Genomic DNA, 144,179 nt, shown 5'->3' with positions numbered 1-144,179 from the left:
GATCGAAACCCACCTTCGCAATCAGAATCAACATATACTTAATTTAAGCTTCCTATCTTTTCTTTGATTCTTAAAAACATCAACATGTGACCCATTCACATTATGTAATAAGAATCTCCAAATAGAAACTTAATAGAGTTAGACAGTGGACTTTACCCGAAGTAGAGTCAAACCTCTTGACTTGATCAACCTTATGACTTTTCAGGTGAATAGGGCAACTTCACAACCAATGCCCTTTCCTTTGGCAACAAAACACATGGACCCTTTGGTAATGGCACATGAGACTATCTCAAACTCAGCCTTTCTCTTTACCACTTGGTCAACCGAGTTGACTATAGCCGATCCCTTTCCATTGGGAAGAGAAATCCTTTTCTAGATATCCAATGCTACCATTGTCAATGTCCATGTAGACTTGGGAAGTTGTTCTTTTAGTGAAATTTGCTTTACTGGTGTTCCAAATCATTGCTGATTCCACAACATCAAGCAAATAGATAACATCATTAAGGGTCATGTCATAGTCTGTCTCATAGTAGTCCCAAAGAGACTCACTATGTTACTAAGAAAGTGATTGAACATCCAACTTTCACGAGACTTTGACACCCAACTCTCCCGGCTTGTCAATATGTGACTTTATCTCCAAGATGTGAGCACACATAGACTATGCTTGCCAATAGGGATTGAGTGACTTTAAACTTTTCAATAACTTGTGGGTGAGGGAGAATAATTGGAGGAGGTGGAGGAAGTGAAGCATGATGTTGAGGGACACCATCTTCAAGAGATGTGGGAAGATCATAGTTGTCTGAACCAGACATCAATAATGGGAGAAAATCAAGTTAGTTGATTCAAAGTCCTTAATATAACACCCAATATGAAATATTAAGGCTAGGACCCAACACAATATTTTATAATTTGGAAGAGGGATGTCGTAATCCAAGCTATAAAATATTTGAAGGTAGGCGAATGACGATTCACCAATTTCCACCATGAAAAACGAAATAATTTATTATGTTTTAATTGGATTTGAAATTCCTAGATCTTTTGAGATTCATTGAACTTTTCAACGGCATGTTTCAATCTCGAGTGTGCCCTCTCAAATTTTGTGACTGGGATGCCGAGGATCACAAAACAAGGTGTGAATAACCATACCAATTCACTTCATACCCTTAATATTATCACCCAATCTATGTGTCGGTTAACCACACACGCTCCATTGATATATGACAAACATTAAGTCACCCTTCGTGATCCTTACTAGTCCAAGTTAGTGTGTCAGTTAACCACACACGCTCCACCAACGACTTGGTAAGGTACAAAGTGTGAATTCCATGGGCTAGCACCAAATTCACATTTTTCCTAAAGTAACTAAGATTGGGAATTAAATAAAAAAAATATTTAGTTACTTTATAATAATCATTATACTTTTAATGAGAATTTAAAGTCATTGTCCTACCCGTTCGGCTAACGACCCTCCACCAGTCAAGCAAGTGGTGGGTGAGAGTGGACACCCATTAAGTCGCCATTTTATAGGCAACAACCTTATACCCACCTTATAGACTGGCTTTGTGAATGAGGCCCACTAATGGTAAAACGACTTGTTCTTATACATATATATAATAATTAACCATTAATGTTATAAATATTATAAGGGTTGAATTTTAACTATTAAAACTCTCAGGGTTGGAACTAAAGTTTATTAAAGTGTGTGAAACTTTACAAATTCCAAAACTTTGAGGACAAGTTTTGTAACTATCCAAAACTTTTCATTTCATAACTTATGAATTAAAGGTTCATAAAAAATGAAGACTCTTCATTTTTATGTAACTTATGTGTTTAAATGTGTGTTAAAGAAAAGTGACCTTTGGATATCCGTAACTTGAGGACAAATTATGAACTCCATTAAAAACACATAAATGATCAAAAATTAATTCTAAACAATTCAGCAAATAATTCCTATCATCTTCTAAATTCATAAGAACATGAACATGATTATCAAAATTTCAAGAATTATATGAACACATAAAAAATCATGGAATTTTGATATATGCTATTGTAAATGGATTAGAACACCCATTACACCAACTAAAACTAGTTTTAAAACACCAAAACAGTTTAGGGTAATGTTTCTAGTCCATTTCCAGCAGCAAAAGTCGAAATTCTGCATTCTGATCATTCTACTCGCCGAGTGCACGAACCTACTCGCCGAGTAGGATGAATTTTGCCTTGAACTCGGCAGGTCCCCCCATGGACTCGGCGAGTCCATCAGCCAGACAGCAACAATTTCAACTTTTCTTTTACTATTTTGCATCAAGTATCAAACAAGCTAGCCTAGGCTCTGATACCACTATTGGGTTTTGAGCAATCTAACACTTCCTAAGTGTGCATGCAACCCTAATAAACCTTGGATCTATGTTTGTCTAAATACATGCAAATTAATAATTTTCCAAGGTTTATAACCTATCTAACATGTCATGGGGAACATTTAAACATAAAAGAGTTAGAAAAGATTACATACCTTTTAGATGAGTTTGGTCCTTGAGGAGTTTGAGGGCCAAGCACCAATAGTGTGAATGCCTCAAATGGAATCACAAAACACCACAAACTCTTGGAAAACTTTGAGAGAGAATACACACTTGTATTTTCGGCCACACACAAGCACACACACACTAGTTCCACTAGTTTCCCTTTGTTGGGGGGCCATTTCATGCAACATAAGCATGATTATATAGTGTACATGATTAGGGTGAAACCCTAATAACCCATGTCTTTTCCTTTCCAAGGATCCATGGGTAAAAAGCTCCATGGATCATCCATGGACTTCCATATAAGCCTAGCCCATTAACAAATGAGTGTTAGCCCACACTATATAAAACAAATAGCCCATAATCTAATTAGTCTTCCTTTTAATCTCTAAATTAATTCATAATTAATTTAAGACTAAAACTAATTAAATAACATAACCTCATATTAATATATTATAACTTATAATATATTAATAAACATATGTGTATAACTCTCATAAAATTATCCATAAATAGTTCGGGTGAGATGCAACCTAAATGGACCATGCCGGGTCGGGTCAAGTATATACCAAATAAGTTATGGACTTAGACACCTTATCCAACAAATCGTAGCGCTCAAAAGCTTCTGTCGAACTCTGATCTTATAGATGAACTCTGACCTTTGTCAATGACTTGTCCATTAGATAAGGGATCATATATTCCTCCATTCTAGATATCATATGGACTGAGACATGGATTATAATCATTCTCTCTGTCCATTTATTGTTTCCCGATTTCCGATTTATGACGACTGACTAACTGAGCAAATCAAATCAGTCCTGGCCCGGCCGAGCACTTCCATTTCTCATCATCAAATCATCGAGGGGCCCACAGATATCGCTTTTATCCCGAAGGTAAAAGGAATGGATAAAATTTCACTCATATGGCTTGTTCTAATACTTGTTGAATCATACACAAAGGCACGTTTTATAACATCGAGTTACCGAATGAGTTTTTGTGCAATCAACGTATAACAAAATCATAGTAACAACTCATATTTCTAGGTTTGAAGAATATAAGATATTATCATCTCATGATCACTCGTGATAAAATTCATGAAGTGATTCCAATGAGCACGGGTTGAATCCAATACTCATAACTTATGAGCACTCATGAGTGTTGTAGCCCTTTGTCCAACATCTTAGACCTCTAGAAGCCAACCCATGACAGTCTTGATTCATATCTACTTCCAACATATGACCGACTGTGGATGCTTTGAATAACTTAGTAATTCAAGAAGAACAACCTAGTTATTCTGGAAGTCAAAACATGCAAAATGAAACACAAGAATAATTGAATTCAATATGGTATCAAAACCTATGAACATAAATAAAACAACTTTTATTTATCACCATATGATTACACATTATTCATTGTATACTGTTTCAGCTATCAACTTTATTCTTGAATCTAAAACAATAACTGTCCCATGCTCCAAGCATGTACACTATGTTTCTAAACACTAGCCATGCCATACAAAAAGTATGCATACTATGTTTGTCTATGATCTTTACTTTGCGACTTAGATCAATTGAACATAACTCCAATGATCCTCTTTCACAGTCCCAAATCCTTACTGCAAATGCAACAATTCCAAATTCATGCCATTTACTGAAATCTGTTAGATTCTAAACTTATATGCATTGATTCTCTTGTAATGATTATGCACAAAGTCGCAAAGACTTGACAATAAACATTACAGAGCATTCCAAAGGAGATCAGCTCCTTGGAAACATCCTTCTTGCATTAAGTTTCCTAATCTTACACAGATTGAATAATTTCTAACTTAGAAACATTTCCATATTCCGTTTTGACTATCACTTCTGAACAAGAGTTGCCTCCTTACATATTATGTCGATATGGTCCTTCCAGAATTATCACTATACTTCCAACTTTCCTTGAGCAACCAATCTTTGGTAAACCTTAGATTGTCCTCAACAATTGCTTAATCAATTTAGTCATATCCAGTTCTAGACCTTTTCCCTTCTTAATGCCCCAGGCATTTGGAAAATTTTAGAAAGGATGTATATAGCACATGTAATCGATCCTATATCCGAAGCATATGGGACACGATTCATGATGTCTCACATAAAGAATAAACCAGTCTTTTGCTATAACATTTCCATTTCAATTTGCCAAGTTCTCATAATTCAGATTATGAAAAGGGATGTCGTAATAATAATAAAATTTTAGAAGACAAATAATGGACCCATATACAAAATTTCCATATGTTGAGCCATTCCAACATGAATTTTATATATATATATATATATATATATATATATATATATATATATATATATATATATATATATATATATATATCCTTGACTAAATACGATTAAAACCTCAATCTAAACTTTTATATTTGAGATGAAGTATAATTTCCTCTCCCTTAATTATAGCAAAAGAACTCTTTCCCAATTGAAACATTTTGTTTTCTATAATTAACATTGCTAACTTGCAATACTTATCATAATTATCATGCTCCCACTAACATGATGATTATTAGCATACCCCTTATGCTCCCACTAGCTTTGACATGTACTCAGAAATCAGCTGGACTTCTAGAAATCAATACTTTATTGACTTTCTTACCAAACTTCAGATTTCTGATACTAGATTGCTTTGATAAAACTTTATCATAATCATACACCTTATCTTAGATAGCTCACAGGTCTGTCTAAACAATTTTAAGAACTATGAAAAGGGATGTCGTAATCATAGTCTTGATTGTTTAGACCTTTGCCACTTCTCACAAGTCCATGTTAGTGTGTCGGTAAACCACACACGATCCACTAACGACTTTGAGAATGCAAATATCACAATTGCTATCTAGCTAAAATCTACTTAGTGAAAGTGTTTCCTCACCATCATTTTCATGGATCGGAGACAAACCTTATGACATTTAAATTTAATGGTGTATGTGTTCTTATCCATGTGAATTGTAAAAACCATAGTCACAAGACAAGGATAATGACAAATCCAAACTCATATAGACTGAAATCAATCTTAATTTCTTGCCACCTGGCAGCTCAAGGGCCTGCCATTGCTTCCAAGTTGTTGTGCAACCAATTGAGAACTCTAAGAACTCGTATGCAAAACCAACTTTAATTGGAAAGGGCACAGAATATGTCAACACGATAGGTTATGAACCTCAAGTCGTGTGCTAGTGAGGAACTTCAGGTTTTATTCTTGATTAGTTCTTGAGACTTTCAAGACCTTTAAGACTCCCACTGTCCTCTTGACATATGAGGCTTTCTTGTCAGATATTCAAGAGATAATGTGGATTCTAATCAAGACACACACTTCACACAATTGGCCTTAATTGGTCTTTTTTTATCAAAAACATCACAACTTACCAATTTCAAATGTACAAGAGTAGAAAACTTTTACTCTTACATTTGACAAGTGTTTTAAACCTTCTTTAAGACATGTCACTCAAATTACAATCTTGGAGTATGACTCTAAAACTTGTATTGGAACGAAGTATGACTCATCTTCTTTTTTTAACCATTTCAACAATTCAAGTTCCTCTTCTTAGTCATAAGAATGCACTAAGATTTCCTTAGAGAACTAATTTTGATATGGTTTCTTAATCATTAAGAAGATCACAAAACTGATATAAAGTACTCTCCCATCTTTTCAGATTTAAGAAACTTTTATCTTTCTGCCTAATTTGACTCTTCATATTCGTTCTGCCTTACATTGAAACTTTTCCAATGTTTCAGAATTATACTTAAACTTGTAAGTATAACCATATTTACTAAACTTAAGTAAATCATGAAGAATAGTCTTATCTATCTTTTGTGGTGCACTTAATCAGTGCACAAGAATGTGTATTATATCCCTTTGTCCATTACTTGACTCACACATCCATGTGAACAAGTAGTTAGTCTTAACTTTTCCAATGCTCAAAAGTTCTCATTAATCATGTTATACAACTTGCATGATTCCAAGTTTCTATCCAACTGAAACTTGGGTGACGAGAATCTTTTCTTATTTGGTAAATTTACACACTATCACAAATGAAAGAATCAAATTCATATTTCCACTCTTGCTGTTAATGGAATCTTATAAGCAACAATTTTTCACAAATTTCATTGTAAGGATACTTAAAATAAATAAAATCAAAACCATATTTCTTATATTTTAAAATTTTGCGGAAAAACTTATCCTTACAATCCATATGAAAACTTGTTGTTATCTATTCCTAAGCAATATATATCACAACTCTTAAGTAACAGCCCAAAAATTCTGATCACCGAACCATGCGAGTGAAATCCATCTTCGCAATCAGAATTTGCATATACTTCTTTTAAGTTTCTTCACTTTTCCTTTGAATCTTAACCACCAACATGTGACCCAGTCACATCATGTAATAAGAATCTCCAAATAGGAACTTAATAGAGTTAGACAATGGACTTTACCTGAAGTAGAGTCAAACTTATTGACTTTAACATCCTTAGGTAAATTTGGCAGCTTCGCAACCAATGCCCCTTCCTTTGGCAATATAAACATATGGACCCATTGGTAATGGTACGCGGTACTATCACGGACTTAGCCTTTCTCTTTACCATTTGGTCAACTGAGTTGACTATGGCCGATCCGTTTTCATTGGGAAGAGAGAGCTTTACTGGATGTCCAGTGTCATTATTGTCAATGTCCATAAAGTTTTTAGGAAGTTGATCTTAGCAAATAGATAAGATCATTAAGGGTCTTGTCATAGTCTATTTCACAGCTGTTCCAAAAGAACTCACTATATGACTTAGAAAGTAGTTGTACCACCAACTTTCCCAAGAATTTGACACCCAACTCTCCCGGCTTGTCAATATGTGACTACATGTCCAAGATGTGACCACACATAGACCTTTACTTGCCAATAGGGCTTGAGTGACCTTAAACTTTTCAAGAACTTGTGGGTTAGGAAGAATAATTGGAGGAGGTGAAAGAAGTATGATTTCCATGGGACATCATCTTCATTTAGGAAAGCTTGTTTCAAGAGATTTGGGAAGATCATAAATGTCTAAACCAGACATCTTTTGGGAGATATTCAAGATAGTTGATTTAAAGTCCTTAATATAACACCCAATATGAAATATTAAGGCTAGGACCCAACACAATATTTAAATAACTTGGAAGAGGGATACCGTAATCCAAGCTATAAAATATTTGAAGGTAGGTGAATGACGATTCACCAATTTCCACCAAGATAAACAAAATGTATTATTGGGTTTTAATTGGATTTGAAAATCCTAGATCTTTTGAGATTCATTGAACTTTTCAATGGCATGTTTCAATCTCGAGTGTGCCCTTCAGGTTTTGTGACTGGGATGCCGAGGATCACAAAACAAGGTGTGAAGTAACCATGAAAATTACTTGGTACCCTTAAGTGTTTACCCCTCAATCGATGTGCCAGTTAACCACACACGCTCCATCGATACTATGATAAACATTAAGTTACCCTTTGCCTACCTTGTTAAATACGAGTTAGTGTGCCGGTTAACCATACACGCTCCACTAACCGACTTAAACAAAGTGCAAAGTGTAATTTCATGGATTAGCACCTTATTCACATTTTCCTAAGTAACTAAGATTGGGTATTTATAAAAGGTTTAGTTACTTAGTATTTATCATTAATACTTTTAATGAAGGGAGAATTATAGTCATTTTCCTACCCGTTCGGCTAACAACCCTCCACCAGTCAAGGAAGCCGTGGGTGAGAGTGGACACCCATTAAACTGCCATTTTATAGACAGTAACCTTATACCCCCCCCCCCCCCCCTTATAGACTGACTTCGTGAATGACACCTACTAACGGTAAGACTGACTATACTCTTATACATATATATATAAATATTATTACCTTATAATATTATAAAGTATAAGGGTTGAATTTTAACTTTTAAAATTCTAAGGGCTAACCTGGAATTAAAGTATTCACAAGAGAAAACTTTTCAAATTCCAAAACTTGAGGGAAAGTTTTTTTTTTGAAACTATTCAAAACTAACTAATTCCATAACTTATGATTTTAAAGTAGTTTTAATTAAAAAAACTCTTCAAGTTCCATAACTTGAGGACAAGTTATGGAAGACTTTAAACCAATTAATAAAAAAAATAATTAATTTTTTTATTGAAACTTATGGAACTAATTAAGGTTACACTTTTTTTTATTTATTATTTAATGAAGAGACTCTTGAACCTCCATAACTTGAGGACAAGTTATGGGGTCATAAAACCATTTAATTAGAACTAGACTCTTCATTTTGTAACCTTTGCCAACTTTTATGACTTTTATGATTCTTAAATGTGACTTTTCATATAACTTGAGGAAAAGTTACAAAAAACACATTTTAGAATCAACTCTTAGATTAAAATAGATTGAAAACAACAATTTCACATAACTTCCTATTAATCTAAGCAACTCATAAGAACAAGATAAATCAAATCAAACTTTTTCATGTAATTAGTCTAAACCTTAAACTAATACAAAACATGAATCTATTGACAATTATCTTTGAAATTGGATTCGCATGAACATTACCACATCAAAAACAAGTTTATAAGTTCAAAAACATCTTAGGGTAATGTTCCTAGTCCAATTCCAGCCAAAAAAGTCGAATATATGATGTCTGGGGGTCCAACTCGTCGAGTGCACGAACCAACTCGGCGAGTTGGATGCATTTTGCCTTGGACTCGGCGAGTCTGCTGGGCAGACAACATCAAAACTTGATTTTTCAGCTACTTTTGCAAGTATAACAAGAAAAAAAAGAGGCTCTGATACCACTGTTGGGTTTTGATCATTCTAACACTCCTAGGTGTACATGCAACCCTAAATACCTTGGATCTATGTTTTTTCTATTATATATGCAAATATGAACATCCAAGGTATTATCCTAATCTAGCATACAAAACAATGAATATAACAAGATAGAACACATACTTCTTTGATGTAAAATATCTTCATGAAGCTTGAGTGCCAAGTGCCTCAAGTGTGACACCTCAAATGGTTCACACAACACGAAATACACTTGGAATAACTTGAGGGAAATCCACAACTCATGAAATCGGCTAGCCCTTCTTTTAGACACACTAGTGGCCGATTTTGGTGAATAATATGATGCTTATATAGTGTGTTACAATTAGGGTTACACCATGTAAGCCCTAATTGTCATGACCTTTCATTTCCATGACCCAAGGGTTATGTAACCTCCATGGAGCATCTTATGGGTTTAACCCAACTTGATTATCCATGGAGCTTTGGCCCACTATATAAGTTATGGATGATTTGCACAATCAACCCATATATTTAATTAGTATTCTTTTGATCACATCCTAAATTAATTCTTGATCAATACTAATTAAATACTATTATTCTTATTATTAATATACTAGAACTTATAATATATTAATAACCATAAGTGCCTTATTTCTCTCATTTAGTCTATCCAAGTGCATGATGCCATGCAACCCAAATGGACCATGTCGGGTCGGGTCAAGTCTTACCAATTATAGTTATGGACTTAGACATTAATCCAACAGTGAGTACCTAAGTCTTGAATTCCACGACTACCTCAAGGAATGCGGAATAGTTTCGCAATTGACGCCACCTAGGACACCGCAATTGAATGGTGTGGCAGAAAGGCGTAATCGAACCCTGTTGGACATGGTCCGTTCTATGATGAGTCGTGGTTCACTACCTATCTCATTCTGGGGGTATGCCTTAGAGACTGCCGCCCATATCCTTAACCGAGTCCCTACAAAGAAGGTTGCCAAAACACCTCATGAGATGTGGACAGGGAAGGCTCTTTCGTTCGCACATAACAAGGTTTGGGTCTGTGAGGTTTTCGTAAGATGAGAGACTCACGAAAAGCTCGAACCTCGTAGTGAGCGATGTATTTTCATCGGCTACCCGCAGAGATCCTTTGGATATCTCTTCTATAGACCGAGTGACAATGTTGTCTTCGTTGCGAGGAGAGGGGTTTTCCGAGAGCGAGAACTCATAAGCCAAGGAGACAGTGGGAGGAAAATCGATCTTGAAGAGATTCAAGAATCGAGCGATGAAGGAACCTCTACCGCTGGCGCTCAACCCGAGGAGGAAACTCCGGTTGAACCAATTAACGAGTCGTTACCTCTTAGACGTTCCGAAAGAGTTAGAGTTCAACCCCAGTTTTACCTGCCATAAAGGATTACAGCGAGCGAAGCGTCAAAGGAGGCAATATGGTTGAAGAACTTCATTGGAGACCATGGAGTTGTACCTGCCATAAAGGATCCTATGGAAATTTTCTGTGATAATGAAGGAGTGGTTGCCTTGACCAAGGAACCAAGGGATCATGGTAGATCTCGGCATATCAAAAGAAAGTATCATTTTATTAGACATCGAGTAGAAGAAGGACACCTCGTGGTTAAGAGGATATCATCAGAAGATAATCCAGCAGATCCACTTACAAAGGGACTGAGTAGGGCTTAGCACTTGCAGCATGCTAGGAGCATTGGGCTGAAGGATGATATTAGTTTAGATTAGATAGTTTTAGAAACATATAATAGATAAATGTAATTGACATTTGATGATTAAATAAAGGAGTATTATTTATAAGTTACTGTCTTATGTTAGTTGTTTAACTATTGTTTTAATTTGCATGTTTTGACTTCCTGAATAATTGAGTTATTAAGAATAGTCGAATTATTCGAATGGTACACAATCGTTCATATGTTGGAAGTAGGTATGAATGAAGATTGTCATGAATTAGTATTTAGAGTGTCTAAAAGGTATTAGACATAGAAAAGGTTGCTGCAACTTTCATGAGTGCTTATGAACAAGTTTTGAGCATTGGAATAAACCCGCGCTTGCTGGAATCATTTTATGGAATGTGACAAAAGTGATCGCAAGACGATAATATCATATGGTCTTAAAACCAAGATATATGGTTTATTGTTTACTAATTGGTTGTACATTGATAATGCAAAACAACATCAGTAAATTGATGTCATAAAACGCATTGTTGTGTATAGTTGATTAATAAATAGTAAATGCATATAAGTCGAAGTTTATCTGTTACTTCTATCCTAAGAGGGTAAAAGAGATATCACGGCCGCTCGATGATTTGATTTGACTTATGTGTCGGGCCCGGTCAGGACTGAATTGATGTGTTCAATTAAGTTTTATGTCAAATGAATATGAGATCGAGAAACCAACTGCTGGACAATTAGTTCCATGTGATTGTCCGCACAAAATCTAAACAGAGGATTGTACGATCCCTTATCTAAAGGACAAGTTACTGATGAGATCAGAGTTCGACAGCATCTTTGAGAGCTACGATTGCTAATCGAGTTGTACGTTACATTTGTGGTTACTATACTTATCCAAGTGGGAGACTGTTAGATTAGTGTCTAAGCCCGTAACCATATTTGGTAAGTACTTGGCCCGGTTGTGCATGGTCCTTTTGGGTTGCCTTCACCAAAGCAACTTGACTGGAGAAATAAATAGAGAAAGAGGTTATTATGATTTATTAATATGTTATAAGAATAATATATTAAAGGAGAAATCATATTTGTTTAATTAATATTGGTCAATAATTAATTAGGAATTAATTTTGTGATCAAGTGTAATTAATTAAACTAGAGGGGCTGAATTGTAATTATGTGATAGTTGCAAAATAGGGCAATAGTTATCCTAGTAGTAGGATGGACGAATTCAAGGGATTGGATATCCTTGAAATCGTCCAAAGGTCCAAGAGATAAGGGTTATCAAGGCTTATCTTATGATTACTTGGTGGGCAAACAACTAGATAAGGATAAGGACTGAAACCCTAATCTTAACCCTATAAAAAGATCCCTAAGGGATAAGAAATCGTCCACTTGATCCCTAGGGTATCTAGAGCCGATTTCTACCTCCTCCCTTGTCTCTCAATAGCCTCTCCAATTGCTTGTGGTGTTTGTGAGCCATTAGAGGCACTACACTTGTGGTGCTTGCTTTCAAGACTAAGGGTTTGAAGATTTAATTTGTTATTGCAATATAACAACAAGAGGTATGTGATCTAAGCTTATGTATGAATTTAGAAAATAGCAACCTACATTAGGTTTTTATTCATGTGTTCATAATGTTGTGTATCTAATAGTGAAAACGTAGATCCAAATTAGGGTTGCATGCACACATAGGATTGTTTGTAGAAAACCCTTCACAAATATCAATGTATTGTAGCAAGTACAAGGTGTTTACGCTCCATATGTTTCCTAGGCTGGCGTTTATGGTCAAAGTTTGGATTATTTAATGTGTTTATGCCCCATATGTTGCCTAGGGTGGTGTTTATGGTCAAAGTTTGGATGATATAATGTGTTTTCGCCCTAACATCCCATCTTGAAGGAGTTTACGCCCAAGGCACTACCTAGGGTTGTGTTCACGGACTAGCTTTGTTTTATTAGGGTGTTTATGCCCTAAGTAAGGTCCACTAAGGGAGTTTATGGTCAAGTAAGGTCCACTAAGGGAGTTTTATGGTCAAGTAAGGTCCAATGAAGAGGGTTTATGGCCAAGGGTGGCCCAAGGGAAGGTGTTCACAGTTTTGGATGATTTTCCAAGGGTGTGTTCATGTTTTTAGCTAGCATGCACTCAAAGGTGATGGCCTTAGTGGGATATTATGCTAAAACATCCATCGAAGGTGTCTAATGGGTGTTTTCTTGTTAACTAGCCAAGGGTTCATTAAATCATGGTTCCACAAAACTTTTTTCCCATATTAATATCCATATAGGTTGACTTAAGTCATTATTCTTATTGCCTTCCATGTTCTAGGGTGGTGTGGAGACTAAGCTTAATACTACTAGACAATCTTTTGATTCAAGATTCTTATTCTAATTCATTTGTCTAGTTTTTCTTGATAAACTTGTTTACTTTCAAAAGGTTACCTTATATGTGACTTCCAAGGTGTATGCTTCCATATACACGCATTTATGTTTTAAACGTTTCCAAGGTTTTCCTTGTAACAAAATTACAATTTAAACCTCGCTTGAACCAAATATTTCGGGTTGTCACATGCCAGGATTATGATGTTCTCTATTAGGCGCAACTGCCGATATTATCCTTTAGGTGCAGTTGCTAGGATATTTATAATACATCGTTGTTAAAAAAAAATATACAGGTTGTGGCGCAGATGCCAATGTTTATCTATAGGGCACTAATTCCATAGTTGCTAATGTTCATCTATATCATCTTTCATCCCTCAACATTCATCTACTCATCTTTACCCAATATTTTTATAGTATTAAATACATATACAGTTTACATCAAATAAAACATGTATATTCGGTTCATGCAACATAGATATCAAGAACATAGATAATATGCACATATAGCACATACTTTATATTAAATACTTCATATCTACGTGTAAGATGAAAGTAACTATGCACTCACTTGTTAAAGTGATGATTCCAAACTCGGGCAGCGCTTCCCTTCTAATAATTCTATGTTCTTTCGACAAAACCTAGTATCATTACTGCTAGATTTTAGTCTAATATTCATTGTGACTATTTACGAGCGAGATTGTTTTATAAGTGTTAAACAATACTTTTGTTGACGAAAACGCGTACTCGCAAGTATACGAGGTCGTGCAAGTAATATAGTCGTAAGACCAGATATCGAACCCACAGGGACTATCCTATTCTAAGGAAGAATGAACTAGGAAATTGATTGCAAAAGTGATTGATTATATTTAACTAAAGAAACAATAAAAATAAAATTAAACTAAATTCACCAATTTAAAAATGAAAACAAAAATAATTGAACAAACAAAGAAAACAATTGAACAATTTAACAATTATGAGAAAAACGGGATTCAGTTGACTTATACAGGTTCAATGGTTCTTCTAATGCAACTAATTTGCCAAATCAATTATATAGAAAAATATAACTTAACACCAACAAAAGTTATCAATTACCTCTCGGTCACATGATTCGATTTAGAAAACATTCACTCATATCTCTGTGTAGTTCATGATTTAAAAAAAAAAAAATTAAGTCCAATGGTTCTGTTAAAAATGCCCTAACACACATCTATGTTAAGTTTAAGCGAGATAACGAAACCGCACATTCATATTCAAACGATATCACAAATAAAGCTTCTCTCGAAGTCAATATAAGCATGTAAATATTAAATTTAAACCAAGAAAATTAACCCTAACTAACGTTGATCAAGTGTTAGCCAAAATCAAAGTTACCCATCAAAATTTATATTTTTAAAATAACCACACATTTGAATATGCTATTCGATTTCAACAAAATTGTTTCAAATAAAATCAAATACATTAAAATTATCATCTCACCCTAGTCGACCAAATCCACAAAACGTTTACTCCATTAAACTAAAATCAAAACCCATAACAGTTGAACAAATAAAAGTTAAACATCACCATTACTCGAATCCTAATTATTTAAATAACTTAAAATAATATCTCATTTCAAAGGTAAAGACTTAAAAAGGAAAAGAAAACACCAGATTGTTTTGCACCCAATTGTCGTGGTCACACAGGGAAGTCGAAAGCACAACTTTTGTTTCTTTGCCTCACTCACGTACATGCCCTCTTTCTTTTATTTTAGTTGTGCATGGATGATAATTGAGAAAGATTGTTACGGTGGATCAGGTGTAAGGAACGGCGACAGTGTAGGTTTCTTTGCTTAGGTTTTTCTCATGGTCTCGCTCTCTGTATCTCCCGTCCGAATCCCCCATTTGATCACGTGTGTGTGTATATATATATATATATATATATATATATATATATATATATATATATATATATATATATATATATATATAAAGCATAAGTACAATCTTGCCCCTCCAACTTTCATGAATGGTGCAGCCTTAGCCCCTAGCTTTTAACTTTCCGCATGGAACAACTTTAGCCCTTGATCTTTCACTTTTACCATTGTACAGCTTTAGTCCTCCACATTGCACCTTATTTTCGAATTGGAACTCTTCCAACAAACTAACCCCAACTTCCACGTCGATTTTGAACTAGAAAACGACTGAATTAGTGAAAACTCAAAACACAAAACTTTTAGATAATTGTGTCTAGTTTCCGAAACATCTTGAATCGCCTAAATCGGAGTCCCGAGGAGCCGGATATGATGAAAACACTGAGACGTGGTCAATCTGCCAAACATCTTTTATTCGCCTTAATTGCTCGTGATGAATTTTTCTTCTTTCGAATCCGTCAATTCCTTGCTGAAACCATTTGGACATTATAATATGAGTCCAACTCCCACCAAGACTCGTTGAATAAGTGGTGGGGACCTAAGAAGCTTAGGCAATCTTGTATACACAAGATAAAAATCATCAATTCCTTATAGATTTTTGAACTTCATAAGAGGAAGTCAAACTCCCACCATGACCTGTAGACTAGGCGATGGGGAACCCATGAAACACAAGTTGTAGTTGCATTAACAAGTAAAATGAATATCTTCAATTCTGATGCAAAGCACGATGTGCTATATTTTGGATTTCGTGCAAGAAAACCAACTCCCACCAACCTGTAGAATAGGAGGATGGGACCTAAAAAGCTTTGGTGAACTTGTAAAAACAAGTTAATGAGCCGTCAATTTCTTTAAGAACTTTGGACTTCATAGGAAGAAGCCTAACTCTCATCGTCCTGTAGAATAAGAGATGAAGAACCCATGCAAGACAGGTCAAAAACTCAACTGAATAGGAACAAGAATACCAACTAGAAAATATTAGGTCTATTATATTCATCAACATAAATTTATCTTTTTAAGCTAAAAAAATGATGTAAATTGTAAAATCCATGGACAAAAATAAGCTTTTTAGTTGATTTATTGATCGAAAAACGAGCACTAAACTGTTGGATAAGGTGTCTAAGTCCATAACTATTTCTGGTTAGTACTTGACCCGACCCGGCATGGTCCATTTGGGTTGCATGGCACCATGCAATTGGATAGACTAAATGAGAGGAATAACACTTGGAGATTATTAATATATTATAAGTTCTAATATATTAATAATATTATTTGATTAGTTTGATCAAAGAATTAATTTGGAATTAATTAAGTGATCAAAAGATAACTAATAAAATATATGGGTTGATTATGTAAATCATTCATATCTTGTATAGTGGGCTAAGAGGCTCCATGGATTATCAAGTTGGGTTCTACCCATAGGATGCTCCATGGATGCTCCATGGGAGTTACAAACCCATGGGTCATGGAAATGAAGAGTCATGACACATTAGGGTTTACATGGTGTAACCCTAGATGTGTCAACACTATATAAGAATCCCATTCTCCACAAAATCGGCTACACATAAGAAACTAGAGGGCTAGGCCGATTTCAAGAAGTGTGTATTCTCTCAAAGTCTTTCCAAGAGCATTTGGTGTTGTGTGAAGCATTTGAGGCATCACACTTGGGGTGCTAGGCTCACAAGGTTTCAAGGAACATAAGCAACAACAGGGTAAGTTATTCTATCTTTCATTCAAGTTAGAAATTGTTCCCCATGTATGCTAGATAGGAATATAACCTTGGAATTCAACTTTGCATGATAATTAGACAAACATAGATCCAAGGTTATTAGGCTTGCATGTACACTTAGGAAGTGTTAGAATGCTCAAAACCCATCATAAACAACTTTTCAACCACTATGTATAGATAGGGCCCAAACATGAAACACCGGAGGGCATGACCATTTTGGCATTATAGCACTTTTGAAATCCAACAACCCTATGTGGTCTTTCAAACCATATTCCCCGTACCGCGAGTAGTTAAATGATATTATAATAACACTTTGTATATGATATTTTATAATATATTTGTTGTTTATAAGTTCATAATAATGATTATAAACTTAAACATAAGCTATACTTAAACTAAGGCAAGCATAACTCACTTACTAGGAGGTTTGGCTAGGAACCGGGCTTTGTGAGGGCAAAACTTCTGAGCCAAAAGATCTTCTTCATGGAGCCTTTTGCCACTCTGGGACTAGCCTCTAGCACTTAGAGTTACTAGGGAAAAGAAGAGAGGGTTTGGGGGTGTTAGGAGAGAAGGGTTGAGAGAGGTGTGAGAAATGAGGTCATTTTCTCCTCTATTTATAGGCTGGGAAATGGACCAACTCAGCGAGTTCTGAGACTCCAACTCGTCAAGTTGAGTGCCATGTGTTAAAAGTATTTTATTGCAAACTCACTTTTTATGTATGTTCTAGGTTTAAATTATACTACGACTTTCGTTTAGATCCCCAAGGGTTAAAAGTATTTTATTGCAAACTTACTTTTTATGATTTCCGGTGTCGTGCCGGTTTTTCCGTAAAACTTCGACGGGTCATAACTTCTTTGTTATAACTCGGATTTCAATATTCTTTATATGTACGGAACCCTTGTGACATATACTATAACTTGGTTAAGATTATTCATTCTAAATAATAGTCCATAATAAATCCATTTTGACTCTTATTCTCTCTAAATTGATTTGCTTGAATATGCGGGCATTACACTGCATGACTGACACACACGCCCTGCGTATAGATGTACGCCCAGTGTACTATGGCACGCCTTAGTATGTTGAGTGTACACACATATACATGGCGTACTTCCCCAAACCCAAAATTATGGAAATGCCTCTAGGGCCCTTATTGCACTCTTTCTTATACTTAAGGTCTAAATTGAAATATAAATAAATCATAGGGCCAAAAATTAAAAGTATCTCATCATCGGGATGTTACAATTCTCCCCCACTTGACTTAGACTTCGTCCTCAAGTCTCCTGCAACGAATACTCAGGAAAAAGCTCCCTCATCTGTCTATTCGCATCCCAAATAGAAAGAATCGGTGGCTATGACGAGCTCCCTGAACGTCTACTTCCTGGTATGAGACAACTCGTGTATTTCTAGAACACAAACACCCAATAGCCACTGAGTACCAGGACTCCTGACCCATCACTACTGGTGAACCCTTCATTCGAGAACAAGGCATCTCCCTAATACGAGCCTTAGAAAGAAAATCTCCAAAACAATCACGTATCATGCCGCATAATCCACAACTTCCTAATTAGTGAATCGAACTTCTCGTGAGAACCGCAGAGCTGGGGATTTTCGAAACCACAACCACCAAGTCAATTTCCAACATTATGTGTCCCGAGGATAGAAACCTATAATATGTAGACTACAGAATCCAATTTCAAGGATTGATACCCCCCATAAACCCTTAACCGCTCACTTTATCCACACCAACTAGTTCACGAGTCCCCCAACTTCCAAACATGCACCAACCCTGTATGAACCCTTAGCAGAAGGAATAATAAATCATGGCCATCTCCGAACCACTAATCAACTACCATGTAGTTGATTTAAACTCAAATATTTTTCAGAATTACAACAACTAAAAATGACCTTGACGCGAAACCAAAAATTCAACAGTTGCGTGGAAGCCATGAACTCGGAGAAATCTGACTTTGAACGAAACCTTTCCATAGGGAATTATTACCGCTAGGTCTCATTTTCCCCCACTTGAAATATGATAGAACCTAACAACTTGATCGCAACAACTGGTATTCAGATACACGAAGAATCTGAATATGCACGCCATTCATAAACCCCAATACACACAATCTGATGACAAAGATAATTAATTCATTCATACAAACAATTTAATAAACCAAGACCAACTAAGATACTTCCATTTAATTAATCATTCAAGATTACAACTAAAATTTAAAACATAAACAGGCATTACAGATGAATATAAATACTACCCCAAATGCTAAAAAAAATGCCAATCTCAGTTCTCGGTCCCTGGTGCTCCGACCGTCCCATGAAAACCGTCGGGCAGCTGACAAGTTAAGGGTGTAGGATTTAGCACCTTACCGAACGTAAGAAAAGGACAACTAGATCTGAAGTGGCACTCCTAGCTGTAATGCAAACAAACTCGTGCACCCTGCCTGCAATCGCTGCCTAAATGGCCCTCCCCGCAATACTTGCGACACATTAGAGGTATACGCCTCCTTCCAAACGATCTTGAACTATGGCTGGTGGGCCTGAACCGCTTCGCTGCCGGCTGGGACTGCAACGGGGCCTGCCTCTGATCCCTCGCCTGGAGTTCCATCTCAATCTCCCGCCACCTAACGGCCTTTTGCAAATCTAAATACCAGGTCATCTAAGATTGCACAGAAGCAGCAAACTCAGGGAAAAACATAGCTCTATCTGTGAACTTCTTGTTGATCTCCGTCAATGACTCATACCCTTGTCTCAAATCCAAAAACTCATGAGCCAACGTCTCCCGCTCCACCAATGGAACATATCTCGAGCGGAACATCCCAAAGAACTGCTCCCATGATACTGCAGCTTGTTGCTCCGGGGTGTATGAACTAGTAATCAGCCTCTGCAAATCCTTCGCTCCAGACCGAAAAAGTTTCAGGGCGCACTTGATCTTCAGGTCACCTGGGAAAGAGCAGGTAAAGAAACATCCCTCCACATCTGACATCCACCTCATGGCCATGATCGAATCCAGAACTTCATCAAACACCAAGGGCTTCGTATTTTCGAAGTCTCGGTACTGGAAATCCATTTCTCCTTGAACCCCAACAACAAAAACAACAATTATGGTAGTTGTGGTAGCAACAACCTCATAAAGGGTAGCATATCAGTGATCAAAGTACTCCATCATAGCGGCCTTGACAGGCCTAACTAGCTTCGGTATCTGCTCCTGAACAAAAGAAAAAACCTCTTCAAGAATGATCACCCTGCCCGATCCTCAGTCAATCCTGGCCGCTTACTCTTGCTCCTGATCCTTAACCTCCAATAGCTACCATATTGAAATATACCAAGAAAAGATCAGACATCACAATACAGAGCTTATCACACCAAGCCCTATTCCTATTAGTTACTTAGCAGCCTCGAAATTCCTCCTGAATCTCATACGGATGTTGTTGTTTCAGTAGTACTAGCCGATACTACCTTCTACACCTATCCGTAGTCGATTCAGAATTCCTCCCAAGGTTCCAAGTCACTATACTAGAGCGCTCCTAGATATGCTAATACCACTTCCGCTACGAGCTACAACTGACTTCCTAGGTACTCTTCCTAGAATCATCCGCTCTCGCACTACCGGTTACTTTTGTGCATGCTTGTTGTACAAAACATGAGATTAGATAGACTGTCAAATGATCAACTAATATACATCAAACAAGTACCTACCTACATCATAAGGCATCATATAAATCTAGTGTTTATATCCAGCAGTTTCTAAAGAACCTTATCCACTAGCATGATTGTCTACCAAATCACATATAAGCAAAATCAAAACTCAGAAAACATAACCAATATGGTTATTTTAGGAGCCACTCTCCTGTTCGGGCTCTGGCTGACTGTACACACCGCATCCTCCTGAAAACTTCAAAGTTAAGCCAAGACCCACATTCGTGATCCCAAGCCAACAATCAAACAAGAACATGACAAGAGACCGAGCCCATGTCCTTAGTCAACCCCTTTTATTACGAATTATTTCTTTCAAAAATATTTTTCAAAAATTCTTGGATCCTAGTTTGAAACTGGATTCACACGAGTGTTCCTCCAATTCACTCAAACCAGAGCTCTGATACCAACTTGTAACATCCCATTTTAACAACTAAAATTTTTCATTTTTATTAAGGTAAAATTTTCCATTTTATTAACCCATTATTTAAGAGAACCATTTATTCCAAATTATATTTATTAAAAATCAAACTCTCATAGAAAACGTGGAATCTTCAATATTGCTGATGAGTGTGTACAGTCTCGCCTTCGCCTTCCCGCAATCGCCGATGGTACTTGAAACCATAAACAACTGGGTAAGCATAAGGCTTAGTTAATTTCCCCGAAAATACCCTATGCGATAAACATATAAGCATGAATAACTACCGCTCTTCGACCTTCGGCTTGACTGGACCGCCTCGCAGGGCTTCTGTCTATCCCAGCCGGAATACCAGGGTTTGTTGGTCCAACGAATCAACCCAACTGCTTCTCCCGAGCCTCTATTCCTTCGGCTTACTGCTGGCCCGCACAGGGTATCTTGGCCTACAGAACAAAGCATGACCCTCTCAACCCACCACCACCATATGTCCGCATATAAACAAATAAGGATTAAGCATGCATATAAAATAGGCAAACATAAATCTTACAACTCACTCCCACCTACTAGTCCTCTCACAACACACAATCCTACTACCAACTAATCTCCATGAAATGCATAACCATAAGTAGCCAGAGGTGAGATAGCCACCCGAACAAATGATCCTACTCTAGCGCATCAACCAAACAAGGAACAGACAACAGAGCCTATACCAAGAGTTCTCATGCTATCCTACATAACCACAGACAATCCCTAGGGAACTCTACCAGATGATAATCAGTAAGTAAAAATAACATATAGATCTAACCGTGCATTATAGCATAACAACATCCTACATACCAAGATACCGGTCTAACAGATCACTACAACATAAAAATGTACTCAATACCATAATACAAATTTAATAGATCACTATGACATATCATCATACTCGACACCCGAATACAGATCTAACAGATCACTACAACATATCAACATACTCGGTACCAGAATACAGATCTAATAGATCACCACAAATTATCAGCATATTCAATATCAGAATACAGATCTAACCGATCACTACAGCCTATCAGTATACTCGATACCGGAATACAGGTATAACCGATCATTACAACATCGTGTCATACAAAGTAGCAACAATCTAAGAAATGTAGAACCGTATATAATCAGAGGTGAGATAGCCAGTCGAACAGATGACCTTACCCTTGAACCACAACCAAACAAGGAATAGGTAAGAGAGCCAAGATCAAGAATCCTGAGTGTATCCTACGTGACTATATACAATCCCTATGGCATCCCTCTACGAATAGATAACCAAAAACAATGGGCCAGAATTGGTGCCTTCGACCCACGGCAACATGAGGCGAAACTCACCTGAAATGAAGAAACCCGAGAATACCATGATCTGTTCCCTGCTACATTGCTTACTCCCACAGATCCACTAACAGTAGAACCATACAAAGTCTTATTCACCAATCCAAACCCTCAAGTTTGATCTAAAGTCAAACTTGGTCAAAAGTCAACAGAGTAAATAAAAGTCAAAGTCCATGGTCAAACTGGTCAAAAATCTCTAAGTCAGCTAAGTCAACCAAGCCGAGTCAACTCAGCCGAGTTGACACCAAATGTCACAACTGTGAATTTTAAGCTATGTAATCTATACATTCAAGTTAATGTGAATCAAAAACTTTAACCAAATACAAGATACAAGTACTATAGATAGCCATCAAACAATTGGAGACCCTAGAAGTTTTGGTTAAGTCCATTTTGGACTAAGACTTCTTTATTGGATCCAAATGGACCAATAAGCTTCCAATTGGACTATCATGGGTTAGGACCCTAATTGGGCTCTAATTGGACCCACATTCGTCTATTTCAATATTTTGGGCTAGGTAGAACCTAGAAGGAAATAAAACACAAGTTTTGATCCATAATTAAACCTAACCTAGCTTAATAAAGCACAAAAATCACAATTTTATTTTATAAGTCCAATAAATACCCTAATTAACACTAATGTTGGGCTTAGGAGCAAAAAGCCCAAAAACTTTTTTTTTCCTTCCCATTTTCGGCCCAAAAGAAAAGCCCAAGAAGAAGGGTTGACTATTTGCTTGCCACCTCATTATTACCCAACATGTCTCCATGCATCTTAGTCCATATCTCCATGCAAATCACTTCAAAAGTCATTTCTTCTTCTCTCCTCTCTCACTCTCGGCCAAGCATCATCACACACACCAAAATATCTCAACTTTCTCTCTAGAACACTCAAAGAACTCTCCTTCCCTCCCCTCTCCAAAAATCTCGAAATTTAGGGACTTTCCAAGAGGATTTTGCAAGTAAATCATCATCTAAGGTAAGATTATGCATAGATCTATGGTTTAACTTCTTTTATTATCAAAATCACTTCCTAATCCATGCAAAAATCATGATCTTGCACCCTAGAACCATCTCAAACTCGAGATCTTCATCAAAGGGAGCTTAGGCCAAAAATCACTTCATTTTCCTTCCATTTTTCCTTGCAAAACCGAGCCAACTCCCCAAGGTGAGATTCATACCCCTATTTTCTGTTTTTAAGAGTTTTTGTGGGGGGGAATACAAGTGAAAGTGTAGATCTATATGTATTTGTATGCCTTGTATGATTTCCATGCTTATATGTATGCTTATATGTGTTTTAATGTTGGATCTAGCCATTAAACCCCTCAAAACCGAGATATAACTCATGTTTTATGATATTAGCTTCAAATATGTTACTACATAATAAGTGATACTAGATAAATAGCCAAGTGGTTAGCAACAATTTTCTTTAAGCTAAAAACACACATCTTGGGCCAAAAATGTGAAAAATACAAAATTAAGGGCCCAAAATGACATTTTACAGATTCTGATAGTTGAAATGTGTCAAAACAGTTTCAATAAAGCTATTTCTGGAATTTTATTCATTTTGAGGATTAAAAACATAAATTTCAAGCCCATTGGGCTAAAATTGTAAATTTCGGCCCAATAAGGCCCATTATGCGAATTTTTCTGTTTTGAAGGGCCAAAACTGTGAAATTCTGTAAAACAGTGGACTATAAGTGTCCCAAACCCTTTTCAAAGGTTTAAAATGCTTTTTAAATTTAAAAAGGACCAAAGTTGCAAAAATTTTCCATTTTGGACCAAAATTGTCAAAATTGCGAAAAGATGGGCTAAAACCGAGAAAAACTGCATTTTCAGGGACTTAAACTGTTTTCTTTGAAAAATATGCTGGAAAATATTAATTTCAATAATTTTTGGTGTTAAAATGTCAAGAAAAATAGTTTAAGGACCAAACCGGGAAATATTCAAATAAAAGGGTTGAAAATGTAAATTTTACAAATAATGAGGGGCTGAAAACAGAAATATTTCAAGGCTGACTCATTATGTACAATGTGATCAAATAATGACACCTCAACTACCAACGAAATACAACTCATTACAATACCAAAAGTCGTTGTTAAACGAATTGGCTCGGTCTCGAGCCAATGAAAATCCACAACTACTAACTCTTGATACATACAAATAACGATTGGTAATACACATACATACGAGTGTGCACAGACGTCTACGCACCATCTTTGGGCCCCAAAAGTGTAAAATCTTGTTTGTTGGGCCTAGCTAGCCCAATGACCTGATCTTAAGGCCCGAAGACATTTTTTTTCTACGAAGTGTTGAGTTTTACCGACTTGGCACAACGTAGGGTGACTTTCAATGGCTTGTATCATTGGACCCCAAGGGCCATGGTATTGCTAGAAAAGTCTACACATTTTACGAGGCGGGTCGGGGACCCCTCGCACACATTTGTCCCCAGCCGGATAATAGAGTTACCGGGGTCTTCGTGACCTCTTTCTCTTCGGATGTGGGACCACTCATAGTCCGGGCGATTGGATAACGTGATTAGTACTGACGACGCCTTCGGGAATCGTTGGTATATCTATAAACCGGGCATTTGTGTAATGCGGGTTTGTAGTAAATAATCAATGCTCGAGAACCTTCCAACGTCGCTTGGGACCGATACTACTATTTTTGTAATGGTTTCTACGCAACTCAACGGATTTCAAAAGAACTAGGGGAACATCGGGTTTCCCTAGGGTTTTTTTTTTTTTTTTTTTTTTATCACATACAGATTTTAAACGCATACAACTTAAATGAACAATTTTTGCAAGTATAGAAACAAACAAGCATACCTATGGATCTTCACAAACGTTTTTGAAAGCTTTTCTTTTCAGAAAATATCGGATTTTCTGGTGGTTTTTCAAACAATATAAACATTCGATTTCAAACACTACTTATGAACTCACCAACATTTCATATGTTGACGTTTTTCAAAATACTTGTATTCTCAGGAAACCAGTGAGTCAAGGGAAATCATGCTCAGTGACGGTTGCAGTTCATTTTTGAATGAACCAAACAATATTAATTTTTGGAATTGTAATATCTCAACAATGTATGACATGTAAACACTGCTGGTTGTATTATGTTGATGAATGGTGACGAATGTTGTTTGTTTCATATATATTCAATGTTATGGTATTCAATTGAGTCACGACAGCCCCCGGACGTTTCCGCCGTCTGGTTCGGGGGTGTGACACCAAAGATGTACACGAGGCATAGTCTAGATGTACGCTGGACGTACTCCATCGTTGACCGCCATTAGGGTCCTTGACAACGTACGCGCTGCGTACTCAATATACGTAGGGCATACGCCCAGATCTTCCAATCTTCAGTAAGTGCTTAATGTCACAAGTCCATACATCCAACTTTTAGATCCAAGGCTAAAAAACCCTCTAGAGTCGTAAAGTTTACAACTTTATGACTTTGCATATCCATTAAGAGATTAACTCAACAACTTAATCCATTATGACCCTCAAAATGATGTATGGAGCAAATCAACAACTTAGATCCCATCATTATGACTTAAGACCCCTCCTAAGGTCTGAAAGGGCAACTTAATGGGTCAAGAACATGCTATGTTCATGAATCACCACATTTGCGACAAAATGGAACAAAAAACCAACCCAATACAAGATCTAAATGAAACTTCACCAAGTTTAGAACTTTATACCCCCAAATGATGCCAAAAGGTGGTGAGATTCTTGATCTAAAGAGCTTCACTCCTCCAAGGTGGTCTCCACTCCCTTCCTTTTTCTTCAAAGGTAGAAAACACCCACACTCAAGCTTAGAAATTCTTGATAAGATGGATTAGGGTTTCAAGAACGTTCCAAGAGGATGGAGGCTGATGAGGTGAGGGAAAATGAGGCTATAATGGGGTTTAAATATGAACCAAACCCTAAAAATTCGGGTTTGCATGACTGACATGTACACCTACAGATGTACGCCCATCGTACTAAGGCTCGCCCTAGTACGCTCAGCGTGCGCACGTACGCCTGACGTATTCCCCGAGACCCAAAACTATGGAAATGCCACTAGGGCACTTATTGCAATATTTCTTATACTTAGGGTCTAAATTGAAATATAAATAAATCATTGGGCCAATTTAAAAGTATCTCATCATCGGGATGTTACATAAGTGCTTCGGGTAGCATTCCATAAATCTAATATTTAACCACATTGTCAATGCTTGACCAATAATCTGTGAGAGTCGCTAGTATTAACAGCAAAGGTTATGTAATCATTAACACTATAACCTGGACAATAGGTGAAGAATAATTAAAGCTAGGAATCATAGTTATTTCGTTCCAAGTCCATGATCAATGGAACTGTGGTGCGGATATTAGTGATACAATACATTTTATTAGTGGCAATTAGAAAGAGAGGGAAAAGGATGAAAAGTAGGGTTGCAGCACCGTGCAAAATAAGAAAAAGGAAGGGTTAACAGTCCTAGAGAGCATTGGTGTTATCCATACCCTTAATAAGGACCATTGGTGTTATTTCATAAAAGAAAGACCAAAACTATTATTTTATTTAAACCAAAGGGACAAAGACTATAATTTACTCTATATATAATTATGCTATTTTTTATAACAACATTATAAATAAAAAACAAAAAAAAAAAAAAAATCAACAAGAATAAAATGAGGTGATATACATTATATTTAAATTTACTATAAATATATTATTTTATGTTCTTTGGATAGGACATTTAAGATTTTGTATTATAACTAAAATTTATTTATTAAATTATTATTATGTATGTTATTTAATTTTTATAAATACTAAATCAATAAATTTGATAAAAGTTAATTTAATCGAATTTTTGTTTTAGTGTTTAATTTAAATTGGTAGTTAGAAATAGTCATTATTATTACTTGATGATTATTTTTTATTTTATAATTTCAAAATTAATTTGTAGATGTTTGTACTTTTATTAATTAAGTATTTATGCATGTTAAAATTAACATTATTTTTGAAAAACAACTAATTTTTCAATTATCTCAAGTCACTATGTTACATAATAAAATTAAAATGAACTAAAGATGATTAACATATTTAGAGTAAATGCGTATTAAACAAATCTAAATTTTAACCAGAACATTTTTGAAAAATCAATAATTACACGTAAATAAATAAAATTGTTATGTTTAAAAATAACAAGTAAAACAGGGTTTTTTCTTTTGAATGAGACATCGTTTATTACCGAAATAACGTAACGAATTATGATTGTTCGCTATGGATAATATATAATCCTGTTGGAACATAAGAAGGCCATACGGATGTTACTTGACAGTGATGACACATAATGATTACCAAAGTGATGGTTCATGAGATGTCTTTCTTAATAGAATTTTCTCACTGATACATCAAAATCAAGCCTCAAATCTATCAAAAACTGTTCCCACCAGTGTGCACGTAAAAACTGTCACCACCCTACTTGACTCCATCTTCATTCTTCTCCTTGACTTAAAAGAGATTTTTTCGATTGTTTTTTTCTTTTTTTTTTTTTCAATTTGAAATAAATCAAACCATTAATTATCTACACTTCTTCGTTACTTTTGGATAGTTTTAGTAGGAATTGATGCTTTAACAATATACTTTTGGAAATTCAAGAGACTAATTTGAACAGTGCAATTCCATTGACACGTGCGAATATCCTTATATATATATATATATATATATATATATATATATATATATATATATATATATATATATATATATATATATATATATATATAAAACTTTGTTCCTTTATAAACAATAAACTTGCTTGTTTTTTTTGTCAATTTTGTCTCTCATGTTTTTACCACTAGGTGTAAGATTAATATATTATATCGGTTAATTAAAAAAAATTAAATATAAATGTGTAAATATTTAAAAAACTTTGGATTTATAAGAAAAATAATGGATTATTAAAATTGATTTTTTTAATCTTTTAAATTTAAATAAATAAACAAAATAAATTAATGAACTTTAATTTGAGAATTTTGAAATAAGAAGGTAAGTCTATTAATTAAATTGATATTTATTTATTACTATATTTACTATAATTATTAAATTAAATTATTATGTGAAATTTATTAAAATAGAAAAAACTAATAAAATGACATGTGGAAAAAAATTAATTTAAAATAACATTTGGCAAATTAAATGAAAATGTGACATATGACAAAAAAAACTTTCATTTATTAGGGTAGATTTTGACACTTTTGGTCATTTCAATCAAATTTTTATATTTTTTTAGGAACCTTATAATATTCAAAGTTTGACACAAAACCTTAAGGACTTGACAACTTTGGTTCTTTTTCTAAAAACTTGTTAATTCCAACCCCTTTAATTCTTTAACCATTTTGACATTTTTGGTCCTTACAGTCAAAACTTTTACATTTTTTTATAAAAAGCACAAAAAACCGACTCGGGGCTAAGGCCGGGTTTTTCAGCTAGTTATGATTAAATAATTATAGGATTTTTACGTTATAATTTGATTTGATAAGATGGTAAAGTCGATTTTTTAAGCCACGTTGGCAATTTTAATCTCGCAAGGTTCATTTTATTATAATGGAATTTATATATTATCAATATAGTTGAAGTATTGATTTTAGACAAGTTAGATGGTGTAGAGTATGTTTAAATAAAACGAATTTGATCTCGGTTCGACCAAATAGTGGGGGTAAAGGTAGTCGCCCCCCCCCCCCCCCCTGCGGATTATTAGGGGAACGCCCCTAGTGGGGATCAAGAGGCACTGCCCTTGGAGTGGGTCCATATCAATGCCTTGATTTGAGATTGTTCCTTAAAGAATTATCCCATAATTTGGATTTCGTGTAACCCAGACATAGGGTTGAATTATCAGATTCGCAAAGTGCTCACATGAACTTTCAAAAAGATCCAAGCTTACATCTTATGTATAAACTCCCCCCCCCCCCCCCCCCGACAACCTCGACAATAGAATCTGAATTCTTGTTTCGGTTTTCTAGAATCATGAGTGAAAAAGCTGTAAAATCTAATTTTGGGATGTTTCTTATTTAGGGATTGTGTACCGTAATTTGATTGAGTAAAGGTCTTGTACTTCAATGGAGTAACGTTTAGACCTTATTGGATGTTCATAACGTTGGTTAAGTGATTAGGCCATTGATTGTGCTTCGGAGGCAAAGGGGTAAAATAGGAAAAGTGATATTATGTACTTTTATATGTATTAATAAATTATGTTATGTATGCCTTAAGACAAAAGTAATTAGATAGAGTTGTAGGGCTTGTCAATACCTTTGCATGCATATAAAGATCACTGAAAACAGAGTTAGAATGAAGAAGTTATGACTATTTGAATTTGAAACAGAAAAACCAAAAAAATCAAGAATTTTTTAAGGAGCGCGGAGCGCCCTTTAAAAGAAATAGGTTTCACGTTTTTTATGTTATTGGGCTATTTAAAGGTCACTAACCGTATGGACTTCACCATTTTCAGCCTCCACCTACTATAAAAGATCTCTAATGAAATCCTAGCATTAATTGAAGTGTTTGGAACTCATCTACTCTCCTAAATCTATTTTAGTAATCTCTTAATTTCCATTTGGTGCTTTCTTTTAGTGGTAATGTTCTCTAGTAGTAAGAAGAAAAAGAAAGATTGGTCTTTAAAGTTATATATTTGAAGTATCAAACCTCCATTTATCTTTTGGACCATTATAAGTCATAAAATTCCAAGGTTTATTTTGTTTTATCTTCAGATCTATGAATACATGGAGTTTTGGTCTATTTTAATGAGTTTTTGTACCTTGGTAGCTTATTTCATAGAGTTTGAATGGCTCTTGAGTTTTTGATTAATGTATGGCTAATATATGGTCATTTGTGGAGTAGAGAGTGAATACACGAGTTCTCTTTGCTCCATACAGAAAGAAAGATATGTTTTTGGTCATTTCTCAAATTAGGGTTTTAGATCTTGGAAGTTTGTAGCCTGATAATGGATAGTTTTGGAAATTTATCCATTTATACATAATGTTGATTCAGATCTATAGCTTAGAGATTTGGACTTAATGGATTAAGTTGAGAAATATGCATTCTCGGTCCCTTTGAACTGAAGGTTTAGATCTTGGTTTTAAGGACCATCTTAATGGATAAAATTGAAAAATTTATCCATTCAGAAGGTATTACTGAAGAGTCCAGTTAATGGTTTCGTCTAGGCTTTCAGTGTATATTGTTTTGGCAAGAGTCTCTAATACAGTTTATGAGTTGTTTATGTATTTTGGTCATTTTGTGTGTTCACGACCGTAAACTGAGTTTACGGCGGTAAACACGTTTACGGCCGTAAAGCCTGTGTACGATAGCAAACACAGTTTCCGGTCTAAGTCAAGTATAAATAGTGGAGGAGTTGGTCTTTTGTAGTTGTTGATGCCATAGAGTTTACAGAGCAGTCCATCGTGTTGTACCTGGCAATTTATTGAATATAATCATGTGCAAGCTTGGTTTCTTTTCATCTCGTTCCTATTTCTGTGATTGTTTATTGCTTGATTACTGGTAAAGATCCATATTTGGACCTTACAATTGGTATTAGAGCAGTAACCAGTGTCAAGCTTCATTCAATCGAGTTTTGGGGTGCTTAAATTGATATGTTCATTGTTCGAACATTGGTTTTGGTGTTCTAAGTGGTTAAATGTGACAACCCGAAATTTCCATTCTGTACTACATATCAAGTCAATAGAAGTCAGAAGAGTTACTGTTAACTTTCAAATGATTTGTGTTAAGTTTGAACATTTTATGATTTACACTTTAGGAGATGCCAGGTGAGGGGATGCTATTAGGGTTATTGTGCAACAATGACATTTCATACTCCAAGAAATTGGAATTATAAGACCCAAACATAGAGTTTGCGGTCCAAAACCCTAGGGGTATATATATGATCCTTAGCCATATTTATTCATTTGTTCCATTTCCAACTAGAAAAAAGCCAAATTCTCTGTCACGGATCTTCGGCCTTTCGTCCCAAATCGTGATTACTTCTATCTAAGTGTATTATAGGGCTTGATATGTGTCTAATAAACTAGAAATCATATCAAAACCACAGGATCAAAGAGTTTACAGCCCAAGAACATCTTGGATCGTAAACCCTTCTTTAAGGGAAAAATAAGTGCCCTAGTCCCTGCCTTTTTGCAATGAAACTGGCCTAGACTCGTATCCTAATGTATGTAGGACTAGAAAACACCCCAAGAGTAAGGTGTTCACGGCCCAAGAAGTTCTTGGACCATGAACCCCAATCAAGGGTACCAAAGTGTGCTTTAAACTCTTCGTAAGCCTTGGACACTAGCCTAGATTCATTCCTAGTTAAGTTAGGGACTTGAAAACACCAAAAACACCATACCCATGAGAGATTACGACCATAATCTCTAAGGGAATTGGTTCTAGGGTCGTGAACTCCTCAAAGCAGTTGAAAGGTTTCCTAATCTCTTCCAAGGACTAAGCCATCAAGTAGCAATACTTCTAAGGGACACGTAAACTCAACGGTTTACTACCGTAAACTCATTGTTGTTATGGTATTGGAGAGTAAACTCAAGAATGGGGTCCTTTGGAACCCTAAACCCACTAGCCTTGTCCTACAACAACTTAGATGCAATCCTTAGGGCTTATAACACATATATAAAGTGTTTATCATGTTCTAGGATGTCTTAACATTTTCAATTAGTAGTTTAAGACTAATTGGGTGCATATATGTGTGATTATATCTTAACTTGGATCTTTGGGTGTGTACAAGTTTTCACTTGACACTTAGCAATCCTACACCGTTTAGTTCATTCAAACCACCATCTATAGGTGAGTTCATACCCCTTAATCAATGTTTTAAATGATTTAAATGCTTTAATGGGGGGAATACAAGTAGAAAACAGCATGCTATAGAATCAATCACATGTGATTTATAACTGTGTTTCGTCCAACCGATTTCACATGCTTCAAAATGTGATGTATGAAATGGTTTTCTATCTTAAAAATACTTTGTTATCAAATGTATTACTTTTGAAATGTTTATTAAAATGACATCAAGTCATTGTTAATTATTGGTCAAAACTCTTAAATGTCTTACAAAATCATTTTCATTTTCTTGATCAAAACTATATCGATACAGTTATGTTCTTATATATGTATTGATATGATATCTTTCAAACCTTCATTCAGTTTCCCACACTCTTGTGTAGAAAGGGTGTATAAACCTGCTTGGACAATCAATTACCTTCCAGTTAACTATTATCGGGATAGTTAGGAGATACAAAACATTATTCCTATTACAAGGAATTACACCAGAGTCAGTTCATTCATGAGTCTATACCATACATTACATGTTACATGAATATGTCTACATCGATACGCTTACATGGATACATTTACATATATACATTTATTTGTATACACTTACATGGATACTTGTACCTAGATTCAATATGATGAGTTACTAGTACATATTATACGTGTAAATTGTTCTGCCTATCCTAGTTCAAAAGGATAACTAGACGGGACTAACCATTCCGGAACCCACCTGTTAGCAACAGAGCTAATGAACAACTACGGATGCCTACGGTTGATACTTATATTAGGGGTATCTTTACGGGACTAACCATTCCTTAAACTTGCTCCCAGCTACATAGGAAAATGAACAATCTACGGATGTTCAAGGTTATACATTTCGGCAGTCGCGATGTCGAGTTGATCCTAATACAAAAGGATAACACTTACATGGCTATATTTTTCCTATTACTTTATTTTGTGATACATTCACATAAACGATGAGGTAGACTAGGTACTGTTAGTAATAGTCAAAAGAGGGAAAACTATCATTGTTATAGCAAAACATACAGGTCTTGGTAGAAGACCACTCTAAAACATACAGGTCTTGGTAGAAGACTACTTTCTAGCATACAGGTCTTGGTAGAAGACTACTTTCAAAACATTCGGGTCTTGGTAGAAGACTACTCTTATACTGATAGGAAATATGAGATTTTCTAGGGTTTTTCATACTTATATCAATTGTTTCATTCAAAGATTTACATGACATTCATAACAACTTTCCAAAACAAGACAATGACACTTAAATACTCATGAATTCACCAGCTTTATGCTGATACTCACTTTCAAAATAACTTGTATTCTTAGGTCACCAGTAGACAGGTACGATGGCCAGGTTTTGAGAACGGAGCACAGACAAGACTCGTCTTTTATTTTGATTTCATATTTTGGTGTCTTATTACTATTAAAGAACACACATGTATTAAATATTCACTTTTAATGCAATGGATGATGTTGTTGCTTGTTTACTACTTTGCATTGTTGTGATACTGTACATGACGTCCTCTACCCCTGAACGTTTCCGCCGTTCTTGGTTTTCGGGTGTGACGGATTGGTATCAGAGCATTGTTTATAGTGTATATAGTATATCAACCCATAAAAGATATACTAAATATAAATACATTGGGATTAAAACACACTGACTAAGAGTTTATACTTTTAAATAATAAAATATTTAATTAAGTATAGCTGCTTGCATTCATACAAAAGTTGGTGTCACAACGACAAGAACAAAAGTATTACAATTGTTGAATATCACAAGTGAGCCTGGGGATATATGGTCAGTTTTGGGAGTGGCATAGCCTGATCAGCTATGTTGGTCCAAGGAGTGATTAACATATGCCCAAGAATGGTTGTGATGTGGCAACAAGTCTAAAAAATTACCAACACAACCACAAAGAAATACCATAGGGGTATTTGGTCTTACTGTAATTATCTTAATTAGTTCATCTAGTTAGTTATTTCTTATATCCCTTTTCTCGCATAGATTGTTGGGTTTTGAGCAATCTAACACTTCCTAAGTGTGCATGCAACCCTAATAAACCTTGGATCTATGTTTTCTTCTAAAATACATGCAAATGATAACTTCCAAGGTTTCTTCCTAACTAGCATAGCATAAGGATTATGAATCATAAAAGTACTAGTAGAAATACATACCTTTTGATGATGGTTGATTCTTTGGAGTTTGAGAGCCAAGCACCAATAGTGTAAATGCCTCAAATGGAATCACAAATCACCACAAACACTTGGAAAACTTTGAGAGAGTAGTATACTTTCTTGTGGAATCGGCCACCACTAAGTCTCACACTACTAGTGTCACATTTCTTGCATCATATGCTTCTTTATATAGTGTGCATGGTTAGGGTGAAACCCTAATAACCCATGTCTTTTCCTTTCCAAGGATCCATGGGTTAAAAGCTCCATGGATCATCCATGGACTTTCATATTAGCTTAGCCCATTAACAAATGGGTATTAGTCCACACTATATAAAATATAATAGCCCATAATTTAATCAGTCTTCTTTTTAATCTCTAAATTAATTCATAATTAATTTAAGACTAAAACTAATTAAATAACATGACCTCATATTAATATATTATAACTTATAATATATTAATAAATCGTAAGTATACAATTCTCATAAAATTATCCATAAATCGTTTGGGTGAAGTGCAACCCAAATGGACCATGCCGGGTCGGGTCAAGTATGTACCAAATAAGTTATGGACTTAGACACCTTATCCAACAGACTCCCACTTGGATAAGTCTAATAACTATATTTGCGTATGTTACTTCAGGAACCAACCAGCAATCGTAGCTCTTGAAAACTCTGTTGAACTATGAAGCGCCATTTTAGATAAGTGATCATATAATCCTCTGTTCTCATGATATCAGCCGGACAAATACATGGAACAAAGTCGTACTTATTGTCCAGCAGTTTGTTTCCCGATTTCCGATTTGTTTGACAAAGAACTTAATCGAACACATCAATTTAGTTCTGACCGGCCAGTACATAGGTCACAACAAAATCATCGAGGGGCCCAGATATCGCTTCTATTTCTAGAAGGAACAGATAAACTTCGACTCATATGCTTGTTCTACTACTTGTTGAATTGTACACAAAGGTACGTTTTATAACATCAAGTTACTGATGCGTTTACGTGCAATCAATGCACAACCAACTCATAGGTAACAACTCATATCTCTAGGTTTGAAGATTTATATGATATTACCGTCTCACGATCACTCGAGATAAATTCCATGAAGTGATACAAGTGAGCGTGGGTTTATTCCAATACTCATAACTTATGAGCACTCATGAATGTTGTTGCAACCATTGCTATGACTAAACCCGTTTAGCCATCTACAAACTGATTCATGACAGTCTTGATTCATACCTACTTCCAACATATGAACGACTGTGGAGTGTTTAAATAACTTAGTCATTCGGAAAGAATAACCTAGCTATTTTGGAAGTCAAAACATGCAAAGTGAAACACAATAATAATAGAATCCAATATGGTCTCAGAACCCTTTTGAATATAAATAGAACCACCTTTTATTTATCACCATATTGATTACACATTATTCATTGTATAATGTTTCAAACAATCAACTTAAGAGTTGAATAAAAAACAACAGTCATTCCATGCTCCTAGCATGTACACTTTGTTTTCTAAACAATAGTTATGCCATACTCCAAGTATGCACACTATGTTTGTCTATGATCCTTACATTGTGATGTAGATCAATTGAACATGATTCCAATGATACTCATTTCACAATCCCAAATCCTTATTGTAAATGTGAGAATCCCCGATTCCTATCATTTACCAAAAAAAAAAACTGTTAGATTTTAAACTTTTATGCAATGTTCCTCTTGTAATGATTACGCACAAAGTCACCAAAACCTTGTCACCAGTCATTACAGAGTATTCCAAAGAAGGTCAACTTCTATGGAACGGAAGTCTCATATTCAAAGTACATTGCTTTGAACATCCTTCATGCATTAGGGTTTTCTAATCTTACATATATTGAATAACTTCCACCTATGGAGACAGTTCCATAGTCCCATTTTGACTATCACTTCCGAACAAGAGTTACTTCTTTTCAGAATATGTCAATACGGTCCTTTCCGACAACTTACATCATACTTCCAACTGTCCCTGAGCAACCAATCTTTGGCGAACCTCAGATTTGTCCTCGACAATTGCTTAATAACTTTAGTCATATCCAGTTCTAGACTTTTCCCTTCTCAATGCCTTAAGCATTTGGAAAATTTAGAAAAGATGAATATTATAGCACATGCAATCGATCCTATATCTGAAGCATATGGGACACGATTCATGATGTTTGACATAAAGACATGATACTAGACCAGTCTTTTGCTACAATATTTTTTATTTGCCATGTTTTCAAAATTTAACTATGAAGAGGGATGCCGTAATCATAATCGAATTTTGAAAACGCAATATATATAGAATTTCTTCAAGTTGAACCATTCCAACATAAAATTCATATATATACATATATATATATATATATACATATATATACATATATATATATATATATATATATATATATATATATATATATATATATATATATATATATATATTCTTGACTAAAGATAATTAAAATCTCAATCTAAGCTTTAGAATTGAAACGAAGTATAATTTCCTCTCCCTTAATTATAGCAAAACAACTTTTCAACCCCTGCAACTTCACGAATTGAAACTTTGTTTTCTATAATTAACATTGCTAACTTGCAACATTAAACATAATAATCATGCTCCCACTAACATGATGATTATCAGTATAACACTTATGCTCCCACTAGCTCTGACATATTTCCAGAAATCTGCTGGACTTCTGAAATTTAGATTCATACACCCTTTCTTAGATAGCTCACATGTGTGTCTAAGCAATTTCAAGAACTATGAAAAGGGATGCTGTAATCATAGTCTCAATTTCTTAGACCTTTGCCATTTCTCGCAAGTCCATGTTGGTATGTCGGTTAACCACACACGCTCCACTAACGACTTTTTAAAATGAAAATAACACAATTGATATCTACGTAAAATCTACTTAGTGAAAGCGTTTCTTCACCATCATTTTCATGAATCAGAGAGAAACATTATGATACTTAGATTTTATACTGTATGAGTTCCTATCCATGTGAATTTGTCAAAACCATAATCACAAGATAAGGTTAGTGACAAAATTCAGCCTTACATGAATTAAACTTGTTCAATCTTAGTTTCTTGTCACCTTGGTAGCACAAGGCCCACCATTGCTTCCAAGTTGAACTCTGATAACTCACATGCAAATTCAACTTATTTGAAGTAGGTACAGAAACAAGAATTATGTCAACACGATAGGTTGCAAACCTTAAGTTGTGTGCTAGTGATAAATTAAAGGTTTTACTCTTGATTAAATCTTGAAACTCTTTCAGGATCTTTAAGGCTCCCACTGTCCCCTTGACATATAAGTTTCCCCAGTCAAGAACCATTCCTTGACAACACAAATATTCAAGGGATAGTGCAGATTCTTATCAAGATTAACACTTCACACAATTTGTCCTAGTTGGTCTTTGTCTCATCCAAGACATCACAACTTACCAATCTCAAATGTACAAGGGTAGAAACATTCTACACTACATTTGATAAGTGTTTTAAACCTTACTTTATGTCACTCAATGTTACAATCTTGGAGTATGACTCTAAGAATTGTTTTGGAACGAAGTATGACTCATCTTCTCGATCTTAACCAATCCAACAATTCATGACCTCTCTGCTTAGCCATAACAATGCACTAAGACGTCCTTAGAGTATGAATTTGTGATATGGTTTCATAATCATTAAGATGATCATGAAATACGATACTAAAGTACTCTCCCATCCTTTCAGATTTGAGAAACTTTTATCTTTCTGCCTAATTTGATTCTTCTCATTTGTTTTGTCATACATTGTAACCTTTCCAATGTTACAGAATTATACTTAACCTCATAAGTATAATCATATTTACTAATCTTTAGTAATCATGAAAAATCAATCTTTGTGGTGGACCTTGACCAGCGCACACCCAGTGTACCTAATTCCTTAGTCCTTCAATTGACTCACATATACATGTGATCAAAGAATTAGTCTTAATTTTATAAGATGAAAATTCTCATTCATCATACAATACAACTTGTATGATTCCAAGTTTCTGTCCAATTGAAACTTGGGTGATGAAAAACATTCTTCATTTGGTAATTCAGACACTACCACAAATGAAAGAATCAAATCCACTTTCCAATATTGCTATTACTGGAAACATATAAGCAATAATTTTCCACACATGCCATTGTAAGGATATTTTTTAAAATAAATAAAATTAAAACCCTTTTTTCCTTTTATTTTAAAACTTTGCGGAAAAACTTATCCTTACAATCCACATGAAAACCTTGTTGTTATCTATTCATAAGCAATATATATTATAACTCTTAAGCAACAGCTCAAAATTCTGATTGCCGAACCATGCGATCGAAACCCACCTTTGCAATCAGAATCAACATATACTTACTTTAAGCTTCCTATCTTTTCTTTGATTCTTAAAAACATCAGCATGTGACCCATTCACATTATGTAATAAGAATCTCCAAATAGGAACTTAATAGAGTTAGACAGTGGACTTTACCCGAAGTAGAGTCAAACCTCTTGACTTGATCAACCTTATGACCTTTCAGGTGAATAGGACAGCTTCGCAACCAATACCCCTTCCTTTGGCAACAAAACACATGGACCCTTTGGTAATGGCACATGAGACTATCTCAGATTTAGCCTTTCTCTTTACCATTTGGTCAACCGAGTTGACTATGGCCGATCCCTTTCCATTGGGAAGAGAAATCTTTTTCTAGATATCCAATGCTACCATTGTCAATGTCCATGTAGACTTGGGAACTTGTTCTTTTAATCAAATTTGCTTTACTGGTGTTCCAAATCATTTCTGATTCCACAACACCAAGCAAATAGATAACATCATTAAGGGTCATGTCATAGTCCGTCTCATAGTAGTCCCAAAGACACTCACTATGTTACTAAGAAAGTGATTGAACATCCAACTTTCACGGGACTTTGACACCCAACTCTCCCGGCTTGTTAATATGTGACTTTATCTCCAAGATGTGAGCACACATAGACTATGCTTTCCAATAGGGATTGAGTGACTTTAAACTTTTCAAGAACTTGTGGGTGAGGGAGAATAATTGGAGGAGGTGGAGGAAGTGAAGCATGATGTTGAAGGACACCATCTTCAAGAGATTTGGGAAGATCATAGTTGTCTGAACCAGACATCTATAATGGGAGAAAATCAAGTTAGTTGATTCAAAGTCCTTAATATAACACCCAATATGAAATATTAAGGGTAGGACCCAACACAATACTTTATAATTTGGAAGAGGGATGCCGTAATCCAAGCTATAAAATATTTGAAGGTAGGCGAATGACGATTCACCAATTTCCACCATGAAAAACGAAATAATTTATTAGGTTTTAATTGGATTTGAAATTCCTAGATCTTTTGAGATTCATTGAACTTTTCAATGACATGTTTCAATCTCGAGTGTGCCCTCTCAAATTTTGTGACTGGGATGCCGAGGATCACGAAACAAGGTGTGAATAACCATACCAATTCACTTGGTACCCTTAATATTATCACCCAATCAATGTGCCGGTTAACCACACACGCTCCATTGATCTATGACAAACATTAAGTCACCCTTCGTGATCCTTACTAGTCCAAGTTAGTGTGCCGGTTAACCACACACGCTCCACCAACGACTTGGTAAGGTACAAAGTGTGAGTTCCATGGGCTAGCACCAAATTCACATTTTTTCTAAAGTAACTAAGATTGGAAATTAAATAAAACATTTAGTTACTTTATAATAATCATTATACTTTTAATGAGAATTTAAAGTCATTGTCCTACCCGTTCGGCTAACGACCCTCCACCAGTCAAGCAAGCGGTGGGTGAGAGTGGACACCCATTAAGTTTCCATTTTATAGGCAACAACCTTATACCCACCTTATAGACCGGCTTCGTGAATGAGGCCTACTAACGGTAAAACGACTTGTTCTTATACATATATATAATAATTAACCATTAATCTTATAATAGTATAAGGGTAGAATTTTAACTTTTAAAACTTCTAGGGCATGGAATTAAAGTTTGTGTGAGACTTTACAAATTCCAAAACTTGAGGGCAAGTTTTGAACAATTCATAAACTTCTGGATATTCATAACTTATGAGTTTTAATTAAGTGTTTAATACTTTTAATGAAGAGTCTCTTGGAAATCCATAACTTGAGGACAAGTTATGAAGTCCATAAAAGCAGTTATTAGAAAAACTCTTCTAAAGTGTAACTTATGACTTCTTAAAAAAATATTTAAAAGAAAAACTTTTGGAATTCCATAACTTGAGGGCAAATTATGAATTCCATTAAAACACATTAAGATCAAGAATTAACTAACAAACAGTTTGCAAATAATTCCTATGATCTAACAAATCTCATATGAACATGAAGATCCACATCAACAATTTCAAGAATCATATGAGCACATATAAACTTGAAATTTTGATTATAACTTTGAAATTGGTCCACCATCATCATTACCACATCAAAAACAGGTTTTATGAGTCCAAAACAATTTAAGGTAATGATTCTAGACCAATTCCAGCACCAAAACTCGAAGATATGCTGTCTGGGGTTCCAACTCGTCTAGTACATGAACCAACTCGCCGAGTTGGATGAATTTTGTCTTGGACTCGTCGAGTCCCTTCATGGACTCGGCGAGTCTGCTGTGCAGACAGCACATACACTTCGATTTTCAGCAATCTGCATCAAGTATTCAAGAAAACAAGCCTAGGCTCTGATACCACTGTTGGGTTTCGAGCAATCTAACACTTCCTAAGTGTGCATGCAACCCTAATAAACCTTGGATCTATGTTTTCGTCTAAAATGCATGAAAATAATAACTTCCAAGGTTTCTTCCTAACTAGCATAGCATAAGGATTATGAATCATAAAAGTACTAGTAGAAATACATACCTTTTGATGATGGTTGATTGTTTGGAGTTTGAGAGCCAAGCACCAATAGTGTGAATGCCTCAAATGGAATCACAAATCACCACAAAAACTTGGAAAACTTTGAGAGAGTAGTATACTTTCTTGTGGATTCGGCCACCACTAAGTCTCACACTACTAGTGTCACATTTCTTGCATCATATGCTTCTTTATATAGTGTGCATGGTTAGGGTGAAACCCTAATAACCCATGTCTTTTCCTTTCCAAGGATCCATGGGTTAAAAGCTCCATGGACTTTCATATTAGCTTAGCCCATTAACAAATGAGTATTAGCCCACACTATATAAAATATAATAGCTCATAATTTAATTAGTCTTCTTTTTAATCTCTAAATTAATTCATAATTAATTTAAGACTAAAACTAATTAAATAATATGACCTCATATTAATATATTATAACTTATAATATATTAATAAATCGTAAGTATACAGTTCTCATAAAATTATCCATAAATCGTTTGGGTGAAGTGCAACCCAAATGGACCATGCCGGGTCAGGTCAAGTATGTACCAAATAAGTTATGGACTTAGACACCTTATCCAACATAGATATCATGGCGGGATTTCACCACGGCGACCCGTCCTTCCCAAACCAAGGCAATGCCTTTGGATAGAGGAAGAACCGGAAGATGATCACTAAATCCCTTTGGATTATCATCAGGCCGAAGGCTTCTTTGATAGTTCTGACTCGGAGCCTGAAGTCAACAACCTACCTCCAGCTGATCAAAAGCCAATCCTGAACCCCCGTCCCGCATTTCAAGGACCCACACCTCCGTGGGCCACAAACTTGAATACATGGAGCCAGGAACATGGTCAACCTATCCCCTACAACGGAGACAAAATCTTCTACAACCTCACTGAGGGGGGTTCTCCTGACATGTTCCTACCCATCATGGTTTGTAGGATTTCTCGGAACACGATAATGGGTCAATCAACTATCAATCGAGTCTTGGAGATTAACGCCAACTATGGCATTAACATTATCCGCATTCGCCAACTAGAGTCTGCTCAGGAAAGGACTCTGGTCCGCAATGCATCTCTAAAGAGAGAACTTGCTGAAACCCAAGCTGAAGTTAGGGAACTTCGAGCTCAGAAAGTGAGAGCTGACAGGCGTATAAGGGATCAAGAACTCATGCTAGCAGTTATCGTCGCGATAGAATCTTAGCGACTCATCTTTTGGATATAACCTAGTTTATGTAAGAACTTTGGTCTAATTTCTTATCTTTGTAAATCTTAGACCTGTTAGGTCTTGGTCTAGTCATAGTTCTGTCAACATATGTAATTCCAGTATTACTGACAGATATCTAATCATATGGAAGTTATTATCCAAATGCTATCAGCTTCATTCAAACATACTATTCATTATGCTGTTGGACCATGGAGGGTTAGTCCATGAGTCACTCTCATTATTTGATTATTCTTATCAATGTTGTCATCTTTTTAAACGTATAGCTAAAAGATGCCGCCACGTAGAAATCCAAGGCGTAACCAAAATAACAAAACACCGATACCACCACATCCTCCACCACCTCAAACTCCTCAACCACCTCCTCCTTTCGATGCCACTATGTCCCAGGCAGCATTCATAGCAGCCGTAGCAGCTGCTATGTCAGTCATCAATACTCCTGCCCCTAGTGGATCAGGAACAAGTGCACATCCCTCCAACCACGGCGAGAGCCATGGGCATCCTCGAGAATGCACCTACAAGGACTTCATGAATGCCAAACCCTGAAAGTTCAATGGAACTGGTGGGGTTATGATTTTAAGGCAATGGATTGAAATGACGGAAGCGGTCTTTGAAATATGCGCCTGCCCTGAGGGCAACAAGGTCAAGTTTGCTACTTGTACCTTCTCTGACAGAGCACTAACATGGTGGAATGGCCATGTTAAGTCTCTGACTATAGTGGTGGTAAATTCCATCAACTGGGAACACTTGAAGGCCATGCTGATGAGAGAGTACTGTCCTCGAGGGGAAATACAAAAACTCGAACAGGAACTTTGGGGTCTACAAATGGTTGGATCCGACATATCAATCCTAGATTAATTCTTGATCAATACTAATTAAATAATCTTATTAATATATTAGAACTTATAATATATTAACCAACCATAAGTGTTATTTCTCTCATTATAGTTTATCCAAATGCATGATGCCATGCAACCTAAATAGACCATGCCGAGTCGGGTCAAGTCTCACCAATTATAGTTATGGACTTAGACATTAATCCAACAGTCTCCCACTTGGATAAGTCTAAAACTATTATTGCGTATGACTTCAAGAACCGACTGGCAATCATAGCTCTCAAAAGCTTCTGTCAAACTCTGACCTTGTAGATGAACTCTGACCTTTGTCAATGACTTGTCCATCAGATAAGGAATCATATATTCCTCCATTCTATATATCATATGGACTGAGACATGGATTATAATCATTCTCTCTGTCCATTTGTTATTTCCCGATTTCCGATTTATGACGACTGACTAATTGAACAAATCAAATCAGTCTTGGCCCGGCCGAGCACTTCCATTTGTCATCATCAAATCATCGAGGGGCCCACAGATATCGCTTTTATCCCAAAGGTAAAAGGAATGGATAAACATCGACTCATATGGCTTGTTCTACTACTTGTTGAATCATACACAAAGGCACGTTTTATAGCACCGAGTTACCGTATGCATTTTCGTGCAATCAATGTATAACCAACTCATATCTCTAGGTTTGAAGAATATAAGATATTATCGTCTCATGATCACTCGTGATAAAATCCATGAAGTGATTCCAATGAGCGCGGGTTGAATCCAATACTCAGAACTTATGAGCAATCATGAGTGTTGTAGCCCTTTGTCCAACATCTTAGACCTCTACAAGCCAACCCATGAAAGTCTTGATTCATATCTGCTTCCAACATATGACCGACTGTTGATGGTTTGAATAACTTAGTCATTCCGGAAGAATAACCTAGTTTATTCTGGAAGTCAAAACATGCAAAATGAAACACAATAATAATTGAATCTAATATGGTATCAAAACCTATTAATATAAATAAAACACCTTTTATTTATCACCATATGATTACACATTATTCATTGTATACTGTTTCAGCTATCAACTTCATTCTTGAATTTAAAACAATAGTAGTCCCATGCTCCAAGCATGTACACTATGTTTTCTAAACACTAGTCATGCCACACACCAAGTATGCATACTATGTTTGTCTATGATCTTCACTTTGTGAATTAGATCAATTGAACATAACTCCAATGATCCTCTTTCACAATCCCAAATCCTTACTGCAAATGGAAGAATTCCAAATTCATTCCATTTACTGAAATCTGTTAGATTCTAAACTTGTATGCATTGATCTTCTTGTAATGATTATGCACAAAGTCAGAAAGAATTGTCAACAACCATTACAGAGCATTCCAAAGGAGATCATCTCCTTGGAAACATCCTTCTTGGATTAAGTGTCCTAATCTTACACAGATTTGAAACATTCCCAGATTCCATTTTGACTATCACTTCTGAACAAGAGTTGCCTCCTTACAGATTTTGTCAATATGGTCCTTCCAGAATTATCACTATACTTCCAACTGTCCTTGAGCAACCAATATTTGGTAAACCTTAGATTGTCCTCTACAATTGTTTAATCCTTTTAGTCATATCCAATTCTAGACCTTTTCCCTTCTTAATGCCCAGGCATTTGGAAAATTTTAGAAAGGATGAATATAGCACATGTAATCGATCCTATATCCAAAGCATATGGGACACGATTCATGATGTCTCACATAAAGACCAAACCAGTCTTTTGCTATAACATTTCCATTTCTATTTGCCAAGTTCTCATAATTCAGATTATGAAAAGGGATGCCGTAATCATAATTGAATTTTAGAACGCAAATAATGGACCCATATACAGAATTTCCTTATGTTGAGCCATTCCAACATGAAATTCCTATATATATCCTTGACTAAATATGATTAAAACCTCAATCTAAGCTTTTAGATTTGAGATGAAGTATAATTTTGTCTCCCTTAATTATAGCAAAACAACTCTTTCCCAATTGAAACTTTTGTTTTCTATAATTAACATTGCTAACTTGCAATACTTATCACAATTATCATGCTCCCACTAACATGATGATTATTAGCATGACACTTATGCTCCCACTAGCTTTGACATGTACTTAGAAATCAGCTCGACTTCTAGAAATCAATACTTTATTGACTCTCTTACAAAAGTTCAGATTTCTGATACTAGATTACTTTGATAAAACTTTATCATAATCATACACCTTATCTTAGATAGCTCACAGGTGTCTCTAAACAATTTTTAAGAACTATGAAAAGGGATGTTGTAATCATAGTCTCAATTTGTTTAGACCTTTGCCACTTCTCACAAGTCCATGTTACTGTGCCGGTAAACCACACATGCTCCACTAACGACTTTGAGAATGAAAATATCACAATTGCTATCTAGCTAAAACCTACTTAGTGAAAGTGTTTCCTCACCATCATTTTCATGAATCGGAGAGAATCCTTATGACACTTAGATTTAATGGTGTATGTGTTCTTATCCATGTGAATTGTCAAAACCATAGTCACATGACAAGGATAATGACAAATCCAAACTCATATGGACTGAACTCAATCTAATTTCTTGCCATCTGGCAGCTCAAGGGCCTGCCATTGCTTCCAAGTTGTTATGCACCCAATTGAGAACTCTAAGAACTCATATGTAAAGCCAACTTTAACTGGAATGGGCACAAAATATGTCAACACGATAGGTTATAAACCTCAAGTCGTGTGCTAGTGAAGAACTTCAGGTTTTATTCTTGATTAGTTCTTGAGACTTCCAAGACCTTCAAGACTCCCACTGTCCTCTTGACATATAAGACTTCCTTGTCAGATATTCAAGAGATAGTGTGGATTCTAATCAAGACAAACACTTCACACAATTGGCCTTAGTTGGTCTTTGTTTTATCCAAAACATCACAACTTACCAATTTTAAATGTACAAGAGTACAAAACTTTACTCTTACATTTTCCATGTGTTTTAAACCTTCTTTAAGACATGTCACTCAAATTACAATCTTGGAGTATGACTCTAAGACTTGTATTGGAACAAAGTATGACTCATCTTCTTGATTTAACCAATTCAACAATTCATAGCTCCCCTTCTTAGCTATAAGAAGGCACTTAGAGGATGAATTGTGATAAGGTCTCTAAATCAGTAAGATGATCATAAAAACTGATACTAAAGTACTCTCCCATCAGTTTAGATTTGAGAAAATTTTATCCTTCTGCCTAATTTGATTCTTCTTATTCACTCTGCCTTACATTGGAACCTTTTTCCAATGTCTCAGAATTACACTTAAGCTTGTAAGTATAACCATATTTACTGAGCTTTAGTAAATTATGACGAATAATCTTATCGATCTTTTGTGGTGGACTTGACCAGTGCACAAGAATGTGTACTCGATCCCTTAGTCCTTCACTTGACTCACACATCCATGTGAACAAGTAATTAGTCTTAATTTTCCAATACTTGAAAGTTCTCATTCATCATGCTATACAACTTGCATGATTCCAAGTTCCGGTCCAATTGAAACTTGGGTGATGAGAATCTTTCCTTATTTGGTAAATTTAGACATTACCACAAATGAAAGAATCAATTTCATATTTCCACTCTTGCTATTAATGGAATCTTATAAGTAACAATTTTTCCTCAAATGGCATTGTAAGGATATTTTAAACTAAATAAAATCTTCATTTTTCCTTTTACTTTAAAAACTTTGCAGAAAACTATCCTTACAATCCATATGAAAACTTGTTGTTATCTATTCCTAAGCAATAGTTCATATCTCCTAAGAAGTAGCTCAAGAATCCGATCTTCAAACTATGCGATATAAATCCATTTACACGATCAGATTCAACATATTCTTTCTTTAAGTGTCTTTACTTTTCTTTGATTCTTAAAACATCAACATGTGACCCAGTCACATCATATATCAAGAATCTCATAATAGAAACTTAGCAGAGTTTAATAGTGGACTTTACCTGAAGTAGAGTCAAACTTATTGACTTTAACGCCCTTAGGTTAATTGGCAGCTTCGCAACCAATGCCCCTTCCTTTGTCAATATAAACATATGGACCCTTTGGTAATGGTACACCGGACTATCACAGACTTAGCTTTTCTCTTTACCATTTGGTCAACCGAGTTGACTATGGCCGATCCCTTTCCATTAGGAAGAGAGAGCTTTACTGGATATCCAATGTCACCATTGTCAATGTCCATAAAGTTTTAGGAAGATGATCTTAGCAAATAGATAAGATCATTAAGGGTCTCGCATAATCTGTTTCATAGGAGTTCCAAAGAAACTCACTATGTGACTTAGAAAGTGATTGAGCCACCAACTTTCTCAAGACTTTGACACCTAACTCTCCCGACTTGTCAATGTGTGACTACATCTCTAAGATGTGATCACACCTAGACCATGCCTTGCCAATAGGGTTTGAGTGACCTTGAACTTGTGGGTTAGGGATAATAATTGGAGGAGGTGAAAGAAGTGTGATTTCCATGGGACATCATCTTCATTTAGGAAAGCTTCTTTCAAGAGATTTGGGAAGATCATAAATGTCTAAACCAGTCATCTTTTGGGAGATATTCAAGATAGTTGATTTTAAGTCCTTAATATGACACCCAATATGAAATATTAAGGCTAGGACCCTACAAACTATTTTATAACTTAGAAGAGGGATGTCGTAATCCAAGCTATAAAATATTTGAAGGTAGGTGAATGACGATTCACCAATTTCCACCAAGATAAACTAAATGTGTTATTAGGTTTTAATTGGATTTGAAACTCCTAGATCTTTTGAGATTCATTGAACTGTTCAATGCCATGTTTCAATCTCGAGTGTGCCCTTCCGGTTTTGTGACTGGGATGCTGAGGATCACAAAACAAGGTGTGAAGTAACCATGCAAATTACTTGGTACCCTTAAGTGTTTACCCCTCAATCGATGTGCCGGTTAACCACACACACTCCATCGATACTATGATAAACATTAAGTTACCCTTTGCCTACCTTGTTAAATACGAGTTAGTGTGCCGGTTAACCATACACGCGCCACTAACCGACTTAAACAAAGTACAAAGTGTAATTTCATGGATTAGCACGTTATTCACATTGTCCTAAGTAACTAAGATTGGGTATTATTGTAACACCCCATTTATAAAATAAATAAATAAATGTATAGAAGCCCTAAAATGAATAATAATTGAGCGAGGCGATAGTTTTGAGGAGTTAAAAGTCATAATTACAGAAGTCAGGGTGCGTTTGGTAATTAATGGACTTAAATTGAAAAGATTTGAAGGCTTAAGATTTTATTGGTAATTTAGGGATCTATTATGAAAGGAATTTATGGGATCGGGGTTTAAAAAGAAAGTTTTGGATTCAGTTTGTAAATATTTATGGGGGCAGGGTTTGTTTGGTATGTTTTGGATGTAAGTTGAAAAGATTCCATGGGGAGGGACCAAAACTGTAATTATAGGAAAGTTATTATATTGGAGGCGGATATAAAACCCTTGTGAAACCCTAACCCTAAGGAATAAGAGGCAGCCGTCACCCCCCATCTTCCTTGCTCCAGCCGTCATCGTCGGCCTTCCCTTGTTTCTCCGATGACGAGACACCTGGTGTGCTGAGCACCACCATAACCCGCTGCCGGTGAGGTCACGAACAACCAAGGTAGGACCGTCGAAGGCCGAGTACGGAGAGCTGTTGTCGTTGGTTCCGTTCCGACCACCGCCGCTGCTGGGATCGTTCCAACAGTCGCTGAGCCGCCTCTCCGTGTTTCTTACTTCTTCTTCTATTACTCAGTCAGCCATGTCGCCGATCGACCACCTTCTTCTCCTTCTTTTACTACGGCCGCTATGTTAGAGCCTTCCGCCGGCCTATCGAGACTTATCGCCACGATCCTTTCTCCGCCAAGCCAGCCGCCATGCATGAAGACTGTTGTTGTTCGCTGTTCCGACCGAGCAGGGCACCTGTTGCCTCGCCAATGAGCACCACCGAACGCCAGACTATCGAAGAAGGTCGCCATTGCGATGTTGCTGCTGGAGAATCGCCGTTTCTGGGTTCCGACCATCGTTTGCCACCCATGGTGGCTGAGTTGGGAAAGTTTCAGTCTCCGGATCGTGGTTGCGTGTGGTTGCAGTTCGTTTGCTCGGATGAGGGATAAGAAAGACCACCGCCACCACCATTGGGTGGTGGCTAGCATCACAACCGCCGCTGCTGTTGCTTTTTAGTGTTGCTACCGCCACCGTGAGCCACCAAGGGAGGCTGGCTAGACCTTTGTGAAAATAGAATCTTGTAGGTGTGTGTGTTTTGTTGTAGAACGTGTTAACGGCCGGAAAACGGAATAGATGCCGACCATGGCCGCCAACCATGGTGGCTGCCACCCTCTACCACCACCGGCCACCACTAAAGTGGTTGTATGTGTGTGTGTTCGTTAGTGTTTGTGGGTGTGTGTTTATTTTGGATTAAATCATTGTAATTCTAATTAGAAAAGAATAATGAAAAAAATCATAACCACCACCGTAAGGTGGTGGCTGCCGCCTCGAACCGCCATTGACTAGCACTACCCGAGGTGGTAGCGGGCGGTGCCCCGCTAGCAAACCCTAATGGGCTTAGAGATTGGTTTTGGGCCAATTGGGCCATGTTTGGGTGGAAAACCGTAATTATGAGTATTGGGCTTTAGACTTATTGGGCCCACTTGTGGGCCATTGCGTTTGGATTGTGAATTAAGCCCAAATTATTCCATGCCATTTATCTAGTAGATTAAAGGACTTAATGGATTAAGTCTTTAATGGGCTAATTGAGAAAATACTAATATTTGAGAGATTATCAGCACACACACGAGAATTATTTAATAAGTGAAATATTAAATAACAATTATTGGCATAAATTAATCTAAGCAATAATGGACTTAATGGACTAAGTCCTTAGTGGGTTAAGCCCTTAATGGGTTAAGTGAGAAACACTTAACCCTAATTATCATTTTATGTGAAACCCTAATTTCACATGGGGTTGGTGTGGGCCATCCAAGAATAATCAAATGGACGAGAGTAATTAGTTGGGCTCTAGGGTAAGGCCTATATGAAGGATTGGGCCCAATTTGGAAAATTAGGCCATAGTTGGGCCTAGTTGGTTGTATGATATTGGGCCCTTAGAATGAGACATGTTGGACTGGACTGAGCAATTGGGCCTTAAGGGAAGTCCATGTAGAGGTTTGGGCCTAATTTGGAAAATTGGGCCATATGTTGGGCTTCGATCCCTAGTTGACTTTGGGTCTATGGATTGGGCCTTGGGCTTGGGTAAGCCAAGCTAGGGGTAATGTAGTAATTATCCAAAGCATGTATTTTTAATTACGTGTTAGAACCCAATTATTAATTGGGTCTTATTTGGTGTTGACAGTTCGGGAATCTACCAGCTAGCAGCTGGGGTGGAGTCTGCGGGACTTCAGCAGTTTGAGATTGTGTCTAAGGCCATAATGCCGACCCATTTAGCTAGCAGTAGTTTCCGGACTTCGGTTCGATGCAGTAGTTAGTATGTTTGATGCCTTCGTGGCTCTGACAGGATTTTTGTGTTATGTGTTCTGGGTCATGACCTAATGTAGTATGCAGTATATGTGTTTATACTAGTTGATATGTGTTTTGCTATGCTATGATCCGTCAGTTCCGGACCTCAGTCCTATGCAGGGGACAAGGTCCCAGTTAGTCCGGGCTTCGGCCCGATGCAGTTTCCGTACTTCGGTCTGATGCAGGGGACATGGTCCCAGTTAGTCAAGGTTTCGGCCCGATGCAGTTTCCGGAATTCGTTCTGACACAGGGGACAAGGTCCCAATTAGTCCGGGCTACGACCCGATGCGGTTTCCGGACTTCGGTCCGATGCAGGGGACATGGTCCCAATTAGTCCGGGCTTCGGTCCGATGCAGTTTACGGACTTTGGTCTGATGCAGTGGGCAAGGCCCAGTATGTGTTTACATGTTATTGTATGGTATGTGGTAGTTTGGGGGAGCTTACTGAGCTTCGTGCTTACGGTTTTCAGTTTTGGTTTCAGGTACTCAGTTTTCAAAAGAGGAGCTCGGGAAGATTGTAGTGCACACACCATTTGTTCAGCATGGGATGTTTATACTCTGATATATATCTGGCAGTTGTTAAGATAATTGAGATACATAACTTATGATTTTTACATGAGGTTTATCGACTATGGTTTTTATTATTAAATTAAACGAAATTTTCAGACTGTGTATTTGTGATGTTTCAAGTTGGTATCAGAGCCTTGGTTTGAGGGATTCGGGCGCACTCTCGAGTGTGTCTGAACTCAAACTAAGGAAGTGGTATAAAGTTTGATAAGATTAAAACTTACTTTTAATCTATGAAGATCGATTAGATCTTGAACAAGTATATGAATATTAAATAGCAAGAACACGATATTGATAACAAGGCAGAACGCAATAATAAGAACAAACAGCTTGAATCAAATGTGTCGAATGATTAAATAAAATCCTTAGAAGAGCTCGATTAAGAACATCAACTGTAAAGGATTGGAAAATTACAAGAACGATTACTGGAGAATTTTGTTCTCTTGATCAATCGCTGTATAGATAATCTCTTGAATCTTAACCTAATATGCATGCAAGCATTAACTTAAATACTATACATAAAAGGCTCTCGGTTGGACAGGCCCAAACCGGAGAATACAAGGCTAATCTATGAGCCCAAAAGACGCAACATAAATAAAACAATTTAAAGCCCAACAATCTCCCCCTTTGCGTCAATTTGGAGCGAGACCTTCACTTCTTGCTTGGGCCGGCGGCTGAAGCTGGTACCTTCTTCTTCACGGTACTAAACAGACACTTGGTTATGGAAAGGATGGTCTGTCTAAACCGGATGTACCAATTAATCATATCATCGAAGTACTTGATATCATCAGCCGAATTATCTTTACACCGCTTGACGATCGATAGGACGTGCTCCAAGCAAGTTGTGGTGTAAAGATGTTTGTCAGCTAAAGCGAAGAGACATTTCTGTCCTTCGGCTCTAGTAAACATCACGGAGTTTCGCCTCGAATCTATCTTGCCCATTTGCATTTGATTCAGATCACTGGCCGATCCCACAGGTTTGACTTTCGGTTTCTTCTTAAAAACTGTGGCAACCTCCTGATCCATTAGGGCAACCTCCATGATGTAGCATGCCAGCATCCTTTTAACATGGTCTAAGAGGGGACCATATTCGGCTTCGTTTGTCAGCAGGATATTGTACAAGACTATCCAATCATGAGGGTTCAGATTGGGCAAATCCGCCAGAGAGATCATATGAGCAGTTCTTGCAGATCCACGGATAAGCTTGAACTTGACGTTTGTGAATCTCCCCACGGCAAAAGGATTCAACACCCGAACATTGACAATCTTCTGGGCGCTCCATGTAAGGTATTGAGGGCGAGCGGCCTCCAGATAGAAGTCAATGAGCTCCCTGTCAAGCTCATCGTTCGGATGCGGGACTTCAAAGATGTTGGAGAAGGCGTGGAAGATGAACGCCTTTCGAGTCAGTGGCATATCGAACTGCGAATCGATGGTGTTGTTGCAGTCGAACGATATCACCGGCTCGAGCCATAGTATGCTTGGAGTCTCTATGGCCTCTTTTATCAAACGATCCCTGGTCCAGGCAGGGAAGAGCAGCTTTCGGCTCTCAAGGAGATCGTTGGCTTCTTTTTGTTTACGTTCGGCTTCTTCAGCTTCACGTGCCACACGACTGACATCGTCATCAGTATTGCGACTGTTCTTTCTCTTTAACATGTCCGCAATAGTCTCCTTGTCTTCATCTTCATCTTCATCTTCATCCTTTGCTATGTGTTTACCCTTGTTCTTCACACCCGAACCCGAGGCATGACCAGTTGGGGTTGGTTCGGTGGTGTGAGTAGCTTTGGAGGACGGAGGTGGTTTCGATCCTTTCTTCTCTTCTCCCCCTTGTTTCGGAATGGACACGAAACTCGGAAGGCCTTCAATCTTGCTTAGAAGGTCCATGGCCGGGGAGAGCTTTTCAGCGAGGGTGCGCCTCACCGAATGATTAAGGATTGGGTCGTGTGCTTCCAGGATGTTGGAGAGAGCGGCGTGGACATCCGAAACACACGTCTTTATGACTTCCCTCTCGGATCGAAGAGCTTCCAATTGTTCTTGAGAATTGGAAAGTTGTGTGCTCTTGACCCTTAGGGCAGTTGTCTTACTCGCCAGAACGTCCATCAGAGAGTTCTCTGCCGCAAGATCCTCTTGTAGTTTTGCCAGACGGGCATCGATGGAGGCACGAAGTGCCGAGTTGTCGTCGCTGAGATTTTGTCGGAGGGTAGCGAACGAAGTCAACTCCGCCGAGACGAACTTGGCCAATTGTTGAACAATTGGTTCCAGAGTTGTCTTTGTGGCATTGGCGCTTGCCTGCAGAGACTTTAGCAGGTCAGAAGCGTCGGATACTAGTTTATCGACTTTTTCGGTCGCAGCCTCACAGGCTCGGGTGGAGGCGGCTATCGCAGCAGTGGCTGAGGCCGCTGAGTCATGTTGAGCCCTGGAGAAGGCATCAACTATCCTCTGAAGGGCAGCTTCAGATAAGGATGACTGCTGGTTGGAAGAGGAGGCGAGAAGTTGATCAACCTTCTCGTTCAGCTCGCGGAGATGCCTCTTTGTGACTGGAGCATCATCCTCCTCATCACTCTGAACTTGAAACAGACTATAGTAGACCGAATCAAAGTTCAGGTGATCACCACCAAGATACTGATCATCGCCATCGGAGGCGTCTTCTGGAGATTGAGGTGGTGGTGAAGTTGGGGGTGTTATGGGTTTGGTTGGTTTAGGTTGAGTGGGTGGGGGGTTAGTTTCGGGTGGTGGTTGTGTATGGGTTTCGGTTTGTGGAGGTTCGGTTACGGGATGGGTTTCGGTTACAGGTGGTGTTTCGGTTGATGTGGTGAATATGGGTGGAGGTATAGGGATAGAGGTTGTGGGGTTTATGGTGGGAATGGAAATAGGGATTGTGGGTGGAGGGGAAGGAACTGGGGATTGGTGAAGTTCCATCTCCGGGGTTGGTGAGCGAGGGGGTGTGTTATCTCGCTGAGGAGATTCGTCTCCTTGGGATCCCTCAGAGTCCGAACTCCCACCTTCAGATTCACTGGAGGAGGAGGGAAGGACGAGCTTTCGCTTTGGTTGGGTCTTCCTCCTTTTCGGTTGCGGGGAAGAAGCAGCCTTCAGTTGTTTGCGCTTCTTGGGAGTAGGTTTTGGGGCTTTGGATGGTTTCTTCCCCTTGTCTGCTTTCTTGCCCCTGGCCACCGGTTTGTCGGCATCATGAATCGATCTCAACATGTCCGGTGTCAGTTCCCTCGGACCAGATGGCCCTAACTCCTTGATCGCCTTGATCAAACTGCTTTCTGAAGGCACACTTCCATACATCGTCTCCGGGATGGAGCCAATGAAGGAGAATTTTGAAGCATCCGAGACGATGATCTTCTTGGTATGGAACGTACCAATAGAAGACATCGGTGCACCGTCAGTAGTTGGGACATCAAACCTGTCCATAGCCCATCTTGTGATCAAGATCTAGAACCGGGCTAGTGACACCTCAGAGTGTCGGGAAGCGGAAGATAGGCTCTGAATCAGTTGTTGCCAAAGGACAAATCCATAGTCCAGATTGATCCCGTTGTATACCGCATACATAATCGACAGGAAAAGACGACTGGCCCCGTCCGATCCTGAGCTCCGTTCTGACAGTCCCTTGAAGAGAACTGTAAATAACCCATTCCACTGGGGCGGTAGGCATGACTTCTTGAATCTGGCGACGGAGGTAAGAACTTCCGTGTAGGCCATGTTGTAGAACATGTTGTAGAGCATACCAACCGGAATTGTCTCCGGGTGAACACGCGATGGGTCAGCAGCAAACCCAAGCATTGTGCAGAAGCAGGGACGAGAAATCGACGTCTTGTGTTCCGCCACTTCGAAAAAGACCCTGTCGACGGCCTTGTCGTAATAAGCCGTTGCGTAGACCTGAGATAGGGCCACCATTGGTACCGTTTCAATCCGTGACAGTGCCGGAGCAAGCCGGGAGTATTTGAGACACTCGATGACCGGCGACATGTAGGGATCATAGGCCGGTGGGTTCAGATCAATCACGAGGCATTGCTGAGGACGGATTGGAAGAATCTGAGAAGTAGCATGGACGGAAGAGGATTCAGCCATTGTTGCAGGTTGGAGAAGAAGATAACCGGGAGAGAGTTTGGATGTATTTTTGCTTTGGAAATTATGGGGCAGTAAAGAGGTAAAAGGTGGTGTTGATGGGTTTTTATAGTAGGTGATAGGAGAGAGAAAGATCGATTCAAATCTCTTTTTGAAATACGGAAGGGTTTTTGAGTGACTGATTGGTGACAGTTGGGACGTGCGATGATCACGTAGGAGAGAGAGTGTCAGATTCCTAGGATCACGCAGCCCAATAAGCGCCGGTTCAGAGAGAGGAACCGTTTCCATTTCCACACGCGCCATTAATGCCAGATGGATGACGCTTCAATATTGCACACGCGTCCAAAAGTGTCAGAAAAAGAGCGGCCGCTTCAAATTCACGCGCCCGCCTTTTGTACCGTCGTTTGAATTTCTATCCTTTGAACTTCCGCCGCGTCAGCAACTTTTTGTCTTTTCCCCTTTTTAATGAGGTGTATTCAATTGAGGACCCACGTGGCTGATTTTTGGCCACAACTTCATTAGTAATTCCTCAGTAACAAACCAGCCTGTAAAATAATTAGTAACGGAATTTTTGAAAATCTAGGATTTTCGTGCAAAGAGTGTAAATGATAAAGAAAGAAAGCAACTCTATTTGGGATTATCTGTGATGTCAATTATGACACGAAACGGATGATCCCGGGCACGAATCTCTTCCTTCAAGATCAAGAGAGACCTCAAAGTGTTAGTGTGGAATCCCGTTGAATTACGATCAAACATTTATTAAAAAATGTTGAAAGGCTTCTTTTAATCAGGCTAATTAAGGGTGCCAACAGCCGGTTTATCTAGTGAAGGGGTCAGCTTGGTGCCGAATGCCATTGGGACTTTGACTTTTGAGTCTCCCATCATTCCAAACTTCGCTAGGAGAGTCTTTGTGTAAGCTTCCTGATTGATAAAGATGCCTTCGGGTCCTTGTCTTATGTTTAAACCAAGGAAAAAGTTAATAGGACCCATTGAGCTCATTTCAAACTTAGTCTCCATCAACTTTCTGAATTCAGCTGTTAAGCTGGGATTCGTGGAGCCAAAGATGATGTCATCGACATAAATTTGAACTATCATAAGGTGGTTACCTTCCTTTTTGCGAAAGAAGGTTGGGTCAACCGAACCTTGTTTGAATTTGGACATCTTTAAAAATTTTGTAAGCGTTTCATACCAGGCTCTCAGAGCTTGTTTGAGGCCGTACACAGCTTTATCCAGAATGTAGCAATGATTTGGATGCTTTTCATTCACGAACCCAGGAGGTTGCTCCACATACACAGTTTCTTCAAGTTCTCCATTGAGAAACGCACACTTGACGTCCATTTGGAAAACCTCAAAGTTTTTGTGAGCAGCATAAGCCAGAAATATTCTAACAGATTCTAGCCTAGCTACTGGAGCGAACGTCTCTTCGTAATCTATTCCTTCCTCCTGACAGTATCCCTTGACCACCAGACGAGCCTTGTTCCTTATGACATTACCTTCCTTGTCCATTTTATTTCTGAAAACCCATTTAAGACCAACAACTGAAGCATCTGGAGGCGTTGGAATGAGGCGCCAGACTTTGTTCCTTTCAAACTCGTTCAGTTCGTCTTGCATTGCTTGAACCCAATCAGAGTGATCGAGGGCAGTATTCACTGTCTTCGGTTCAACTTTTGATACGAATGAGTTAAACATACAAAAATCAACCTTTGAAAATAAGGATGTCTGTTTTGCCTTCAGTTGAGATCGGGTCAGAACCTTTTCAGATACATCACCAACTACTTGAGAGATGGGATGATCTCTTGTCCATTTGGTAAGAGGAGGGTAATTTGGATCGAAGGTTGGATCTAGTTCAGCGTTGATCATCTCTTCTGGCTCAGATTGGCTATCGTAATCAAGCGTCATATCATCATGCTCCCCCTCAATTGATGAGTCTTGAGAAACATGAGGTTCAGGGGTTTCTTGTGGTGCTGGATTTTCAGGCGTTGAAGCACCTTCGCTTGGAGAGGGATCTTCGGTTGGAGAGGTACCTTCGGTTGTTGAAGGACCTTCGGTTGAAGTAGTAGAGCTTGGCTCCCCCTGGACTTGTGAGCTTGGCTCCCCCTCGACTTGAGTACTTGGCTCCCCCTCGACTGAAGCATTGTTGGTTGGAGATTCATCAGTGGGCGATTCTCCTTCATGCATTCTTCTTGCAGCATCTTCGACCATCTGCTTCATATGATCTATTTGGTTGTCGGCTGCACCTGCTTCTGAGAGAGAAGCTTTTTCCGGTTCGTCAAAGAGATCCAGAAAATTCTCGTACATATTGGCGATTGAGACTGTGACTTGACCAGTTTGAGGAAAGATTTCCCTGGCAGTGTCATCTATGGCCTGTAGCTTCTTGACATAGCTATCGTCGAAGGTCACATAGTATGTCTCTTCAATCCTTCTTGATCGTTTGTTTAGGACCCTGTACGCCTTTGAAGTGAGTGAGTAACCCAGAAAGATTCCCTCGTCAGCTTTGACATCAAACTTGTTGCGGTGTTCTTTAGAGTTAAAGATGAAACACCTTGAGCCAAACACGTGGAAAAATTTCACGTTGGGTTTTCTGTTATTTATTATCTCATATGGTGTGAGCGTGAATCGCTTGTTGAGATAGGACCTGTTTTGTGTATAACAAGCAGCAGAAATAGCGTCAGCCCAAAAATAAAGAGGTAAGGAAGCGAAACTTAACATAGTTCGGGCAGCTTCACACAACGATCGGTTTCGTCTTTCGACTATTCCGTTCTGTTGTGGTGTGTAGGGAGCTGAGAAATTATGACTGATTCCCTTTTCTGCAAGAAACTCTTCAAACTCTTTGTTCTTGAATTCGAGACCATTGTCGCTCCTTATGTTGCGAACGACCTTCTTGAGCTGGACTTCAATTTGCTTGATAAACACTTTCAGCTTTTGAGTCGCTTCAGATTTGAGCTTTAGAAAGAACACCCATGTAAATCGAGAGAAGTCATCAACGATAACAAGAATGTACTTGCTACCACCGATGCTTTCAATAGATGAAGGACCACACAAATCGATATGAAGCAATTCGAGTGGTTCAACAACTTTTGTGTTAATTATGGATGGGTGACTTTGACGACTCTGCTTTCCCATTTCGCATGCAGCACACAAATGCTCTCTGTCAAACTTGAGCAATGGAAGACCCCTAACATGACCTCCAGTGACAAGTCGGTTGATATCTTTGAAATTGAGATGAGAGAGTCTTCGGTGCCACAACCAGCTTTCGTCGGATGGAGCTTTTGATAGCAGACATATGGCTGGGTTTCCTTTGATGGGTTTCATGTTCAGAGGAAACATTTCACCCTTTCGTTCTGACTTCAGAATCACTTTCTTTGTCTTTTTCTCTATGATTTCAGAACCTTCATCATCGAATGAAACTTTGAGACCTGTACCTCCAACAAGCTGAGATACACTGATGAGGTTGTGTTGAAGTCCTTCCACATAGGCCACCTTTCTTATGGTAAATTCACCATTCGTTATCATCCCATATCCCTTTATGGTGCCGAAGGAGTTATTTCCAAACTTAACATTGCCACCATTTGCAAGAGATCTGTATTCCCTAAGCTCCTCTTTCCTCCCAGTCATGTGACGCGAGCAGCCACTGTCGATGTACCATTCTTCGTCAAACTGCTCGTCACTCATAACCTGCAAAAATTAAGCAGATTTAGGAACCCAAAGTTTCTTGGGTCCATGTGAGTTTTTCATGGGAACAGGAATAGTAAGAGAGATGTCAACTAGATATGTTCGTTTTATTAGAGTTTTTTCATCTTTCTTTTTAATGGTGAAGACTTTTATTTTGTTAGGATTGAGTTTGTTCGCTTTGGACTCAGGTTTGGATTCATCGACCTTCTTCTTTCCCTTCTGTTCAGCAGATGGACGAGGTTTTTGAGAACCAACAGAATTAGCGTTAGAGCAAGATGGAGATGAACGAGAGGAATTAGGAAGAGAGGATTTGGATTTGGATGGAGATGTCTTCCTTGCTGATGACTCTAGGTGACCCTTTTGCTTTTGATCGTTGGTGGGATGAACCTTTGAGTGTTGTTCTCGTCTGACTTCAGAGCCGAACCCCTGAGTTCGGTTGGAGTTGTTCTTGGAACCGAACCTTTGGTTTCGGTTGAAATCCTTTTCAGAACCGAACCTTTGCTTTCGGTTGGTATTTTCATGCGAACCGAACCTTGGCTTTCGGTTGTTGAAATTATCAGGCTTTCTTATGGAATTATTTTCATACATCAGATTCTTGTCCTTGTGTGAATAGTATGCATTCTGGGAGTGCCAAAATTGTTTCCTTTCAGAAAGGTTTTTCCTGTATCTTAGGTTCCTCTCTATCTTTTTATCCCTCATCTGTTTAGGTTGATGATGAACGTTCGCTTTCGCTTTTGATGTCACCTTGGCTGGTTCCTTTTGAACTTGAGGAGTTTTTCTTTGAGCCGAGGGAGCCGAGGGAATATCTGAAGAAGATTCAGTTTCCCCTGAGGAAGTGGAAGGAGTATCTGATGAAGTTTCACTTCGAGCTGTTGGCGTTGAAGGAATGTCTTCTTTTGCTGAACGATCAACCTCTTGAGGAGTACCTTTTGTACCACTTGTGCTTGGTTCACTGAAATTATCAGGCTTGTTCAAGGGTTCAGGTATGTATCTCCCTTTCTTCATCCAGGAGGTTCTTTCTGACAGGCCGACGGTTTCGTTTCCATTATCAATAGGAGCTTCCCAGAAATACTCATCACAGCCATCAGCATTGTCTTCATTAACAATAGCTGTGAGTTCAGCTGTTTGATGTTCGGTTACTCCAGTGACCTTGTATACCTGATTTGGTGTGGTCCTGACCTTTTGATATACGATAGCTTTTTCTATTAATTTCGGGGACTTTTGTTGGGACAATCTAGTGAATTCCACAGAATTTTCAGAAATAAGATTTTTGTGGTTTTCAGTTTCGCTTTTAACAAATTCTGAGCAGTCAACCGTATCCTCTACAGAAATTTCACTCAAGTTTTCGTCCTCGTTAAGCTCAGATGCATTTTCAACATCGATTTTATTTTCTGAGCTTACTTTGGCGTTAAGAGAGTCAAACTTTTGTATGGTTTCGGTTCTCAGTTTAAGTCTGTCGTTTTCATCCAAAAGATTTTTGAGCATGTCCTTGTGGTCTTTGGACTTAATGAAGGACTCAATTTTGTCCAGTCCAATTTTATAAGTTGGGTTGACATCATCAGACGATATCACACTCTCACAATTGTAAGCTTCGGCATCGATTTCATTCTCCTTAAATTCTAGGAAGGGCAAAATCATGCGATGGATCTTTTGGCCTATCTCACAATCCAAGTGAAGTTGAGTAATATTGGAATATAAACGTTTAGCTATTAAACAAAAAACATTTCGTTGTTTTAACAATTTCAAATTGTCTCTCTGCAAATAAATGTTTTCGTCTTTAACTTTAATTAATTCCGACTCTTTTAACTCAATCCACATTCGCCGCTCCTCACTCTTCGACGCCACCCTGCTTAATTGATCAGTCAGGTTAGAATTGGTGACTCGAGTTTGAGTTAAGCTACTATCTAAATGAGAAATTCTTGTATTCACATTTTTTAGTTCTTTCTCATATGAGGATGATGGTACTTTAGATGAAATAAAAACAGATTGTACCTTCTTTATCAGTTCATCGAGGTCATTGAACTGTTGGCTGAGTGGTTTGGCCGTAAAGCACATATCCTCCTGCACCTTCGGTCCATTGCCTCCTCCATCGGTGTTGTATCCCCTCATTTGAGACACTTCAGTCACCATGAAGCATTTTCCACCACTGCTTTCCTCCTTAGCCACATATGCCTTTCCATGAGTGGGCTTCCTTACTTCTTCGTCTTCTGAGTCAGTAGACCAAACTTCGGTGCTACCGAACTCATCGTCATTGACCGAACCCTGCACAATAAGAGCATTTATAGAAGGGTTAGCGGTATATTTCTTCTTTCTCAACTCATCCAATCTCCTCTGCAGCACAGCTTCCTCATCATTTCCATTGTCCTTTTCAGCCATCTTCTTAAGAACACAGTCCTTAGCGTAGTGGTTCTTGCCACCACAATAGAAACAGCTTACTCCAGAATCGCCGTCTGCTTTCGGTTCCTTTTTTGGGCTCCTCAGCTTTCGGTTCATTGTTTGCCTTTTCAGAGCTGTAACTCCCCTGCCAGTTTCTGTTTTTGTTGCTGGGGAATCTCTTCTTTATGAATCTCTTAGGATTGGATACCATCATGGCATAATCCTCAGTTGTGAGATCATATTCTTCCAAGTTGAGCTCTTCATCCTCCACCGCAGCTTTACTTTTAGATAGGAGGGCCAACGAACCAAGACTGGAGACAACATTCTTCTCTTGAACCACAATCTTCTCTTGGGACTTTAGAATACCCACCAGTTTCGCCAAAGAATACGATTTAAACTGTTCATGGGCTTTGACTGTGGAAACAACTGCTCTCCATTCAGATCGCAGTCCATTCAAGAAAGTAACCTTTTGTTCGATGAGCTTCCTTTCAATGTCGTGTTTGATCATCTTGCTGAGAAGATGATTGAAGCGATCAAACATCTGGGTCACAGTTTCTTCGGCCCCTTGCCTGAATTCACCAAATTCAGATAGAAGCAAGGTTTGGATGGAATGTTCAAGATCTTCGTCTGTGGAATACAGTTCGCGAAGCCTATCCCACACTTCCTTCGCCGTAGTGCATGAGCTGACCAGTCTGAACGTGTCGGACTGAAGGGCGAATCTGATCAACCTTAGTGCCTTAATATTGCACTGGAATTTGTCTTTTTCATCTTGCGCAATATTCGTCACGTCCTTGAGCAGATCGTTGTACTCTTTTTGCGTCTTAATAACTCTGGATGTCGCGGAATGAGAAAACGGTCCGTTGATGATAGCTTCCCATATGAGAAAACCATTATCTTCCGATCCAATCACATAGTCTTCAAAATGATGTGCCCATACTTCATAGTCATGGGTATACAAGATTGGAATCTTTGTCGTCGAACCGATGCTGTTGGAAATATTAATAGGGTTTGATTGCGTTGCATCCATAATGATCGTAATAACCTGTTCAAAGATCAGACTTGTAATAAAGCAAATTAGGGCAAAACAATAAATACTAAGATACGTCAATTAAGATGACGGCTCAATAAATATCGATGATTGCGGAAAACCCTAATGGAAATCTTTTTCACAGAAAAGATGTGTATCGATTACACAGCCTCCTGCTCTGATACCAATTGATAAGATTAAAACTTACTTTTAATCTATGAAGATCGATTAGATCTTGAACAAGTATATGAATATTAAATAGCAAGAACACGATATTGATAACAAGGCAGAACGCAATAATAAGAACAAACAGCTTGAATCAAATGTGTCGAATGATTAAATAAAATCCTTAGAAGAGCTCGATTAAGAACATCAACTGTAAAGGATTGGAAAATTACAAGAACGATTACTGGAGAATTTTGTTCTCTTGATCAATCGCTGTATAGATAATCTCTTGAATCTTAACCTAATATGCATGCAAGCATTAACTTAAATACTATACATAAAAGGCTCTCGGTTGGACAGGCCCAAACCGGAGAATACAAGGCTAATCTATGAGCCCAAAAGACGCAACATAAATAAAACAATTTACAGCCCAACAAAGTTTTTAAGAGAAAAACCATGGTTACAAAAGAATTTTGAGAAAAGAAAACAATTTTAGAAAAAGTATAAAGAAAAGAGTTTTAGAAAAAGCAAAAAGAGTTTTGAATAAAAAAAAAGGGTGTGGTGCATGCAATCAGTCGAGCTCAAGTAAGTACTCCCAAATTACCAATAAAAGTTTATGTTATGAATATTAGTTTCAGTTTCTGTAGAACAGCATGCTAGAATAGGACTAAGGATCTAGGAAGGATGCCTTATGTGCCTATTATATGTGTATCAACTTTATGAGAATTGAATGCTAGTTAGGGCTATGGATCCAGGGAGGATGCCTTATGTGCATGTTATATGTGTACCAGCATATTGAGAAATGCATGCTAGTATAGAGTAGCCAGTATGATAGCTAGAGTAGTATATGCTTTAGTATTTGTACTCAACGCCTGAATGTTGCTTGCTTTCTGCTCCTAGGAGTTATAGTTGTCTTTCACTAACTAGTAGACAAATATGATAAGTTACATATTGCAAGGACTAAATAATTTCAGAAGGTTAGGTCTAGCCCTATTTCGCAGCTCTTGCCTGAGTCCAACCATTGTAGGGTAGGGTCTCTCATTCAAAGAATTATCTAGTCTGAGTAATATGTAATAGTATTCGCGAGCTAGTTAGGAGAAGAAAGCAGGAACTTCTTATGCAGCTGATGGCGGGGAGTGAGTTGGTGGAGTCAGAGATTTCCCTAGGGCAAGCCTAGGATGAGCGTAGCAGAGATCAGCAGTAGTAAAAGTGATTTGGTGGAGTCGAGGCAGTACTTGAGGAAAGTACGGATAGATGTGGAAGGTAGTATGGGCCCGTACTACTGAAATCAGAGGATCCGTACTCGAATCAAGGAAGGCTGAGATGAATCCAAGGAACTTGTAATGTGTGAGATCCCTCGAGATTGGATGAGTATTATGATGTTAGTGATGGCATGTTGCCGAGTATAGTGATGCTGTCTGGTAGACCAGATCGTAGTTCTGGTGTTGACAGGGGATCAGGCTCGGAATCTGGAGCCGGGCAGATTGATGTTCAGATGAGGGAGTTCATTTCATCTGAGAATTTCGTGCAGTATCATTGACCAGAATCTTGTGATCCTCAGTATGATCAAGGGGGGCATTATAGAGATTTGTGATGAGAGGACGAGTGCATTCTGCACTGAGATAACAGTCATGATAGAGACCGGTATGTTGATGTTTTGAGAATTCAGAGTTTGTGAGGCTTCAGATTGTCATGGGGGTTAGGGACCCCATTGTTAGCAGTAGATGGTTGGCGGATGTCACCAACACTTTTCGTACCAGACATAGTCTCGAAAGGAGACAAGATCTGACTTACTTCCTATCTCCTGAGGGATAGAGCACGAGATTGATAGGAAGAGGTTGGTAGTGATTTGAGTGATGACTTGGTTGATGCTATGTCATGGGATGACTTCCAGACCAGATTCTGACCAGTGTGTGCCCAGGAGATTGAGGCGCAGCAGTAGGCTCAAGAGTTGTTAGATCTCCACCAGAAGACTGAGACTGTGGCAGAGATCACTGCCAAGCCTCAGGAAAGAGCTTATATGGTACCATAGTATGCAGCAGATGAGGAAATGAAGAAGGTAAGTTATCAGAACATACTTTAGAATGATAGCAGGGAGATTGTGAGTATCTCGGGATGCAAGACCCTGAAGGATATGACTTCCATAGCTCGAGAGCGGGATATGGACTTGGAGCACATTGGTAAGAGGGAACCAAATTAGTTGCTTATAGTGAAGGGTCTCGGGAGGGGATCATAGATTTCAGATTAGCTTTCGAGAGACCAACATGACCAGATTCGGTGCAGAACTTGCAGGAAACTGCACAAGGGAGCCTTTCGTTCTAGAGGTTTGAGTAAGTGTAACCCTAAGTTATCCTCAGTTTGTGTTTGAATTGTATTTTTATGAGATGTCATATGCCAATTGCATACCGAGAAGCATTGGTGAATAGTGATAGACCAATTCCCCAGATTGCGGGATTGGGAGAGTACAACGTCATCTTGGTTTATTCCAAGACTGAGGAGCAGCACGAGAAACACTTGAGGGAGGTGCTAGAGACTTTGAGGAGGAAGATAATTTTCACAAGGTTCTTTAATCATGAGTTCTGGTTGCACGGGGTGTAATTTCTTTGGGTACCTCGTCAATCGGAAGGATATTCTAGTCGATCCGGCCAAGATAGAGGCCGTGATAAAGTGGGAGATTCTGATGGTCTCCAATTGAGATTCGGAGTTTCCTGGGTCTAGCATGTTATTACCGGAGATTTATTCGGATTTTTAGAAGTTGTGTGATCTTCTGGATTAGCTAGTGTTGGAACACTAACAATGGTAAGTGTGGTTTCTAGCAGATTGGTCATGGGTGGTGAAAAGGATTGGGAATTCTTTCAGTTTTGTGTGTTGTAGGGCATTAGCTGAATCAAAGTGGGGGAGAATCGCCCAAGGATTCAGAAGCAGGAGCAGTTTTGAGACTAGGATAAGTTTCGCATCTTTATTGGGAATGAAAATAGCCCAAGCGGTTGTATGGTTCGCGGATAGTGTGAGATGGAAGTTCGGATAAGCTTGCCAATAAGGAGATCGTGTTCTCGTGATGTTACTAGCCAGCCTTAGGGAATCAGGTTTGGGATTCTAGTTAGGAAACGAGTTCAGCTGAGTGCGGGGCAAGCACGTGTTCGATCCAGTATTAGAGTGTTGCAAGACTGTGGGTGTAGCTGTAGTATTCACTAGCAGTCAGATAGTATCAGAGTGTTGTAAGTTTGCGGGTGTAGCCGTAGCATTCACTAGCACTCAGATAGTATCAGAGTGTTGTAAGTCTGCGGGTGTAGCCGTAGCATTCACTAGCAGCCAGATAGTATTAGAGTGTTGTAAGTCTGCGGGTGTAGTCGTAGCATTCACAAGATTAGCAGATAGTTATAGAGTGATGTCAGTCTGTCGATGTAGCCGCAGCCTTTACTAGGTTGGTAGATAGCGTGAGTGCATTGTTAGGACGCGGAAAGAACAGTAGTACCCACCAGTTCGGGTGTAGCAGTGAGGTAATGGAAATCCACGGATTGGATTTCAGAATTTCCCAGACGGATTAGACTTGGTTAAGCCAGTGATAAGACTATAGAAGCGCCACTATAGAGATGAGAGCAAGGAAGCAGTGGACTGCTTAAGGTCATTTATGACATAAGGCTACAATTGGTGATGTAGCAATCGCGTTTAGCTTTGGGTTTGGTGACGTCAGGATTCGACGCATGGAACCAATCAGTTAGATCAGAAGGCCGTTACGGCCACAGTGACAAGATAACTAGTAGGAACTAGATCCATAGAAGATTTCGTTCAGAAGTCGTGCGAGGCGGCTAAGTAGGGAGTCCTTTGACTCCGCAGTTGGGCTGGAACCCGATATTTCAGATGATTGGCGGAAAATTGAGACCAGGTAGGTTTCGGTAGATGTTGGGAAGCAGCCATGTGGCAGCATATAGTTTCAGACAGTTCAATGTTTCTGGTAGTTCAGTGTTTCAGGCAGTTCAGTGTTCAGGCAGTTTAGTGTTTCATGCAGTTTAGTGTTCGGGCAGTTCAGTGTTTTGGCAGTTCAGTGTTCAGGCAGTTCAGTGTTTCAGACAGTCAGTGTTTCAGGCAATTCAGTGTTTTCAGGCAGATCAGGGATTCAGACAGTTTTGGGTCTCCATCAGTGATGGTATTGAGGATCTCATGTATGATAAGCGTAAGAGATTGTTGAGTAATTCTTAGTCACCCACCGCGGGGTTCAGCTATAATGATTTAGTATGAGTGGTCTGTTAGGGATTTAGATCATCTAGTGATAGCAAACGTCATACAGAGCACATGAGAGCTTGTTGCGAGGGATTAGTTCGCCTGCAGATGTTAGGGCTTTGTGATGATTGGTCACAGCTACCCTGAGAAGGTTAGGGTGCGCCTAGGATGGCGACTATGTTACTTGAGTGGTTAGCGTGTAAGGTATGATAAGGATTGATTTCGAGGACGAAATCTAATTTAAGTGGGGGAGAGTTGTAACACCCCGTTTATAAAATAAATAAATAAATGTATAGAAGCCCTAAAATGAATAATAATTGAGCGAGGCGATAGTTTTGAGGAGTTAAAAGTCATAATTACAGAAGTCAAGGTGCGTTTGGTAATTAATGGACTTAAATTGAAAAGATTTGAAGGCTTAAGATTTTATTGGTAATTTAGGGATCTATTATGAAAGGAATTTATGGGATCGGGGTTTAAAAAGAAAGTTTTGGATTCAGTTTGTGAAGATTTATGGGGGCAGGGTTTGTTTGGTATGTTCTGGATGTAAGTTGAAAAGATTCCATAGGGAGGGACCAAAACTGTAATTATGGGAAAGTTGTTATATTGGAGGCGGGTATAAAACCCTTGTGAAACCCTAACCCTAAGGAATGAGAGGCAGCCGTCACCCCCCATCTTCCTTGCTCCAGCCGTCATCGGCGGCCTTCCCTTGTTTCTCCGATCACGAGCCACCTGGTGTGTTGAACATCGCCATAACCCGCTGCCGGTGAGGTCAAGAACAGCCAAGGTAGGACCGTCGAAGGCCGAGTACGGAGAGCTGTTGTCGCTGGTTCCGTTTCGACCACCGCCGCTGCTTGGATCGTTCCAACAGCCGCTGAGCCGCCTCTCCGTGTTTCTTTCTTCTTCTTCTATTTCTCAGTCAGCCATGTCGCCGATCGACCACCTTCTTCTCCTTCTTTTACTCTAGCCGCTATGTTAGAGCCTTCCGCTGCCCTATCGAGACTTGTCGCCACCATCCTTTGTCCGCCAAGCCAGCTGGCTTGCGTGAAGACTGTTGTCGTTCACTGTTCCAACCGAGCAGGGCACCTGTTGCCTCGCCAATGAGCACCGCCGACCGCCAGACTGTCGAAGAAGGTCGCCATTGCGATGTTGCTGCCGGAGAATCGTCGTTTCTGGGTTCCGACCATCGTTTTCCACTCAGGGTGGCTGAGTTGGGAAAGTTTCAGTCTCCGGATCGTGGTTGCGTGTGGTTGCTGTTTGTTTGCTCGCATGAGGGACAAGAAAGACCACCGCACCACCATTGGGTGGTGGCTAGCATCACAACCGCCGCTGCTGTTGCTTTTTAGTGTTGTTGCCGCCACCGTGAGCCACCAATGGAAAGTGGTTGGACCTTTGTGCAAATAGAATCTTGTAGGTGTGTGTGTTTTGTTGTAGAAGGTGTTAATGGCCGGAAAACGGAATAGATGCCCACCATGGTCGCCAACCATGGTGGCTGCCACCCTCTACCCCCACTGGCCACCACTAAAGTGCTTGTATGTGTGTGTTAGTTCGTGTTTGTGGGTGTGTGTTTATTTTGGATTAAATCATTGTAATTTTAATTAGAAAAGAATAATTAAAAGAATCATAAGCACCACCGTAAGGTGGTGGCTGCCGCCTCGAACCGCCATTGACCACCACTACCCGAGGTGGTAGTGGGTGGTGCCCCGCTAGCAAACCCTAATGGGCTTAGAGATTGGTTTTGGGCCTATTGGGCCATGTTTGGGTGGAAAACCCTAATTATGAGTATTGGGCCTTAGACTTATTGGGCCCACCTGTGGGCCATTGCGTTTGGATTGTGAATTAAGCCCAAATTATTCCATGCCATTTATCTAGTAGATTAAAGGACTTAATGGATTAAGTTTTTAATGGGCTAATTGAGAAAATACTAATATTTGAGAGATTATCAGCACACACACGAGAATTATTTAATAAGTGAAATATTAAATAACAATTATTGGCATAAATTAATCTAAGGAATAACGGACTTAATGGATTAAGTCCTTAGTGGGTAAAGCCCTTAATGGGTTAAGTGAGAAACACTTAACCCTAATTATCATTTTATGTGTAAGACTAATTTCACATTGATTTGGTGTGGGCCATCCAAGAATAATCAAATGGACTAGTGTAATTAGTTGGGCTCTAGGGTAAGGACCATATGAAGGATTGGGCCCAATTTGGAAAATTGGGCCATAGTTTGGCCTAGTTGGTTGTATGAGATTGGGCCCTTAGAATGAGACATGTTGGACTGGACTAAGCAATTAGGCCTTAAGGGAAGTCCATGTAGTGGTTTGAGTCTAATTCGGAAAATTGGGCCATATGTTGGGCTTCGATCCCTAGTTGACTTTGGGTCTATGGATTGGGCCTTGGGCTTGGGTAAGCCAAGCTAGGGGTAATGTAGTAATTATCCAAAGCATGTAGGGAATCTGTCAGCTAGCAGCTGGGGTTGAGTCTGCGGGACTTCAGCAGTTTGGGATTGTGTCTACGGGACTTCAGCAATGTGAGGTGAGTTTCCTTCCAGTAGGAACAGGTCTAATGCCAGAATGTCGGCCCATTTAGCTACCAGTAGTTTCTGGACTTCGGTCCGATGCAGTAGTTAGTATGTTTGATGCCTTCGTGGCTCAGACATGATTTATGTGCTATGTGTTTTGGGTCATGGCCCGATGCAGTATGCAATATATGTGTTTATACTAGTTGATATGTGTTATGCTATGCTATGATCAGTCAGTTCCGGACCTCGGTCCGATGCAGGGGACAAGGTCCCAGTTAGTCCTGGCTTTGGCCCGATGCAGTTTCCGGACTTCGGTCCGATGCAGGGGACATGGTCCCAGTTAGTCTGGGCTTTGGCCCGATGCAGTTTCCGGACTTCGGTCCGATGCAGGGGACATGGTCCCAGTTAGTCTGGGCTTTGGCCCGATGCAGTTTCCAGAGTTCGGTCCGATGCAGGGGACAAGGTCCCAGTTAGTCCGAGCTTCGGCCCGATGCGGTTTCCGGACTTCGGTCCGATACAGGGGACATGGTCCCAGTTAGTCCGGGCTTCGGTCCGATGCAGTTTCTGGACTTTGGTCTGATGCAGTGGGCAAGGCCCAGTAGGTGTTTACATGTTATTTTGTGGTTTGTGGTAGTTTGGGGGAGCTCACTAAGCTTCGTGCTTACGGTTTTCAGTTTTGGTTTCAGGGACTCAGTTTTCAAAAGAGGAGCTCGGGAAGATTGCAGTGCACACACCATTTGTTCAGCCTAGGATGTTTATACTCTGATATATCTGGCAGTTGTTAAGATATTTGAGATACATAACTTATGATTTTTACATGAGGTTTATCGATTATGGTTTTTATTATTAAATTAAACGAAATTTTCAGACTGAGTTTTTGGGACGTTTCAATTAATAAGAGTTTAGTTACTTAGTATTTATCATTAATACTTTTAATGAAGGGAGAATTATAGTCCTATCAAACCCATTCGGCTAACGACCCTCCACCAGTCAAGGAAGCGGTGGGTGAGAGTGGACACCCATTAAACTGCCATTTTATAGGCAGTAACCTTATACCCCCCTTATAGACCGACTTCGTGAATGAGGCCTACTAACGGTAAGACTGACTTTACTCTTATACATATATATATATATATATATATATATATATATATATATTATTAACTTATAATATTATAAAGTATAAAGGTTGAATTTTAACTTTTAAAATTCTAAGGGCTAACTTGGAATTAAAGTATTCATAAGTGAAAAATTTTCAAATTCCAAAACATGAGGGCAAAGTTTTGAAACTATTCAAAACTAATTAATTCCATAACTTATGTGTTTAAAGTAGTTTTAATCCAAAAACTCTTCAAGTTCTATAACTTGAGGACAAGTTATGGAAGACTTTAAACTAATAAAAGAATTAACTTTTCTTTATTTTATAACTTATGGAATTAATTAAGGTTACACTTTTATTTATTTATTATTTAATGATGAGACTATTGGTCCTCCATAACTTGAGGACAAGTTATGGAGTCATAAAACCCTTTAATTAGAACTAGACTCTTCATTTTGTAACCTTTGCCAACTTTTATGAGTTTTATGAAACTTAAATGTGACTTTTCATATAACTTGAGGACAAGTTACAAAAACACATTTTAGAATCAAGTCTTAGATTAATTTGGATTGAAAACAACTATTTCACTCAACTTTTCTATTAATCTAAGCAACTCATAAGAACAAGATAATTAAAATCAAACTTTTTCATGTAATTAGTCTAAACCTTAAACTAATACAAAACATGAATCTATTGACAATTATCTATGAAGTTGGATTAGCATGAACATTACCACATCAAAAACAAGTTTATAAGTCCAAAAACATCTTAGGGTAATGTTCCTAGTCCAATTCCAGCCAAAAAAGTCGAATTTATGTTGTCTGGGGGTCAAACTCGTTGAGTGCACGAACCAACTCGGCGAGTTGGATCTGTTTTGCCTTGGACTCGGCGAGTCCCTTCATGGACTCGGCGAGTCTTCTGGGCATACAGCAACAAAACTCGATTTTTCAGCTACTTTTGCAAGTGTAACAGGAAAACAAGCCTAGGCTCTGATACCACTGATGGGTTTTGAGCATTCTAACACTCCTAAGTGTACATGCAACCCTAAATACCTTAGAGCTATGTTTTCTCTATTATACATGCGATTATGAACATCCAAGTTATTATCCTAATCTAGCATACAAAACAATGAATATAACAAGATAGAATACATACCTTTTTATGTAGAAAGTCTTCATGAAGCTTGAGTGCCTAGTGCCCCAAGTGTGACACCTCAAATGGTTCACACAACACCAAATACACTTGGAATAACTTGAGAGAATTCTACACTTCATGAAAAACGGCTAGCCCTTCTTTAACACACACTAGTGCCGATTTTGGTCAAGAATAAGATGCATATATAGTTAGGGTTACACCATGTAAACCCTAATTGACATGGCCTTTCATTTCCATGATCCATGGATACAAAACACCATGGAGCATCCATGGAGCATCCATGGAGCATCATATGGGCTTTATCCCAACTAGATAATCCATGGAGCATTAGTACACTATATAAGTATGGATGATTTACACAATCAACCCATATATTTAATTAGTCTTCTTTTGATCACTTAATTAATCCTAGATTAATTCTTGATCAATACTAATTGAATAATCTTATTAATATATTACAAATTATAATATATTAACCAACCATAAGTGTTATTTCTCTCATTATAGTCTATCCAAATGCATGATGCCATGCAACCCAAATGGACCATGCCAAGTCGGGTCAAGTCTCACCAATTATAGTTATGGACTTAGACATTAATCCAACAGTCCCTGCGAACCCCTTACTAGCAAAAACTTATGCTGGAACTCTTCCGAAGTGCAACAAATGCAACTTCCATCACCATGGACCTTGCAAGGAGATGCAGTTCTCTAACTGCAACAGGAAGGGGCATACAACTCGTTTCTGCAAGACTCCAGCAGGACCGACCGCCCAAGTTCCTAAGCCCGGTGTAGGCCAAGCTTGCTAGGGTTGTGGCGAGGTGGGCCACTATAAGAGGAACTGCCCTAAGGCGGGGATGGATGGCGGAGTAGGAAGAGTTATGGCCATGGGCCATGAGGAAGCAGTAGCTGATCCTACAATAGTTACTGGTACGTTTCTCCTCGATAACTCATATGCTTGCACACTTTTCGACAATCGAGCGGAGAAGAGTTTTGTAAGCCATAAATTTGCACACGTACTTAAACAAAAACCTAGTTCCTTAGATAAATCATTCATTATAGAGATGGAAAACGGGAAAACGGAAAGTACTAACTGCATATACGTAGGATGTACTCTAACTTTAGATGGCCATACTTTCAAGATAGACCTCATGCCAGTCCCAATTAAATGTTTCGACGTTATCATCGGCATGGTTTGGTTGAGTCTTCTTCACGCCGACATCATGTGCTTTGAGAAAGCAGTTCGTCTTAACCTTGCTAACAATGAAACCTTAATTATCTACGGCGAAAAACCAAGTATGAACCTTCGCATCATTTCGTGCATACAAGCCCAAAAATGCTTACGAAAGGAATATCATGCATTCCTCGCACACGTCGTCAATACGAGTCAAAAAATGAAAGACATTCTGAACATCCCAGAAGTACGCGACTTTCCCGAAGTATTTCCAGAAGAACTCTCAGGATTACGGCCAGAACGCCAAGTCGAGTTAAGAATCGACTTAGTGCCAGGGGCTACTCCAGTAGCCAAATCACTTTATCGTTTGGCACCGACAGAGATGCAAAAATTTTCCATCCAACTTAACGAACTTCTCAAGAAGGGATTTATTAGGCAAAGCTTCTCACCATGGGGAGCACCGGTCTTGTTCGTCAAGAAGAAAGATGGATCGTTTCGCATGTGCATCGACTATAGGAAACTCAACAAGCTTACCATTAAAAATCGTTATCCTTTGCCCCGCATTGACGATTTATTTGATCAACTTCAAGGAGCCAACTACTTCTCGAAGATAGATCTACGATCCGAATATCACCAACTACGAGTGCTAGAGGAAGATGTTCCCAAGACAGCCTTCCGAACTCGTTATGGACACTACGAGTTTATAGTGATGTTGTTCGGATTAACTAACGCGCCCGCAGTATTCATGGATCTGATGAATAGGGTGTGTCATCCTTACTTGGATCAGTTCGTCATCGTCTTCATTGATGACACACTCATCTACTCTCGAAGTAAGGAGGAACATAGTCAACATCTCCGTAGAGTCTTAGAAACATTGCGATCAAAGAAGCTCTATGCGAAGTTCTCCAAGTGCGAATTTTGGATCTGACGAGTCGAATTCTTGGGCCACGTTGTTAGCGAAGAAGGAATACACGTGGACCCTTCCAAAATCAAGGCCATTGAGAACTGGTCAGCACCGAAGACACCTACAAAAATTCGTCAATTTCTAGGTCTCGCTGGCTACTATCGCGGGTTCATTCAGAACTTCTCCCACATAGCAAAACCTCTTACAACACTGACCCAGAAATGCGTGACCTTTGACTGGGAAGAGAGACATAAGAGAGCATTCCAAACGCTCAAGCAAGCCTTATGCACTGCACCAATACTATCCCTCCCCGAAGGGATAAAAGACTTTCTTGTCTATTGCGATGCATCAAATCAAGGCCCCGGATGTGTTCTGATGCAGCGAGGTAAAGTCATCGCCTATGCCTCAAGACATCTAAAGACACATGAGGTTAACTACACCACCCACGATCTTGAACTAGGAGTAGTTGTATATGCTCTGAAGATCTGGAGACACTACCTGTATGGTACAAAAAGCACGATCTTTACAGACCACAAAAGCCTACAACACATTTTCGACCAGAAGGAGCTCAATATGAGACAACGACAGTGGGTCGAGATACTCAGTGATTACGAGTGCGAAATTCGTTATCATCCGGGTAAAGCCAACGTAGTAGCTGACGCCCTAAGTCGGAAGGAATACTCCGGTCGTAGAGTCAAAGCTTTGACTCTAACTATCCATTCACACTTGTCCACGCAAATTAAGGAGGCTCAACTCGACGCTTTCATACCAGAAAATGTGGCAGGTGAATCCCTGAGAGGGATGGATAAGAACTTGGAAGTCAGGGGTGGCAGAGCCTTATACCTCACGGATCAGATCTGGACACCGAAACACGGTGGCTTCAGAGACTTGGTCATGACCGAAGCACACAACACTCGTTATTCCGTCCACCTAGGTTCAGATAAGATGTATCTGGATCTTAAAAAGTTATACTGGTGGCCTAACATGAAAGCAGAAATTGCTACCTTCGTAAGTAAATGCCTTACTTGCGCAAAGGTAAAGGTCGAATACCAGAAACCCTCCGGTCTTCTGCAGCAACCGAAGATACCAGAATGGAAGTGGGAGAGGATCACTATGGACTTCATAACCAAGTTGCTCAAGACAATGGGTGGACTTGATACCATATGGGTCATCGTCGACAGATTGACCAAGTCAGCACACTTCTTACCCATCAAAGAAACCGACAAAATGGAGAAACTTCCCATATCCATTATATCAAACAGAGATAGTAGATTCACTTCTAGGTTCTGGCAGTTGCTACAAAATTCCCTAGGAACTAGGCTGGACATGAGTACAGCCTACCATCCACAGACCGACGGAAAAAGTGAGAGAACTATTCAAACCTTAGAAGATATGTTGCGAGCCTGTGTGATTGACTTTGGGAAAGCTTGGGATACTCATTTACCCTTTTTCGAATTTTCCTACAACACCAGTTATCACACGAGCATAATGGCAGCTCCTTTAGAAGCCCTCTATGGCCGAAAGTGCAGATCCCCTCTGTGCTGGGCTGAGGTGGGTGATACCCAGTTAGCTAAGGGACGAATTCCCGAAAGCACTCGCACGGGTCAAGAAATCATTCGGGAAATGACAGAGAAGATCATTCAAATTCGTGAACGATTGAAAGCCTCTAGAGATCGACAGAAAAGCTACGCTGACAAGCGAAGGAAACCATTGAAATTCCAGGTGGGTGACCGAGTTCTACTAAAGGTCTCACCCTGGAAGGGCTTGATACGCTTTGGAAAGAGTGGGAAGCTTAATCCAAGATACATAGGGCCTTTTGAGATTCTTGCCCGAATCGGCCCCGTAGGTTACAAACTCAATCTACCGCGCGAACTCAGTAACGTACATTCTACCTTCCACGTCTCTAACTTGAAAAAGTGTGTGTCCGACGAGACTCTTGTTATCCCACTCGACGAGATCGAGATCAACGAGAGCCTCAACTTCGTGGAAGAACCAGTAGAGATCATGGACTGAGATGTCAAGCAAACAAAGCAGAGCCGTATCCTGATAGTGAAAGTTCGCTGGAACGCCAAATGAGGACCTGAATTCACTTGGGAACGAGAGGACCAGATGAAACTGAAATATCCTCATCTTTTTGCTTAGTTATTTGTAACTACTTATTTGCTTAAATTCTAATTTCGGGACGAAATTCCTTCTAACGGGGGGACGATGTGACAACCCGAAATTTCCATTATGTACTACATATCAATTCAATAGAAGTCAGAACAGTTACTGTTAACTTTCAAATGATTTGGGATAAGTTTGAACATTTTATGATTTACACTTTAGGAGACGCCAGGAGAGGGGATGCTATTAGGGTTATTGTGCAATAATTACATTTCATACTCCAAGAAATTGGAATTATATGACCCAAACATAGAGTTTGCTGTCCAAAACCCTAGGGGTATATATATCATCCTTAGCCATATTTATTCATTTGTTCCATTTCCATCTAGAGAAAAGCCAAATTCTCACTCACGGATCTTCGGCCTTTTGTCTCAAATCGTGAGTACTTCTATCTAAGTGTATTATAGGGCTTGATATGTGTCTAATAAACTTGAAATCGTATCAAAACCACATAATCGAAGAGTTTACGGCCCAAGAACATCTTGGACCGTAAACCCTTCTTTAAGGGACAAATGAGTGCCCTAGTCCCTTCCTTTTTGCAATGAAACAGGCCTAGACTCGTATCCTAATGTATGTAGGACTAGAAAACACCCCAAGAACACCAAGAGTAAGGTGTTCACGGCCCAATAGGTTCTTGGACCGTAAACCCCAATCAAGAGTGCCAAAGTGTGCTTTAAACTCTTCATAAGCCTTGTACACTAGCCTAGATACATTCCTAGTTAAGTTAGGGACTTGAAAACACCAAATAAACCATACCCATGAGAGATTACGGCCATAATCTCTAAGGGAATTGGTTCTAGGGCCGTGAACTCCTCAAAGGAGTTGAAAGGTTTCCTAATCTCTTCCAAGGACTAAGCCATCAAGTAGCAATACTTCTAAGGGACATGTAAGACTTCAAAACACCAAATAAACTAAGGCTTAGGAGCTTACGGCCGTAAAATCAAGGGTTTACGACCGTAAACTCATTGTTGTTATGGTATTGGAGAGTAAACTCAAGAATGGGGTCCTTTGGAACCCTAAACCCATTAGCCTTGTCCTATAACAACTTAGATGCAATCCTTAGGGCGTATAACACTTATATAAAGTGTTTATCATGTTCTAGGATGTCTTAACATTTTCAATTAGTAGTTTAAGACTAATTGGATGCATATATGTGTGATTATATGTTAACTAGGATCTTTGGGTGTGTACAAGTTTTCACTTGACACTTAGCAATCCTACACCGTTCAGTTCATTCAAACCACCATCTACAGGTGAGTTCATACCCCTTAATCAATGTTTTAAATGATTTTAAATGATTTAATGGGGGGAATACAAGTAGAAAACAACATGCTATAGAATCAATCACATGTGATTTATAACTATGTTTTCATCCAACCGATTTCACATGCTTCAAAATGTGATGTATGAAATGGTTTTCTATCTTAAAAATACTTTGTTATCAAATGTATTACTTTTGAAATGTTTATTAAAATGACATCAAGTCATTGTTAATTATTGTTCAAAACTCTTAAATGTCTTACAAGAGCATTTTCATCTTCTTGATCAAAACTATATATATACACTTATGTTCTTATATATGTATTGATATGATAGCTTTCAATCCTTCATTCAGTTTCCCACACTCTTGTGTAGCAAGGGTGTATAAACCTGCTTGGACAATCAATTACCTTCCAGTTAACTATTATAGGGATAGTTAGGAGATACAAAACATTATTCCTATTACAAGGAATTACACCAGAGTCAGTTCATTCATGAGTCTATACTATACATTACATGTTACATGAATACGTCTACATCGATACACTTACATGGATACATTTACATATATACATTTATTTGTATACATTTACATGGATACTTATACCTAGATTCAATATGATGAGTTACTAGTACATATTATACGTGTAAATTGTTCTGCCTATCCTAGTTCAAAAGGATAACTAGACGGGACAAACCATTCCGGAACCCACCTGTTAGCAACAGAGGTAATGAACATCTATGGATGCCTACGGTTGATACTTATATTAGGGGTACCTTTACGGGACTAACCATTCCTTAAACCTGCTGCCAGCTACAGAGGAAAATGAACACTCTACGGATGTTCAAGGTTATACATTTCGGCAGTCGTGATGTCGAGTTGATCCTAATACAAAATGATAACACTTACATGGCTATATTTTTCCTATTACATTATTTTGTGATACATTCACATAAATGATGAGGTAGACTAGGTACTGTTAGTAATAGTCAAAAAGTGGGAAAACTATCATTGTTATAGCAAAACATATAGGTCTTGGTAGAAGACCACTCTAAAACATACAGGTCTTGGTAGAAGACTACTTTCAAAACATTCGGGTCTTGGTAGAAGACTACTCTTATACTGATAGGAAATATGGGATTTTCTAGGGTTTTTCATACTTATATCAATTGTTTCATTCAAAGATTTACATAACATTCATAACAGCTTTCCAAAACAAGACAATGACACTTAAATACTTATGAATTCAACAGCTTTACGCTGATACTCACTTTCAAAATAACTTGTATTCTCAGGTCACCAGTAGACAGGTACGATAACCAGGTTCTGAGAAGACGGAGCACAGACAAGACTCGTCTTTTATTTTGATTTCATATTTTGGTGTCTTATTACTATTAAAGAACACACATGTATTAAATATTAACTTTTAATGCAATGGATGATGTTGTTGCTTGTTTACTACTTTGCATTGTTGTGATACTGTACATGACGTCCTCCACCCCTAAACATTTCCGTCGTTCTTGGTTTTGGGGTGTGACATTAAAGGATCTGAATTCGTTGTAGCTGAGCCTCAAGAGTCTCTCCTGGAACGTTTCCGCCGTTCCGCCGTTCTTGGTTTTGCTTGTAAATACCTTTTACGGTTCTAAATTCAAGAACTTCATCAACCGTAAACTGTGAATATTCACAAAAAAAACCGCGAACAAGGCTTCAAAAATCTTTAAGAACCATAAATTCAGAAACCGTAAACTCAAGAACTGTAAACTCTGTGACCGTAAACTCAGAGACCGTAAACTCCGAGACCATAAACCATGTTTACGGTCGTAAGCTCATCAACTGCAAATTCTTTTGTGATTTTAATTTTGTGATTTTAAAATTGCTTCACCTTCAAATGGATTCTCAAAGTCAAAATCATTTTCATGAACTTGATACTGTCATGGGCACTACTACGCGTATTCCAAGATTGATGTCTGCCGATGGTTTTCTCAAGTGGAAGTACAGAATTGAAAAATACATTAAGATGAAAGATTTGAATGTCTGGAGAAGAATTCTTAGAGGCCCTGTTAGAATCACTATGACAGTTGGAGGTCAAGTAATTGACAAGGCTGTTGAAAACTATACTAATGAGGAGTTTGAGAAAATTGAGGAGCAGGAAAAGGCTTTAGCCACTCTAACCATGGCATTATCTCTTGATATTGCTCATGGTTTTCGTGAGTACACTTCAGCTAAAGATCTATGGGAAGCCCTAATTGAGGTGTATGAGGGCAATGCAGATATGAAGGAAATTCGACATGACATGTTGACACAAAAGTTTAATATGTTCAACTACATTCCAGGAGAGACTCTTGAGGCTCAGCTACAACAATTCACAACTCTCACGACTGACATGAACATATCTGGGATTTTCTTAACCAAGTCAGAAATCAACAAGAAGCTTCTGAATGCTCTTCCTAGATCATGGGATATGAATGTTGCTGTAATTAAGAAAACCAAAGATTTAAATCGCCTCACTCTTGCTGAAGTTATGACGATCATTAAAGTCTGTGACATTGATGACAAACTGAGAGAAATTAATCATGTGAACTTATACTCTACTGCAAATCTTGGAATCTCATCCAACAATGCTTTCTCATCAATCATGTCCTCCTCAGGTCAAGCCTTTGCAGCTCAACAACCTTAAATTCAGGCCTTCGCTGCTGCATCATCCATCCTTAACCATCAAACTCCACCATATGTCACTCCACAATTTGTCCCTGCTCCAAATGTGTCAGCTGTAGCTTCTTCTTCAAACTCTAAACACTTTGATGAAAATCTGGCTCTAGTTACTGGGCTAGTTAATTGCTACAATGCTTTTGTAGCTGGAGATCTTCCACCTTAACTCTCATTTGCTGATTTGGATCAGATTCATCGAAGACGTAGAAGAAATGGACATTACTTTGCAGATTGCTATGGCTGTTTTTAGGGCCAAACAGTTTGCTAAGAAGAAAGGGAAGAACAACTGGGGCATGAATGCTGATAAGAAGGTGGGATTTAACAAGCACATGCTGAGATGTTTCAACTGCCACGAGCCGGGTCATTTTGCTCGTGAATGCCCTAAGCCAGATCGTAGGATCAATAACAACAGGCAAATGGTAGCTGTGGGAAACAACCGTGCAGGTGCTGTAGCTAATGGTGAGACTGCTATGGTCGCTCAATCCTTTGATTGGGAGGACTAGATTCAGGCTTTGAATATCTCAGGGCCACAAAATGCTCACCTAGCTCATATTGATGATTCTGCCTTGAAGAATGATGATGTTGATCCCGAAGCAGAAATGATGGAGCTGCAGTTTGCCCTAATGGTGTCTACTTCTTCCGAGCCCAAGAAAAGCGAGGTAAACCTACCATCTTGTTCTCATGCATGTAAAGAATATGTTAAAGTTCTTTGTGATGAAATCCAATTATTACGTAGAGAAGTAGAGGACCTTAGATATGAGGGCTACCAACTTAGGAAAGGACAAAAACCACTTAAGGCCCAGTTAGAAACTAAAATAAAAGATTTCAGAAGGAGTCAAACAGAATACAGTGAAAAATGTGAATTGTATGATTATGTTAAAAGACAAAATGATGAGTTAATTACTAAGCTTGATACATTAAAAAGGAGTTTGATTCTGCAAACTTTGCTTTTCAAAAATTTGATGGATCAAGCGAGGTAGTTAACACCATGATTGATCATTGCATGCAATTTAAACGAAATCAGTCTAAGGGTTTAGGATATGATAGTGTAACTCCTCCTTATAATTATACATATCTGTATCAACCTATATCCAAGGAGGAGATTACCAACGAACCATTTATGGTTTATGGAAAACCATCTGGTTTCGTTTCAGGCGAATTTATTAACATTGAAAGTACTAACATTTCTACTTCCCCTGCAGATCAACCCTTAGACCAGGAAAAGCATGGAGTTGGAGGACATGAATCTATTTCTTTTTCTAATTCTGAAATTTCTATTTCAAATGAAAACGTTTATGTTTCTGATGTTAAAACTGATAATGTTTCTTGTGATGTTTCCACATCAGAATCTGTTGAATTTAATTTCATTGATATGTTTGATAAACTGTTTGGTAATTCTGATGCTTGTGATACTCATGAAACACCATCAATTCCACAAGTCATAACATCTGAGACACCCTCACTTATCTCTCAATCTATTCCTCATGCATGTTCTTTTGAGAAAAGTGAGAGTGTCTGTCAAGAAAATAAATTTGAAAAACGCAGTACAAGTTCAAATAATAAACAAATTTGTTTTAATTGTGGTGTTGGTGGTCATGTAGCTAGGAATTGTCAAAATAGGATCTTTGTAAATTACTTGTCACCAAGAGGAGAGAATGAATCTCGAGGAAGGTCTTTAATTAGAAAATCCTCAAGAACTCGTTCTCAAAATGATGATTGGAAAGATGATCGAAGCAGAAAAAGGGCTAATTTTCAAAAGATTAAAAAGGTTTTTACTAACAAAGATCAAAATAGTTTGCCAAAACCGAACAAGGCTCTGCCAAGATCGGCTTCATCAAAAAGCAATTCTGGATCTTCCACCACTTCTGGTAGAAAATCCAGAGGCTTAGTGCAAACTCCTAAGAAACATATTTCAAAACCACCTGAGAATGTTGTAAAACCCAAATATCAATGGAAGCCCAAATCACTTGCTAATCCATCATTAATATCTTTTGAAGTGATTAAGAATAAGGATCATAAATTGAATATATTGAAGGATAAATCAGAGAAAACGAAAAGGAAACCCAAGACAGTGATGACCTGGGTTCCTAAATCTAAATGATTCTACTCATTTTGCAGGGACAGTTGCGGAGGAATATCGTTTGTCCTTGGTACGTTAACAGCGGCTGCTCCCAGCATATGACAAGAGACATCTCCCAACTGAGCGAAATTCAATCTTTTAATGGGGGTTATGTTTCCTTCGCGGGCGGATATGGTGGCAAAATCACATAGAGAGGAACCGTTACAAATGGAGTGCTATGCTTTGAAAATTTCAACTTCGCTCCCAAGTTAAAGCACTGCCTGTTGAGTGTTTCTCAAATCTGCAACAAAGGCTACTCTACCCATTTTACCGATAAAGAATGTATGATTCTCACGCCAGGCATTGTCATCCCGGAAGAGTGGATTCTAGTCAAATCTAAGCGGGATGGGAATGCTTACATTATTGATATGAACAGTAACCTACCTGAATAAGTTAGTTGTCTATTCTCAAAAGTCTCCGAACAAAATGCAATGCTGTGGAATCGAAGGCTCGGCCATGCTAACGCTGAAAACTAGAATCGCCTTGCTAAGAATGAGATGGTCCGAGGCCTACCCGTCAGAGACTATTACATTTGAGAAGTGTGTTTCCTGTGCTCAAGGAAAACATCATCGGAAACCACACCTGCCTAAGCAAGTCAACTCAATCAGTCAAGTGCTCCAAGTATTGCATATGGACTTATTTGGTCCGGTCAACGTCCTGAGCATCAACAGAAGCTCGTACTGTCTAGTTTTGATCGATGATTTCTCTCAGTTTACGTGGGTCGTCTTCTTATCCAACAAAGTTGGGGTTGTTGATCCGATAAAGAAGTTCGTTGTAATGATTGAGAAGCAAACCAACAACCAAGTGAAGGCGCTTCGCACTGACAATGGAACTGAGTTCAAGAATGCAGTTCTTGACCATTTTTGCGCTGAAAAGGGGATAATGCGTCAATATAGCTCTGCTCACACGCCTCAACAAAATGGTGTTGTTGAAAGGCGAAATAGAACTTTGAAAGATGCCGCAAGGACAATGCTTTGTGATTCCAAACTACCTGTTTTCTTTTGGGCCGAGGCGATTAACACTGCTTGCTACGTGCAGAATCGTGTTCTAATCAACAAAGCACAGACGAAGACACTGTACGAGATTCTTTATGGACACAAGCCTTCTGTCAGCCATTTCCGTGTATTTAGCTGCCCTTGCACCCTTTTTCACTTGGAATCCAACCCTAAATTCAATGCCAAAACCGATGATTGTTACTTTGGTGGGTAAGTTGCGCGCACTGCGTATAGGGTTTACAACAAAAAGACTAAGCAGATAGTAGAATCCTATGACGTGCGCTGGTTGGAGGAGAATGAAACAGATGCTTGAGTGGGTCCCGACTGGTTATTTGATTACACATAAATTTTCTAATCTTTAAATATGTCTACAGATAGTTCAAGTGGATCCTCTTCTGGTTCGAAGATTGTTTCTGAAGATGAAGACGAAGAAGTTGTCTACAGACCTCCAACGGTTGACGGGGAGTCCTCTGCTTCATCTGAAGGAGGGTTCTCTGCTCCACCTGAGGGGGAGTCATCTGATCAACCAAATAGTCTAGAGTCTATGGATGTAAATGAAACTCCTAACGCTGATGCTACACCTCTTACTGATGGGTTTTGAGCATTCTAACACTTCCAACGTGTACATGCAACACTAATAACCTTGAATCTATGTTTTCTCTATATACATGCAAATTTCTTTTTCAAGGTTATTTCCTAACTAGCATGGCATGGGGAATATATGAAACAGAAAAACTAGTAGAAGTACATACCTTGTTGTTGCTTGGATTCCTTCAAGACTTTGTGAGCCTAGCACCCTAAATGTTGTGCCTCAAATGCTTCACACAACACCACAAAACATGGAATAACTTGAGAGAATACTTCTTGCACTCAAAATCGGTTATGCCCTCTCTAGTAACCCCTTAGGTCCGATTTTGCTAGCCAAAGGGTTCCTTTTATAGTGTTGTCACATGAATGTTGTAGCAACCATTGCATTGTCTAAAGCATTTTAGACAAATCATACAAGCCAAATTCATGACAGTCTTAAATCAGTACTTACTTCCAAAGTTTGACTGACTGTGGATGGCTTGAATAATAACATAATTATTCTGGAAGTAAAACATGCAAAATTGAGACATAGTAAACAATCAACACAAGATAGTAACACCTTACTCATAAAGAAATAACAACTTTTATTTATCATCAAATGTTAATTACATTTTACAAGTTTCATGAATCTAATTATTGAAACTAATATCATCCTTCAGCCCAATGCGCCTTGCATGCTGTAAGTGCTTAACCATGCTCAGTCCCTTCGTGAGGGGATCTGTCGGGTTCTCATATGATGATACACTTTTTGCAACGAGGAGTCCTTCTTCTATTATATGTCTGATGAAATGGTATTTCTTGTCAATGTGCCTAGATCTCCCATGATCTCTTGGTTCTTCAGCCAAAGCAACCGCACTTTCACTATCATAGAAAATTTCCATTGGCTCCTTTATAGTTGGTACAACTCCAAGGTCTCCGATGAAGTTCTTTAGCCATATCACCTCTTTTCCTGCCTCACTTGCTGCTATGTACTCTGATTCACAAGTCGAATAAGCTACTGTCTCCTGCTTAGAACTTTTCCAAGTAATTGCTCCTCCATTTAGGATAAATACCTAGCCTGTAACGCCCGCATTTCCAGGCTAGACATTTTCGTTGATGTAATAGTCTAGGTTAACCTTTGTAACCCGTTTTGAAATAATAGAAGTATATTATTTGAGTATTATGTGTTTTGTGCTTAATTGCTTAATTATGTGATTTGATTAATTAAGGATAAAATGAGCGTCAAAATTTAAGTGTAAAATAAACTTGATATCTTTGGATAATGTTGTAGTAGTTGAAACGAGGTTTCCGAATATATATAGAACGCCCAAATCTGACTTCGTATGAGGAAGTTATGATTTATTGAAGTTTCGACTTAGCGGTGTTCAGCCCGAAATACTCGATTTGAGATCGAGCAGTTTTTAGCCGAAGCAATCTAAACGAGAAAAGTTAGGCGGGAACGGACGTCAAACAAAGAAGTTATGAATTTATAACGAAATTTTTCTATCCCGGCCTACTAAAAATAATTAATAAAAAAATAAAATCAAAATTAGCCGACAGAGTCTAAACGAGAGTTGTAGAGCGTAGTCTCACCTACGCGTGGATATAAAGAACGTCGAAAATGGAGTTGGTATGAAGAAGATATGAACTTCCGAAGTTTATTAAATAATTTGTATTTAAATTTAATCTTTAATTCAGATGTATATCCGAAGGAGTCACTTATCTGATCCGAAGTACACCCACCGTACCACGAAGCATGACGCACCTCGCACTCGAGTTCTTTGGATGACACATACAGTGACGCATTCGGAGACCTCTGCCCCGCGTAAGGCAGTACGCCCAGCGTACTCCGAGGCTCCAGCCTCCTATAAATAGGATGCGAGGGTAGCCGACTCATTTGCTCTTTTTCTCTCTTCTCTCTCCCGTTTTGCATCGTTTTGCGTGCCAGAAGTACCCCGAAGACCCAGTATTATTCCCGAGCCCCGAAGCAAGTCCCGAAGCCCCGAAGATTCCGAGAAGTGCGATTCCCGAGCCGAAGCTCTGCCCGCGAGGAGTCCGGTTTTTGTGAAGATCTTCCAGATCTGCCGAAGAATACTACTTCTATAAGTCGTAGTGCTGTCCGATCATCTTCTGATCATGTGAGTGTATACTACCTTTCATAAACATGATAATAATACAAGTATGGTTTGAGTGTATTAAGTATATTGTTGTTTATATGCGTGAGTGTGTGGTTACTTTCTTCTAACGCATAATTATAAAGTATTTTATACGAAATACGTGTTATGTGTATATTTTGTGTTATATGTGTGAATGTATATTCACTCTCTTCTATCTCATGGATCTGATTTGTTTTCTATGAAATACGTGTTATGTGTGGGTGCCTCATCTGTTATGTGGAATATGTATTGATTAAAGCATGCTATACAGGTTTTTAAACTATGTATAAAAATGTATATTTTTAGCTACTAATATGTTGGGTAGAACATGGGTAGATAGTTGGTGTGTAATAAACAAATGAGAGGCCTCGTTGTTCTTTTGATTCAGTCATCTAGCGGAGTTTAGATGACGATCACAGACTTTTCTAGACAGTCATGTGGAACACTAGCAGGCTCGCGACCTGTAGGTGTTAATGAACTTGGGTGTTCATTCGCTGTACTCCATCCCCCTCATGGTTGGCTTATTTCACTTATATTGCTGAGGAACCCCCGAAGCATGTGTTGTCGCCCCGATGAAATATTCTTAGACTAGGTCCCTTATGTCATTTGTCTTAGGGATGTAAACTGAGAATAACGGGAATGGGTAATTGGGTTATTGTTGGTTGGTGGTATTAAATATGATTATGTAGGATTTCTAGACTTAAACTTAGAATGCTAAGTGAAATTTTAAGATGTGTGTCTGTGATGTTTTAGACACGAGCACTAGTTTATTTTACGAAAGTTGCCTAAAATGCTTTATGTGCTAAATGTTATATGTTTCCATATATGATATTATTTTTTCGGAACAATGGTCTGTTGCCGACTGGATCTAGAAACCTTATATGTGTAGGATTCTAAGCGTACGTCTACGATATTAGAACTAGCATGTAAACGTTTTGGAGTGATAAGGATGATTTGAATATCTATCGTGAATGAGGATCAAATTTCACCTTATTCGATGTATAGATCAAAAATGGTGAGAACAAGAAGTGGAGCTGGAAATGCTGATGAAAATAGGAAACAACCACCAATGATTGAGCAAATACCTATCGTAGCAGCAACACCTGAGCCAATAACCATGGCTGGTGTGCAAATGATGATTCAAACAATGTTGGATCGTCAGATGGATGAAACTAGGCGGTTGCTTCTACAGAATCATGAAGAACTGTCAATTCGTGTGGAAGAGCCTGAATTAAATGAAGGGCACTCGGAAGTTGGAAACTTCAGTGGGTCTGTTGGTCAAGCCAACCCACCGATAGTTAGGCAAAACAACCATGATGGAAGGAATGATGGAATGGGATGCAAGTAAAAGGACTTTCTAACTTGCAAACCATCGACCTTCAATGAAAAGGAGGATCCGATTGGAGTTATGGATTGGATCTCCGAAATGGAGTTAGCCTTCATGACTTGTGGCTGCAGAGGCAAGTTGCAGACTATCTATGCAGTGCATCAATTCCGAGGTGGAGCCGTTCGTTGGTGGAACACTCTAGGGAAGATGTTAAGCCCTAATGAGCCACTGCAATTGACATGGGCAGAATTCTTGGTGCAGTTCAAACGCAAGTTCTGTTCGGCTCAAAATCTGTTGGAGTTGGAGAATAAGTTTTTGGCATTGACGAAAGGCAGCATGTCAGTTGATGAATACACTAATAACTTTACCGATAAGATGGAGTTTGCCTTGCGTATCGTCCCAGACGAGCTGACAAAGGTGGACCGGTATGCGAAGGGGCTCCCATGAGAGTACGAGGTGCCAGTACGTCAGGCACATACTCTAGAGGCAGCTATCTGGGCTGCCAAGTCTGTTGAGAACATGATTAAGGGGAGGACCACCAACAAGGTTGAGGTTGGTGAGAAAAGAAAGTTAGAGGGAACATCCGGTTCCGGTAAGAAAAGCAAATTTTCGAAATCTGATTCGAAAAAGTTTGGTGGAGGTAAAGGAGGAGAAGTGAAGTGGTGTGATAAGTGCAAGAAAAAGCACTTTGGGAAATGTAGTGAGGATGTAACCTGCAACAAGTGCGGAAAAATTGGGCATTTTGCCAATGAGTGTCCAAACAACAAAAGGATGTTTTTTGGTTGCAATGAAGAGGGGCACATCTTGAAAGACTGTCCAAAGAAGAAGGAGGCAACTAAGCCCAACATTCCACCAAAGCCGAAGGCGAGAGCCTTCCAGATGACACTCGAAGCTCCGAAAGATGAAGCTGATGTCGCTTCAGGTACCTTTCTCGTAAACGAATTACCTGCTCAAATTTTGTTTGATTCTGGAGCCAACTACTTCTTTATTTCGCATGAGTTTGGTAGAAAACTAGCCTTGCCTGTTGATAGACAAGATAATGCTTTATTAGTCGAAGTTGCTAGTGGCAAGTTTGTACCTGTTAGCCATTGTATGAAAAACATCTGAATCGAACTTAATGGAAATAAGTTCCACGAGGAATTATTTCCTATCAAACTTAATGGTTCGACATCGTTCTGGGAATGCATTGGCTTAGCACTAATGATGCCGAAATTTTATGCAAGAAGAAGATAGTTAAAGTAAACCCGCCTGGGAAGGATTCATTTATGGTGTACGGGGACAAACGGCGAGTAAATTCTGGAGTCATTTCCCTAATGAAAGCCAGGAAGTGTTTGACCAAGGGATGTACATCATATTTAGAATTTGTGATCGATGCTAAGAAGGAAAAGAAGGTGATACAGAGTATACCAGTGGTGTGTGATTATCTGGAAGTATTTCCCAAAAATCTTCCTGGATTACCACCTGATAGACAAGTAAAGTTCAGAATGGACTTGTTGAACCACGCCAATAGCAAAAGCACCGTATCGATTAGCACAACCGAGATGAAGGAGCTGATGATGCAACTTTAGGAGTTATTGGACAAAGGTTTCATTAGACCTAGTTCATCACCCTGAGGAGCTCTGGTGTTATTCGTGAAGAAGAAAGATGGAAGTATGAGATTGTGCATTGATTACAGAGAGCTGAATAAGGCAACAATAAAGAATATATATCTGTTGCCAAGTATTGATGACCTGTTTGATCAATTGCAAGGTTCGAGCTATTTCTCGAAGATCGATCTAAGGTCAGGATATCATCAGCTAAAAGTAAGAGAGCAAGATATCGAGAAGACTGCATTCAGAATTAGATATGGACACTACGAGTTCATGGTTATGTCATTTGGACTAACCAATGCTCCGACAGCATTCATGGATTTAATAAATAGGGTTTGTAATATGTTCCTTGATAAATCCGTGATAGTATTCATAGACGACATTCTGATTTCCTCAAAAAGCCAAGAGGAGCATGGCAGACACTTACGAGAAGTGTTAGAAGTCTTGAAGCAGGAGAAGTTGTATGCAAAGTTCTCCAAATGTGATTTTTGGATTTGTGAAGTGCAATTCTTGGGTCACGTGGTCAACCAGGAAGGGATAATGGTTGATCCAGCGAAGATTGAAGCTATAATGAAGTGGGAACAACCGAAAAGTCCCACAGAGATCTGAAGCTTTTTAGGATTAGCCGGATATTAACGAAGGTTTATCCAAGGCTTTTCTTTGATTTCTACTCCATTGAAAACTTTGACCCACAAAGGAGCTACTTATGCTTGGAATAATAAGCATAAAGAAGCATTCGAGAAGCTAAAGAAGAAGTTATGCGAGGCACCGATACTTTCTCTACCCGATGGAGTTAAAGACTTCGCTGTCTATAGCGATGCGTCTAGGGTTGGATTGGGTTGTGTTTTGACCCAAAGAGAAAAGGTGATAGCATATGCGTCTCGACAGCTGAACGAGCATGAAAAGAATTACCCGACTCATGATTTGGAGTTGGCAGCGGTAATTTTCGCTCTGAAAATATGGAGGCATTACCTCTATGGCACGAAGTGAAAACTTTTCACTGATCATAAGAGTCTCCAATAGCTCTTTAATCAGAAAGAATTGAATATGAGGCAACGATGCTGGCTAGTGTTACTCAAGGACTACGACTGTGAGATACTTTACCATCCCAGTAAAGCTAATGTTGTTGTTGATGCTCTCAGTCGGAAAGTCAATCTTGAAAGGAAAACGCCAAGAGCGTTGAGAATTGAAGTTTTCTCGACTATTTTGGAAAGTATAAAGAAAGCTCAAAGCGAAGCTTCTGAGAAGAATGACCGAAAGGAGGAACGTTTGGGCAAAACATTGGTGTTCGGTGTAAACAGTCATGGACTGAAGGTGTTCCAAGATCGGATTTGGATACCTAAGATAGGAGGAATCAGAGATCTTCTGATGGAAGAAGCTCACAAAACCATGTACTCGATTCATCCCGGTATCACTAAAATGTATAGGGACCTAAAACCCTACTACTGGTGGCCGACGATGAAGTTTGAGGTTGCAAAGTATGTGGCCGAGTGTGTGACTTGTGCGAGAGTCAAGACACAACATCAGAAACCATTCAGGAGTTTAAAGCCTTTACCTGTGCCTATGGGTAAATGGGAAGACATTGCTATGGATTTTGTCACTAAACTACCCCAAACAAAGAATGGTCACGACATGATTTGGGTGGTCGTTGATCAATTCACTAAGAGTGCGCATTTCATAGCAGCCAAGGAGAAATGGTCCATGGAGAAGCTTGCAAATTCTTACGTGAAGAAATTGTGAGGCTTCACGGTGTTCCGTTAACGATTGTGTCGGATCATGATAGCCGTTTCACCTCAAGGTTTTGGAAAAGTCTACAAGAGGAATTGGGTACCAAGTTGTGTTTAAGTACAGCTTACCATCCGCAGACTGATGGTCAGAGTGAAAGAACAATACAAACACTTGAAGATATGCTGAGAGCATGTACCCTGGAATTCGTAGGTAACTGGGATGAACATTTACCTTTGGTAGAATTTTCCTACAATAATAGTTTCCACTCGAGCATAAAGATGGCACCTTATCAAGCTTTGTATGGATAGAAGTGTCGTACGCCATCTTGTTGGCTTGAGGCTGGAGAAAAGCAGTTTATGGGTCCCGAGATGGTCCATCAAACTGCTGAAAAGTTGAAAATAGATAGAGAAAGAATGTTAGCAGCTCAAGATCGTTAAAAGAGCTATGGTGACAATAAGCGAAGGCCAATGACCTTCGAAGTTGGAGATTCGGTTTTGGTTAAAGTCTCGCCGTGGAAGGGACTTATAAGATTTGGTAAAAGGGGAAAATTGAGTCCAAGGTTTATTGGACCGTTAAAAGTTCTTCAGATGATTGGGAACCAAGCTTACAAGCTTGAACTACCAGAGGAACTGAATGGAATTCACAACACTTTTCATGTGTGTTATTTGAGGAAGTTCACGGGAGAAGTTCCCGATATAATTCCAATTTCTGAATTGAGAATTGATGAAAACAAGAGGTTAATTGAAGAACCAGAGGCACTTGTTGATGGAAAGACTAAGGAGCTTCGACGCAAGATGGTCGAATTAGTGCTTGTTCGTTGGAAACATTTGAATGGGCCGAGTCTCACCTGGGAAACGGAGAGTGACATGTTGAGTCGCTATCCGCATTTGTTTGTTGACGTGTGATTCCGGGGACAGAATCATCCTACGGGGGAGAGAATTGTAACGCCTGTGTTTCCAGGCTAGGCATTTTCGTTTATGTAATAGTCTAGGTTAACCTTTGTAACCCGTTTTGAAATAATAGAAGTATATTATTTGAGTATTATGTTTTTGTGCTTAATTGCTTAATTATGTGATTTGATTAATTAAGAGTAAAATGAGCGTCAAAGTTTAAGTGTAAAATAAACTTGATATCTTTGGATAATGTTGTAGTAGTTGTAACGAGGTTTCCGAATATATATAGAACGCCCAAATCTGACTTCGTATGAGGAAGTTATGATTTATTGAAGTTTCGACTTAGCGGTATGCAGCCCGAAATACTCGATTTGAGATCGAGCGGTTTTTAGCCGAAGCAATCTAAACGAGAATCGAAGATCTCATTGTTGAGAAGCGATGAAAAGTTAGGCGGGAACGAACATCCAACAAAGAAGTTATGAATTTATAACGAAGTTTTTCTGTCCCAGCCTACTAAAAATAATTAATAAAAAATAAAGTCAAAATTAGCCGACGGAGTCTTAACGAGAGTTGTAGAGCTTAGTCTCACCTACGCGTGGATATAAAGAACGTCGAAAACGGAGTTCGTATGAAGAAGATATGAATTTCCGAAGTTTATTAAATAATTTGTATTTAAATTTAATCTTTAATTCAGATGTATATCTGAAGGAGTCACCGATCTTATCCGAAGTACGCCGAGCGTACCGCGAAGCATGACGCACCTCGCACTCGAGTTCTTCGGATGACGCATGCAGTGACGCATTCAGAGGCCTATGCCCCGCGTAAGGCAGTACGCCCAGCGTACTCTGAGGCTCCAGCCTCCTATAAATAGGATGCGAGGGCAGCCGATTTATTTGCTCTTTTTCTCTCTTCTCTCTCCCGTTTTGCATAGTTTTGCGTGCCAGAAGTACCCCGAAGACGTGGTATTATTCCCGAGCCCCGAAGCAATTCCCGAAGCCCCGAAGATTCCGAGAAGTGCGATTCCCGAGCCGAAGCTCTGCCCGCGAGGAGTCCGGTTTTTGTGAAGTTCTTCCAGATCTGCCGAAGAATACTACTTCTATAAGCCGTAGTGCTGTCCGATCATCTTCTGATCATGTGAGTATATACTACGTTTCATAAACACGATAATAATACAAGTATGGTTTGAGTGTATTAAGTATATTGTTGTTTATATGCGTGAGTGTGTGGTTACCTTTTCTAACGCATAATTATAAAGTATTTTATACGAAATACGTGTTATGTGTATATTTTGTGTTATATGTGTGAATTAATATTCACTCTCTTCTATCTCATGGATCTGATTTGTTTTCTATGAAATACGTGTTATGTGTGGGTGCCTCATCTGTTATGTGGAATATGTATTGATTAAAGCATGCTATACAGGATTTTAAACTATGTATAAAAATGTATGCTTTTATCTACTAATATGTTGGGTAGAACATGGGTAGATAGTTGGTGTGTAATAAACAGATGAGAGGCCTCGTTGTTGTTTTGATTCAGTCATCTAGCGGAGTTTAGATGACGACCACAAACTTTTCTAGACTGTCATGTGGAACACTTGCAGGCTCGCCACCTGTAGGTGTTAATGAACTTGGGTGTTCATTCGCTGTACTCCATCCCCTTCATGGTTGCCTTATTTGACTTATATTGCTGAGGAACCCCCGAAGCATGTGTTGTCGCCCCGATAAATTTTCTTAGACTAGGTCCCTTATGTCAGTTGTCTTAGGGATGTAAAGTGAGAATAACGGGAATGGGTAATTGGGTTATTGTTGGTTGGTGGAATTAAATATGATTATTTATTATGGGTCGAAAACCCTATATGCTCACCAGGCTCCCAAGCCTGACCCACTCAGTTTATTTGTATTACAGGTAGTGGCGCAAGGGGATAAGATGGATGAACCATCAAGTTGTTTTGTTTACAAGTCTGTATATATATATATATATATATATATATATATATATATATATATATATATATATATATATATATTTGTTGAATGACTTGTAATGTTATCGTTTATGCTTTATGGTCTGTATCGGAACATGACATCCCGAGTTTTAATTATATAATGAAAATACATTTCTTTTATGAAATGCTTTGGTAAACATTGTTTTATCATGTTTTGTTTTTGGGAACAAATTCCGGAACTCTTTCAAATCAAAAGGATTTACTCTGAAATTATTTTAAAAGCATAAATGAAAAATCGGTCTTTTCTGGCCGAGATTTTGGGGATGTCACATAGCCAGACTGAGAGCGGAAATTATCCCTAACAGTCTGAAAGCTTGCATCACTATATCCTTCCACTCTTAAGTCGTCACTGCCCCCGAGGGTAAGGACCCAGTCCTTAGTCCTTCGCAGATACTTGAGAATGTTCTTTACCGTTGTCCAGTGTGCCTTGCCAGGGTTCCCTTGATATCTACTGACCATGCTCAAAGCAAAGGCCACATCAGGGCGAGTACAAGTCATAGCATACATGATCGAGCCTACAGTGAAAGCATATGGTATCTGACTCATCTAAGCTATATCAGCCTCTGTACTCGGACTCTGAGTCTTACTTAGCTTGGCATTACCCGCTTAAACTCTTTGAACTTTCAAAGGTTTCTAACTTATGCTTGATTATGTAAATATATCCATATCTATTGTAATCATCAGTAAAAGTCACATAATAGCGATTAGCATCCCTTGTAGCCACTCTGAAGAGCCCACACACATCCGTGTGTACAAGGTCCAACAAACCTTCACCCCTATCACAAGTACCTATGAAGGGTGACTTTGTCATTTCTCCAAGCAAACAAGACTCACAACTATCATCTGACTTGAGGTCAAATGATTCCAAGACTCCAGCCTTTTGGAGTTGGCCTATGCGCTTCTTGTTAACATGTCCAAGACGACAATGCGACAAGGATGTTTTATCCAAGCTATCTGAAGAATCAATATACAACACATTATTTCCTAGATTGTCTACAACATTCATAGCTTCATACACACCATCACAAGGTAATGCTTTAAAGTAAAATACATCATTGTAATAAACATTAATAGCACCATTTTTATTATCAAATGAAAATGAAAAACCTTGTTTCTACAAGCCATGAAAAGAAATAATATTTCTCGCCATTTCGGGCGAGTAACAACATTTATTCAAATCTAACATTAAACCATTATTAAGCAATAATGAATAAACTCCTATCTTGGTAACAAGTGATGCTTTCCTGTTGCCCATGACTAAGTTTATCTTCCCGTGCTCCACTTTCTCACTTCTTCTTAGTGCCTGCAAATCAGTACAAATGTGAATACCACAACATGTATCAAGCACCCAAGAATTAGCATTAGATGAGTTGTTAGACAATATTGTGTAAATACCTGCATGGGTGGGTTTAACCTTCCCATCCTTTACATCTTGCAGATATTTGGAGCAGCTTCGCTTGAAGTGTCCCTTATCCTGGTAATAGAATCACTGTGCTTCCTTTGGGTTTAAAGAAGGAGTAATGGAACGTTTCTTTGTCCCACTTGAAGAGGAACCATCAAGAGTCTTACCCTTGGCACCCTTCGAAGGGTTTTTCCTCTTCTTACCCATCCCTTGCCCAATTGAAAGAACATGGGATGTTAAAGAAGTGGAAGTAGCAACCGCTTTACCCTTAAGGCCATTTTCAGCTGTCCTTAAGAGTCCTTAAAGTTTGCTAAGTGTGACTTCCTCCTTGTTCATGTGATAAGTCATATGAAACTGATCAAAACTTGGAGGTAAGGAATGGATAATGATGTCAATTGCCAATTCCTCAGGGAAGTCAACATTGAGCTTTAACAACCGGTCAACGAACCTCTGCATCTTCTGAAAGTGACCGGTGATGGGTTCACCATCCTTCATCCTTGCGGTTATCATGGAGGAAATGATTTCTTACCTCTCTTGACGCGTTCTCTGATGGTAAATTTCCATCAGATCCAGGTGCATCTCATAGGGGTAGAAATCTTCATAAGACTTTTGGAGTTCCGGAGTCATTGTGGCCATCATGATGCAGGACACCTTGGTGGCATCCTTCTCATGTGCAATGAACTCCGCAAACTCTTCAGGAGTAGCAGTGGCTTCATTTACAACCTTAAGCTCCCTATCAAGGACATATTCTTTATCCTCATAGCGGCTAATCATCCTGATGTTTCTGATGCACTCATTGAAGTTGGATCCATCAAAGATGACCTTACCACACAAGTTCATTAGGGAAAAGGAGCCTGTAGGGTTTGAGCCAGCAGTGTTATTGGAAGACATCTGAAAGATAGACAAGTTTCATTAGATTAAGAGTCCTTAATAAGTCACCCAAATGAAATATTAAGGCTAGCATCCAACAAACTATTTATAGTTGGAAGAGGGATGCCGTAATCCACACTATAAAATATTTGAAGGTAGGTAAATGACGATTTACCAATTTCCACCATAAGAACGAAATATTTTATTATTAGGTTTTATTGGTTTTAAAACTCCTAGATCTTTTTGAGATACATTGAACTTTTCAATGCCATGTTTGAATCTTGATTGTGCCCTCTCAAGTCTGTGACTGGGATGCCGAGGATCACAAACAAGGTGTGAATAACCATACAAATTGACTTGGTACCCTCAATAATATTACCTAATCGATGTGTCGGTTAACCACACACGCTCCACCGATCTATAATAAAGTCAAGTTACCCTTTGCCACTCTTATTAGTCCATGTTAGTGTGTCGGTTAACCACACACGCTCCACTAACGACTTGGTAAGGTACAAAGTGTAATTTTATGGGCTAGCACCAATTTCACATTTTCCTAAAGTAACTAAGATTGGGAATTTATAATGTATAGTTACTTTATAATTCATTATACTTTTAATGAGTATTTAAAGTCGTATCCTACCCGTTCGGCTAACGACCCTCCACCGATCAAGGAAGCGGTGGGTGAGAGTGGACACCCATTAAGTCACCATTTTATAGGCAACAACCTTATACCCCCTTATAGACCGGCTTCGTGAATGAGGCCTACTAATGGTAAGAATGACATATTCTTATACATATCTATATAATAAAATTATAATAATAGTATAAGTGTTTATTTTTAAACTTTTTAAAAATCTAAGGTTTAATTTGGAATTAAAATATTAAAGTGTAAGATTTTTCAAATTCCAAAACTTGAGGGCAGGAATTGAAACTATTCCAAGTCTCTTCAATTTGTAAGTTATTAGTTTTAATGGTTCATAAAAAATGAAGACTCTTCATTTTATGAAACCTCTTTAGTTCTTTAATCACGATTTAAAGAAGTGACTTTTGGTTATCCATAACTTGAGGATAAGTTATGGACACCATCATTTCCATTAAGATCATGAATTAAACACATGTGGAGTTTACACATAATTCCTATGATATTCTAAAAACTCATAAGAACACAAATTCATGTCAAGAAATTTCAAGAAATCATATAAACATATACAATACTTGAAAATTGATAAAAGTCATGTAAAATGGGTTAACATAATCATTATCACTTTGAAAAACATATTTTACAAGTCCAAAGCAGATTGGGATACTGATTTTAATCCATTTCCAGCAACAAAACTCCAAAAACTGCCCAACACGCTCCTACTCGTCGAGTGCATGATCCTACTCGACGAGTAGGATGAATTTGTTCAGGGAGTCGGCGAGTCCTCCCCATGAACTCGGCGAGTCCAGTCGTCAGTGAGCAGATTTTTCGATTTTCAAGCAGTTTTGCATCAAGTATACATAAAACAATCCTAGGCTCTGATACCACTGATGGGTTTTGAGCATTCTGACACTTCCTAAGTGTACATGCAACCCTAATAACCTTGAATCTATGTTTTCTCTATATACATGCAAATTTCTTTTTCAAGGTTATTTCCTGCTAGCATGGCACGGGGAATATATGAAACATTAAAACTAGTAGAAATACATACCTTGTTGTTGCTTGGATTCCTTCAAGACTTTGTGAGCCTAGCACCCCAAATGTTGTGCCTTAAATGCTTCACACAACACCACAAAACTTGGAATAACTCGAGAGAATACTTCTTGCACTCAAAATCGGTTATGCCCTCTCTAGTAACCCCTTAGGTCTGATTTTGCTAGCCAAAGGGTTCCTTTTATAGTGTTGTCACAATTAGGGTTTTCACATGAATACTCTTAATTGTCATGAGTCTTCATTTCCCATGACCCATGGGTTTGTAACTCCCATGGACTATCCATTGAGCTCCATATGGTTATAACCAAAGCCATAAACTATGGATCATTAATCCACCATAAAAGAATTGATGATTATCATAATCAACCCTATATATTTAATTAGTCTCACTTTGATCACCAAATTAATACTTGATCAAATACTAATTAAATAATACTATTATTAATATATTAGAACTTATAATATATTAATAATCATAAGTGCCTTATTCTCTCATCTAGTCTATCCAAGTATTGCAATGCCATGCAACCCAAATGGACCATGTCCGTTCAGGTCAAGTTCATACCAAATAAAGTTATGGACTTAGAAACTATATCCAACACTTACAACTATTGAGAGAGAGTTCATGTCTAGAGATGCTTCCGTTGTCAATCCAACTTTTATGGAACTACTCTTTCCTAAAGAAATTGCTAATGAGTTTGTAGCAGATTCTGTTGGATAAGGTGTCTAAGTCCTTAACTTATTTGGTATATACTTTACCCGATGGTCCATTTGGGTTGCATTTCATCCAAACTATTTATGGATAATTTTATGAGAGTTATACACATATGTTTATTAATATATTATAAGTTATAATACATTAATATGAAGTCATGTTATTTAATTAGTCTTAGTCTTAAATTAATTATGAATTAATTTAGAGATTAAAAGGAAGACTAATTAGATTGTGGGCTATTGGTTTTATATAGTGTGGGCTAACACTCATTTGTTAATGGGCTAGGCTTGTATGGAAGTCCATGGATGATCCATGGAGCTTTTAACCCATGGATCCTTGGAAAAGGAAAGGTCATGGGTTATTAGGGTTTCACCCTAATCATGTACACTATATAAGCATGCTTATGTTGCATGAAATGGCCACTAGGGTGACTAGTGACACTAGTGTGTGTGCTTTGTGTGTGGCCGAAAGTTACAAGTGTGTGTACACTCTCTCAAAGTTTTCCAAGAGTTTGTGGTGATTTGTGATTCCATTTGAGGCATTCACATTATTGGTGCTCGGCCCTCAAACTCCTTAGGAATCAAAGTCATCATCAAAAGGTATGTAATCTCATCTAATTCTTTTATGTTTAAAAGTACCCCATGCCATGTTAGATAGGTTATGAACCTTGGAAAAATTATTATTTTGCATGTATTAGACAAACATAGATCCAAGGTTTATTAGGGTTGCATGCACACTTAGGAAGTGTTAGATTGCTCAAAACCCAACAATGGTATCTGAGCCTAGGCTTGCTTGTTTGATACTTGATGCAAAATAGTGAAAAAAGTTGAAATTGTTGCTGTCTGGCTGATGGACTCGCCGAGTCCATGGGGGGACTCGCCGAGTTCAAGGAAAAATGCATCCTACTCGGCGAGTAGGTTCGTGCACTCGGCAAGTAGAATGATCAGAATGCAGAATTTCGACTTTTGCTGCTGGAAATGGACTAGAAACATTACCCTAAACTGTTTTGGTGTTTTAAAACTTGTTTTAGTTGGTGTAATGGTTGTTCTAATCCATTTACAATAGCATATATCAATATTCCATGTTTTTTATGTTTTCATATAACTCTTGAAATTTTGATGATCATGTTCATGTTCTTATGATTTTAGAAGATGATAGGAATTATTTGCTGAATTGCTTAGAATTAATTCTTGATCATTTATGTGTTTTAATGGAGTCCATAATTTGTCCTCAAGTTATGGATATCCAAAGGTCACTTTTCTTTAACACACATTTAAACACATAAGTTACATGAAAATGAAGAGTCTTCATTTTTATGAACCTTTAATTCATAAGTTATGAAATGAAAAGTTTTGGATAGTTACAAAACTTGCCTCAAGTTTTGGAATTTGGAAAAGTTCCACACACTTTAATAAACTTTAATTCCAACACTTAGAATTTTAAAAGTTAAAATTCAACACTTATACTATTTATAACATTAATGGTTAATTATATATATATATATATATATATATATATATATATATATATATATATATATATATATGTATGAGAACAAGTCGTTTTACCGTTAGTAGGCCTCATTCACGAAGCCGGTCTATAAGGTGGGTATAAGGTTGTTGCCTATAAAATGGCGACTTAATGGGTGTCCACTCTCACCCACCGCTTGCTTGATCGGTGGAGGGTCGTTAGCCGAACAGGTAGGACAATGACTTTAAATCCTCATTAAAAGTATAATGAATATTATAAAGTAACTAAATATTTTTTATTTAATTCCCAATCTTAGTTACCTTAGGAAAAATGTGAATTTGGTGCTAGCCCATGGAATTGACACTTTGTACCTTACCAAGTCGTTGGTGGAGCGTGTGTGGTTAACCGACACACTAACTTGGACTAGTAAGGATCACGAAGGGTGACTTAATGTTTTTCATAGATCAATGGAGCATGTGTCGTTAACTGGCACATTGATTGGGTGATAATATTAAGGGTACCAAGTGAATTGGTATTGTTATTCACACCTTGTTTTGTGATCCTCGGCATCCCAGTCACAAAATTTGAGAGGGCACACTCGAGTTTGAAGCATGCCATTGAAAAGTTCAATGAATCTCTAAAGATCTAGGAATTTCAAATCCAATTAAAACCTAATAAATTATTTCGTTTTTTCATGGTGGAAATTGGTGAATCGTCATTCGCCTACCTTCAAATATTTTATAGCTTGGATTACGGCATCCCTCTTCCAAATTATAAAATATTGTGTTGGGTCCTAGCCTTAATATTTCATATTGGGTGTTATATTAAAGACTTTGAATCAACTAACTTGATTTTCTCCCATTATAGATGTCTGGTTCAGACAACTATGATCTTCCCAAATCTCTTGAAGATGGTGTCCCTCAACATCATGTTTCACTTCCTCCACCTCCTACAATTATTCTCCCTCACCCACAAGCTCTTGAAAAGTTTAAAGTCACTCAATCCCTATTGGCAAGCATAGTCTATGTTTGCTCACATCTTGGAGATAAAGTCACATATTGAGAAGCCGGGAGAGATGGGTGTCAAAGTCTCGTGAAAGTTGGATGTTCCATCACTTTCTTAGTAACATAGTGAGTCTCTTTGGGACTACTATGAGACGGACTATGACATGACCCTTAATGATGTTATCTATTTGCTTGGTGTTGTGGAATCAGCAATGATTTGGAACACCAGTAAAGCAAATTTGATTAAAAGAACAACTTCCCAAGTCTTAAATGGACATTGACAATGGTAGCATTAGATATCTAGAAAAACATTTCTCTTCCCAATGGAAAGGGATCGGCCATAGTCAACTTGGTTGACCAAATGGTAAATAGAAAGGCTAAGTCTGAGATAGTCTCACGTGCCATTACCAAAGGGTCTATATGTTTTATTGCCAAAGGGAGGGACACTGATTGCAAAGCTGCCATATTTACCTGAAAAATCATAAGATTGATCAAGTCAAAAAGTTTGACTCTACTTCAGTTAAAATCCACTGACTAACTCTATTAAGTTTCTATTTGGAGATTCTTATTACATAATGTGAATGGGTCACATGCTGATGTTTTTAAGAATCAAAGAAAAGATAGGAAGCTTAAAGTAAGTATATGTTGATTCTGATTGCGAAAGTGGGTTTCGATCGCATGGTTCGGTAATCAGAATTTTGAGTTGTTGCTTAAGAGTTATAATATATTGCTTATGAATAGATAACAACAAGGTTTTCATGTGGATTGTAAGGATAAGTTTTTCTGCAAAGTTCTAAAATAAAATAAAAAAAGGGTTTTAATTTTATTTATTTTAAAAAATATCCTTACAATGGCATCTGTGGAAAATTGTTGTTTATATGTTTCTAGTAATAGCAATATTGGAAAGTGGATTTGATTCTTTCATTTGTGGTAGTGTCTGAATTTACCAAATGAAGAAAGTTTTTCATCACCCAAGTTTCAATTGGATAGAAACTTGGAATCATAAAAGTTGTATTGTATGATGAATGAGAATTTTCATCTTTGAAAATTAAGACTAATTCTTTGATCACATGTATATGGGAGTCAGTTGAAGGACTAAGGAATTAGGTACACTGGGTGTGCGCTGGTCAAGGTCCACCACAAAGATTGATTTGTCATGATTTACTAAAGATTAGTAAATATGATTATACTTATGAGGTTAAGTATAATTCTGTAACATCGGAAAGGTTACAATGTATGACAAAACAAATGAGAAGAATCAAATTAGGCAGAAAGATAAAAGTTTCTCAAATCTGAAAGGATGGGAGAATACTTTAGTATCATATTTCATGATCATCTTAATGATTATGAAACCATATCACAAATTCATACTCTAAGGACGTCTTAGTGCATTGTTATGGCTAAGAAGAGAGGTCATGAATTGTAAGATTGGTTAAAATCAAGAAGATGAGTCATACTTCGTTCCAAAAAAATTCTTAGAGTCATACTCCAAGATTGTAACTTTGAGTGACATAAAGGAAGATTTATTAAAACTAGTCAAATGTAAGAGTAAAATGTTTTCTACTCTTGTACATTTGAGATTGGTAAGTTGTGATGTATTGGATGAGACAAAGACCAAATAAGACCAATTGTGTGAAGTGTTAGTCTTGATAAGAATCCGCATTGTCCCTTGAATATTTGTTTTGTCAAGGAATGGTTCTTGACTGGGGAAACTTATATGTCAAGGGAACAGTGGGAGCCTTACAGATTTTGAAAGAGTTTCAAGATTTAATCAAGAGTAAAACCTGTAATTTATCACTAGCACACAACTTAAGGTTTGCAACCTATCGTGTTGACATAATTCTTGTTTCTGTACCTACTTCAAATAAGTTGAATTTGCATGTGAGTTATTAGAGTTCAACTTGGAAGCATTGGTGAGCCTTGTGCTACCAAGGTGACAAGAAACTAAGATTGAACAAGTTTAATCCATGCAAGGCTAAATTTGTCACTAACCTTATCTTGTGATTATGGTTTTGAGAAATTCTCATGGATAGGAACTCATACACTATAAAATCTAAGTGTCATAAGGTTTCTCTCCGATTCATGAATATGATGGTGAGGAAACGCTTTCACTAAGTAGATTTTACGTAGATATCAATTGTGTTATTTGCATTTTCAAAAGTCGTTAGTGGAGCGTGTGTGGTTAACCGGCACACTAACATGGACTTGTGAGAAATGGCAAAGGTCTAAGAAATTGAGACAATGATTACGACATCCATTTTCATAGTTCTTGAAATTGCTTAGACACACATGTGAGCTATCTAAGAAAGGGTGTATGAATCTAAATTTCAGAAGTCCAGCAAATTTCTGGAAATATGTCAGAGCTAGTGGGAGGATAAGTGTTTTGCTAATAATCATCATGTTAGTGGGAGCATGATAATTATGATTAGTATTGCAAGCTAGCAATGTTAACTATAGGAAAACAAAAGTTTCAATTCATGAAGTTGCAGGGGTTGAAAAAGTCGTTTTGCTATAATTAAGGGAGAGGAAATTATACTTCGTTTCAATTCTAAAGCTTAGATTGAGATTTTAATCATCTTTAGTCAAGAATATATATGTATGAATTTTATGTTGGAATGGTTCAACTTGAAGAAATTGTATATATATATTGCGTTTTCAATATTCGATTATGATTACGGCATCCCTCTTCATAGTTAAATTTTGAAAACATGGCAAAAAAAAAATATTGTAGCAAAAGACTGGTCTAGTATCATATCTTTATGTCAAACATCATGAATCGTGTCCCATATGTTTCGGATATAGGATCGCTTGCATGTGCTATAATATTTATCTTTTGTAAATTTTCAAAATGCTTAAGGCATTGAGAAGGGAAAAGTCTAGAACTGGATATGACTAAAGTGATTAAGCAATTGTCGAGGACAAATCTGAGGTTCGCCAAAGATTGGTTGCTCAGGGACAGTTGGAAGTATGATGTAAGTTGTCGGAAAGGACCATATTGACATATTCTGAAAAGCAGTAACTCTTGTTCGGAAGTGATGGTCAAAATGGGACTATGGAAATGTCTCCATAGGTGGAAGTTATTCAATCTATGTAAGATTAGAAAACCTTAATGCAAGAAGGATGTTCAAAGCAATGTACTTTGAATATGAGACTTCCGTTCCATAGAAGTTGACCTTCTTTGGAATACTCTGTAATGACTGGTGACAAGGTTTTGGTGACTTTATGCATAATCATTACAAGAGGAACATTGCATAAAAGTTTAAAATCTAATAGATTTTTTGGTAAATGATAGGAATCGGGGATTCTCACATTTACAACAAGGATTTGGGATTGTGAAATGAGTATCAATGGAATCATGTTCAATTGATCTACATCACAATGTAAGGATCATAGACAAACATATTGTGCATACTTGGAGTATGGCATAACTATTGTTTAGAAAAACAAAGTGTACATGCTAGGAGCATGGGACGACTGTTGTTTTTATTCAAGTCTTAAGTTGATTGGTTGAAACATTATACAATGAATAATGCGTAATCAATATGGTGATAAATAAAAGGTGGTTTTATTTATATTCAAAAGGGTTCTGAGACCATATTGGATTCGATTATTATTGTGTTTCACTTTGCATGTTTTGACTTCCAAAATAGCTAGGTTATTCTTTCCGAATGACTAAGTTATTTAAACACTCCACAGTCGTTCATATGTTGGAAGTAGGTATGAATCAAGACTGTCATGAATCAAGTTTGTAGATGGCTAAATGGGTTTAGTCATAGCAATGGTTGCTACAACATTCATGGGTGTTCATAAGTTATGAGTATTGGAATAAACCCACGCTCACTTCATGGAATTTATCTCGAGTGATCGTGAGACGGTAATATCAAATAAATCTTCAAACCTAGATATATGAGTTGTTACCTATGAGTTGGTTGTGCATTGATTACACGTAAACGCATCAGTAACTTGATGTTTTAAAACATGCCTTTGTGTACAATTCAACAAGTAGTAGAACAAGCATATGAGTCGAAGTTTATTTGTTCCTTCTAGAAATAGAAGCGATATCTGGGCCCCTCGATGATTTTGTTGTGACCTATGTACCGGCCGGTCAGAACTAAAATTGATGTGTTCGATTAAGTTCTTTGTCAAACAAATCGGAAATCAGGAAACAAACTGTTGGACAACAAGTACCACGTTGTTCTATGTATTTGTCCGGCTGATATCATGAGAACAAAGGATTATTTGATCACTTATCTAAAATGGCGCTTCATAGTTCAACAGAGTTTTCTTCATAGTTCAATGGAGTTTTCGAGAGCTACGATTGCTGGTTGGTTCCTGAAGTTATATAGGCAAATACAATTATTAGACTTATCCAAGTGGGAGTCTGTTGGATAAGGTGGCTAAGTCCATAACTTATTTGGTATATACTTGACCCGACCCGGCATGGTCCATTTGGGTTGCATCTCACCCGAACTATTTATGGATAATTTTTTGAGAGTTATACACATATGTTTATTAATATACTATAAGTTATAATATATTAATATGAGGTTACGTTATTTAATTAGTTTTAGTCTTAAATTAATTATGAATTAATTTAGAGATTAAAAGGAAGACTAATTAGATTACGGGCTATTTGTGTTATATAGTGTGGGCTAACACTCATTTGTTAATGGGCTAGGCTTATATGGAAGTCCATGGATGATCCATGGAGCTTTTTACCCATGGATCCTTGGAAAGGAAAAGACATGGGTTATTAGGGTTTCACCCTAATCATGTACACTATATAAGCATGCTTATGTTGCATGAAATGGCTCCAACAAAGGGTAACTAGTGAACTAGTGTGTGTGTGCTTGTGTGTGGCCGAAAATACAAGTGTGTATTCTCTTTCAAAGTTTTCCAAGAGTTTGTGGTGTTTTGTGATTCTATTTGAGGCATTCACACTATTGGTGCTTGGCCCTCAAACTCCTTAGGAATTGAACTCATCATCAAAAGGTATGTAATCTCTTCTAACTTTTATGTTGAAATGTTCCCCATGCCATGTTAGATAGGTTATAAACCTTGGAAAATTATTAATTTGCATGTATTTAGACAAACATAGATCCAAGGTTTATTAGGGTTGCGTGCACACTTAGGAAGTGTTAGATTGCTCAAAACCCAACAGTGGTATCAGAGCCTAGGCTTGCTTGTTTAATACTTGATGCAAAATAGTGAAAAAGGTTGAAATTGTTGCTGTCTGGCTGATGGACTCACTGAGTCCATGGGGGGAGTCGCCGAGTTCAAGGCAAAATTCATCCTACTCGGCGAGTAGGTTCGTGCACTCGGCGAGTGGAATGATCAGAATGCAGAATTTCGACTTTTGCTGCTTGAAATGGACTAGAAACATTACCCTAAACTGTTTTGGTGTTTTAAAACTTGTTTTAGTTGGTGTAATGGTTGTTCTAATCCATTTACAATACCATATATCAAAATTCCATGATTTTTATGTGTTCATATAATTCTTGAAATTTTGATGATCATGTTCATGTTCTTATGAATTTAGAAGATGATAGGAATTATTTGCTGAATTGTTTGGAATTAATTCTTGATCATTTATGTGTTTTAATGGAGTCCATAATTTGTCCTCAACTTATGGGTATCCAAAGGTCACTTTTCTTTAATACACATTTAAACACATAAGTTACATGAAAATGAAGAGTCTTCATTTTTATGAACCTTTAATTCATAAGTTATGAAATGAAAAATTTTTGGATAGTTACAAAACTTGCCCTCAAGTTTTGGAATTTGGAAAAGTTTCACACACTTTAATAAACTTTAATTCCAACACTTAGAATTTTAAAAGTTAAAATTCAACCCTTATACTATTTATAACATTAATGGTTAATTATATATATATATATATATATATATATATATATATATATATATATATATATATATATATATATCTATAAGAACAAGTCGTTTTACCGTTAGTAGGCCTCATTCACGAAGCCGGTCTATAAGGTGGGTATAAGGTTGTTGTCTATAAAATGGCGACTTAATGGGTGTCCACTCTCACCCACCGCTTGCTTGATCGGTGGAGGGTCGTTAGCCGAACGGGTAGGACAGTGACTTTAAATTCTCATTAAAAGTATAATGAATATTATAAAGTAACTAAATATTTTTTATTTAATTCCCAATCTTAGTTACTTTAGGAAAAATGTGAATTTGGTGCTAGCCCATGGAATTGACACTTTGTACCTTACCAAGTCGTTGGTGGAGCGTGTGTGGTTAACCGGCACACTAACTTGGACTAGTAAGGATCACGAAGGGTGACTTAATGTTTTTCATAGATCAATGGAGCGTGTTTGGTTAACCGGCACATTGATTAGGTGATAATATTAAGGGTACCAAGTGAATTGGTATAGTTATTCACACCTTGTTTTGTGATCCTCGGCATCCCAGTCACAAAATTTGAGAGGGCACACTCGAGATTGAAACATGCCATTGAAAAGTTCAATGAATCTCAAAAGATCTAGGAAATTCAAATCCAATTAAAACCTAATAAATTATTTCGTTTTTCATGGTGGAAATTGGTGAATCGTCATTCGCCTACCTTCAAATATTTTATAGCTTGGATTACGACATCCCTCTTCCAATTATAAAATATTGTGTTGGGTCCTAGCCTTAATATTTCATATTGGGTGTTATATTAAGGACTTTGAATCAACTAACTTGATTTTCTCCCATTATAGATGTCTGGTTCAGACAACTATGATCTTCCCAAATCTCTTGAAGATGGTGTCCCTCAACATCATGCTTCACTTCCTCCACCTCCTCCAACTATTCTCCCTCACCTACAAGTTCTTGAAAAGTTTAAAGTCACTCAATCCCTATTGGCAAGCATAGTCTATATGTGCTCACATCTTGGAGATAAAGTCACATATTGACAAGCCGGGAGAGTTGGGTGTCAAAGTCTCGTGAAAGTTGGATGCTCAATCACTTTCTTACTAACATAGTGAGTCTGTTTGAGACTACTATGAGGCAAACTATGACATGAACCTTAATGATGTTATCTATTTGCTTGGTGTTTTGGTATCAGCAATGATTTGGAACACCAGTAAAGCAAATTTGATTAAAAGAACAACTTCCCAAGTATTAAATGGACATTGACAATGGTAGCATTGGACATCTAGAAAAAGATTTCTCTTGTCAACTCGGTTGACCGAATGGTAAAGAGAAAGGCTAAGTCTAAGATAGTCTCATGTGCCATTACCAAAGGGTCCATGTGCTTTGTTGCCAATGGAAGGGGCATTGGTTGCCAAACTGCCATATTCACCTGAAAGATCATAAGGTTGATCAAGTCAAGAGGTTTGACTCTACTTCGGGTAAAGTCCACTGTCTAACTCTGTTAAGTTCCTATTTGGAGATTCTTATTACATAATGTGAATTGGTCACATACTGATGTTCTTAAGAATCAAAGAAAAGATAGGAAGCTTAAAGTAAGTATATGTTGATTCTGATTGCAAAGGTGGGTTTCGATCGCGTGGTTCGGTAATCAAAATTTTGAGCTGTTGCTTAAGAGCTATAATATATTGCTTATGAATAGATAACAACAAGGTTTTCCTGTGGATTGTAAGGATAAGTTTTTCCGCAAAGTTTAAAATAAAAGAAAAAAAAGGGTTTTAATTTTATTTAAAAATATCCTTACGATGGCATCTGTGGAAAATTGTTGCTTATATGTTTCCAGTAATAGCAATATTGGAAAGTGGATTTGATTCTATCATTTGTGGTAGTGTCTGAATTTACCAAATGAAGAAAGTTTTTCATCACCCAAGTTTCAATTGGATAGAAACTTGGAATCATACAAGTTGTATTGTATGATGAATGAGAATTGTCATCTTTGAAAATTAAGACTAATTCTTTGATCACATGTATATGTGAGTCAATTGAAGGACTAAGGAATTAGGTACACTGGGTGTGCGCTAGTCAAGGTCCACCACAAAGATTGATTTGTCATGATTTACTAAAGATCAGTAAATATGATTATACTTATGAGGTTAAGTATAATTCTGTAACATCGGAAAGGTTACAATGTATGACAAAACAAATGAGAAGAATCAAATTAGGCAGAAAGATAAAAGTTTCTCAAATCTTAAAGGATGGGAGAGTACTTTAGTATCGTATTTCATGATCATCTTAATGATTATGAAACCATATCACAAATTCATACTCTAAGGACGTCTTAGTGCATTGTTATGGCTAAGAAGAGAGGTCATGAATTGTTGGATTGGTTAAAATCAAGAAGATGAGTCATACTTCGTTCCAAAACCATTCTTAGAGTCATACTCCAAGATTGTAACATTGAGTGACATAAAGGAAGATTTATTAACACTAGTTAAATGTAAGAGTAAAATGTTTTCTACACTTGTACATTTGAGATTGGTAAGTTGTGATGTCTTGGATGAGACAAAGACCAACTAAGACCAATTGTGTGAAGTGTTAGTCTTGATAAGAATCCACACTATCCCTTGAATATTTGTTTTGTCAAGGAATGGTTCTTGACTGTGGAAACTTATATGTCAAGGGGATAGTGGGAGCTTTAAAGATCCCGAAAGAGTTTCAAGATTTAATCAAGAGTAAAACCTGTAATTTATCACTAGCACACGACTTAAGGTTTGCAACCTATCGTGTTGACATAATTCTTGTTTCTGTACCTACTTCAAATAAGTTGAATTTGCATGTGAGTTATCAGAGTTCAACTTGGAAGCATTGGTGGGCCTTGTGCTACCAAGGTGACAAGAAACTAAGACTGAACAAGTTTAATCCATGTATGGCTGAATTTGTCACTAACCTTATCTTGTGATTATGGTTTTGACAAATTCACATGGATAGGAACTCATACACTATAAAATCTAAGTGTCATAAGGTTTCTATCCGATTCATGAATATGATGGTGAGGAAACGCTTTCACTAAGTAGATTTTACGTAGATATCAATTGTGTTATTTGCATTTTCAAAAGTCGTTATTGGAGCGCGTGTGGTTAACCGGCACACTAACATGGACTTGTGAGAAATGGCAAATGTCTAAAACAATTAAGACTATGATTACGGTATCCCTTTTCATAGTTCTGAAAATTGTTTAGACACACATGTGAGCTATCAAAGAAAGGGTGTATGAATCTAAATTTCAGAAGTCCAGCAAATTTCTGGAAATATGTCAGAGCTAGTGGGAGCATAAGTGTTATGCTAATAATCATCATGTTAGTGGGAGCATGATTATCACTTTTAGTGTTGCAAGTTAGCAATGTTATTTATAGAAAACGAAGTTTCAATTCATGAAGTTGCAGGGGTTGAAAAAGTCGTTTTGCTATAATTAAGGGAGAGGAAATTATACTTCATTTCAATTCTAGAAGCTTAGATTGAGATTTTAATCATCTTTAGTCAAGAATATATATATATATATATATATATATATATATATATATATATATATATATATATATGAATTTTATGTTGGAATGGTTCAACTTGAAGAAATTCTATATATATTGCGTTTTCAAAATTCATTTATGATTACGACATCCCTCTTCATAGTTAAATTTTGAAAACATGGCAAATAAAAATATTGTAGCAAAAGACTGGTCTAGTATCATGTCTTTATGTCAAACATCATGAATCGTGTCCCATATGCTTCAGATATAGGATCGATTGCATGTGCTATAATATTCATCTTTTGTAAATTTTCAAAATGCTTAAGGCATTGAGAAGGGAAAAGTCTAGAACTGGATATGACTAAAGTGATTAAGCAATTGTCGAGGACAAATCTGAGGTTCGCCAAAGATTGGTTGCTCAGGGAAAGTTGGAAGTATGATGTAAGTTGTCGGAAAGGACCATATTGACATATTCTGAAAAGCAGTAACTCTTGTTCGGAAGTGATGGTCAAAATGGGACTATGGAAATGTCTCCATAGGTGGAAGTTATTCAATCTATGTAAGATTAAAAAACCTTAATGCAAGAAGGATGTTCAAAGCAATGTACTTTGAATATGAGACTTCCGTTCCATAGAAGTTGACCTTCTTTGGAATACTCTGTAATGACTGGTGACAAGGTTTTGGTGACTTTATGCATAATCATTACAAGAGGAACATTGCATAAAAGTTTAAAATCTAATAGATTTTTTGGTAAATGATAGGAATCGGGGATTCTCACATTTACAACAAGGATTTGGGATTGTGAAATGAGTATCAATGGAATCATGTTCAATTGATCTACATCACAATGTAAGGATCATAGACAAACATAGTGTGCATACTTGGAGTATGGCATAACTATTGTTTAGAAAAACAAAGTGTACATGCTAGGAGCATGGGACGACTGTTGTTTTTATTCAAGTCTTAAGTTGATTGGTTGAAACATTATACAATGAATAATGCGTAATCAATATGGTGATAAATAAAAGGTGGTTTTATTTATATTCAAAAGGGTTCTGAGACCATATTGGATTCGATTATTATTGTGTTTCACTTTGCATGTTTTGACTTCCAAAATAGCTAGGTTATTCTTTCTGAATGACTAAGTTATTTAAACACTCCACAGTCGTTCATATGTTGGAAGTAGGTATGAATCAAGACTGTCATGAATCGAGTTTGTAGATGGCTAAATGGGTTTAGTCATAGCAATGGTTGCTACAACATTCATGGGTGTTCATAAGTTATGAGTATTGGAATAAACCCACGCTCACTTGTATCACTTCATGGAATTTATCTCGAGTGATCGTGAGACGGTAATATCAAATAAATCTTCAAACCTAGATATATGAGTTGTTACCTATGAGTTGGTTGTGCATTGATTGCACGTAAACGCATCAGTAACTTGATGTTGTAAAACATGCCTTTGTGTACAATTCAACAAGTAGTAGAACAAGCATATGAGTCGAAGTTTATTTGTTCCTTCTAGAAATAGAAGCGATATCTGGGCCCCTCGATGATTTTGTTGTGACCTATGTACCGGCCGGTCAGAACTAAAATTGATGTGTTCGATTAAGTTCTTTGTCAAACAAATCGGAAATCGGGAAACAAATTGTTGGACAACAAGTACCACGTTGTTCTATGTATTTGTCCGGCTGATATCATGAGAACAGAGGATTATTTGATCACTTATCTAAAATGACGCTTCATAGTTCAACAGAGTTTTCTTCATAGTTCAATGGAGTTTTCGAGAGCTACGATTGCTGGTTGGTTCCTGAAGTTATATAGGCAAATACAGTTATTAGACTTATCCAAGTGGGAGTCTGTTGGATAAGGTGTCTATGTCCATAACTTATTTGGTATATACTTGACCCGACGCGGCATGGTCCATTTGGGTTGCATCTCACCCGAACTATTTATGGATAATTTTATGAGAGTTATACACATATGTTTATTAATATATTATAAGTTATAATATATTAATATGAGGTTATGTTATTTAATTAGTTTTAGTCTTAAATTAATTATGAATTAATTTAGAGATTAAAAGGAAGACTAATTAGATTACGGGCTATTTGTTTTATATAGTGTGGGCTAACACTCATTTGTTAATGGGCTAGGCTTATATGGAAGTCCATGGATGATCCATGGAGCTTTTTACCCATGGATCCTTGGAAAGGAAAAGACATGGGTTATTAGGGTTTCACCCTAATCATGTACACTATATAAGCATGCTTATGTTGCATGAAATGGCCTCCAACAAAGGGTAACTAGTGAACTAATGTGTGTGTGCTTGTGTGTGGCCGAAAATACAAGTGTGTATTCTCTCTCAAAGTTTTCCAAGAGTTTGTGGTGTTTTGTGATTCCATTTGAGGCATTCACACTATTGTTGCTTGGCCCTCAAACTCCTTAGGAATTGAACTCATCTTCAAAAGGTATGTAATCTCTTCTAACTTTTATGTTGAAATGTTCCCCATGCCATGTTAGATAGGTTATAAACCTTGGAAAATTGTTAATTTGCATGTATTTAGACAAACATAGATCCAAGGTTTATTAGAGTTGCATGCACACTTAGGAAGTGTTAGATTGCTCAAAACCCAACATACACATATGTTTATTAATATATTATAAGTTATAATATATTAATATGAAGTCATGGTATTTAATTAGTCTTAGTCTTAAATGAATTATGAATTAATTTAGAGATTAAAAGGAAGACTAATTAGATTGTGGGCTATTGGTTTTATATAGTGTGGGCTAACACTCATTTGTTAATGATCTAGGCTTGTATGGAAGTCCATGGATGATCCATGGAGCTTTTAACCCATGGATCCTTGGAAAAGGAAAGGTCATGGGTTATTAGGGTTTCACCCGAATCATGTACACTATATAAGCATGCTTATGTTGCATGAAATGGCCACTAGGGTGACTAGTGACACTAGTGTGTGTGCTTTGTGTGTGGCCGAAAGTTACAAGTGTGTGTACACTCTCTCAAAGTTTTCCAAGAGTTTGTGGTGATTTGTGATTCCATTTGAGGCATTCACACTATTGGTGCTTGGCCCTCAAACTCCTTAGGAATCAAACTCATCATCAAAAGGTATGTAATCTCATCTAATTCTTTTATGTTTAAAAGTACCCCATTCCATGTTAGATAGGTTATGAACCTTGGAAAAATTATTATTTTGCATGTATTAGACAAACATAGATCCAAGGTTTATTAGGGTTGCATGCACACTTAGGAAGTGTTAGATTGCTCAAAACCCAACAGATTCATCTAATGTGAATCAATCAACAGATGATGGAGGTCTCACCATACACACTCTTCCTGTTTCACTCAATGATATCACCTAAGACATACCTTTAAGAATTCAACGCGATCATCTGATCGATAAAGTCATTGGCCAGCTGGGTGATGGAGTTAAAACCAGAAGTCAGAGTGGAGATGTTAATGCATGTCTCTACTCTTGCTTTATATCTCAAATAGAGTCGAAGAACGTTGAAATGGCTTTGAATGAGCCTAGTTGGGTAGATGCAATGCATGAAGAGCTAAATCAGTTTGAAAAGCTCGGGGTTTGGAAGTTGGTCGAGTTACCAAAGGGCAAAAGGTCTCTTGACATGCGTTGGGTCTATCGTAATAAGCAAGATGATTCTAGTGTAATAGTGTGTAATAAAGCAAGGTTGGTGGTTCGCGGGTTTCGAAGAATCGAGGGTCTTGATTATACTGAGGTGTATGCTCCCGTGGCTCGTTTAGAGGCTATTCGTATCTTTCTCGCATACACTTCCTACATGAAATTCATGGTCTACCAAATGGATGTCAAGACTGCCTTCTTGTATGGCAAGGTAAAAGAAGAAATTTATGTTGATCAACCCCCTGGGTTTGTTAACTCAAAGTTCCATAATCATGTCTACAAGTTGGACAAGGCGTTGTATGGGTTACATCAAGCTCCTCGAGCATGGTATGCGACTCTAACAAAGTATTTGCTCGAGCATGGATACTCTTGCGGCACTATTGATCAAACTTTATTCATCAAGCATGTAGGTAATGATCAGATACTAGTTCAAATCTATGTTGATGACATTATCTTCGGGTCTACCTGTCCAAAGCTTTGCAAAGAGTTTGAAGGCGTGATGAAGAAGCGATTCGAGATGAGTTCTCTAGGTGAAATGACCATGTTTTTGGGGCTTCAGGTCAAACAAAGTTCAACCAGAATCTTGCTACATCAAGCTAAGTCTGTGGAGGATATTCTTGAGAAGTTCGGGTTTGAAGACGCAAAGCCTGCATCGACACCAATAGCTGAAAGACCCCTGCTGAACCCAAATATTGATGGCGAATCCGTAGATCAAACACACTATAGATCAATAATCGGTTCCCTGATGTATGTCACTGCAAGCCGTCCCGACATCATGTTTGCAGTGTGTCAATGTGCTCGTTATCAGGCTAATCCTAAAGTTTCACATGTTATTGCTATCAAAAGGAATTTTCGGTATATCAAAGGCAGCTTAAAATTGGGTCTTTAGGATCCGAAGAATTCTGAATTTGATATATATGCTTTTGCTGACAGTAATTATGGAGGCTGTGAGCTTGACAGGAAATCCACATCAGGAGGGTGCCAATTCCTTGGTGATAGGCTGGTGTCACGGCAGTGCAAGAAACAACATACCATCTTTACCTCAACAGCAGAAGTGGAATACGTTGCTGCATCAGCTTGCTGTTCTCAAGTTATCTAGATCCAACATCAGTTGTTGGACTACAGTTTGAATTATCTAGAAACCCCTATTCATTATGATAATGAGGCTGCTATTCATTACTAAAAATCATGTCCAACATTCTAAAACCAAGAACATTGACATGAAGATTCACTTTATCAGAGATTGTTATGAGCGTTCGCTCATCCGGCTAGAACAGGTTCCCACTACCAATAATGTGCCAGATCTGTTCACTAAGCCTTTTAACAAAGCTCGATTCGATGTGCTTGTGGGATTTTTGAAAATGATTCGTTTTGAGGATTAATTTTTGTTATTATTTAGGTTAGTTTAAATTTGAGCATTTCAGTCATTTCATTCTCTTCCATGCACAAATTTAGGGGGAGAAATAAACAAAACCAAACAAAAAATAAAAAAAATAAAAAAATTAAAAATCAAAAATTAAAAAAAATTTAAAAAAATCCAAAAGCATTCTGCTTCTATTTTTATTTTTTCAGAAAACATTTAGAAATCCAAAAACATTAAAAAAAAACTTAGAAAAATCAAAAAAATTGTTGCATAAAGTTTTGCCTGTTGATGAAGGACCGGGAAGTGATATTATCAAGTGATAACAGGCAATCTAAGTCTGCGTAACGTACCCAAAGTTGAAGGGTCTATGCTCTGGGTTTGATGCGTCGGTACGAACGAAAGATTCAAAATGGACATGACTAGGCAGAGCTGAACTTAGGAAATCTATAAACTTGACAAATCTTGACCTAGTTAGATCCGTCTGGCCTGGAAATATGACGCTTGGATAGGTTGAGCAGGGAGATATATATGAGAATCTACTAGTTACATTAAAGAACCTGTACTTGGAACTGTGGATTAACTTTACCTCGATGTGCGGATTCTGTCCTTAATTCCGGTATTGATGGGGCGACTGGTGAATTCCGATAAATTAGGTCTGTAGAAGGTTATATTCTTTCTTTCTATCTATTAGTCATATGTTACCTCCTCTGCGTGACTCAAAATCCAACCTGGACTGTAACATATGCAACTCTATTTCTTTGCATCTTCTATCTATACAATTCTTTCTATCTGTTAGCCATATACTGTCTCCTTTGTGTGACTCACAATCCGACCTGGTACACAGTATATGCACCATTCTACTTCTCAATCCCTGTAAAACTTCAGTTAGTCATATGTTTCACCCTCTGCGTGATTGGAAGAGATCCAACCTGGGTGTATAGCATATGCATTCTAAATCTATCTTCTTTCTTTATAATTGTCTGCTCACCCGATGTAAGGAGTATTCTGGAAGTCTTTGATTACTGGGGCATATCAGGAAGCGGGAAACACGTTCTAGTACAATTAAAATTGAACACATACAGATTGTCTATAGATCTCGCTGCACAATTTAGGTGGACAACAATATCACTGGTCGTCGCCAGCTGAATGGTCCTTAAGATATAGTATCTAGGAACTTAGGTTTATGATGAGTTTATAAAACTCTTGATTGATTAGATCTTTATAACAGGCAAATCAATAAAGTAAAAACAGTGAGATAAAACCACAAGTATCGATCTGAATGAGTCGAATGATTCTATTAACTCAATCCTCAGCAGAGCTCGATGAAGAACTTTCGTTGTAGAGGATTCTAGGGTTACAAAAGATAAGAATTTGTATGCTATAAAATCTCTATCAAATCTTCTCTAATCTTATGTTTTAGAATGCATGCAAGCATCCATATATAATAAACCCTATAAAAACAACTCACGGATGGACAGGCCCATACCGGAGACAAAACTAGACTAGCTAACGAGCCCAAAGAGGCAACACTAATCTAGACCTAACAATCTCCCCCTTTGCGTCAATTGGAGCGAGACTATCACTTCTTCTTGCTAGGTCCTGCTGCCGGAACCTTCTTGGTGGTATCAAACAGACGAGGGATAATAGTGAGAATTGTGTGTCTGAAGCGGATGTACCACTGGATCATATCATCAATGTATTTCTTGTCGTCAGCTGAGTTTTGCTTGCACCAATGAATGATACTCAAAACATGTTCCAGGCATGCAGTGGTATAGAGATGTTTTTCTGCCAAAGCGAATAGGCATTTTTCGCCTTCGTTTCTGGTAAACATAACGGAATTTCTCTTCGGGTCTATCTTCCCCATTTGCATCATATTGAGATCACTTGCTAAGCCAACAGGAGAAATAGTAGGTTTTTTCTTGAAGATACTCGCTATCTCCTAATCCATCTTGGCAACTTCCATGATGTAGCAGACAAGCATCCTCTTGAAGTGGTCAATGATCGGACCATATTCTGCTTCATTTGTAAGAAGGATGTTGTGCAAAATAATCCAGTCGTGTGGATTCAAGTTGGGAAGATCGGAAAGCGAAATGACATGTTCGGTCTTGGCACATCCTCTCAGCACCTTAAATCGAACGTTAGTGAAGTTTCCTTCCCGATACGGCTTGAGGACCCGAACATTGACAATCTTCTGAGCGCTCTATGTTTGATACTGTGACTGAGCAGCCTTCAGATAGAATTCGACCAAATCACGGTCAACCTTTGGATGAGGATGAGGGAACTCGGCAATGTTGTCAAAGGCATGGAAGACAAACGCCTTTCGGGTCAGTGACATGTCGAACTGAGAATCGACAGAATTATCCCAATCAAGTGAGATCACTGGTTCTAGCCACAAGATGCTTGGTGTTTCGATGGCTTCTTTCAACAACTTCTCAAGAGTCCAATGAGGAAAAAGAGTTTTCCTACTCTCAAGAAGGTCATGAGCTTCTTTCTGCTTTCTTTCGACTTCTTCAGCCTCTCTAGCAACCCGAGCGCTGATGTCAGTATCCTTGTCTCGGCCTTGCTTTTTCAAAAGATCGGTAATGGTCTCTTTATCTGCATCACTCTCTTCAGCAATTTTCTTGCCCTTGTCTTTGACACCCGAACTTGAGGCTTGGCCTGTTGGAGGAGGTTCGGTTATTTTGGTTGCTATAGAAGTAGGAGGCGGTTGAGACACATTCTCTCCCCCTTGTTTTGGAATGGACACGAAGTCAAGGAGCCCTTCAATCTTTCTCAGGAGAGAAAGGGCAGGAGTAAGCTTTTCCACGAGAGTACGCCTCACTGAGTAGTTTAGGATCGGGTCATGTGCTTCCAGGATGTTTGAAACAGCTGCGTGGATATCCGAAACACACGAAGACACAATCTCTCTTTCAGATCGAAGAGACTCAACCTCCTTTTGAGAATTGGAGAGTCGAAGACTCTTGACCTTCAGAGTAGTGGTCTTTCTGGCAAGAGCATCCATAAGAGAATTTTCAGCAGCAAGATCTTCTTGGAGCTTGGTCAGTCGCTCCTCAATCGTCGCCTTAAACGTTGAGTTGTCGTCTAAGAGAGTTTGACGAAGAGTGCCAAAAGACTTCAGTTCTGAGGCAACTGAGGTAGCCAGCTGGTTGACAATTGGTTCCAGTTTCATTTTGGTGTTGTCAGCATTCTCCTGTAAAGACTGCAAAAGAGATGAAGCATCAGTAAATAGTTTTTCGACTTTTTCGGTCGCAGCCTCACAGGCTTTGGTGGATGCATCAATTGCAGCGGTAGCTGAGTCTAGAGAGACTTGATGAGCTTTGGAAAAAGCATCAACAATCTTCTAAATAGCAGCTTCAGAAATGGTAGATTGTGATGAAGAAGAGGAGGCGATGAGCGAATCTATCTTTTTGTGAAGCTCCTTGAGATGCTTCTTGGTAACCGGAGCATCATCATCGTCATCACTCTGCACCTGATACAGACTGTAATAGACCGAATCAAATGTCATATCCTCCCCACCGAGGAATGGTTCTTCGTCCTTTGCTGCCTGAGGTGAGGGTGGAGGTGAAGGTGGAGGCTCGGTAGTGGAAGTAGGTTCAGGTTGTGAAGGAGTGGGTTCGGGTGCTTTAGTAGGAGCCCCCGTATCAGATATGTTGGTTCTTACTTCTACGGTTGTGGTGGTAGCTTCTATAAAAATGGGAGGGGGTATTGGGATGGAGGTAGGTGGTATTTGAGTGGTGGAGGTTATGGGGGGAATGGAAATAGGAATGGTAACTGGTGGAGAAGAGATAGGTGAAGTGGAAACATGAACTTATGGGGTAGGCGATCGTGGAGGAGTGTTACCACGAGGAGACTCGTCAGAGTCTGAATTTTCTTCCTCAGTCGTTTGAAAATCAAATCGATTGGACTCCCGCCTAATTCAACATCTTATCCTTTTAGATTAAACGTCATCGTAAAGCAAAATTGACCACGTGGATCAATGTGAGCCACAACTCTTTTATGACTTCAAATCCCATTTAAAAAATATGCCTTGTAACTAATGAAACCAGAATTTTGGAAAATCAAAAAGATTTTCGTGCTTAGTGTGTAAAAGAAAAGGAAATAAAGCAACACATATAAGGGAATTTGTGATGTCAATAAAGACACGAAACAATGGATCCCTGGCACGAATCTCTTCCTTCAAATTCAAGAGAGACTTTAAAGTGTTTGTGTGGTTTCTCGTTGAATAACGATCAGACACTTATTGAGAAGTGTTGAAAGGCTTCTTTTAATCAGGCTAATTTGGGTGGCTTTCGCTTCAGTTTAGAATTCCTGATCTTGATATAAGACAGTAATCGAACGAAGTACTTGTGAGACCAATGTAGTCTGTTGAACAAGTAGGTTTGAAATAATTTAAGTGGTAATGTAAAATAGTTTATGTAAAATCTAAAAAAAATTTAAAACTGGATTCCAAGGGAAGAAATGTTATGGGATTTAACAATTTCATAGGAATCACACAAAAGAAAATTAGAGATTTTACTTTCCATCCTCATTGATAAGTCTGCCAATTCGTTAGTGAAAGCTAGAGGAAAATTGATTGTTCACCGTCAATGCATAATAGGTATTGAATTGTGGGTTTCACTTAGTACGTAGTGACACGAAGCTAAGATCATAAACACAGAAATTGTGTAACCATAAACCTCAATGGTAATTTCTGAGAGTCTCAAGGGTTATGTTTATGAAGCGAATGAGATGGAGAAAAGTAGTGTAGATGGTGTAAAGAAAAACCAAAGTACCTTTGCTGTTAAAATAAGGACCAAGCAGAAAACTCTTATCTCATGTGAGAAGAGAGTTAGGTAGCTCATGATTAGAATAAATATGTACCAAGTCAGTTAGGCTATTATTCAGAATAAGGTGAGGCTTTGGACACATACAGCAACATGCTTCTAGGGACACTTAACTAATGAAAGAATTTTCACACAAATAGCCACAAAAAAATAAGAGATAAAAGAAATATCGTAAAAAAAATGTTTTTGGAGTTTTTGATAAAAAGATTTTGGAATTTTTGAAATAAAGAAAGAAAAAGAAAAAATAAGAATAAAAAAATGATACACACAAAAAAATTTGGAACCGAACCCGAGCGTTCAGTCTATTTCGGTTGCAAAAAAAAATAAGTTTGAAAAAGAAAAGAACTTTGAAAATAAGAGAGATGAATTTGAGAAAATGATACAAAAGGTTTACAACCAAAGAAACTACATTTGAGTGATAAGCGAAGATCAGATGATAGGACCGAACCCGAGCGTTCGGTTCATTTCGGCATACCAGAACAGGACTGAACCCGAGCGTTCGGTTCATTTCAGCACACATGTGACCCGAACCCGAACGTTCGGTACATTTCGCTTCCGACTTTTAATTTTGAGAAGTAGTCTTTGGTACTGACTCCGATTGGATCACTCCTAGCCCTTGTAGAATTTTATTGAAAGATGCTTCAGGAAGAACTTTGGTGAAGATGTCAGCCAGTTGATCAGTGGTTCGAACAAAGTGAATTTCGACGTTCCCATCTTCCACATGATCCTTAATAAAGTGATACCTCAGTGCTATATGCTTTGTCTTGGAATGTTGCACTGGGTTATGACAGATCCTAATTGCACTTTCTGAATCGCAATATAGTGGGATCTTTTTCATATTGAGTCCATTGTCCCGGAGCTGGCTTTGGATCCAAATCACTTGATATGTACAGAAGGCTGCTGCGATGTACTCTGCTTTGGTTGTAGATAGAGAAACACATGTCTGTTTCTTTGATTTCCAACTAACCAACTTCCCGTCTAGGAATTGGCAGCCTCCAGTGGTGCTTTTCCTGTCTAAACCACAACCTCCAAGGTCTGCATCTGAGTAGGCTTGAACGAAGAAACCTGAGTTTGATGGATAGCATAAACCAAGAGAGGTAGTTCGTTTCAGATACCGGAGTATGTTTTTCACTGCAAGCATATGTGGATCATGAGGATTTGCATGAAACCTAGCATAGTAACACACATAAAACATTATATCAGGCCTGCTAGCAGTGAGATACATTAAAGACCCAATCATCTGGCAGTATAGCGTAATATCGACTGCAGGTTTTTCCAAGGATGGTGTGAGCTTGGTGCCGAATGCCATTGGAACTTTAACCTTTGAGTCTCCCATCATGCCGAATTTAGCAAGAAGAGTCTTGGTGTATGCTTCCTGGTTGATAAAGATGCCTTAGGGTCCCTGTCTAATATTTAGACCAAGGAAAAAGTTAATCGGACCCATTGAGCTCATTTTAAATTTAGTCTCCATCAGCTTTATGAATTTAGCTGTTAAGCTAGGATTCGTTGAGTCAAAGATGATATCATCGACATAGATTTGAACAATCATCAGGTGGTTACCTTCCTTCTTACAAAAGAAGGTTGGGTCAACCGAACCTTGTTTGAATTTTGACATCTTTAAGAACTTAGTTAGCGTTTCATACCATGCCCTTGGTGCTTGTTTCAGACCATAAACTGCTTTGTCCAGAATATAACAGTGATTTGGGTACTTTTCATTGACAAAACCAGGAGGTTGCTCCACATAAACCGTTTCTTCAAGTTCTCCATTCAGAAAGGCGCATTTCACGTCCATTTGGTAGACCTCGAAGTTCTTGTGTGCAGCATAGGCCAGAAATATTCGAACAGATTCCAGCCTAGCTACCGGAGCAATAGTTTCCTCATAGTCAATTCCTTCTTCCTGCCAGTATCCTTTCACCATGAGACGAGCTTTGTTTCGAATCACATTGCCTTCCTTGTCCATTTTATTTCTGAATACCTATTTGAGACCAACAACTGAGGCATCTTTAGGAGTTGGAATGAGGCACCATACCTTGTTTCTTTCGAACTCGTTAAGTTCATCTTGCATAGCTTGAACCCAGTCGGAATGGTCAAGAGCAATATTTACTGTCTTCGGTTTAACTTTTGATATGAAAGAATTATACATGCAGAACTCTACTTTGGAGAATAGAGATGTTTGCTTTGCCTTAGCTGAGATCGGGTGAGGACCTTTTCAGAGACATTACCCATTATCTGAGATACAAGATGATCTCTGGTCCATTTAACGAGAGCAGGGTAATTTGGATCATAGGATGGATCCAATTCAGCATTGACCATTTCTTCCAATTCAGATTGACTATCGTCATTGTAGAACATATCTGAGTTCTCCCCCTCGACTGATGAGCATTCAGGTGTAGCTGGACTTTCAGGTGCTACAGGACGTTCGGGTGTAGTTGAGCTATCGGGTGCTACTAGAATATAATTCTCCCCCTCAAATTGTGAGCTCGGTTGTTTTGAAGAAAGTGGATTCTCCCACTCAACTGAAGCGCCTTGCTGAGGAGGTTCGTTTGGAACTTATTCTCCTTCACCCATTCGTTTGGCGGCATCTTCGACAATTTGCTTCAGATGGTCAACATTGTTGTTTGCTGCCTTGGCTTCTGAGATAGTAGCTTTCTCAGGTTCATCGAATAATTCCACAAACTGATCGAACAGATTAGCAATCGAGGCCGTGACTTGACCTGTTTGAGAGTAAACCTCTCCAATTGCTTCTTCAGCGGCCTTTAGCTTCTTGATGTAGTTATCATTGAAAGTCACAAAATGTTTCTTCGATCTTCCTAGAACGCTTGTTTAAGACCCGGTATGCCTTTGAAGTAAGAGAGTATCCCAGAAAAATTCCTTCATCAGCTTTAACATCAAACTTGTTACGATGTTCTTTGGAGTTGAAGATGAAGCATCGTGAGCCGAACACATGGAAGAATTTTACGTTCGGCTTCCTGTTATTGATGATCTCATAGGAAGTAAGAGAGAAACGTTTGTTGAGATAAGACCTGTTCTGTGTAAAACATGCTGCAGCAATAGCATCAGCCCATAAATATAAAGGAAGAGAAGCGAAACATAGCATTGTTCGGGCCGCCTCACACAAGGATCGGTTTCGTCTTTCGACAATTCCATTATGTTGAGGCGTGTAGGGGGCTGAGAAGTTGTGACTGGTTTCTTTTTCTGCCAAAAAGTCTTCAAATTCTTTGTTCTTGAAATCCAGTCCATTATCGCTCCTGATGTTGCGAACGACTTTTCTCAGTTGCACTTCAACTTGCTTAATAAACATTTTTAGCTTAGGAGTAACCTCAGATTTGTTCTTCAGAAAGAACACCCATGTAAAACGAGAGAAATCATCAACAATAACAAGAATATACTTGCTACCTCCAATATTTTCGATCGATGATGGACCACACAAGTCAATGTGAAGCAACTCAAGTGGTTCAACAACTTTTGTGTTTATAATGGATGGGTGACTTTGACGACTTTGCTTCCCCATTTCACATGCAGCGCACAAATGTTCTCGATCAAACTTGAGCAATGGAAGACCCCGAACATGACCTCCGGTGACAAGCTTGTTGATGTCTTTGAAGTTGAGATGTGAGAGCCTTCGGTGCCACAACTAGCTTTCGTCAGAATCAGCTTTGGATAAAAGACATATAGCTGGATTTCCTTTGATTGGGTTGAGATTGAGAGGAAACATTTCGCCTTTGCGTTCTGATTTGAGAATCACCCTTTTTGATTTCTTCTCTATGATTTCTGAACCTTCATCGTCGAAAGAAACTTTGAGACCAGTACCTCCTACCAGTTGAGACACACTAATGAGATTATGTTGTAACCCTTCAACGTACGCCACCTTACGTATTGTGAAGTCTCCTTTAGTTATCATGCCATAACCCTTTATCATTCCATAAGATTTGTAGCCGAACTTGACATTCCCACCATTATGAAGAGATCGAAACTCCCTTAGCTCTTCCTTCCTCCCTGTCATGTGACGTGAGAAACCACTGTCAATGTACCATTCTTCGTCGAACTTCTCGTCACTTATAACTTGCAAAAATTAAGCAGATTTAGGAACCCAAAGTTTCTTGGGTCCACGTGAGCCTTTCACAGGAACAGGAATAGTAAGAGAAACATTAACAAGATATGTTCTTTTTATTAATGTTGTTTCATCTTTTCTTTTAATGGTAAACACTTTGATTTTGTTAGGGTTAGCAATAGACGTTTTGGTTTCAGATTTTGGTATTTGGACTTTAGACTGCTTTCGGTCTTCCTGGACTGAGGAAATCTTCGATTTTCCTGTCAAGTTCGTTGATGATTTTGAGTTTCGTGTAGGAGCAGAATAGGATTTAGAAAAGGATCGAAAATGAGAGGAATTAGAATGAGAGACTTTGGACTGGGAGTCTTTCCTGACATGAGGTTCTAAGTGACCCTTTTGTTTATGGTCATCAGAGGGACCGAACCTGGATCTTCGGTAGCTGTTGCTTTCAGGACCGAACTTGTCCTTTTGGTTGCTGATGCTCTCTGAACCGAACCTGTCCTTTCGGTTGTTGTTGCTCTCTGAACCGAACCTGTCCTTTCGGTTGTGTTCGTCATGCGGCCTGAAAACCTTTTTCTCTGGCTTTAAATTTTTATCATGATAGGACAAATAGGCGTTTTGAGATCGCCAAAACTGCTTTTGCTCTGAGAGATTCTTTTTGTATCTCAGATTCCTCTGCTGCTTTTGATCTTTCACTTGTTTCGGCTGTTTGTGGATGTTAGCCTTTTGTTTCAGCTTCTTGTCAGCCGGTTCACATTTCACAGATGATGTTTCGCTTGTGGAAGTGACTTATTCAATAGGTATTTCTTTTGTGCCACTTGTGCTTGGCACGTCAAAATTGTCAGGCTTATTCAGCGGTTCTGGTACATATCTTCCTTTTGTTTTCCAGGATGTTCGCTCTGACAAACCAACTATTTCGTCGGCATTATCTATAGGAGCTGAGCTGAAGAACTCATCACAGCCATCTGTGTTATCTTCGTTCACTATGGCAGTGAGTTCTGCTGTTTAATGCTCGGTTACTCATGTGACCATATACACCTGATTTGGTGTTGTTCTCACCTTTTGGTACACAACAACCTTTTCTTCAAGAATCGGGGACTTATTTTGGGACAAACGAGCGAACTCCACAAAATTTTCAGAAATCAGATTTTTGCGGTTTTCGGGTTCGCTCTTGACAAACTTAGAACAGTCGACTACATCCTCTACATAAATTTCACTCATATCATCGTCCTCATTAAGTTCAGATGCGTTTTCAACATCAATTTTATTTTCTGAACTTAAATTGGCACTCAATGAGTCAAATTTTTGTATGGTTTCGGTCCTTAGTTTCAGCTTATCGTTTTCATCCAAAAGATTTTTCAACATGTCCTTATGGTCTTTGGACTTTATAAAAGATTCTATTTTGTCTAGACCATACATGTAAGTGGGATTCACATCATCAGATGATACAACACTTTCACAGTTGTATGCCTCATCATCGATTTCATCCTCCTTAAACTCAAGGAAGGGAAAAATCATGCGATGTATTTTCTGCCCTATTTCACAATTCAGATGCAGTTGTGTAATGTTAGCATAAAGTCTTTTAGCAATCAAACAAAAAACATTTCTTTGTTTTAATCAGCTCTGACTCCTTCTGCTCAATCCACATCCTTCGCTCCTCACTCTTGGATGACACCCTGCTTATTTGGTCAGTTAGGTTAGAATTGGTGACCCGTGTTTAAGTTAAACAACTATCCAGATTTGAGATTCTTGAATTTAAGTTATTTAATTCCTTTTCATGTGATTTATGTGGAACTTTGAACGAGATAAAAAGAGATTGTACCTTCTTGATCAATTCATTGAGTTCATTGATCTGCACACTGAGAGGTTTTGCTGTGAAGCATAAGTCCTCTCGCTCCTTGGTGTCCTCATTTCCACCATCTGTATTGTATCCTCTCATGTGAGATACGTCAGTCACCACCAGACATTTTCCACTGCTTTCTCCACCTCTTGCGACATACGCCTTACCATGCGAAGGCTTTCTCACCTTATCATCTTCTGAGTCGGTTGACCACACCTACACGCCACCGAACTCGTCATCCTCTGTCGAAACCTGTACAATAAGAGCATTCATAGAAGGGTTAGTAGCAACTTTCTTCCTCTTGATCTCTTCTAGCTTTTTCATCAATATAGCCTCTTCATCTTTCTCCTCATCTTTCTCTGCCATTTTCTTCAAAACACAATCTTTGGCATAATGATTCTTTCCTCCACAGTAATAGCAGCTGACACCAGAATCTCCTTCAACCTTCGCCTCTTTGGTTCCTCAGTCTTCGGCTCCTCCCTTACCTTTTCTGAGCTATAGCTTCCCTGCTAATTTCGGTTCTTATTGGTAGGAAACCTCTTCTTGATTAACTTTTTTTGGATTGGACACCATCAAAGCATAATCTTCTGAAGTAAGATCGTAGTCCTCCAGGTTCAGATCTTCATCGTCTACTACATTCTTGCTTTTGGACAGGAGGGCCAAAGACCCCAAACTTGAGACCACATTCTTTTCTTGCATCACAATCTTTTCTTGGGATTTCAGAATTCCCACCAGTTTTGCCAGTGAATATGACTTGAACTGCTCATGAGCTTTAACTGTAGACACAACAGCTCTCCATTCGGATCTTAAACCATTCAAAAAGGTGACCTTCTGTTCAATCAACTTCCTTTCGATATCATGTTTGATCATCTTGCTAAGAAGATGATTGAAGCGATCAAACGTCTGAGTGACAGACTCACCGAAATTTTGCTTAAATTCTCCAAACTCAGACAAAAGCAAGGTCTGAATAGAGTGCTCCAAATCTTCATCTGTGGAATACAGCTCTCGCAGCCGATCCCAGATTTCTTTAGCGGTACTGCAGGAACTCACCAACCTAAACGTATCAGACTGAAGAGAAAATCGGATTAGTCTTAATGCTTTGATGTTGCACTGAAACTTCTCCTTTTCGTCTTGAGCAACGTCTTTTACATCTTTTAGCAGATCATTATACTCTTTCTGAGTTTTAATGATTATGGATGTTCCTGAGTGAGCAAATGGTCCAGACACAATGGCTTCCCAAATAGGATACCCATTATCTTCAGATCCGATGACATAGTCTTCAAAATGATGCGCCCAAACTTCGTAATCCTGGGTGTAAAGAATATGAATCTTTGTTGTTCATCCAATACTATTTGAGATGTTGATAGGATTAGATTGAGAATCATCCATGCTTGATCGTTTAACCTGTTTGAAAGATCATACTTGTAATATGTAATATTAAGGAAAAAGAATAAATACTGAGATACATCAATTATGGAGTGACGGCTCAATAAATATCACTTAATGCGGAAAAACCCTAATCACTTCTTTCACAAAAGAGATGTGTATGAATTACACAGCCTCCTGCTCTGATACCAATTGATGAGTTTATAAAACTCTTGATCGATTAGATCTTTATAACAGGCAAATCAATAAAGTAAAAACAGTGAGATAAAACCACAAGTATGGATCTGAATGAGTCGAATGATTCGATTAACTCAATCCTCAGCAGAGCTCTATGAAGAACTTCCACTGTAGAGGATTCTAGGGTTACAAAAAATAAGAATTTGTATGCTATAAAATCTCTATCAAATCTTCTCTAATCTTACGTTTTAGAATGCATGCAAACATCTATATATAATAAACCCTATAAAAACAACTCACGGATGGACAGGCCCATACCGGAGACAAAACTGGACTAGCTAACGAGCCCAAAGACGCAACACTAATCTGGACCTAACAGTTTAGATATATTATCTAGGAACTTAGGATCACTTTGTCTTACAATTATTAGTATGTCCTAAAATTCGTCATAATTTTTCGTATTTAAGTGGACCACAATACCGACGATCAACCAGACAAAGATATGAAGATGAAAGGTACCGACAACTGGATTAAGGCTGTCTAACAACTTTGATCCTAGCATCTCAAGAAAATCATCAGTAAATTTTGAGATTAATTTTGTATGCGTTCATTTTATTTTTATTTTTATAATTGTCAAAAATTTAATTTTTAAATATATTAAACATTAAATTTTAGAAATTAGTTTATTTTATTTTTAGTTTAATTTTATTTTTATTTTAATGTCCTCAAAATATTTTATTTTTGAAAATTTAATCAAAATTTGGACTGGGTTTTTACACTGTGTGGGAGACAGGCAAAAGCTTAAGAAGTATAAAAGGAAGAGTTTACTTCCGTAAACCCTTTCCACTCCTTCTTCTCCCCTTTACAACCGCAAGCACCTTCTCTCTCTACTCTCTCTCTCTCCTCGAAAAACTTTTTGCGAGATTTTGTGAAATCAACTAGTTCTCTTCGAAGGTATGATGAAACCGACCAAGGATCTGTTTTCTATTCGTCGTTCCGACCAAAACGGAGGAGTATTTTTCGTTTTTATGATTGTCGGCGTTTACTGTTCTTGAGGGGTTTACAGTTTGGGGAGATTCAAGAACCGTAAACCTATTTTGACGTTACAACCGTAAACACATTTTGTTTGGCTTTACGACCGTAAACTCCTCTGAGCTTACGACCGTAAACTCAGTTTACGGTCCGTTGACCAACTTTAATCGTAAACCCTATTTTGTCCCACTTTGACCGTAAAATCCTTGTTTGACTAATTTTGACTGTAAACTCTATTCTTTTGCAGTCAAACTATTTAAAGGTTTCAAATAAAAATAATAATAATAAAAAAAAAATTGTTTATCTAAGAAAACTTAAAGCTTTAAATTGTTAAATACTGTGTTTTCTTACTTGACCTATTTAGTGCAGATCAATGGCGAATCTCAAGTTTTCGAACATGCACAACCTGGCGATTGTCTTGGATGATCTTCCGGTCGCTCATGCAGAATTCAAATCAATGATCTACCAACTGAGAGAGTGATGTCTGTCGTGTGCCATCACAGTGAATCCCGTCATTTATTAGAACATTGTCCGGGAGTTCTGGTAGATGGCTAAGATGTCAAAGATCAATGGATAGATGTCGATCAAAGTTGTGGTTAAGGGCTGCAAGATCAGAATCACGGAGCAGTACATCAGAGATACTTTGCTGGTTAATGACGAATCCAATTTTCCTACTGAAATTGGAATTGATGATGTATAATGGATCCTTCATAGGATGGGATACAAGGGTACCTACCCTCCCACAGTGAAAAAGCTTTTGCCTCCTTACTGGCGATTCCTGGCACACGTGTTCGTGCGCTGCATCTTAGGCAGGGGATCAGGAGCTGATGAAATCTCCCCCAGAAACACAGGGGCGATTGTCTCTTTGGCCGCCGACATTAAATTCAACTTCTCAAAGTTCATTCTTGATGAGTTCTTGGTGAACGTAAATGCCATGACCCTAGGAACCAGAGATGCATTCTTGTTATATCCAAGGTTTATTCAAGCATTCATCGACGATCAATTTCCAGAGATGGTCAAGGATGGTGACAAGCTGGACATAAAATCCTTGGGTCCTCACACTGTTGGTCTCATCAAACAAAATCGGAAGGGCAAGGTTGTTTTTCAAGAATACATCCCCTCGTGAAGTTCGGGAAATTTGTTGAGCTTGATGAATCTTCCGAGTCTCGTGGAGCATCCGATAAAGCATCATCTGAGCCCACTTCCTCTGAAAGCGTTGTTTCTAATGATGTCATCACCATTTAAGATCATCATGCCGATGAGACTACAGCTGCAAATGCCAAAGTCGCTGAGGAACACGAATTGCAGTCGGTACAGGTTTAAGGGGATTACAATGAGGGGTCGGGAGCTGAGATTGAATTGTATGAGGATCTCGACCTCACATGATTCAACAATGACCAGAGAAAGCCTCGACAAGCTGGTTGACAATGTCGATGAAGTTGCTCATCCGACAACAGAGACAAGGGAAGAAGATGTTTTTGAAGCCACTCCTACTACCACCAATCCATCGGCAGAAATGGCAACTCTTATGGTGACAGTATCAGGGATTCCTCCCCTTGATGTTGTCTTACCTACATCTGAGCCAGTGGAAAGTGATCACACCACTACTCAAGCCTCTCCTCCTGCAAATAAAAGATGCAGACACGTCCTTAGACTGGCAAATCAAAGTGTTACAGCTCCTCCAACAACCACACCTGCCATAGTCTCTGCCGAACCCGTTAGTGAAGGTCCTAGTACTTTCTTTGAAGCTGGTGGTCCTTCATTCCCAACAGGTTTCTCTCCTCCCACAACAGAAGATGATGCTGCCTCGATCAGGCTACCTAAGCTCCTCGCAGTAGAACAATCTTCTACACCACTCCCATGCGGCAAAGGAATTTTTATTGGGGGTGACAGCTCAGGAGAAGAGATTCCTTCAATTCTTGGACTCTAAAAACAGATCGATGTACTGAATCAGAAGAACATTGATCTTGATCAGAGAAATATTGTGCTGACTATCAAGGTCACAGACTTTCAGACTAAAAACATTGAGCTCAGTATTCAATTGGCCGAACTTAATAAGGATAAAGTTCGGAAGACAAAGCAGATTACAGATCTTCAGACACACTTTGGCCTGTTGACCGCCAGCTACTACGAGTTGAAGAAAAAGCTGGAAGATAAACTTGTCGATGATTTTAAGTCATCCGTTGATGAGCCACAAATTTATATTCCCAACCAAGATGTTCCCATTGTTCCTCAGCATACCAGAACCACCATCATCGAAGACCGTTTTGAAAAGGAACCGGCTCAAGCTCCAAGTGTAGCAACATTGAAACGTGCCAAATTGGACAAGTCCACTGACAAGTCTTCTGACAAAGGTCAACTACTATTTAAAAGGAGTGTGGATCATAAGGCACCATGGGGTAGTCCACAGATCACTGTTACAAATCTGGGAGTGCATCGTTTCAAAGATATGTATGGCGATAGGTCAGGAATCATCTCGTGGGGATTCCATGACACCATGAACATGTTTATGGTGAGGAGAAAGAGCCGCAACAAAAAACTATACAAAGACGCTCGCGAATTTCATTCTTTTACTAAGATTGATCTCATTGAGCTGTCCAATGCTCCTTTCTCAAATCCATCAGGCAATCCCAGGGCAAGTCAGTTCAAATCCTTTTTAAAAGATCAAGTGGCCAAGGGGTTTCTGTCAATGAAGAATGCGGAGTCTTTTGTCAAGGTCCACAAAAAGGTTATTGATCCCAAAACTAGTCAGTCACTCCAGTCAGTGACGTGGCCTACTATTGCCCAAGTTAAGCACATTCCCATTCTTCAAAATTACTCAGATGGTTCTCTCGTATCCATGCAATATTCGGTGTAGGATGAATCCACAGATGCTGCTGTCATCAAGCTTAAAGAAGATTGCATCCGTCTGTATGACAAAAGGGATTTGCTTCAATTTGGCAAGCGGGACATACATTATATCGCGGCTCATCAGATTGTGGTGGCTGAGGATATTTTTGAGCCCGCTGCAAAAGAATACACTTCGATAGTGGCTACAATTATAGAAAAGAAAATATGGAACAGAGTGATGGGAAAATCCAATGTACTGGTGGTCGAAAACTGAGTCCAAGCTAGCACTAAACCAAGGGGGAGATTGAAGAGTCCAGTTAATGGTTTGGTCTAGCCTTTCAATGTATATTGTTTTGGCAAGAGTATGTATTACAGTTTATGAGTTGTTTATGTCTTTTGGTCATTTTTTGTGTTCACGACTGTAAACACATTTACGGTCGTAAACCCTGTTTACGGTAGCAAACACAGTTTGCGGTCTAAGTCAAGTATAAATAGTGGAGGAGTTGGGCTTTTGTAGTTGTTAATGCCATAGAGTTTACAGAGCAGTCCATCGAGTTGTACCTGACGATTTATTGAATATAATCATGTGCAAGCTTGGTTTCTTTTCATCTCGTTCCTATTTATGTGTTTGTTTATTGCTTTCTTGCTGGTAAAGATCCTTATTTGGACCTTACAATTACACACATGATCTGGTGTTATGATCCTTGGTCATTATGGATTAAGCTCTTAATAAAGAAAAGTCTTTCAGACTAAAACCACGACGTAGCCAAGGAAGGCCCACGATGTGGTGGTAAGACTCATCACGACTGTTTTTGTCGTTTGGCCAACAGTTGGCCTCGGAGACCTAATGAGTTGACTTTGATCATTTACTTTTTGACCATTTTGACTATTTTTCAAACATTAGGAGAATTGAGTATATGGCTAAGGAATTGTCTAGGTTTAGCATTAGGTAGCTTAGGTTAGCCGTTTTGTTGCTAAGGTGTTTGTTATGCTTATGTTGAGTGCTTTAGGTGAGTCTTACCACTATACTATATAGAATGCTAGATTGTATTTATAACTCTTACATGTATGTTAGGTGAGGCTCGTTATGTATGTTGGGAGGGACTGTTATGCATATTGGTCGTCGCCCATTATGTACATTGGGGTGGGGACCATATTGGTATGTGTTATCTTGGGAACGTACTATGCTTTATCTTTACAATTTTAAGTTTAAATATTGTAGATATTTTATCAAAACATAGAAAAGTATGAAGTGATTGCACTGCATCCAATAGAGTTTCTGCTTTATCATTTTATGATACTCTGATGCCTTGTTTTGAAAACTACATTTAAAACCATGATGATCTTATTATGAAATGGCTTTTGGTTGATTTCATCTTATTAAAAATGAATTTTTTTCTTGGTATTTGTGGGATGTTACTAGTTGGTATCAGAGCCATGGTTTGAGGGATTCAGGTTAGCATTAGGTGCTTCTAAACTCAAAAAGAGAACTGAGAAATTTTTTTTGTAAAATGTTTTTTCAACAAGAAAAGGATCTGACGTGTGTTCAGCCGAAGCTCAAGTAAGTGATTCCCAAGATACGCATACATCATGATATGCTATATGTGTAATACTATGATATGCATACTAGAAGTTAGAATAATGATCTTCTCGGGGTTGTATGCTAGAATGCATGCTTAGGAAAAATGTATTGTTATGCCTAATATGTGAAATTTTACAAATACTTGATAGTGTGTAGGCTAAGGATCTTCCGAAATTACATGATAGAATTGCTTGGGCTATATGATTCCTTATTGCTTGTTGGATTTGTTTCCCGAATGTTGCTTGCTTTATGTTATGTTAAACACATATTAAAACTAATTAACTATGAAGCGAATACGTTATGTTACATGCCAAAAAGGTTAAATAGTTTTAGAATGTTTAATTTGGCCCTATTGCACAACTCTTGTTTCGGTCCAACCATTAGAATATAGGATCTTTAAGACAAATGACAGTTTAATATTTGTGTCACACAATTGTATTCGTAAGATAGTTAGTTAACATTGGTAGAAGTTTCTTCTACAACTGATGAGAATATGGGATGGGAAGTCCTAGTGACCTATGTGATGGGTTTTGAGCATTCTAACACTTCCTAAGTGTACATGCAACCCTAATAACCTTGGATCTATGTTTGTCTAATTATCATGCAAAGTTGAATTCCAAGGTTATATTCCTATCTAGCATACATGGGGAACAATTTCTAACTTGAATGAAAGATAGAATAACTTACCTTGTTGTTGCTTGTGTTCCTTGAAACCTTGTGAGCCTAGCACCCCAAGTGTGATGCCCCAAATGCTTCACACAACACCAAATGCTCTTGGAAAGACTTTTGAGAGAACACACACTTCTTGAAATCGGCCTAGCCCTTTTGTTTCATATGTGTAGCCGATTTTGTGGAGAATGGGGTTCTTATATAGTGTTGACACATCTAAGGTTACACCATGTAAACCCTAATGTGTCATGACTCTTCATTTCCATGACCCATGGGTTTGTAACTCCCATGGAGCATCCATGGAGCATCATATGGGTGAAACCCAACTTGATAATCCATGGAGCCTCTTAGCCCGCTATACAAGATATGAATGATTTACATAATCAACCCATATATTTAATTAGTTATCTTTTGATCACTTAATTAATTATAAATTAATTCTTTGATCAAACTAATCAAATAATATTATTAATATATTAGAACTTTTAATATATTAATAATCTCGAAGTGTTATTTCTCTCATTTAGTATATCCAATTGCATGGTGCCATGCAACCCAAATGGACCATGTCGGGTCGGGTCAAGTACTGACCATAAATAGTTATGGACTTAGACACCTTATCCAATAGTCTCCCACTTGGATAAGTCTAATAACTATAACTCCAGTACTTCAGGAACCAACCGGCAATCGTAGCTCTTTCATGGTCTCTCGGAACTGAGAACATGTTGATACGCCATTTAAGATAAGTGATCGTATAATCCTCTGTTCTAGATATCAGCCGGACAAATACATGGAACAATGTCTTACTTATTGTCCAGCTGTTTGTTTCTCGATTTCCGATTTGTTTGACAAAGAACTTAATTAAACACATCAACTTTGTTCTGACCGGGCCCGGTACATAGGTCAAAACAAGATCATCGAGGGGCCCAGATATCAGCTTCTAATCCAAGAAGGAACAGATAAACTTCGACTCATATGTTTGTTCTACCACTCATTGAATTATACACAAAAGCACGTTTTATAAGATCGAGTTACCAATGCGTTTTCATACAATCAATGCATAACCAACTTGTAAGTAACAAATCATATCTCTACGTTTGAAGACTTATATGATATTACTGTCTCACGATCACTCGAGATAAATTCCATGAAGTGATTCCAGTGAGCGTGGGTTGAGTCCAATGCTCAGAACTTATGAGCACTCATGATTGTTGTAGCCTTGTCCAACACCTTAGACCTTTGCAACTAATCATGACAGTCTTGATTCATACCTACTTCCGACATATGACCGACTGTGGAGGTTTGAATAATATGTTATACCAAACAAAATTATTCTGGTAGTCAAAACATGCAAAAGAAATATAGTAAACGATCGACAAGAGATAGCAACACTTTAATCATAAATAAAACACCTTTTATTCATCATCTAATGTCACTTACACTTTACAAATTTCTAGGTTATCTAACTACTAAATCTAATATCATCCTTCAGCCCTATGCTCCGAGCATGCTGGAGATGCTTAACCCGAGTCAGTCCCTTCGTGAGGGGATCTACTGGATTCTCATCCGATGATACCCTCTTTTCCACGAGGAGTCCTTCTTCTATCTGATGTCTGATAAAATGGTATTTTTTGTCGATGTGTTTGGATCTCCCGTGATCCCTTGGTTCCTTGGCTAAGGCAACAGCGCTTTCACTGTCACAGAGAATTTCCATTGGCTCTCTAATAGCTGGTACAACTCCAAGGTCTCCAATGAAGTTCTTCAGCCATATCGCCTCTTTTGCCGCCTCGCTAGCTGCAATATACTCTGATTCACAAGTTGAATCAGCCACTGTCTCTTGCTTGGATCTCTTCCAAGAAATTGCTCCTCCGTGTAGGGTAAAGACCCAGCCCGACTGAGAGCGGAAATTATCCCTATCATTCTGGAAGCTAGCATCACTATACACTACAACTCTAAAGTCATCACTCCCACTGAGGGTAAGGAACCAGTCCTTGGTCCTCCGTAGGTACTTGAGGATATTCTTTACCGCAGTCCAGTGTGCCTTGCCAGGGTTCCCCTGATACCTGCTAACCATGCTCACTGCAAAGGCTACATTAGGTCGAGTACACGTCATTGCATACATGATCGATCCTACAGCCGAAGCATAAGCTATTCGACTCATTTCTGCAATCTCAGCATCAGTGCTAGGGCTTTGTGTCTTACTCAATCTGGCGTTACTCTGGATGGGTAACTCTCCTTTCTTGGAGTCCTGCATGCTGAATCTCTTCAGCACCTTATCCAAGTAGGTACTCTGACTAAGTCCAATTAGTATTTTACTCCGATCTCTCAAGATCCTTATCCTTAGAATATAAGCAGCTTCTCCTAAGTCCTTCATAGAGAAACACTTCCCAAGCCAGGACTTAACTTCCTGCAGAGTTGGGATGTGATTTCCTATGAGTAGTATGTCATCCACATACAATACCAAAAAGCTAACTATACTCCCACTAGCCTTGACATACACGCAAGACTCATCTTCAATCCTAGAAAAGCCAAATTCCTTGACCTTTTCATCAAAGCAAAGATTCCATCTGCGAGGTGCTTGCTTCAATCCATAAATGGATTTCTCAAGCTTACACACTTTATTAGGGTACTCGTTGCTGACAAAACCCTCTGGCTGACTTATGTAAACATCTTCAGCCAACTTTCCATTAAGGAAAGCGGTTTTGACATCCATTTGCCATATATCATAGTCATGAAATGCAGCTATGGCTAACAGAACCCTAATAGACTTAATCTTGGCTACTGGAGAAAAGGTCTCATCATAGTCCACTCCAGGAATTTGAGAGAAGCCCTTTGCAACCAGTCGAGCCTTATAAGTGTGTACTTTACCATCCATTTCGGTCTTCTTCTTGAAGACCCATTTGCACCCTACTATCTTACGACCTGGTACATTCTCAACCAAGTTCCAAACTTGATTGTCATACATGGACTGTATTTCTCTATCCATTGCCTCTTTCCACTTGGCTGACTCAGGGCCTACCATGGCTTCCGCGTAACTGTTAGGTTCATCCAGACCTATCAGTGTCTCATTACTGATAAGTGTATCACCTTCTGCTGTAATGTGGAATCTATAGTAATGCTCAGGAGCATTCCTAACCCTTGTGGACCGCCTCAGAGGTACAGACTTGTCAATTGGCTCAACAGGAGTTTCCTCCTCAAGTTGAGGGCTAGGGTTTGAAGTTCCTTCACCGCTTGACTCTTGAATTTCTTCAAGATCAACTTGCCTCCCACTGTTTCCTTGGCTTATAAACTCTCTTTCTCTAAAGAAAGCCCTCCTAGCTACAAAGACCTCATTTTCACTAGGTCTGTAGAAGAGGTAACCAAAGGATTGATGTGGGTAGCCGATGAAAATACACCTCTCGCTTCGAGGTTCGAGCTTATATTGATCTCGCGTCTCACGAAAGCCTCGCAACCCCAAATCTTGATGTGGTCTAGTTTAGGTACTTTACCAATCCACATCTCGTGAGGAGTTTTGGCAACTTTCTTTGTAGGGACTAGATTAAGGATATGGGCGGCAGTCTCTAAGGCATACCCCCAAAACAAGATTGGTAGCGAAGCTCGACTCATCATGGAACGAACCATATCCAACAAGGTTCGATTACGCCTCTCAGCCGCACCATTCAATTGTGGTGTCCTGGGCGGTGTCAATTCTAAGACTATCCCACATTCCCTTAGATAGTCAAGGAACTCTAAACTAAGATACTCACCACCACGATCGGATCGAAGCATCTTAATGTTCCTGCCCAATTGATTCTCGACTTCCTGTTTAAATTCCTTAAACCTTTCGAAAGTCTCTGACTTATGCTTGATCAAGTAGACATATCCATATCTACTATAATCATTAGTAAAAGTCAAATAATAACGATTAGCATCCCTTGTGGCATGTTTGAATGGTCCACACACATCCGTGTGTACAAGGTCCAACAAACCTTCACCCCTCTCACACGAGCCTATGAAGGGTGACTTTTTCATTTTTCCAAGTAAACATGATTCGCAATTATCATCTGACTTTAGGTCAAACGACTCCAAGACTCTATCTTTTTGGAGTTGGCCTATGCGTTTCTTGCTTATATGTCCAAGACGACAATGCCATAATGATGCTTTATCCAAGTTATTATTAACAGAATCAATACACAATACATTATTTCCTAAGTTATCAACCATAGATACTGTTTCATACACGCCATCACAAGGTAATGTTTTAAAATGAAGAACATTATTAAAGAAAGCATTAATCGAACCAACTTCATTATCAAATGAAAAGGTGAAACCTTGTTTATACAATGCATGAAAGGAAATAATATTTCTTGCCATTTCTAGCGAATAACAACACTTATTGAAATCAAAACTAAACCCACTACTTAGCGATAAAGTATAAACTCCAATCTTGGTGACAAGTAATGCTTTCCTATTCCCCATGATTAGGTTTATTCTTCCTTGCTCCACATTCTCACTTCTTCTTAGTCCCTGCAAGTCACAACAAATGTGAACACCACAGCCGGTATCTAGGACCCAAGATTTAGAATGGGGTGAGTTATTAGAAATGATAGTGTAAATACCTGCATGGTTGGGTTTAACTTTCCCATCCTTCACATCTTCCTGGTATTTTGGGCAGTTCCGCTTCCAATGTGATTTTTCATGACAATAGAAGCATTCAGCCTCTTTTGGGTCAGAAGAGGGAGTAACGAAACCTTTCTTGGTTCCTCTTGAAGAAGAGCCATCAAGGGTCCAAGCCATGGTACCCTTTGAAGAGCTCTTTCTCTTCTTCCCTCGACTTTTCCCGATTGCCAAAACCGGAGTAGAATTTGGAGTAGGAGTGTTAACAACCGACTTCCCCTTAAGACCTGTTTCTGCGGTCTTGAGAAGTCCCTGAAGTTTGCTGAGTGTGACGTCTTCCTTATTCATGTGATATGTTGTGCGGAATTGATCATGGAGCAGATGATTTCATACCTCTCTTGTCGTGCACTTTGATGGTATCTTTCCATCAGATATTGGTGCATTTCATAAGGGTAGAAATCCTCATAAGACTTTTGGAGTTCTGTTGCCATTGTGGCCATCATGATGCATGCCACTTTGGTAGCATCACTTTCATGTGCCTGAAAGTTAGCGATCTCCTGGGGAGTTGCAGAGGTCTCATCAATCTCCTTAAGCTCCTTGTCAAGGAAATATTCTTTGTCCTCGTAGCGGGTAATCATCCTGATGTTTCTGATCCACTCACTGAAGTTGCATCCATCAAAAGTGACTTTCCCACACAAGTTCGTAAGGGTAAAGGAGCCATTAGGATTAGAGCCAGAAGCACATTGTTTGAAGACATCTGAAGGAAGAGGACAAGATTAGTGTAGATATTAAGAGAGTCCTTAATAAAACACCAAAATGTAATATTAAGGCTAGGATCCAATCACAATATATTATAACTTAGAAGAGGTATGCCGTAATCCAAGCTATAACATATTTTAAAGGTAGGTGAATGACGATTCACCAATTTCCACCATGAAAACCGAAATATTAAATTTTAGGTTTTTGATTGGTTCTTAGAAATTCCTAGATTCTTTGAGATTCAATGAACTTTTCAAAGGCATGTTTCAATCTCGAGTGCGCCCTCCAAGTTTTGTGACTGGGATACCGAGGATCACAAAACGAGGTGTGAAGTAACCATGCAAATCACTTGGTACCCTTAAAGTTTATCACTCAATCGATGTGCCGGTAAACCACACACGCTCCACCGATACTATAATAAACCTTAAGTCACCCTTTACCTACCTTGTTAAGTCCAAGTTAGTGTGCCGGTTAACCACACACGCTCCACCAACAATTTAAACAAAGTGTAAAGTGTAATTTCATGGATTAGCACCTTATTCACATTTTTCCTAAAGTAACTAAGATTGGGAATTTAATAAAACATTTAGTTACTTTATAATATTCATCATACTTTTAATGAGAATTTATAAGTTCTTGTCCTACCCGTTCGGCTAACGACCCTCCACCAGTCAAGCAAGCGGTGGGTGAGAGTGGACACCCATTAAGTTGCCATTTTATAGGCAACAACCTTATACCCACCTTATAGACCGACTTCGTGAATGAGGCGTACTAGCGGTAAGACGACTTTAATCTTATACATATATATATATATATATATATATATATATATATATATATATATATATATTATTAACTTATAATATTATAAGTATAAGGGTAGAATTTTAACTTTCAAAATTCTAAGGGTTGGAACTAAAGTTTTAGCATGACTTTACTTCTTCCAAAACTTGAGGGCAAGTTTTGTAAACTTTCAAAACTTTTCATTTCTTGTAACTTATGAGTTTATTAGAGTAATAAAAATGAAGACTCTTCATTTTTCTAACTCTTGTGTTCTTTTAATGGTTTTAACTCAAGTGACTTTTGGTTTTCCATAACTTGAGGACAAGTTATGGACTCCATTAAAACACATTATGATCAAGAATTAAACTACCACATAGGTTACAAATAATTCCTATGATCATCTAAACATCATAAGATCAAGAACATGAACATGAACACTTTCATGAATCAAAACTACACTTACAACTTTGTAATTTTGATAACTAACTGTTGTAAATGGATTAGCAAAGACATTACACCATCTAAAACAAGTTTTCAAGTACCAAAACAGTTTAGGGTAATGTTTCTAGTCCATTTCCAGCAACTAAAGTCAAAAATCTGCACTCTGTGGCTCCTACTCGCCGAGTGCATGAACCTACTCAGCGAGTAGGTTGAAGATACAAGTGAACTCGGCGAGTCTCCCCATGGACTCGGTGAGTTCATCAGGCAGACAGCAAGTTTTTCGACTTTTTTCAAGTTTTAAGCACAAATAACAAACAGACAAGCCTAGGCTCTGATACCACTGATAGGTTTTGAGCATTCTAACACTTCCTAAGTGTATATGCAACCCTAATAACCTTGGATCTATGTTTGTCTAATTATCATGCAAAGTTGAATTCCAAGGTTATATTCCTATCTAGCATACATGGGGAACAATTTCTAACTTGAATGAAAGATAGAATAACTTACCTTGTTGTTGCTTGTGTTCCTTGAAACCTTGTGAGCCTAGCACCCCAAGTGTGATGCCTCAAATGCTTCACACAACATCAAATGCTCTTGGAATGTCTTTTGAGAGAACACACACTTCTTGAAATCAGCCTAGCCCTCTTGTTTCATATGTGTAACCGATTTTGTGGAGAATGGTTTTCTTATATAGTGTTGACACATCTAGGATTACACCATGTAAACACTAATGTGTCATGACTCTTCATTTCCATGACCCATGGGTTTGTAATTCCTATGGAGCATCCATGGAGCATCCTATGGGTGAAACCCAAGTTGATAATCCATGGAGCCTCTTAGCCCAATATACAAGATATGAATGATTTACATAATCAACCCATATATTTAATTAGTTATCTTTTGATCACTTAATTAATTCTAAATTAATTCTTTGATCAAACTAATCAAATAATATTATTAATATATTAGAACTTATAATATATTAATAATCTCCAAGTGTTATTTCTCTTATTTAGTCTATCCAATTGCATGGTGCCATGCAACCCAAATGGACCATGCCGGGTCGGGTCAAGTACTGACCATAAATACTTATGGACTTAGACACCTTATCCAACACTAAGAAGAGTGTTAGAATGTGCTAGTGTAGGCACTTGCATAAGAGAAATCCTAAATGGAGAATCTGGGAAGATTAACGGTGTACGCTCGTTCCAGTGTGGAGATATGTGATTAGATCAGTTTGTAGTTGTCATGAGTAATGACTTGGGAACATTGAGACAATTCTTAGGATGAGTATCGATAGGTATGGAAGGTAGTATGGGCTTAATAATACCGGAAGCACACAATCTGTACTGGGATTAGTAAGAGTTGAAAATGTTACTAAGGTGTTGGTTGAGGGGAGAGAGAATGTTTTTGCATGACGATTCGTTGTAGTATGGTTTCATCCTTTTCGGTCCGTTAGTTAGGATTGTTCAGGATGAGGACGAGTTTGGTAACTGTTCGGGCCCTAGTGGCCATGGCAAATAGGGTCTGAATAGTGCAGACTTGTGTGAGTAGTTGATTCTAAGGTCTCGAGGACATTGCTTGAAGTAATGTCAGTTTGAGTCACTAGACCCTAGTAGGAAGCAGTTGTGATGATCGACTCGATGATTGCATCTAGAGGATGGATGATTAGCTGATAGAATGGGATGTCATTTTCTAAGACCTGGTTATGTTCTTCCAGTCTCCTTTATTCAACGGGAAGAGCGAGAAATCGAGCATATGAGTTCAGATTTGATATATAGATTTAGCACGAGACTAGTAGTTAGCGGGTGGAGATTCAAGCACCACTGAAGTGAGATATTAAAGATTTGGATATTCATGTTGATAGTCTAGGTAGTTGTGGTTGCCGTGACAAGTATGGGAATATAAAATAAGGGTTATTGTTGTATGGTTGCATCGAGATATTTCAGATATAGTCAAGTGAGTCATTTCAGTGGGGACTGATGGAGATATTGCTTGTGTATTTGCATGGGACTCTTAAAATTTAGGGGTGGTAATGCTAGGAAAATTTTCCCAGGTCTCCATTTAAGATTCGAAGTTTCCCTATAATTTGTTGGTTTCTATTTGAAGAATCATCTTATGTTGTGCTCTGTATTATGAGGAACAAGATTGGAATGTATATGGTTGAGCCGATTTCAGGCTTACTTGTTTGTGGACGTCAGTCGGTGGTAGTACGAACCCTAAGTGGGGAGAGAACGGAGTATTCTGATCGGACGATCATTGGTCTGTTTGCTTTTAGTGGTTTCAGTACAATGATTCAGGGGAATTTGTGGTTGGAATTTGATAGGTTTTGCTTCAGGTTTGTTGATGTATAAGTGAAGGGAAATAGGCTACCATGAAAGTGCTCATGGTTAGGAATTTTCCTCATTGCATTTCTCAAGAATTCGTCGGATTCATTCATGGTCACATAGAATTCATGGACTGGTCAGGTACACATGTGTTGTCCTCCTATCAGAAAGCTATTAGGAAAAGAAATTGATATGTTCAGTACTTCCTTTTAGAAGCGCCAAGATATTGATAAAGGAGCGTTTGAGCCGCTCAGGTTGTGTGCCTTGTATAAAGAACATGGTTAGCCCACCGTATGGGTTGGTTATCTTTGGTATGATTGGTGGTGGTTGATATGTTAATAATCTTTAGAGTTCGGATTGGGATGTCACATATCCAGGGTTTGTAGTTAGGGTTGATCTAATCATGGTTCCAGCAACATTCTAAGTGATTTTGGATTTTCCTAAGGATTTTGAGTTTTCCCAGGTTAGTTGCGCAATAATGGAGATATGTACAGTTTTACCAAAGTGTTAGGATATTTTTCCGAATGTTTAGGATAATGTTTATGTTAAAAATTGAGGTTTGCCAATCAATGTGATCCAATGATCCTTCACCCTTTGGTTAAGGTTGTAATGAAGAAGGAATGCAGTAGATATGGGGTTGGTTGCTTGTTGTCCTTGGTTGGTCTTTGAGGCTTAAATTATGTATATGAGGTTAGTTGAAATTCATGATTGGGATGTTTTGGATATTCATTCTACATGGTTGGGTGGTGTTCCTAGTCATGGAATATGGGTAGGTATGACGAATGGATGATCATCAGTCTTAGGGTATGGTTTCAAGAATTTAGGTTGATGGGTTCATGTTTTTAGGAAGTATATTGATAGAGTTGGTTTATAGATCCAGTTTCGAGAGTGTGTTGGTTTGAAAGGTTTTCACTACGAGCTGGGTCATACATTTTGGAAGAGTGGTTGTTGAAGTTGAGTATTTTTTTTTTCAAGTGATTGGGTGTTTGGTGGTAATGGTAGGGCGCCGATTAGTCTCTCAGTATTTTTTATGGATGGCTTGCTTTTTGAAGTGGTTGGAGGGAGCTTATATAATTTTTTTTGTTCTATTTCAAAGGATTCTAACCGAGAAAGATTTCGAGGACGAAATTTAGTTGAAGTGGGTGAGAGTTGTAATATCCATTTTCAGGATGTTTCATATTTAAGGATTGTTGACCGTAATTTTATCGAGTAAAGGTCTTGGGCTTCAAGGAAATAAAGTTTAGATCCTAATGGATATTAATAATGATGGTTAAGTGATTTAAGCCCTTGATTGTGCTTTAGAGGAAAAAGGGTAAAATAGGAAAAGTGTCGTTCTATACATTTGTATGTATCAATTGTCACACCCGAAACCGATGGCGGAAACGTTCTGGGGCGGAGGACGTAATGTAGTATCGTAACCAATGTACATAGTAAGCATAGTAAACACAGCCATTACATTACATAGAAATATTTACATTGTTTGAAAACAAAGTGCTACAAGTGTTATACATATATATCATATGAACAAAAGTTAAGACGAGTCTTCTATACGCTCCGTCTTCTCCCAAAAGATCGATGTGTACCTGTCTAATGTGGACCTGAGAATACAAGTAATTTGAAAATCAGCATAAAGCTTGTGAGTTCATAAGCGGTTTACGCAGTGTGGTTAAGA

The sequence above is a fragment of the Lactuca sativa genome, chromosome 1 (assembly GCF_002870075.4).
Source record: "Lactuca sativa cultivar Salinas chromosome 1, Lsat_Salinas_v11, whole genome shotgun sequence".
In the NCBI taxonomy this organism is placed as follows: domain Eukaryota; kingdom Viridiplantae; phylum Streptophyta; class Magnoliopsida; order Asterales; family Asteraceae; genus Lactuca; species Lactuca sativa.
The sequence above is the reverse complement of the archived record's forward strand: the minus strand, read 5'-3'. Positions refer to the sequence as shown.